The 130,885-nt window shown below is 43.1% G+C and overlaps 18 protein-coding genes and 2 long non-coding RNA genes across 27 annotated transcripts; 13 read left to right on the top strand and 7 right to left on the bottom strand.

Moving 5' to 3' along the window:
* LOC8059185 (probable choline kinase 2) lies at positions 19,111-22,976 on the top strand. The gene is made up of 7 exons (XM_002458364.2): positions 19,111-19,775; positions 20,932-21,053; positions 21,152-21,347; positions 21,761-21,878; positions 22,005-22,052; positions 22,162-22,262; positions 22,342-22,976. Exons 1-7 carry the CDS (start codon positions 19,347-19,349, stop codon positions 22,435-22,437), a joined length of 1,110 nt encoding a protein of 369 aa, XP_002458409.1. The 5' UTR covers positions 19,111-19,346; the 3' UTR covers positions 22,438-22,976.
* On the bottom strand, positions 24,049-29,719 carry LOC8059184 (type I inositol polyphosphate 5-phosphatase 1). The gene is made up of 9 exons (XM_002456206.2): positions 29,262-29,719; positions 29,032-29,149; positions 27,284-27,374; positions 26,978-27,082; positions 25,991-26,786; positions 25,508-25,692; positions 25,103-25,211; positions 24,875-25,017; positions 24,049-24,734 (listed from the first exon to the last, which is right to left on the bottom strand). The coding sequence occupies exons 1-9, from the start codon at positions 29,436-29,438 to the stop codon at positions 24,503-24,505; spliced, it is 1,956 nt and encodes a 651-aa protein (XP_002456251.1). The 5' UTR covers positions 29,439-29,719; the 3' UTR covers positions 24,049-24,502.
* On the bottom strand, positions 38,277-40,200 carry LOC8059183. Its single transcript, XM_002456205.2, has 3 exons — positions 40,066-40,200; positions 39,275-39,633; positions 38,277-39,181 (listed from the first exon to the last, which is right to left on the bottom strand). Exons 2-3 carry the CDS (start codon positions 39,422-39,424, stop codon positions 38,543-38,545), a joined length of 789 nt encoding a protein of 262 aa, XP_002456250.1. The 5' UTR covers positions 39,425-39,633; positions 40,066-40,200; the 3' UTR covers positions 38,277-38,542.
* Positions 40,216-43,518, bottom strand: LOC8069798 (violaxanthin de-epoxidase, chloroplastic). 2 transcript variants are annotated; one of them, XM_021456990.1, is made up of 4 exons: positions 43,107-43,518; positions 40,711-42,104; positions 40,450-40,559; positions 40,216-40,304 (listed from the first exon to the last, which is right to left on the bottom strand). In XM_021456990.1, exons 1-2 carry the CDS (start codon positions 43,425-43,427, stop codon positions 40,803-40,805), a joined length of 1,623 nt encoding a protein of 540 aa, XP_021312665.1. In that variant the 5' UTR covers positions 43,428-43,518; the 3' UTR covers positions 40,216-40,304; positions 40,450-40,559; positions 40,711-40,802. The 2 variants fall into 2 exon arrangements, with proteins under 2 accessions (XP_021312665.1, XP_021312664.1); XM_021456989.1 differs by having other exon boundaries at positions 40,224-40,559.
* Positions 43,655-45,751, top strand: LOC8069797 (MRN complex-interacting protein). Its single transcript, XM_002458363.2, has 4 exons — positions 43,655-43,841; positions 43,938-44,262; positions 45,021-45,206; positions 45,341-45,751. The coding sequence occupies exons 1-4, from the start codon at positions 43,788-43,790 to the stop codon at positions 45,484-45,486; spliced, it is 711 nt and encodes a 236-aa protein (XP_002458408.1). The 5' UTR covers positions 43,655-43,787; the 3' UTR covers positions 45,487-45,751.
* Positions 50,182-54,889, top strand: LOC110433958 (protein IQ-DOMAIN 31-like). Of its 4 annotated transcripts, none has more exons than XM_021457208.1 (7): positions 50,182-50,460; positions 50,948-51,070; positions 51,509-51,760; positions 52,282-52,485; positions 52,651-52,710; positions 53,197-54,238; positions 54,569-54,889. In XM_021457208.1, the coding sequence occupies exons 2-7, from the start codon at positions 50,984-50,986 to the stop codon at positions 54,598-54,600; spliced, it is 1,677 nt and encodes a 558-aa protein (XP_021312883.1). In that variant the 5' UTR covers positions 50,182-50,460; positions 50,948-50,983; the 3' UTR covers positions 54,601-54,889. The 4 variants fall into 4 exon arrangements, with proteins under 4 accessions (XP_021312883.1, XP_021312881.1, XP_021312884.1 ...); XM_021457206.1 differs by having other exon boundaries at positions 50,184-50,460; positions 51,506-51,760; XM_021457209.1 differs by lacking the exon at positions 50,182-50,460 and adding an exon at positions 50,542-50,802.
* LOC8069796 (pentatricopeptide repeat-containing protein At1g08070, chloroplastic) lies at positions 55,724-58,219 on the top strand. The gene has a single exon (XM_002458362.2). It carries the CDS (start codon positions 55,881-55,883, stop codon positions 57,966-57,968), a length of 2,088 nt encoding a protein of 695 aa, XP_002458407.1. The 5' UTR covers positions 55,724-55,880; the 3' UTR covers positions 57,969-58,219.
* LOC8069795 lies at positions 58,190-59,341 on the top strand. The gene is made up of 2 exons (XM_002458361.2): positions 58,190-58,683; positions 58,856-59,341. Exons 1-2 carry the CDS (start codon positions 58,297-58,299, stop codon positions 59,078-59,080), a joined length of 612 nt encoding a protein of 203 aa, XP_002458406.1. The 5' UTR covers positions 58,190-58,296; the 3' UTR covers positions 59,081-59,341.
* Positions 61,997-63,028, top strand: LOC8059182 (far upstream element-binding protein 1). The gene has a single exon (XM_002458360.1). It carries the CDS (start codon positions 61,997-61,999, stop codon positions 63,026-63,028), a length of 1,032 nt encoding a protein of 343 aa, XP_002458405.1.
* LOC8069794 (putative pentatricopeptide repeat-containing protein At5g40405) lies at positions 63,598-65,660 on the bottom strand. Its single transcript, XM_021456609.1, has one exon. It carries the CDS (start codon positions 65,641-65,643, stop codon positions 63,790-63,792), a length of 1,854 nt encoding a protein of 617 aa, XP_021312284.1. The 5' UTR covers positions 65,644-65,660; the 3' UTR covers positions 63,598-63,789.
* LOC110433834 lies at positions 66,833-72,576 on the bottom strand. 2 transcript variants are annotated; one of them, XR_002451184.1, is made up of 4 exons: positions 72,234-72,576; positions 71,530-71,724; positions 67,653-68,589; positions 66,833-67,519 (listed from the first exon to the last, which is right to left on the bottom strand). It is a non-coding gene; the product is annotated as an uncharacterized LOC110433834 (long non-coding RNA). The 2 variants fall into 2 exon arrangements; XR_002451183.1 differs by having other exon boundaries at positions 67,653-67,715; positions 72,234-72,574.
* LOC8069793 (probable auxin efflux carrier component 8) lies at positions 68,783-71,464 on the top strand. Its single transcript, XM_002458359.2, has 6 exons — positions 68,783-69,339; positions 70,380-70,563; positions 70,652-70,737; positions 70,812-70,969; positions 71,084-71,160; positions 71,246-71,464. The coding sequence occupies exons 1-6, from the start codon at positions 68,832-68,834 to the stop codon at positions 71,319-71,321; spliced, it is 1,089 nt and encodes a 362-aa protein (XP_002458404.1). The 5' UTR covers positions 68,783-68,831; the 3' UTR covers positions 71,322-71,464.
* Positions 73,307-88,205, bottom strand: LOC8069792 (alpha-amylase 3, chloroplastic). Of its 3 annotated transcripts, none has more exons than XR_002451181.1 (14): positions 87,798-88,205; positions 87,546-87,679; positions 86,533-86,587; positions 86,209-86,328; positions 85,797-85,902; positions 84,541-84,881; positions 82,962-83,596; positions 81,976-82,165; positions 80,889-80,995; positions 79,096-79,345; positions 78,131-78,253; positions 77,591-77,758; positions 77,279-77,498; positions 73,307-73,499 (listed from the first exon to the last, which is right to left on the bottom strand). XR_002451181.1 is itself a non-coding variant. In XM_021456608.1 (13 exons), exons 1-13 carry the CDS (start codon positions 88,056-88,058, stop codon positions 77,340-77,342), a joined length of 2,649 nt encoding a protein of 882 aa, XP_021312283.1. In that variant the 5' UTR covers positions 88,059-88,205; the 3' UTR covers positions 76,862-77,339. The 3 variants fall into 3 exon arrangements, 1 of the variants encoding a protein (XP_021312283.1); XR_002451180.1 differs by lacking the exon at positions 73,307-73,499 and adding an exon at positions 76,862-77,156; XM_021456608.1 differs by lacking the exon at positions 73,307-73,499 and having other exon boundaries at positions 76,862-77,498.
* Positions 73,830-76,749, top strand: LOC8059181 (mitochondrial outer membrane protein porin 4). The gene is made up of 6 exons (XM_002458358.2): positions 73,830-73,988; positions 74,147-74,214; positions 75,378-75,488; positions 75,614-75,703; positions 75,783-75,991; positions 76,186-76,749. The coding sequence occupies exons 1-6, from the start codon at positions 73,946-73,948 to the stop codon at positions 76,496-76,498; spliced, it is 834 nt and encodes a 277-aa protein (XP_002458403.1). The 5' UTR covers positions 73,830-73,945; the 3' UTR covers positions 76,499-76,749.
* On the top strand, positions 88,596-92,809 carry LOC8069791 (zinc finger CCHC domain-containing protein 9). Its single transcript, XM_021456610.1, has 8 exons — positions 88,596-88,872; positions 88,983-89,047; positions 89,760-89,928; positions 90,033-90,121; positions 90,442-90,574; positions 90,832-90,924; positions 91,023-91,125; positions 91,466-92,809. The coding sequence occupies exons 1-8, from the start codon at positions 88,729-88,731 to the stop codon at positions 91,852-91,854; spliced, it is 1,185 nt and encodes a 394-aa protein (XP_021312285.1). The 5' UTR covers positions 88,596-88,728; the 3' UTR covers positions 91,855-92,809.
* LOC110433408 lies at positions 94,687-95,991 on the top strand. Its single transcript, XR_002450820.1, has 3 exons — positions 94,687-95,070; positions 95,640-95,713; positions 95,786-95,991. It is a non-coding gene; the product is annotated as an uncharacterized LOC110433408 (long non-coding RNA).
* On the top strand, positions 97,264-102,485 carry LOC8069790 (ras-related protein Rab7). The gene is made up of 7 exons (XM_002458356.2): positions 97,264-97,648; positions 97,853-97,879; positions 98,381-98,480; positions 98,568-98,714; positions 100,807-100,887; positions 100,967-101,112; positions 102,047-102,485. The coding sequence occupies exons 1-7, from the start codon at positions 97,593-97,595 to the stop codon at positions 102,108-102,110; spliced, it is 621 nt and encodes a 206-aa protein (XP_002458401.1). The 5' UTR covers positions 97,264-97,592; the 3' UTR covers positions 102,111-102,485.
* LOC8059180 lies at positions 108,889-111,349 on the top strand. Its single transcript, XM_002458355.2, has 4 exons — positions 108,889-109,071; positions 109,645-110,372; positions 110,544-110,696; positions 110,870-111,349. Exons 1-4 carry the CDS (start codon positions 108,889-108,891, stop codon positions 111,063-111,065), a joined length of 1,260 nt encoding a protein of 419 aa, XP_002458400.2. The 3' UTR covers positions 111,066-111,349.
* On the bottom strand, positions 116,914-117,715 carry LOC8069789. The gene has a single exon (XM_002456201.2). The coding sequence runs from the start codon at positions 117,658-117,660 to the stop codon at positions 117,139-117,141; it is 522 nt and encodes a 173-aa protein (XP_002456246.2). The 5' UTR covers positions 117,661-117,715; the 3' UTR covers positions 116,914-117,138.
* LOC8069787 (protein PLASTID MOVEMENT IMPAIRED 1-RELATED 1) lies at positions 125,439-129,747 on the top strand. The gene is made up of 2 exons (XM_002458353.2): positions 125,439-127,966; positions 128,306-129,747. The coding sequence occupies exons 1-2, from the start codon at positions 125,631-125,633 to the stop codon at positions 129,444-129,446; spliced, it is 3,477 nt and encodes a 1,158-aa protein (XP_002458398.1). The 5' UTR covers positions 125,439-125,630; the 3' UTR covers positions 129,447-129,747.

Here is a 130,885-nt window from a genome sequence, read left to right as displayed (position 1 = left end):
TTCTGTCCCACGCATTTGCCATGTCACCAAGAAAGACTTTGAATTCATTTCAAATGTTGACAGGAGTAGGGTTCAGCTTAATGCATATGGGCAGCAACCTGTGAGTTTGATGTTTTTTTCCATCTTCATTCATCTTTAGTCATTCCTTTTAGCCATTGCATTATTTATTTCTTTGTTATAATATATCTTCATTCATTGTTAGTTCCGAAAGAAAAGCCCCTATCCTATCCCAGTTCCCATGACTGGTTACACTCCGTCTCCATTGTCTGGACAAGATGAAGATCCAGTGCAGCCAAGCCTTAATGACTGGATGGATTCCCAAGGCACTTCCTCCCGCCATCCAGATGGTACTCATGCGGTTTCCATTGAGGTGATTTTGTCAAAACAAACTTGAAAATTCCAGACATGTTGCACAATGTGCATTCATATGTTGCACTGTACTTTTCCCAATGTTTCATTCTCTCCACTTCATATATTGCATTATTTATTGCAGTCTCTTCCTGAAGAATACCAAGTTCTATTGGCGGAGCATAATTCTTTGTTGGAGAGAGATTTTGATGAGGTTGCAAATACAATGAAAGAGCAAGGAAAGGCGATTATGGCAAAGCGTGGTGCTGAGTTGGCTTCTAAATTTATTCATTTGAACAAACGTTTGAATGATGTTGCTGATATGTCAAATAAGATGAGCCACCTAAAGAAACCTACCAATGACAATGTCAACATGCATCCTCCACCAGATCCAACACGTTCAGCTGCTGTGTCCCCCAAAAAACCATCTAACCCATTAGAGAGTACAACACATGCAAGTACTTCTAGTGCAGCAATCGCACCGGAGGAGAGTACAAAAGTTCCATTTCCTTCCCCTCCACCAATTGCACCGGATGTGAGTAGAAAAGGTCCAGTTCCTTCATCTCCACTAATCCCACCAGCAGATAGCACTAAATATGCAGTTCCTTCCCCTCCACTGATCTTACCAGATGAGAGTACTAAAGGTCCAATTCCTTCCCCTCTAGCAATCCCAGCAAAGGATATCAGAAAAGATCCAGTTCCTTGCAAGCCATCAAGCCCTTCCGCTTCATATATAGATCCTTATATAGATGATATCCCTTCATTTGACCTATTCCAACCTGAGGACCCAGAGTACAAAGATGTCTGTGGAGAAAGATCAAGAAGCCCTACGCCTACCGGTAAACACTCCTAATCTGTATATGTGTTCAAATGTGGCTTATTTTTCCCTTTTTTTCTATACCCATTGCAATAACTTTCCTAATCTGTTTCATTTGTACCATCTCATGTGTTGCAGTATATCTGCCTATATGTTTCAGTATTTATATTTTCTAAATACTGCAGCCTTGATTTCATATTGTTTCATTAGTACTAGCTTATGTGTTGCAACAACCATTCATATATGTTTCAGTGATACTACCAAATGTGTTGCAGTATATCTGTCTATATGTTTTATTAGTTATATTTTCTAAATACTGCAGCCTTGATTTCATATTGTTTCATTAGTACTGGCTTATGTGTTGCAACTACCATTCATATATGTTTCAGTGATACTACCAAATGTGTTGCAGTATATCTGTCTATATGTTTTAGGATACTTGTTTCCATATACTTTATCCCATACTTTTTGTGTCTAGCATACACAACCGTTGATGCTTCCAAGGACAATCAACCAGGCTCAAGCACAATTGATAAAAGGAATAGAAAGAAGAGGAAAAGAATTGATGTTGGGCTTGGGCCGAAGCAAACAAGACCGAAGAGTGATGATGCTGATATCAAAGAAATTTGGAACAACTTTTTAGCTAAAAGAGCCTTCGATCAGGGATTCCAGTTAGAGGGTGAATGCCAACCGTGAGTTTACCCACTCCCCACTCCTCATATCTTCGATCAGGGGATACAACTTTGAATTGTCCTACACTTTGTGCGCTGTTTAATGTGCTACCCATATTTTGTTGCACCAGGCTTGTTTACTTCTTGTGAATGTAGTATGCATGTGTTGAAACTAGCTATTTTTTTTGTTTCTATACTTCATTCATACTTGTTGAAACAAGCTTATTTTGGTGTAGCACTTCGCTCATCTTTCTTGTAGTAAGTTTTGATTATATCTCCTTTCCTTTTTCTACAAGGCCACCTTTCGTTGAGATTGATCACTTTCACATTACGTACGATGAGTTCTATGATTCCTTCAAGGCAAGGGGATTGGTTGGTAACAATGTAATGGCTTTGTGGAGTTATGAGTTCAATCTTGACCAGCTTCAAATGCTTAAAGAGAATAAAACAAGAGATATTAAATTTGCTTTCCCCCAGTTGGCCACGGTAATGATACAATACCTGTGACTTTCTATTTCTAAATGAATTCCTCGAACTCATCTTTTATTTAGCTTTTTTCATTTCTTATTTTTCCAACCTTTTTTTTGTGTGTGTGCTGCACAGTCATTCTTGAGTGTGGATCCAGCTTCTTTCAGTAATGATGGGACTCTCAAGAAAATTTACACCAAGATAAATGAAACATGGACTATCGCCAAGATGGATCTGGTACGTGAGGTGTACATACATTGTTTCGTTCCAATGAGAAAGGCCATCAACGAAGCAAGATACACTCATTTCAAATGTTTCCATACATGTTGCACAATGTGCATTCATATGTTGCACTGTACTTTTCCCAATGTTTCATTCTCTCCACTTCATATATTGCATTGTCATTTGCTACATGTGTCAATGACTGAAAGGTGTTTGCAGATGTTCTTTCCGATAATTTTTCAAGACCACTGGGTGCTTCTTTGTGTTAGTATGTTCATGAAGCAAATTGCCTTCTTTGACTCTTTAAGCGCCTCTAAGGAGATCTCATGTTTGAAGTGTGCCCAGAACTTGGTAAGTGGATCGGTGGATTCCTTGCTGTTCATTCTGCTTTTGTTAAAATAAATCTCGATTTCATGTTGCATCATTCTTTCTTTAGATGTTGAAGTAGCTCTTGATTCTGGGTTGCATTTGTATTCCTGAATTGTTTCATTTATTTTCAGATTCAGAATTTTGCAGCCACCACACTGAAACATGGGGTACTCAGAACTGATGTGTCTCGTTCTGAGTGGATCTACCCCGAGGGATATCCTAAACAAAAGAATGTGTATGTTGCACTTTTAGCATGTCCTTCCTAGTCATCATTGCCTAATGATTTGTATGTTCACATGTTTTATTTTCCTTTTTCTTTAAAAGGTATGACTGCGGGATATTTACAATGGTTTATATGGATGCATGGGATGGCAAGAAGATTGTGGATCCATCACTTGTGAAAGTATGTGTTTTGATTCTAAAATATTCTTATTTTTATAAATCTTATTTTTTGTCTCTAAATATGCTTGCTCAGTCTTGCTTTGCTTTCTTTTTTTCATTATGTCTCTGCCTAGGATTCGGTGCTAGACTTCAGGAAGCATGCTGCTGCACTACTCCTTGGATCAGAACACAATGTGGTTAAGCTAGATGAATTTGTGAAGAAGTACAATGCCAGGAAGACCTGATGAAGTTGACGCTATGTAGATAGGAGGTGTTAGGAGAGCGATGTGCCATGAAACATCATATTTCTTGTAATATGGAGTTGATTCATGATACACTACGTTATCTATCGGTCCATGCTTGTTAATGTTTGTTCAGTGTTGCTGTAATTTGAGATGTAACAGAAGTTGATAACTGTTTCCTTGGAGAATTACAGATGTAACAGTGTTGAACCATTGCTGTTTCACTAGAGTAATTCAGATGTAACAATAGTGCTACTATGCTGTTGCAATAGAAGATTTCAGATGTAACAGTGTTGAACCATTGCTGTTTCACTAGAGTAATTCAGATGTAACAATAGTGCTACTATGCTGTTGCAATAGAAGATTTCAGATGTAACAGTGTTTAACCATTGCTGTTTCACTAGAGTAATTCAGATGTAACAATAGTGCTACTATGCTGTTGCAATAGAAGATTACATATGTAACAATGTTCAACCTTTGCTGTTTCACTAGAGTAATTCAGATGTAACAATAGTGCTACTATGCTGTTGCAATAGAAGATTACATATGTAAGAGTGTTCAACCTTTGCTGTTTCACTAGAGTAATTCCGATGTAACAATAGTGCTACCATACTGTTGCAATAGAAGATTACATATGTAACAGTGTTCAACATTTTGAATGTACACAGTAGATACAACTGTTTCATTAGGATATCTTCATATGTAACTGTATTGAAACTTTGCTGTTTCAGTAGAGTAACTCAGATGTAACATTAGTACTGCCCATTTGAAATGAGTGCCCTTGCTTCGTTGATGGCCTTTCTCATTGGAACGAAACAATGTATATACACCTCACGTACCAGATCCATCTTGGCGATAGTCCATGTTTCATTTATCTTGGTGTAAATTTTCTTGAGAGTCCCATCATTACTGAAAGAAGCTGGATCCACACTCAAGAATGACTGTGCAGCACACACACAAAAAAAGGTTGGAAAAATAAGAAATGAAAAAAGCTAAATAAAAGATGAGTTCGAGGAATTCATTTAGAAATAGAAAGTCACAGGTATTGTATCATTACCGTGGCCAACTGGGGGAAAGCAAATTTAATATCTCTTGTTTTATTCTCTTTAAGCATTTGAAGCTGGTCAAGATTGAACTCATAACTCCACAAAGCCATTACATTGTTACCAACCAATCCCCTTGCCTTGAAGGAATCATAGAACTCATCGTACGTAATGTGAAAGTGATCAATCTCAACGAAAGGTGGCCTTGTAGAAAAAGGAAAGGAGATATAATCAAAACTTACTACAAGAAAGATGAGCGAAGTGCTACACCAAAAGAAGCTTCAGTTCGTATATAAAACTAAATTGGTTTATAATTTATAAATCAATGAGTGCCTCATATATACACTTATTTTTGTTCAAGGAATATAAATCTACAGCTTTAACTCTGTGTCCCTTAGGTGCATTGCTGCCGATAAGAACTTGCACGTCTCCACACCGTGGCCTTCTTCGTGGCATACCAAGCACACCGACTCTTTGGCTTTGTCTTTCTTAGCGTTGGACTTGTTCTTCTTTATTGCTTTTTCTTTCACTTGTTGTACAATGGTCTTCTTACGGTCAACCTTGTTCCTAGGCCTCCCTTGTGGATCTTTTGCTGGAGGGTTCTTGAACTTTGTTTGTTTCACCCCTCTCTCCACCTCCTTTGCACCCTCAACTACATTTGGGGGATCATTTTGTCTTGAAATCAATGCTTTCGTGGTTTTCTTCACCTTTTCCCTCAAATGATTGATCCCTTGTGAACCCACCATGTACTCTTCTGGACCCACACAAGCATCAGCAGCTAGCTGTGTCATTTTCCTACACAATGCATTGTACCTCAGCTTATTTGTCGCTGGAACACCAAACACTGGTTCAGGACCTGACAAATGTTGAGGAACTTTCAGCGTAGCTTCTTCAGACCACCTGTGCAGCAGATACTTCTGTGGTACATGTTGCACATCAAGTGTAGTAAAGACTTTCAGGATGTGAGGACATAGGAGACCATCTTGGTCAAACATGTTGCAAGAGCAAGTGTATGTTTCAGACCCCTGATTCGCAGCAACATTGTATGTTTTCAATGTCACCTCACCTTCCTTGTATACTCATTTCAACACCTACAACATAAGTACAAAATAGGGGTACCATCAATTTACAAAGTCACCCAGAATTATTGTTTCAATGGACTCTAGATTCTGTTTCACTAGTAATGAATAGCATGTTTCAGTATTTTTGTAAAAGAGAACATCTATGTATGCTGCAACAGAAATGTGCAGTCTGTATGTACACCTTACCTGCACTGTCATTTGGCTTCCCTCTTTAGCAATCGAATCTATAGTTAATGCCGTGGAATCACGCAGCAACTCTTGAAACTTGAAGAAAATACTTCTAGTGTAGAACTTAGATACTTGCTTCTCAATTTGAGACCTCCCCCACAGCGGTGGATTTGTCGTTTCACCTTTTGCTGCTTCTCGATACTCCTTCTCAATCCTTATTTCCATTATGTACTCATATTGGGTAAGGAACTGCAACACTGAGTCCTGTGGGTGCACCATTGTCTTGAATAATGCATTCATACTCTCAGATCTTCCTGTTGTGCTTGTGAAGGGAAAGAAGCATTTCTTGAAATATGCAGGTGCCCACATAGACTTGGTTGAAGACATGTTCTGAAAATGATCATTGCTATGCATATCATACTTCACCCCTATGTTATGCCACAACGTCTCAAACTCCTCTGGAGACTCGATGAAGTTGATGCAATAGTCAAACTCATCTGCAAATTCTGGGTTGTTTCTAATTAACCAACCAAACTTCTCACAAGCTTTGCTGACCACATGAAACTTGCAGCACCTATGTGTTGTAGAAGGGAATACCTGTGCTATTGCAGCTTTCATGGCCCTATCCTGGTCAGTCATGATGTTGGTTGGTGCTATTCCACCCATTGCATCCTTGAGCGTTTGAAGCACCCACACAAATGTTTCAGTAGTCTCATCCGGAAGCAGAGCACAACCTAGTAGGATGCTTTGGGCATGATTGTTGATCCCAACAATTGGTGCAAAGGGCATGTTGTACCGGTTAGTGCAGAACGTCGTGTCAAAGAATATGCAATTCCTGAAGCACTTGTACAACTCCCTTGATCTGCCATCAACCCAAAACAACCCCCTTACAGCATTCTCAGCATCTAGCTTGATAGCATAGAAGAAGCTAGGGCTCTCGGCTTGCAACTTCTGAAAATACTCTAGGACAGCATCCATGTCTCTGTACCGTAGTCCTGCCCTCAAGTGTGTCCTCATATTAGAGACATCCTTACTATTGAAGGTTAGGTTTCCCACGCCTCCATGGAAGTCTCCTAGCACTGCCATGATTTGCATGGTGGATATGTTTCGATGGTGCAGTGTCTTCAATAGCTCATAATCTGCCCATGATATTCGTCTGTGCGACCGCAGCTGCATTACCCTGCCCTTTATCTTCACCAAAGGGTGTGTATGCTCTGCTTGAAACACCACAACCCTCCACCTTCCGTTACGTAGACCCACAGCCATATGTGCCTTACAATCTGCCTTCTTTAACGTGCTTCGTTTCCTTGTTGCAGTGGTCATTACTGCTGTTGCACTCTTCTTCTTGGATGTAGCTGCTGCCGATGATGATGCATTACTCGATGCACTTTCTTCCTTTTCACCAGGTGTAATCCTTGCATGCGAACATTCAAACTCCTTCCTTATCAATTGTTTAGTCACACGACTACTTCTTGATGAGCCTATCCTGATACTGAATCCCATCTTGAATGCATAAGCGTTGTACACCCTCCTTGCTTCATCTATTGTATCAAACTCCATCCCTTCAAATGGAACAATTGGTTGGGAGCTAACAACGTCCTGTTCTTCTTCATACACCAACTCGTCATCAGTTATCTCCACATCAACACCCTCAAACGACTGAACTGCTACCCCGTTAGAAAGACTCTGATCAAGAATAGGGTCAATGGAACCCTATGTTACAAATACATTGTCAGATTACACACGCAGTCAACAACAGATAATTATTTTGAAGGAAATAAACAATTTTAGTTAGAGTTTACTAGAAACATACTTCTGAAACATGGGCAGCCCTGTTAGCGCTTGAAGTTGCAACAATCTGGTGATGTACACTAACAGAATCGTCATCAACCTCCTGCTCGTTTCAAAGTGTCATCATAGAACACACAGCAGAACACACAGACAACCAAAATTCTTGTTGCAGTGGACTCTGGTAAATATTTGAGTACTATTGTAACACAAGTTTCAGTAGCAAAACAGAGGATCTAATTACATGCTGATTGGGTTGATTTGAAGAAGAAGGGTTTGTCTCCACCATCTCCTTGCCCCTGGTGATTGCAACAACATGCACTCCGTCCCTTGAGCCCCGGTTTGAGCCTTCCTTGCGCCCGTCTACCCATAGATCTGTCTCACGGCCCTCAACAATCGTCGTGGGACGGCAGCCCGTGGGGATATTGGCGTTGGCCAGCAGATGAGACATGAAGTGGCGAAGGCGACAGAGGAACGAGGTGTGCCAGCGCGGGGAGGACCTCTGCGGAGGGGAACACGGAGGAGGGGAACGGCGGCGCGGGGGATGGCTTCGCGGGACGGCGGCGCGGCGGGATGGCTGCGCGGGGCCGCACGCGAGCGCGCCGCGAGTTGGGGCCGCACGCTCGCACGCGAGTCTGTCCGGATTGGTTGGGTCTCTTGTCCGGATCGGTATGGTTGGGTGTTTGCGTCCGGACACACACCTACGAGCCGGACGTCCGGGCGCTAGGTGGACCGTTTCTCTTTGCGTACATGACACTAATGTCCAACTGAACATATTGTTAGTGCCAGTCTCCATCATCCCACAGAAAGATCTTGGAGAGCGAGCTTTCGTAAGGGATTGCCTCTGTTGGCACGTCCTTTTGCTATCAATCGCTGGTACATCTTGTCCCAGTTATTTGTCATATATGATATATGTAGGGATCTTTAAGTGCTACAATATCCATAAAAAAACTAGTCTTTTAATTTTATTTGAAGTCAAATTATATTATGCTACGAAGTCAATTCAAGAATTAGAAATACCGTTACTCTAGGCTCCTATAGCACCATCCTGCGGCACCTCTTACTATGGGGATCCTATTACGATGACCGTTACTCTAAGCTCCTATAGCACAATTGCCGTTGGTCCCCATCCTCTCATGCGTAAGCATCGCCGGTGGACGAGTTTTGAGGGCCTTTAGTCGTCCAATTTAGTAGTTGTTATTAAGGTTTAAATTAAACAAATTGTGCTATGTGGACTATTGGTGGTATCGCCTTCATCGATTTCTCACCAGATTTTACTTCTTGTAGAGAAACCAGTCGAATGCATATTTGCTTTGTAATTCTAAAAAAAAAGAATCCAGCCCAACATTCTTCACATCGTTTTTTTTTTCTTTTTAGGGTTGATGCAATTGGTAGAGGTGGTTGTGTTTCTGTTTTCATCTTTGTGTTACTGACTCGCTGGTTTGTAATCTTGTGATGGCTTGAAAGTCAAGGACTTCTTGCTTTAGCATGACTAGTCCTTATGATCAATTTCGATAACAAGATAGACGATGCTTTTTCGACGCGTCACACGTCTAGAGAAATTCTTGTGGCGATAGATAGCATGGCCTTTCCAAGGTCTGGGGGCCATTGGTGTGGATGAAAAGAGAGTGATGTTCTAATCTAATTATAATTGTTGATGTCGCTATCAATGATATGGATTGGAGGTGAATAATCATTAGAGGCTCTAGATTTACTTTAATGTATTTTTTATTGTTCAAAGATTTAGATATAAACAGTAATTGGACTTCGAATTTACTAGAATCCCTCTCCTCTCGCGAAAGAAATCTGATCGAGTACTTCAATTACGTGATTTCCTTTATAAAATTTACCATGGATTCTTCGTTCTCACTAGAAGGCAAGACAAGCCACACGTTCCCATCACTCGAGCACTCCACAGGGATATGGCTGAATCTTGCCTTCTAGCGAGAGCGACCGTGCATGACAGATGAAGGAATCGCCGTCAATTTTTTTAGGGCCCCGTATAGTTGTAGAAATTTTTGCAAAATAACTTTTGTAGCACTTTCGTTTGTATTTAATAATTATTATTTAATCATGACAGACTCAAAAAAATCGTCTCATAAATCACAGACAAACTGTGTAATTAGTTACTTTTTTATCTATATTTAATACTCCATGCATGATGCAAGATTTGATGTGATGAGGAATCTTAAAAAAAAATTATAAAAATTTTGGAAACTAAACAACCCTTAGAAAAATGAAAAATATCCGGCCTCTCACACTCAGGAATCGCCGTCTACTGGGCGAAACATTTTGCTATCAGGCTGCTGTCATCGCTCACGCATCTCTTCCAGATTCCAGAATCAAGATTACGTATAAGGGGGGGTTGAAGAATTATGGTCAGTTTTCTTCTGTCGAAAGACACAGTAGAAACTGACGAATTTCCAAAAAAACAAAAAGGGTCAGGCGCATGAAGCCACTGGCCGGACAGTGCTAGTGCGGCATCGTTGTGCATGGCCTATCCAACAAAGATTTCATTTCTTTTTGTCTAATCCCTTTTCCCCATAATTAATTGTCTAAATCTAAAAACCAGAAATATAAGGCATATCCGAACACCGTACCGAATTTCGTCACCAAAATGGTTCGAAATGAAATGTTTATGGGCTACAGAGCTGTAGAACTCGCCGAAACTGCAAAGTTTATATGAATTTTATCTGACCATATGAACTTTTTTGAACTCGCCGAAACTGCAATGTTTATGGGTAAATTGCCTTCTTTATCCACACTCTAGCGTTGCATGTCTTCAGAAAAATCACATATGACTTGGATGGATGCACATATTGTATTATTGTGTAATAAACATTTAAAAGGTGGACGAGATATATAGATTTTTAGTTCATCTCTGAAAATAATTAATATATACTACAACAGTTAGATGACTTAGATCTAGAAGAGATGGCGTCAAACGTAGGAGTGGAAAGCTACAAAGTTGTCAGATCTCTGGAATTTATGCTCTATACCATAATTTATTTTGCACGGCCGTTTGTTTCTGCATGGCCCAACGATTCGACAACCCAAACTAGCAGAGTGATGCGGCCCATATGTGCTGCCTGATACTGTTATCACTGAAGCACCTCTTACCACCCCACAGCTTGGAAAGCAAGACTTTCACTGGCCAAGGCCCAGTGGCCTTGAGGAGCTCAAAGCCTCCTGTAGTAGAAGAAGAAGTTGCTCAAAAAAACTAAACTAAACTATGAGGTACTTGTGTCGATGTTTTTCAAATTATTTTACGTCTGTATAGTTCTGCTCGTGCATTGTCCTCCTCCAATTCCAGATCTTAATTTATTTGGCCCCCGCTGTTTTTCTTGCTCGAAGTGCTCTTGGTGCTGTCGTCCGGCATGTTGGCTGGAGTCCATCACTTGGAGATCAATTACCATAACATGGAGCTCGAATCAGGAGCAGAGCATCGTCGTCGTAGTTCTCGGCGTTGACAAGATCCGTAACCTTCTCCATGAGGGCTTCGAAGTCGTCATCCGACTTGAGGAGGCTCACCCTTGTGTGTACCGGCTGCGCTAGCGTTGTAGCCAGCGCCGGAACGCGTGATGATCTTGGCCTTCAGCATCGCCTCGTAGCAGTCGTCGTCTTCCTCCCTCTTGCACTTCACCCATGTAACAGGGCTGCAGATTCACAGAAAGCCCTTGTTTAATTGCATCCAAATCTAAATTTTTTTTCAAGATTCTCCGTCATATCTACTACACATGCATAAAGCATTAAATATAAATAAAAAATAACTAATTGCATAACTTATCTGTAATTTGTGAGGCAATTTTTTTTAAATCTAATTAGTCCATAATTAAACAATAATTATCAAATATAAACGAAAATACTATAGTGTCAAAATAAATAAAAAAATCTTAGATCTAATCAAGGCCCGAAGATGTCCTCCTTGCCGTGCAGGTTGGCCAGCATGACCTTGACGATCCCCAGCATCCGCAGCTGGGTGTCCCGGGACGCGCCCATGATGCTCTTCTCAGCATGTAGGTACTTTCTCAGCTATGAAAATCTTCCTGAGCGGAACTGGGCCGTGCCATTGGCGCTTTTTCAAGGATGCTTGGTAAATTGGGCTGACATCAGGCCCGCCCGTGAGCCCGTGACGTGTTAGAAGACTTTTGGTGTTGTGCCCTAATCTTTCGGCCCCATTTTTCTACACGACGTATCATCCATGCACCTCCTCCCTGAGCCCAGGGCCTGGTGGCCTTTCAGAAGCTTCTATAAACATAGAGGCTCCTAGTCCTAGAAAGCACAGAACTTTTCCTAAAAAAAGAAGGCGCATAATTACGATCCAAAAACTCAAGATATTTCCACCGTCTTTTCTGCAATTCAGCTCTTGGCATTTCTTTCACGAAAGCAATGTGATGGCCTGATGGGACGGAGCACAGAATTGTCTCTGAAGTTCTTCGTCCCTGTTCAATTCTTGCTGTTTGTTCTTATTACACTGGCCCCTGCTCGGATTCTTGTTCGGTGGGTCGAAGTGTTTCTGAGGTCTATGACGATGAACCTTATCGTGTGATGAATTTGATGCCACTCCAATCATGGAATAATAATCTACATGCCACTAAGCCCACTGGCCACTGTATTACAATATAGAAAACAAAAACGGTGGGTATAAGATTTTTTTTCTATATTTTAGTAATTAAATATTACAAAAAATAATTAAAAATAACAAATTTTGTGTTTGACTAAATTCAAAACAATATTATAATATAGAAAACGGAAACCATCGGTACATGATTTTTTTTCGTTCGATTCCATCCCTTCTGCTACTGAAGCTTCTTCCATCGCTGTCAGTGTGCCTGCTGAACACTGATGCGCTTTTCGGTCGCTCTCGGTTCATCATTGCTGTGTTCAGATCTCGCGTACAGTATGGTGGATGGATGGGAACCCAGCAGCTTGTCATGGTGTGCAAAAGATCGCAGATGTCGCTGTCGCCACCAGTGATCAGCACCTACTTCTTCAGCAGGCGAAGAAAGGAAGTGAACTATTTTCTCGACGCTTTTGACAATCCCTAGAATGATTTTAACCACTAGTGGCCACATGTAGGCAAGATAGATCATCTCAGCACATGCTTTGAAACCGGAAAAGATCTCGATCGAGCGCGGTGCCTTTGCCCTTCTTTACCCGATCTTGTTCCACTGCCACCAGACGCAGCAAAGGCAACGGTATTCAGTACCAGTAGGTTCTCAGTTCTCTGGCCAGAGAAGAAGGGCTTCAGTCTTTCAGTTGCAGAGCATTTTCTTCTCGAGCTACGCGAATCAAAACACTCCGCTTTAATTATTTTATGGCTTTTATATGCTTCGCCGGAGAACATCTATGGACTCTAGGCGAGCATGCATAATTCGCCCGATCATGCAAAAACTATAAAGAATGTGTCGATGATCTATCGAAACATCTTCTAGCTAGGCGAGCATAATTTGGGGACCATCTATAGATCGGGTGGGGAAAAAGAAGCTCGGTTTGCTGAAAAAAGCAGCGGTGCCAATCGCTGATGGCTTCAGCGGAATCCGGCAAGTGGCGGTGGCGACATGGCTGGCGGAGAGGCGGCCAGAGGACCATCCATGCATGCTGTGCTATGCTAGTGTAGTAGTGTGGTAGGAGCACTCCGTATGCGGCGACGGTTGCGGTAGAGAATTGGTAGGATCTCAATCTCCCTTTTTCCCGTGTTTCCAAGCGGATGGTGCAGGAGATTTTGCGAAAAGCTTTCAGCTCGGCATGTTGCAGGGGGGCAACATGATATGGTGAGGCAATCAGAACAATTCTCGGTAGGGTCTTTCGGCCATGTATAGCCATCGATTTAGATACGATATTATGCCTTTGCATTATTGCATATGTACGTCTCCCGTTTCAAGAAAAGCTTCATCAGAAGGAGCCTGATGTACTCCTCAGTATTTGATCGAGTGGCATTCGCAAGACGGAAGAGGAGACCACAAGTCCACAAATGTTCAAGGACGGCCGCAACAAAAAAAAAAAAAAAAAACCCTACTGTACTACGGAAGTACTGTATACCGTTGCCTTTGCTCTGGTGTCTGCACAAAGTCCGACCTACGATACAAGTACTCGTAGAGCTAGTACCTAGTAGTTGGTCGTTCTTATCGTCCGTCGCCACGCACCGCTCCTGCCCCGGCCCGTCAGCTCTGACTTTGGCATTCCACCACGAGAGCACCACCCCACCAACCGTCTGATACTCTGATGTGATCCACGCACGCATGCTGCAGCACACGGCCTCTCGTCGCGTCTCGCGTGCAACATTTTTCTTCTCGACGGCAGCAGGTTAATATGAAAACCCGCCGGAGAAAAGCCGACCGTTTCTTTCAAAAAAAAAAAAAAAGCCGACCGTCACCAAAACGCTGCTTGTGCCTGGGAGGCAGGAAAGGATGTGACTTTGTGAGTCCAGGGCGCCCCTCCGAGTTGGAGCGTCACCAACGATTCTCAGATATCTAGTCTAACAAGAATTCTATTGATAAGGAGAGAGATTAAGTAGTTAGCAACTTTTCTAGTCTAGTATGATCTCCTAAAAACACATCTTTTAGAACTCATGTTACTTTTCACTAGCATGTTTATTTTTTATTATTTCTATGTCTCATTTAGTTAGCTATTTGTGAATTATCATTGCGGATGCCCTTAGGTCAGTCTTAATAGAGATTTTATGTCTTAGTTTCCAACATATTTATACTCTCTCCGTCTACGAAATAGTCAATTTCTAGAGTTGTCTTAAGTCAAACTTTTAAACTTTGACCAAATTTCTAGAAAAAATATTGAGATTTATGGTATCAAATTAGTATCATTATATTTTTCATAAAATATATTTTCATATGATATGCATATTATGTCATATATGTTGTTACTCTTTTCTATAAAGTTAGTCAAATTTAAAAAAAAATTGACTGACACAGATTTTATAAATTGATTCTTTCGTGGACGGATGAAGTATTTTAAAAACAGTACATTAGAGTTTCATCGTCTTGGTAAAACTATCTCTATTTTTATGAAATTTTTATCATCTTTCTTTATCAATAAAGGACCACTTAACTCTATGAAATTTTTATTGAGAGATCGGTCTTAGAGCCGGAAGCTGCCAAAACTCTCGGCCGCGTCTCTATACGTTGACTTGGCGATCCACATCGGCGGCGACACGTTTTGGGCACGCCCGACGTGACGTCCCTCCCGCTGATCTTTTCGTTACTAACAATGGCCCGGGCCGAACACCGGCCACGCCAAGTTGTTGTCGCCACTCGCCATATGAGCTGGGGAGGTTATCCTAGCAGTACATCTAACACTGTAATGTAAGGCCCGCGAAAGCTTTTCTCTTGAAAGTGATGGTTCATTGTCGGCTCTTTTTTTTCCTCAAGGACGGAAGAGCCAATCGCCAAATGTCAACTTTTTCTAAGTTTAACTAAACGTAAGTAATTAAAATACTACTCCGTTGCACAACTCGATAAGATACACGGGAAACACGGTCTTCCGAATGTCATTATGAAGAAACTGATGTTTGCTTCTCGACGATGTGCTTCAAAAAACACACCAAACACACGCACGTAAAAGCCTCAAATTGTCAGCGACTCCGCGCGCGTCACGCGCAGCGCGGACGCTAATGAGCATGATCGGCAGACCAAGTGTATGTGAAACACAAATCAGAGTGATCATCATATCCTGGTCAATGTCAACTGTGGCCATAAAAGTCAGTATATGTGACGAGATACAGACCATTATCATGCATGCTGCTAAACTCCTGGTCCAGTACGTGTGGGTGTGCACCAAAGTCGCTGCTACCTGGTCAATGTCAACCATCTGTTCATTTATTTCTTATAATTAAATGAAAGATGTATTTTCAGATGAGATAAGATTGACAAATGTGACGTGGATTACAAATGAAGAAATATGTATTTTCAGATGAGATAAGATTGGCAAATAATGTGACGTGGATTTGACGAGGCAAGTATCTTTATTTTTTTTGTTCTTTAATGGCAATATCCCAAATATCAAAGTTGAGAGTAGGGACTGGGAAAAAAAAATTAGGAGGCGCTAAATAAAAGCGGTACAGCGACTTAGCCCTACTTACGACCCCTCACAATAGACAAATATGATAGTTTAAAATAATCTTACATTGAAAACATCGAAGAACAATGAAAAGCACAAATACATCATGAAAAATAAAGGATGCAATTTATTCATACCGAAAGGCCAAATTAGGAAACTAATAGATGGTGTGTGACGTTTGCACACATTATTCATCTGAAGACTTGTGCTCTCATTAGTATGTGGGGTTGAGCTACTTGAACTTGAAAAATAGTTGCACAAAGTTGTTTTCAACATACTAAAAATCTAAAAATTACAATCTATCATGAGTTCATGACAATCAGACAATCAAACATTCAATCATCCCATCACAAACTTAGTTTCACATAAAACAAATCACCTGCTTGCCTGGAGCCCCTGCAGACTGCGGCTTGCCACCGCCGATAGATGCCGATGGCCAATGGATTGGGGAAGAGCACGATGGATGGCAGGGATAGGGTTTCTTTTGTTAGCCGAACATTGAGCCTAGACTGGATAATACTCTGCCTCTATAGATATAGCCCGATTAGCAAAAAAAAGGTCAACCAGATGTTAACTCCTCGTACATCTGCTGCAGAAAATTCAAGCAGCACCTCAGGGAGCTTCACGTGCCCCAGCCCACTGTTGCCTCCATGAGAGATTTTATAAAGTAAAGATAAGCGTGTACAAGACATTTTGTGATGGGATACTTCATCGGTTAAAAATATAAGACATTTTGATTTTTTTTTTATATATACTAGATATATGCCCGCCCTTTATACACATGCCACTATTTTTTAAACTGAACATCAGTAATCAAACATAAACACGTGAACTCCGAGAAATTTGTGTCGGTTGTGGACACATGGGTTCAATGTTCGCATAAGAAGTGAGTAGGACGTGGACACGTGAGCTCCAAATAGAATATGATTCATATTGAACATGGGCACGGTGAGCAAGGACCATGACTTGGTATCACCAGTTAGATGGTGATGTTACAATCTTTTTAGGTGAAAGAGATAGAGATAGAGAAAAGATATATAGATTTCACCGCATATCTAGATAGGTTTATATCTAGATGTATATAGTAAAATTTATATATCTTAAAATTCAAAATGATTTATAATTCGAAACAGATAGTACTAAATAATATTACTAGCTCGTACATGCTAGCTTTGAGGAGGTGCAACTTTGAACATTATTGCTTTTGCTAATACAATGTATAGTTATACAAATAGCTAGAGATTATATAAGTAAAGATAAGCGTGTACACATATTTTTTTTATATGTTGAAATTGTATATTATGAAAACTATTTGGTAGTCTAATACTCCCTCCGGCTTAAAAAAAGGAATACAATTTTAGAATGTCAAGTTTGACCAAATTTATATAAAATTACTAATATTTATCGTATTAAATATGTACCCTTAGATTCGTCATGAAACATACTTTCATAATAATATATTTATTTGTCATAATAAAATGCACCTAAAATTACAATTTTTTTTGGTCGGAGGTAGTAAATTCCATGAGTTTGATATGATTCATCAAAACATCAAATGTTTGTCAAATAAGAAAGTACCATGGCTTTTCCTTGGAGACTGCAGAAAAGGTACATATGGGAAGAATCTACAAAAGGCCACAGCTGCGTGATGAGATTGCTCGAGAGACCGGGAGTAAAACACCGACACGGAGACAGGAGTTTCAAAAGATAAAAACACACACACGATACAGACAAACAGACCTCCCTTCCGATGTCACATTTTCCCCGTTTCCAAGCATGTGCTGCTGTTCGGTGTCGTAGTGGATCGCACCGCCACGCACAATGAGAACACGCCACGTGTTTGTGGACAGGCTACGGAAGAGACGTGTCTGGATGTTCGCGTGGGTAACGCGGGCCACAGAGCTATTGCTGCCCCCTCATCCCCACACGGTATCTGGTGTGTGGGCGGCTCCACACTAACGAGCCACGGTGGATTTTAAATTAAATAAACATAATCACGAATCTCGTGTAGGTATATTTGAAGTGATTTTGTGGTTAAGTATTTGACCCATGATGGGTGAGCAAATAATAACCTCACTGGCATGGCATATTCTTCTTTCTGTAATATAGATAGTAGAAATAGGTTGTAATAGTCCAAGTCTTGTCTTTTTTTTTTGTTATCGTGACATCTCTGTTCCGAACGATACAAAACCTTTACTAATTTCCTCTGATGTCTTTGCAATGAAGATGAATTCGAATTTGGCTATGTATGGGTGACTTTGTTATCATTGGTGGAGCCAGAATTTCACAGCTGGGAAAATACTATTGGTATCTTTAAGTACTTTTAATTTTTCGAATTTCTAACTAATTAATTGACGAAGGTTTTTTTTATGAAACGTAGTGCGGACATTTTGGTAAGTAAGGTTGTGCCTGGAGTCTCTCATCTCATCACGTGTTCTTTTTGCCGCCGCCACCACCGGTGCTGGCGTTGACACTTTTTGTCTCCTCTGCGACTGAACAGCTCAAGCGCCGACAGAAAATGAGCGGCCACGACCGAGGAGCCGCTCAGTGGGGGCATGCACCCTCCGCAGCTGTCACAGCCGCTCCGTTCCGTTGCTTGATAATTTTCCGGAATGCACCCTCCGCTCCGTAAGCTAACGAGAGTTGAATAAGGTCCTGTTTGGTCCAGGGTGTTAAACTTTAACACATATCACATCGAATATTTGGATATATATATATATATTAAATATAAATTATTTAATAAATTAAAAATATAGTAAGAGAATAATTTGTAAGACAAATCTTTTAAACTTAATTAGTATATGATTAGAAGCTAATTATCAAATAAAATAAAAATATTATACTACCTGTTAAACTTTAAAACCCTGACCAAACACCCATATACTAGCCAACAATTAACATAAATTCACTTCACTGAGCACTACTACTCAATGTGAGCAACCATACCATACCATACCATGGCGAAGAACATGTTGTTTAGTTCCAAAATTTTTTGTAAAATAGGAATAGTAGCACTTTCATTTGTATTTGATAAATATTGTTCAATCATAAACTAACTAGGCTCAAAAGATTCATCTCGTCAATTCCGACCAAACTGTGTAATTAGTTTTTATTTTTGTCTATATTTAATACTCCATGCATACGTCTAAAGATTTAATGTGACAGAAAATCTAAAAAATTTTACAAAATTTTTGGAACTAAACAAGGCCCCAAGATTGATGCTCGAAGCTGACCCACAAAACAGTCCTCACGGTTCTTTTTTATGGCACAAACCTTCAGCACGAAGTAACCATGGTTAACGTGCCACCTCAGGCTCTCAGCCGCACTGGGATGAGTACACAGTTTGACCACGCGTTCTCAGAATTATGGAAAATTAGAGGGGGCAGCCGCAAAACCTCGCTCAACCGACTCTATTTATACGGCACCCCGTCCTGATCCGCGAAGCACAAACAACACTCGCTTCGCTGTAATCTCGCTTCGCTGTAATCGCGTCAGGCTGCTCATTCATCAGGGAGAGGGGGAAAAAACAGAGGGGAAAAAAAATTCAATTGGGAACAGCGAAGAACTAGTTTATCAAAGAAAGAAGAATAACTTCTATAAGAAAGATCGCCAAATTCCCGATTCATCTTCTTCGCTCGGGTTTCAGAGACATAACGCGCGGCAATTTAGCCAAGATGGTGGCGATCGAGAACAACCAGAGCCAGGTCCAAGTGGCGGTGGCGGCGGAGGCGGTGCCGGTGCCGGTGCCGGGGCCGCGGATCCCCAGGGAGGCGCGGAGCCTGCTGCACGAGCTGGCGGCGGCGTGGGCGGACGTGGCGGACTGCCGCGCGCTGGAGGTCGTGCCGCTCAAGGGTGCCATGACCAACGAGGTCTACCAGGTGCGCTGGCTCACCGGCCCTGCCGCTGCCGGCGAGAAGGAGGAGCCTAGGAGGGAGAGGGAGGTGAGGAAGGTGCTCGTGCGGATTTACGGCGACGGCGTCGACCTTTTCTTCGACCGCGAGGACGAGGTGCGCACCTTCGAGTGCATGTCCCGCCATGGCCAGGGTCCCCGCCTCCTCGGCCGCTTCCCCAACGGCCGCGTCGAGGAGTTCATCCACGCAAGGGTACCTACTCGTTACCGCCTCTAAGCAAAACTTACCTGCCGTGAAATTATATAGACTTACTTATACAAGAGTAGGAATTCAAGCTTCGTTTTCCCTCCTCTGTTCATCTGCATCCTTATGGAACTCTTAACAGCTTCCTCCCAGAATTTAGGGATTTTCATGCACTTTTACTTTTCTTAGAGGATCGATTCTTCTCTTACTTTTACTTCTTTCGGATTCTACTAGTTGAAATTGATGCTAAGATAAGGCCATGGGAGGCAGTACAGGTTCTTGTGTGCACTTATTTAATGATCTCATCTAGTAGCAGTTATACTGGTTTGCACATAAAACCGCCGCTTTTCTTGATACTTTCTGAGATTCTATCGATATGGGGCCTACTAATTTAATGCAGCGCGGTTCTCCTTCTTTGAATTTTCTGCCGTGGGAATCTAGCATTCTATGACTTTCCACCGTTCTAAAGCGTCAAGTCTTTATCAGCCAGTGAACTGTCTCATTTTACAATTAATAACAGGTGTTTATTTTCCACGCGAATCAGGAGTATTTTATATCAGTCGATATCTGTGTTGCTTTGATAATTCCCTGTCCTTGAAACAAGCTTGGTGATGCAGAGTCGGCAATTAAAGATGATGTGTAGTACTTCTAAAAAAATGATAAAAACAAGGGACCGTAGTATGTTGGTTTTGTCAATTAGATTAGAGTGCACAGCCACTGTCCATACGACAAGAGGAAACGTCTCTCACGGGAGAACCACAAGTTTTAGTCAATGAATTGGACTTGCGGTAGATGACTAAGTAGGCAAAGGTGGAACTGGTGGCAAAGTAAGTTCAGCAATAATAAGTTTCAGGCCTTATGCATGGTCCAAAAACTAGAAGTACCATAGCACTTTCTGGATTCTTGTTTACCTTTTTATTTGTGTCGTTGTCGAGAAAAGAGCATCTTATGCTGGTTTCTTGGCTTGGTGAAAATGGGTGATATGATATATGATGCAACTGTCATGAAAAGTTTTCTGCTTGAGTTTCCGAGTGAGAAAATATGTTATTGGACTGTCGAATTGATTAGTCACTTCACATGCTAATGTTTTTTTTTTTCTCCATCGAAGGCCATCCTCCATTTCCATTTTGTATCACACACATGCTAATGTGATCACTTCTTTCAGACATTGTCAGCTGCCGACCTTCGTGATCCGGAAATTTCAGCTCTTGTGGCGTCTAAACTGAGAGAATTCCACAACCTTGACATGCCTGGTCCCAAATCTGTGCTCATTTGGGACAGACTGAGGTAAGTTCTTTATAGCTAAATAATTGTTGTATGAAGCACTGTCTTATGTAAAGTTATAAATACGGGACTGAAGTCTGAACCTTCTCACATAAATTTAGGAACTGGCTCAGAACTGCCAAGAACTTGTGCCCATCTGAAGAAGCCAAGGAATTTCGGTTGGACAGTCTGGAGAACGAGATTACTGCATTGGAGAATGAGTGTTCAGGTGATTACCAATGGATTGGTTTCTGTCACAATGATCTTCAGTATGGCAATATCATGATTGATGAAGAGACCAACGTGCTGACCATCATTGTAAGTGACACATCCACATCCTACCAACTGTGCTTCAAATATTCTTTTTGGTGTCTGAAATATCAGTAATGTGCCTATAATGTGGATACATCTATGAAATGGGAATATCTTGAACATGGGTAGGTAGGAAGAGTTCTATTCTATTAAGAAACACATACTGCCTTATGCAAAGTAGGAATCGTTGGAGCTGTTGTGTCATTTTTGGTATACCGTGTAGGGTTGCATTTCACATTTGTTAGCGTGTGTTTGTTGTGTTCCCTCCAACCCGGACATACGAAGTTGTCACACGCCTCTGGCCTCTGCTAAAGCAAGAGTTTTAGTTTTGGAGACTACTACTATGTGAAGATTTATGCTTTCTGTTCTTAGTGTTTTTGCTTCGTACCAACCTTTCATAACAGTGTCGTCTCTCACAGGATTTTGAGTATGCAAGCTTCAACCCGGTTGCATATGACATTGCTAACCATTTCTGTGAGATGGCAGCAGACTATCATTCATCAAAGCCTCATATACTGGACTACAGCAGATATCCAGGTATTGCATTACTAAGAGAACTGCTGATGCATGGACTGTTATTTTTCTTTTCTTCTTTAATTTAGTTGGCAGAATCTTGGTTCAGTTTTCTGCCTTGCTCATGTGCTATTCTATTCTGCATGACAGATGTTGATGAGCAGAAGCGCTTCGTTAAGACCTACCTGAACATTTCTGGTAATTCAAAGCAAAAGTATTCCTTTTCACTACGGGTTTGGTTTGCCTAGTGGATTGTATTTTGTAAACCATATCTCCTAATTTCTTGTTTCATATTACTACCTTTCAGGTGAGGAACCGGATGCAGAAGTTGTGGAGAACCTGCTCCAACGCATTGATAAGTACATGCTCGCCAGCCATCTAGTATGGGGCCTCTGGGGAATAATTTCGGTGAGCTCATGCGTCATGATTCTATTCTTTCCCTATAAAACTGAAATCACTGGTGTTTTCTAACTTCCATCTTGTGCAGGACCACGTTAACGACATTGACTTTGACTACAAGGAGTATGCGAGGCAGAGATTCGAGCAGTACTGGCAGAAGAAGTCTGCAATCTTAACATCTTGAACATGTGTATAAACACCCGTGGCCTCAGGAGCTCCCTGAGGGCCTGTGCTGCACACAGAAAGTTGTGCAATGTCACTGACACAGAGAGAAGCTGTGAAAGAAGCAACACTGACGACAACGATGAATAATCCCGTTTTGGGATCGGGAAGTTATTTCTCCGCAACTCAATGAGCTCCAGCCTTCAGGCTTCAGCTTCAGAAATGAAGAAGCTATGGGGATTTGGCTGTCCGTTTATAGTACGAGGGCAATTAAGATAAAGATCCAGTCCGGGGTTGCGTGTTGTATGTTTAGTTTGGCTAGCACTGCCGAGAGCCGTGGTGCTGTTGTGGTGTCCATAGTTTCTATATGCTTGATGTTAATGTGCTGGAGAATTTGGCTTTGTGCTTGAGGAGTCCTTAGCTTTGGGACAACGCATCCTCTGTATACTAGGTAGATGTATATAAACATAAAACAGCTATGGGAATTTGGCTTTGTACTTATTTTTTCTCGAGCAGGCTGGATAGCCTGTATTTCATTAAAAAGGCAAATTTGGCTTTGTAGTTTGTACTTGTTCTAGCTCAAAAGGGTCGATCAAGTGCGGTTTTCTATTGACAAGCAATGTAGATCCATGAAACCCTCAACAAGTTCTAGCTCAATTAGACACCATTTCACTGCCCAAACTAATCATCTTTGTGCCAAAACTGTAGTAACCCAAACTAATAAAACCCCTCTCAAACCTGATATTCTACTCAGCCAATCCCCAAACCAATTCACCAAGTTCGGTATCGATTCAACTACATTTGAGCCTCACGAGTTTGAGGAGGACCATATATGAGCCACCAAATTTGAACAGATTCACTTCTCTTTGTTGCTCTCTTATCTCAGGTTGTGTTGTCTGCGTGATTGTGTGTTCTGCCCCTCTCACCAAATGCCAACCACAATTGAGGCAAAAAGGAGGATGTGTATCTCTTCCAAGGAGTAATCTTGTGATCTGCAGTGGATTATTTATTTGCTCAATCATCTTCCACCTCAAGAGACAGCCCAACATGAATCACGGCAAAACAAGCAAACGCCACCCTGGTGGACTGCGCCGGCCCGCCCGTGCCTCTCGTGTACACTCTCGAACCCGCCCCCCCGGTTTGCCACTTCTCTGGGCCGCGAGATCTACAACGCGCCTCTTCCAGTTCCGGCCCACTCACTGGTGGGAGTTAGCCCGCGAGCCCGTGCAGGGCACTCGAAGCACGCCGCCGTTCGTCTCCGGAAACCGGGCACAGTGAGCGTCGAAGTCGCAGCAGCGGTGGGAATGACCGGCGCCCGCATCGACGGCTGCGTCTTCCACCAGGTAACCTCGCTGAAATCTTTGGCTCCTACTAGATACATCTATGCAGTACAGCCTAGATATGGCAGAAAACCAGTCCCTGATTGGTCCACTATTTTGCAACGTTCGATACTTCTGTTTTGGGAACAACAGCCAACCCGGCACCTCAGCAGGATGCTCGATCCCACTGCTTGAATATCTCCATTCTCCAGCGACTTTAGTCGGAATGACTTTAAAGCTAATCAGCTCCACAGTAACATAACAAAACAGGGATAAGTTAAGTTGACATGAACATTTGCTGCAGGGATAGCATAGATGAACGAAAAATTACAGTGGAATTGAAACTGCACAATGTCACAATCTGTGTGAACTGTGAAGTATTTACGGTATCCAACATTTTAATTACAGTTACACCCTTAGGTTACAAAGGAAAATATTTTTCCACACATGAGGTACACCATACTCAAAACGGGGGAGGGGGGGACAGCAAAATACAAGACGTTTGGTTTCAAAATATGGTCAGAGATTTTTTTTTTTTTTCCACATATGAGGTACACAGTACTCAAGGGCAGCAAAACGCATGACATCTGATTTCAAAATATGGTCAGAGCATGGATAAAATGTACAGGACTACCTACTTCCAATTGCTGGTCTCAGAAAAATAGAGGCACAGGCTGGGCAGGACTAAGTCGTAACTTGTCAATTCTTCCTTGGATACTTGAGAAAAGCATAAAGTCTGTTTTGTTATATGTCCAAGTACCTTGAACTTTAATTTAGTCCAAGGTTGTATATTCCAGAAGTACTATCTTCCTCGAAGGAGAGCTGTTCCTCAACCTCTGCATCGGTGAAGGTAAGAGCTCTCTGCAGTTTTTTTGAAGAGAAAACCTCAACATCAGCCATGTACACAGCAATCACAGGGCGGTGATCTGATAGCCTGAGATCAACTGTCTTATATGACAGTAACCTCATACCCTTACCATGGGAAAGAATTCGGTCACACCTATACATAGTTAGAAGAGAGAGTTTGCTGTTAGTACACGCCACTAGTAACTTTAGATATACAAACATAACTTCAATAACGACAATTTCATTAATAAAAAAAAACTAGCAGGGTGCAAAATATATAGAACAAAAATATACCATGCAGGTGTTCTCCTTCCAGATTTGTGATCATCACTTATGTACTTTTCTGAGTTAACCTTGTATTTATACGTTGGAGGAAAGTTGATGACCCCTTCGGTCCATCCTTCAAATAGATGCCCCTTCTTCAGCTCTACTTTCAGCTATCATTATAGAGAATGGAAAGGTGAGCTAGAACTTATGACTAACGTGCATTTTGCAATATGATGATAAAACATAAAAGCCTACCTGATCTTTCCCAAACAATTCATTCCAGTCCTGCTTGGAGATGAGTTCATGTGTCTTCTCATATGGTAAATTGAGCCTATAGTTGAGATCACCTAGCCATACAATCCTTCTGAAGCATTCAAGAAATATCAAATCTTAGATGAAACAAGCTATAACTGCAACACGTCACCAAATCTAGCTAGCATGAACTAAACTGGTAAACTACAATATAATTTCTAATTCTCTACAACCCTCGACCACATGCTCTTGCTTTGCCCCCTCAATGAAAGCAAAGGTTCTAATAGCATTGCAATATTCAAGAATGGCTGAACATAGTACTTTGTTCCTGTCAACTATTAAAATAAGTAGCAGATGAACCGCTAAAAAGTAGATGTAACCAGAAATGATACAGAATCTATTACTTACTCATGGTCATATATCGTCTTAGGCATGTTGACTCTGGAAACTGGATTAAATATTGTCCTTCGGTGGATTTCTTGAACATCAGCATTCCTTTTTAGTTCATCTCCTTCCTTCTCTCCAGAGGTCAGGTGACAACATATAAAGCAAAAGTGTGTTTGGTATATGGACATGCTTACTGATATTGATCCCTGAAGCATGCCAATGTAAGAAGAGGTTAGCATACCCTTTTCCAAATGTAGCATTGGTGTATTGATGGAAAGTAAATGCAAGTGATATGAGACAGGAAAGACTGGAAGATAATGGGTGCTAAAACATAAGTATTCTACAAAACGCCAGTTGTTGTTTACTGTAGTTTAGATAAGTGACTGCAAGCCAGCTGACAAATACTTATAAAGTGCATGCATTTGAAACTCAGTTTTCAAACAGCAGAGTTTCTTTAATTGAACCAAAAGGGATCTGAGAGTATTGTGGCTTATAAAAACTTGCCTTATTACCAATGTAGCCCATAGCACCGACCCCTACAGTTGATACTTTCAGACTCTGAATGTGCTTGCGGAGGCTTCTTCGTACCCATATTGATAGGTACACTCCAACCATCTGCTTGCTTATTATCCTTACAAAGTATGGTCTTTTCCTTTTAACTGCTGCACAGTTAATGTTAAAATCAGGAACTTCCTCTGCAAATGGATCAGAATCTCCATTTACTGACTTGAAAGACAAATACGATCTTAATGCCTTTCCTGAAGCAAATGACTTTGTGCTGTCAGGAAGACACTGGGCCAACATATCCAATGGTGGTTCAGGCCAAATCATTCCAAGCCTCTCTGAGTTACTGAATGTTTTAGTTAATAGCTTCTGGCAGATCTTCTCTTCCAAATTAGATTCTTTAAAACTTAGGTTATTGGATCTGTCAAAAGTCTTCATTGAAGGCAACCTGCTGAACTCATCTTGTAAAATTGTTTCAGGTGCATCAGTGGGATGTTCACATTTGTTACCATGAATGCCATCAACAGAATCGGCCAAATCTTGTTCGTTCAATGGGTGCACCTCCCCATCACTTTCACTATCAGACTCACTAATAAGTTCATCTTCCATCACAAAAGCATCATCAGATGGCTTGAATCTTGATGGAGAAGGAGGATCGCTGTGACATTTGTATTTGGGTTTATCTGGGCTGATCTTATTCAATGTTTCACGAATAATATGCTCCCACATTGCAACAGGGCGGTTGTCTTCAGCACCAAATATATTCCCAGCATTTAGTGGAACAATTTCTTGAAATCTGAAAGACAATCAAATGCACTTGTTAAAGAAAGCAAAAGAAACAACAGTTACATTATAACATATAAAAATAATAGCATCTTGTAACATATGGGACAAAACATTTTATGGAGATGAGTGAAGGCATATGACAGCTAAAGATTTGATTTCCATTGTATTTAATATGACTTGTTGAGGGATTCTGTAATTTACCCAAGAACATATATATCAGCTGGCTCCTCCATATCCAACCATTCTTGAATATCCAAGTCATTATGTGGAAGCCTGCCTGCAACATTCCATGTTCCAGCACAAATCCTGCATCAAGCCAACATCAATCTTAAGGAACGTAATGAACCTATAGTCATTTATTTGGTCCCAGATGCAGTAGCGATACTGGTTTATGTTTGTGGTAGGCAAGATCTATGAACAAACTAGTAGTAATTCAAGTAACCAGAAAAAAATTGTCGAGAAACAGTCTGGTAGATCCAAAATTTGTCTAAGGGGAGCAATACATACCTGAGTTCCCTGACATCAATATACTGAGCACGAAGGGTCTCTGACTTGCGCCTTCTATGAAGCCCACCGGGAGCCATCCCCAGTTGGTTTCCTACAATATTTGATAGATTGTATCAGTGCATATGGAAAGGTTTTTGCACCTTCTTGCAAGTGTATATTTTTACTGTTTTATTAATGCATAAGTGTGTATGCTTCAAAGGCGCTTTAGAGATACTTATCTGAATTAGTGACACAACAGACAGCAGTAGATCTTAGTTTGTCAGTGTGCTGCATGCATTGGCAATCTAACAGCTTACAAGGTGCTTAAAAACTTACTGTAAGGACGGAAAAAACTAAGGAAACCCTTTTTTTCTTTTTTCTTTTTAAATGAAAATATGCTTACTATGGTATTTGTTTTTTTTATCAAATACGCTGGAGAGCTGTGTATCTTTATATTATATAGAGGAAAAAAAGGGCCCTATTACATTGCCAGGACTATACATGAGAAGATTGGAAACACTTTACAACACGATTGCTTGAAAATACTTTTAGTGACCAAACAGCAAGGAAAAGACTCATCCAAAAGCTCCTACCCTATCCAGTCCGACAGCATGAAGTTTATTAGCTCCGGATAGGCACCAAAGCTCATAGAAGGCGTATGGTATTTGTTTCAAAATCAGCACAAGATCCAAACCTCCCCCAAAAGGAGAGCCAATCTAACGCAATGTAGCTTTGGCTAAGGGGGTGTTTGGCACGGCTCCTCACTAGGGGCTTCTCTGTTTTTTTAGTCAAAATGGCTTCTCCAGCAAAACTTTGACAGGACTCCAAGAGCTAAAGCCGGAGCCGGAGAGAAGCCCTGCGCTAACATCAACCAATACTTTGAAAGCTTGAAACCACCGCCAACAAAGTAAAGTGCAGCATTATACTCCCTGTTTTCCCTTTTCAAAAGTTACCCGCTTTTTGTAAGCAGCCATGTGCGCTGCAACTGTATTTCGTGCAATCAGATTCGGACCCTCCTTTTCTTTTATGTTCCTTTTATAATTCGTCTAAAAAAAAGGGCAGGATACAAAAATAGAGTGGGAGATCTTATCGTTTTGAAAACCACGAGGAATAACTGGTAGTTCATCGAAATAGACGCCCATTTTTTGTTTCATTTCTGAGAAAGGAAGGAATATACCAAGGCGAAAGGAATGGCTTAGGAACACAACACGACGAGGAACAAAATAACCATAGAATCGACTCATTATGTCAAGTTTCTATGAGTAAATGTGAAGTCGTTTTCCAAGCTCTTGGGATCGACTTCCCCAACTTTTGATTTTTTTACCCCCAAAGCCAAAACAAACTGGATCATGATGGAGGAAGAAATCGTGCAGTTACATTACATACAAGTAAGCACCAGTGAAAGGGAAAGAGTCGGCCCCTATTGGTTGGAAGCAGAGGTAGCATTTGACTAATTGTTCAGGTCAGTTCTTTTTCCATACCACAAAACAATGAAGCATGGCAAGAAAGATGTAATATCAGATCAATCTTGGCAACACCACGCGTGAACAGCGGGAGACAGAATCAAGGACGAAGCATTTGTCCGATTCATCATTTATGAAAGGGGAAACGGAATTTTTCAGTTCGCCTTTGTCATCATGGGAAGATGCTGATTTAGAGACCGAACTAAGCAAGCAATCAAACAGGTCATGTGCAAAAGCCAAAAGGGATAAATAAATGATGAAGGCAGGAGCCTGAGTCGGCTTGGAAGTGCGGAGTGTATCGCCCACCTTCATACTCGACTTCGCTATCGGTGTCGTCGCCGGTGGTGTCGCCCTCGTCGGCGCTGAAGTCGGACTCCGGCGACCTGATGTTGAGCCACTTCCGCAGCACGGTCCTGGGCCACAGCTGCGTGTCCGGACAACACCAAAGCAAACGCCACTCGAGTTAAGCACCACCACCACCACCACGAAACAAACAGGAGCAGCAACAAAAGCAAAAGCACCGATGTCCTACTCACCTGCCTCTGTTTCCTCCCCTTGCGCCGCATCCGCTGCGCGCCGCCGGGGTGGGTCGCCGCCGCGACGGCCTCCATTTCCTGGCGCTCGGAGCCGCCGCGGGCGAGGGGATGCAATGGCCGGGGCGGCGCGCGCGCCCGCGCGGACGAGGACGAGGATGACGGCGCGGCGGCTGCCATCGTTGGCCGCTAGCTACAGCGGTCAGTTGGCGGCTGCGGGTACCTTTGCTTGGGAGCACAGCTAAAGATCTGCCTGCGGGCTGCGGCTGTAGCGTTCGTGGTATCTCCCTGCCGCGCTTCCCTTCCCTGGCTTTGTTCTTGTTCAGGAAAAAAAACCGGTGGCGACGCCGCGTTGTTTATATTGGCCTGGCGCTTGGCTGATGAGAGCTCCTGTTGTGGACTCTGGACTCTGGAGGCGAAACGGACGCACACCCACGCCGAGCGACACTGACCAGAGCTTCTTGTTATCATTGCCCACCGCGCGACGGATAATAAAGGGGCCGCAGCTGGTGGTAGAAAATCACGGTCACCTGCCGCGTGCTCCGACGAGGCGCCACGTGGCGCAGGCGGGCCACCGAGGTCTCCACGCCGACCAACCAACCAGCTGCGCGCCTGTGCCACTGGATGCACTAGCACCGGCGGCGGTGAGATGTGAGATGGATGCTGTGTGGTGTGCCGACCGGCGTACCAACTTGCCCGGAGTCACGGTCGCACTCGCACCTGCGTCCAGTAAACGCTGCGGTCACGACGAAGCTGCCCGCCAGATCCGGGGGCCGGGGCGCGCCGGAGCCGTAGCCCGTAGCTCCCCGCGTCGCTCTTGGACGATTTTGGCTGGCCTTGGAACCGATGGATGGATGGATGGATGGACGACCGCATTCTGGACGTATTTGCCGACAAGGCGAGGCGAGACTCTCCGTGTAATTTTCGGCATGGCATGGCCGACGACGCCGATCGCCATGCGGTAACAACTAGTAGTGGTAGCAGGCATTGACACAGTGATGATGCCGAAGCAGATCTGCATGGGCGAGCACGCACACAATCGCAAATCGCCTCGATTTGCGCCTGTCTCGTCGGCTCGTCGCCTGTAGGAGTAGCTTGACAGCGAGCCTGCCCTTGGTTTATTTACTTTTTTTTTTCCAAACAACATTAAAAGGAAATGGGGGAAAAGGAGCGCGCCTGAATTGAGCGGGACAAGGCTGCGGGACAACGGAAGGCATACAGTAGGTTGTGATAAAGCGTAAACCGATGCTGTTTGTTCGAATACGTCAACCTGCAGTGTTTTGATGCAGAGGCGTCGAACTGACTAACCGAGTGGTGCTGTCAGATCAGAGTCAGCAGGCGATTGTTAGTGCTAATATTTTTCCTTTTTTGGCCTCTCGTTTGCACAACCTCTCTGTCATTTCTGTTCACGGATTTCTCGTGCTTCGTTGGCTCTTGACACTTTACGTGCGATTTCGGCAAGTCCAAAAGACCCGGAGCCTCGGCAAATTTTAATACTGCATCACGATGAACGTGTGCTTCAGATAGTTAATTTGGCCGCTGCTACTACTACTAGTACGTATCTTATCTACTCAACGTGTGTAGTAGTAGTGTAATAGGGTTCGTTATCTGCTCCATAAAGCTGAAGAATCCCCTCGAACGTCGTAAACAACAGGCAGCCAGGCAATCAGAACGGCTAATCTACCCAAATCGACCTGTCAAAGGACTGTCAGCAACTATCAATCATCTTAGTTGAACTCGACCTAATAAGCTTTTTTTTCAGAGAGGAAGAAGAGACTTGTTGTAGCTTTTGTCCTTTATATGGCTATGATATGATTGACCCTGAACTAAGGCGGTTGATTGCAATGGTTTCTAGATCCTTCTGCTGCTCCTATTTTATGTTTAGCATTTGTTTTCTTTGTTGGCATTAGGTGTACTTTGACTCCTTTTTATGTTCTGGGACGCAGTAAGCTACGTACAGTTTGGTGGGGAGTTGCCAACTTTATTTATGGATGCCACTGAGATTTGTTGAGAATTTTTTTTAAAGAAAAATCTGGCCGACTTAGGGTACTCCAAGTCTAATATGACAATCTAATTCCACAGAAGGAGGAGAAAAATGGATTAAATACGTTGGGGCACTACACGTTTGCTTACGAAATTGTTGCAAGAGGATGCCAGACAATGGTCATGTACAGTTGTATATATGTTTTCTTTCTAGTGCAGTGGACTGTGTGGTCATCATGATTACTATCAAATACTCCGTATCACCCAAAAATTTAGTATTTTTATTCTTTTCTTTTGTTTGTATATGGCCTGAGTAATAACATTGCGATCAATCCTGTGATTTGACATACACTAATTTTCGATGGAACACAACCTGGTCTCTGTGAGACAATGGGATCCTACTAAATCTGCTGACAGGGGAGCAAACCTGTCAACGTGGCACTCCTCCTACCTTTCGAAATGGAACAATCGGACAAACCACGTTCTGCTGTCCTGGATACTGAAAAAAAAAGGTTCTGTCCAATTCATGCCCCCCTTTTCAAATACTGAAATACGACACCAGTACACCACCCGTCTTCTCCATTGTGGTTGCACATGAAAGCATACGAGGGCCATGTTGGTCGTTCGGGAATGTCTGGTCCGCCCAAGCGCTGCATTATTGAGCACCTGACCTGACATCACTTCACTGTTCATCCATTCCATTGGTTTTTCCAAAAGGAAATCATTAACATGTTTAACTAGCACTATCAGTATTTCATGTTCTGCAGCTGTCATTGCCTGATTTTTTTTCTTAACAAGTTTGTCAGGCGACTAGCTAGCCAAAAGCCGCCACACGTACAAGCTAGTCGACGGGATCCAAAGCTGGTGCGTACAACCGCTTCGTTGCGGATCGGACGAGGGGAGCATCATTACAAAACACGGCCTGTGGATGAAGCACTGTACGTGTCTTTCACCTCGAGGATCGGACTCACGTCGTTTTTACCGCTTTTTTATCCGCTCACAGATCGCGACATGCCGGTGCGCTGCGTCCGTCCATCCGCTGCCGCCGCCGCCGCTCTGCGCACGGCCATTTCTTCTTCTTCTTCTTCTTCTTTTTGCGACGATTCAGAGCGCGAGCTTGGTGTTTGGGCACCATGGAATGGAACCCGGGCAGCATCTGCAGTTCAGCACGGACGAGCTTGTGTGTGTGTGTGTGTGTGGCGTTGGTTCGCTGGGACACCAATGGCAGATGGCCGTGTCGCGTTTCTGTTCCAGACTTTCTCTGCACATGGCCGACCGGTATTCGAGTTCGAGTGGCGAGGCTCGCCGCTGCTGGTAGGTAGCCTGGTACTGGTACGCATCGTCATGTATCGCGACTCCGCGAGAACCTGTGGCGGGGGCGCGGACACGAAGCCACGGACGACGCCGACTTGATCCATCACCCGATGTCTGTTCTGTGACGTACTACGAGTCTGCGTACAAGTACAGCTACGGGGTCAGATTATGTTATCTTCAGATGGAGGTGGTGGTACTGGTACGTGCGTCGTTGCACGGCTGGTGGAGGCTGGTTGCATCACGAGTGCTGAGGCCGACGCGGATGACAAGGTGGGCGTGAGCGTCCGTGATATTGACCTCCATCCTCTCCAGTCTCTCCAGATCTCAAGTTTACCATGCAATGCAATGCAACACACGTTAAGCTGGCGCTGTGGCCTCATATCTTTTCTTTTTGGCAGACGTAGCACCAAAAAAAGGCCAAAACCACACAAAAAACTCAAAAATCTGAGGTGGAGCGCGACGCGCTGATAGTGACTTGGCCACTGACGGAGAACTGGTGGCCGTGCTCTTGACGCCATTCAAGTGGGACTGTGCGTGAGCAGAAAGCGCATTGCTCTAGGACTCAAATTTTTTTTAATAGATTTTCTTTTTAGCAAAAGAATTCATATATTTGGTATTTTTCTATATTTATTTTATAAATTTTTGCTTTTGAGTACTTTGAATCAATATTGAATTATCAATATTAGCTATATGTATTAGTGTACTGGATTAAGCGAGTAAAAAACTTTTTTCGCTATGTTATTTAGCCCTCTCTCTTGATCCGTTTCTGGATACAACACCGAGAAAGCGTCTCACCCTCACTGGACTGCCCTTTCCCCTTTTGGCGCCTTTGTGCTTGTACGGTTACATGCACAAGGCATCTTGGGACGTTCCAGAGGATAGGCGAAATGCGCCTCCAACGACGGAAGAGGACCTCTCTGTGATCTGATTATCTGAACACTGACCTCTCGTCCTTGGACTCGGAAGCGGAAGATATTTTTGTTTCTCGTTTACAAGGATTTATTGAGTTTTTTAGGAAAAGCGAAAAATAGAAACAGAAACAAACAAATATGAAGATAAAATTTAGCGACTCTAGTCATTTTAGGATAACGATTTCTGACGATGTTATAATGAAATGCAATGCAACTTGCACAAGTGGCCGTGGAGCTTATTTTTCAACGGTCCAGATCCTCTTGATATCCCACGCTCCTGTCATCGGTTTGAAAACTTGTATGGGTAGCAAAGTATATTTGTCAGTTTGAAAAATTAGTTAAACATGTTTGAAGACTTGGCTAATCATTTCCAAGTATGGTGTTATATAAACGTTCTTATTACTATGCATTATTGAGCGACCAATATCAATATATACGGTGATATGGGTGTTTGTATGCCGTATTTATTTTTCAATGGTGTGCTAGTAGTTTATACAAAAGATAACCGGAAGCATATACCAAAGCCTTTGTGTCATGGTTTTGGCTCACTTTTTTTCCTCATTGGATGGACGCTATAGAAGAAGAGGAATGCCAGAACCTTCAACGCGAGGGTGACACTGGCGGCAAAGTTGGTCTAGCAGATCGCGGATAAATGCAACGATTGGTGCATGACGGGGTACAACAACTAATTAATGTTGCTACCGTATCTAAGAGCAAGGCTAATAATTTAGTCTGCTGCTGGCTGCAAGAGTATGCCATGTCATATATAGTCAGTTTTACCAGCCAACTCATATTATGGTTTAGTTATTTAGCTAGCTGTAGCATTTAATGATCACATGTGTATACAATCTAAAAGTAACGTGAAGCTGAAAAGAAACGCTAGCTTCTCGCTAGCAACCGGCTGGGAAAAGACGTTTTCTCCTCGTACATTGTGTTGCAGTCGGCGAGGAGTTTACCGCCCGCTCCAAATTCTCTCTCTTTACGTGGCTGGTTTTCCGATGACGTGGATCCTCCTCGCCGGCAGAAAGACGATTACTATACCTGCTCTAAAACAGTTTGTAATAAACAATCTTCTTCTGGTTAATGAAAAAAATGTCGCAGCATGATCGGGGAAAAAGTTTATACGGAAGATTAAAAAAAGGCTGGAAACGATTTAACCCTCTTCCCATTGTTCTTAACCATTTCCATCCCTGGTACGTGCTGCCGATCCGTGCAGCGCAGCGAGGGACAGACAGACAGATCAGTGAGGGAGCATGACTAATTATTAGATCATTATACGCCTATAATAAGAACAGTACCAATATTACTAATTAGATAGTACAAATTTCATAGGAGGACTATGGCCTAGGCCTTGTTTAGTTCCTAAAAAATTTTGCAAAATTTTTCAGATTCCCCGTCACATCGAATCTTTAGACACATGCATGAAGTACTAAATATAGATAAAAATAAAAACTAATTGCACAGTTTGGTCGGAATTGACGAGACAAATCTTTTGAGCCTAGTTAGTCTATGATTGGACAATATTTGTCAAATACAAACGAAAAAGCTACAGTGTCCATTTTACAAAATATTTTGGAACTAAACAAGGCCCTAGCTTGATCTTAGCCAAACTCCGCCCTTAGAACGGATCGGGCGGACGCGTTGAGCTCACGCGGCGCCGCCGTGGGGCATGTGGACAAGAATATGATGAGTTGCATCTGACTCTTTAAGGGCAACGTATTATATGCAACTCAGCTTCGTGTGCAACCTATGCAACCACCAATTAAGGCCACAGGATCTAGATCCAACGTCTGAAGTTTTTTTCGTTTAAACCCCTCCACCTGTGGATTTAAATCTAACTCATATGTATTCAGATGGGAGGGTTTAAGTGAAAAAAATCTCAGACGTTGGATCTATATCATGTGGCCTTAATTGGTGGTTGCATAGGTTGCACACGAAGCTGAGTTGCACAGGATACGTTCCTTGAGGCCTTGTTTAGTTCCCACCAAAATCTAAAAAGTTTTTCAAGATTTCTCGTCACATCGAATCTTGCGGCACATGCATGAAGCACTAAATATAGACGAAAATAAAAACTAATTACACAGTTTGCTTATAAATCACGAGACGAACCTTTTGTTTCTTGTTAGTTTATGATTAGATAATATTTACCACAAATAAACGAAAATGTTACGGTAGCAAAATTCAAAAAAATTTCACATATAAACAAGGCCTGAGTTCCGCGTGATCTAGCTTTAAATGAAAAAACCTGGCAGGCACTCGATCGAGTCGAGTGGTGATCTAGCTTTAAATGAAAAAACCTGGCAGGCACTCGATCGAGTCGAGTGGCTCAGAGGACGCGCCTCGGTTGGCAGAAACGTATTTTTCTCTTGCAATGTCCACAGAAGGCAGCAGTTAAAAAAACACACGCTTCCAGCCGTTGACATATCAAAATTCACTTCAATTAGGCCTTGTTTAGTTCACCTAAAAACAAAAAAATTTCAAGATTTTACGTCATATCCAATCTTACGACACATACATAGAGTATTAAATATAGATAAAAATAAAAAATAATTGTACAATTTAGCTGTAAATCGCGAGATAAATCTTTTGAGCCTAATTCCTCTATGATTGGACAATATTTATCAAATAAAAACGAAAATATTATAGCACCTAAAACCAAAAAAATTTCTGAAGTAAACAAGGCCTGGGTTCCATGCATTCAGCATGCAGTGTAGTATTTTCCTTCGAATGTAGGCCTCGATTAGTTTGCGAATTTTTTTGATTCGGCTACTATAGTATTTTCGTTTTTATTTGACAACTGTTGTTTATCATGCACTATCTAGATTCAAAAGATCCATCTCGTAAATTACAGAGGAACTATACAATTAATTATTTTTAAATTTATATTTAATACTTGGTACATGCTAAAATTTAATGTAATAAGAAATCTTACAAATTTTGAAAACTAAATAAGATTCGATGGGTTGGCTAGATTAGCAGCTAGGCTTGCTCAGCGAGGTGCAAGAGACGCCCTTGGCCTTGGCTCCTAGATAGATACGGAAAGTTTCTTTGTTTTCTCGTAGCCTGGCTGGCACACGATGCGTCGATGCGTGCCTCAGCGCGTGAAAGAGCAAAGTCGGTTTGCTTCGCTAAGTGAGCTCATAAATCCATTCTTTACCACTATAGGCCAACGCCAACCTAAACCTAGCCTTTAGGAGGAACCGAACTTAAGATAGGAATAGATTCCCACTAATCAAAGGATCATTCATGTGAGGAGCAATGTTAGAGCATCCCAGCAGCATTTTAATATAACTCTGCCAATAAGATGATATTGAGGTAGTTCTAATATCATTTTTTAGATTTATTAGGAGAGATGCTTCAAAAGAAATCTAATAATGGCCTTGTTCAGTTCTTTTTTTTTTATACAAAATTGACATTGTAGCACTTTCGTTTGTATTTGATAAATGTTGTCCAATCATAAACTAACTAGACTCAAAAGATTTGTCTCGTAAATTATATATAAACTGTATAATTAGTTATACTTAGTGCTTCATGCAAGTGCCAATGCGACGGGAAATTTAAAAAATTTTGCAAAATATCTTGAGAACTAAACAAGGCCAATATATCCCAATATATCAGACATATACTTGTCACAATATATTATCTTTATATGTTTTTTTTTCTTTCCCTCTCTCTCCCATGTGGTGTCTTCCCCGTCTCGCAGAACCAAACATCAATCCGCTCCCAGCCGTGGCACGCGCTCGGCTCCTCCGCCCCTCCCCGAATGTGGCACCCTCTCCGCTCCTCCACCCTCGGTCGTGATCCAGCCACTAGATAAACCTTATAGGGAACCAAGTTACAAGCGCTTTTGCTATCTATCACTTGTCCTGTTTTGGTTTCTTCAATTGTCCTATTTTGGTTTCTTCAAGTGTAAGGCCTCTTTGATCCACTAATACTAACAGTTAAAAAGCTACTCAATTGTTAGTTACTAATTAGTAAGCCTATTTGGGTTCACCTACCCATAGGTGGATGGATAGTTGGTCAAAGATATATATAAACTACTAGTATATCTTCAACAACTAATAAAATGGTTAGCACCTCAGCTTGCTAATAGTTAGCAGAACTGTTTGGATCTCTTGTTTTAGCATGCTGCTAACACATTTGAACTACTTTTGCGACGTGTGTGATGGAGAGAGGGAGCCAGTCCCCGCTAACTTGTCCACACCAACATCAAGGCAGTAGCTTTGTTGTTCGTGCTTTTTTTTCTTTGATTTGAGGAAACTTTGTTGTAGTACGTGCTGAACATGCAATCAGCATCTCCTCTCAGACACTCGGAGCCCAACCTGGCTTGCGAGATCCAAAATTCAAGAGTTTAGTATGACTTTGAGCCCAGTTGGCCCGTAAAGGGAGCGTGAATGCAAAGTGCGAGCAGCGAGCCCGTCGATTGCATTCCACCTCTCGCGTTATCACTTTTTCTGTATCCTTCTCGAATGTGCCTGTATGTGTACGTGTCTGTGAACGTATCTTTAACTTTATTAATGCAAGGTATATTTGATAAAAAAAGGGAGTAGGGCTCCGGCCCCTCCTATTTCCAAAAGAGATTTTTTTTTGGAATGCCTGCGCGGTGATTGCGAAAGCAGAGTCAAACTTGGTGAGGAGCGCGTGTGGCTCATTGTCATCTGTCGAAGAGAGACGGTGTCGAATCTGCCACTTATTCAGTGAATAATGTTTTCTCCTGAGATTGATTCCAAATGTACCAGAGACCAAGAATTTGTTCATCAAATGACAGAAAAATAGCCCTAGTTTCTTCTGTCGAATTTCCACATAGCAGTTCAGATGATAACGCAGTGGATTCATTCCAAAGTCCAAACTGAACGGGTGGATATTCCCCACAAGTATTTAGCCCGTAGCATCTGCTCGGACTTATTCGGCACAAGGTAAAAAAAAAAAAAAAAAAATTTGGACCGCCATACATAGTGGCTGGCTATATGATGTAGTCTAATCTCAGTCTCACGCTGACTGACAAGCAACACTTATTCCTAACCACGAGCAAACTGCAAACGAGAAGCAGTGATTAGCAACCACGGCATGATCGCTTCAGCACTTGGGCCTCCCGGCGAGCATGAACGCCTTGAACACGAGCTTCCGGGGCGAGGTGGGCGCGCCGCCCCACTCCTGCTCCACACGCTTCAGCGCGTCCCTCGTGACCGCCTCCAGGTCCACGCCCTTGGCCCTCGCCGTGGTCACGACGGAGCCGGTGTTCAGGAACCCGACCAGGTCCTCCAGCGTCATCTCCACCTCGATGTCCACGTCGGCGGGCGCGCCCTCGGCGCCCACCCCGACGGGCTCGAACGGGAACGGCAGGTGCCGGTACCGCTCCATGGCCAGCACCGCCCGCGGGTCCTGGTACGGCCGCAGCGCCGGGTAGAGCTGGCCGTGCAGCGCGCCCTCGAACGGGTGGATCTCGTAGTTGTAGCCCCACACGGCGAGCACGCCGCCGGGCTTCCTCAGGGCGCGGTTCACCACGGCGTAGAAGAGCGGGATGTCGAACCAGTGGATGGAGGTGGCCACCACCACCAGGTCCAGCGAGCCCTCGCCGCCGACCAGGGACACCAGCTCGTCCTCCGTGAGGTGCTCCGGGGTGTGGAGGTACCGCACCTTCGGGTGCGCGGCGGCGTGCCGGAGCTGGCCCTCGCTCACGTCCGTCGCCACCACGCTCTCGTAGTGCTCCGCCATCTGAGATTTTTTTCCCCCAAGATGTTCGTTTCAGAATTTGATTAATCAGATCGAACGGTGTAGCAGCTACTGAACATTTGATGGAAAGCTTACGCTGATGGCGGCCTGGCCGGTGCCGCACCCGGCGTCCCAGGCGCGCTGGTGCCCCGCGGTGAGGCCGGCCAGCATGGAGAACCACTCCTTGGGGTACTGCGGACGCTTCTTGGCGTACGTCTCCGACGGCTTCTCGTAGAGCCCCGCCATTCTTTCTTGCTTCAACTATCCCGGTATCCCCTGCCGATCAAGTGCGGATTGCAGGATCTGATCTGATGGAATTTATAGCCACAGAAGTGGTCAAAGTCGTAGCCAAGTCAAAGTAGTCATATGATCCCATTCAAAAGAGGAACTTTGCATTATCCACTGATGAATCACATATATTGACTCAAACTGCAACATCACATGGCTTCAGAATCCTGTGCAGCACCAGAAATCGGATACACCATGAGATGATTTTCCACATGGTATCAGGAAAGCAAGGACAGGCTGCCCAGAGCAATCAAGGCCTAGTTCCAAAAAAATTTTGTAAAATTTTCTAGATTCTTCGTCATATCAGAATCTTTAGATGTACACAGTTTACATATAATTTAGGAGACGAATATTTTGAGCCTAGTTAGTCCATGATTGGACAATATTTGTCAAATACAAATAAAAGCTACAGTGTCCATTTTGCAAAAAAAAAAAAAGGAACTAAACAAGGCCCTGGTAAAAACAAGAACTACACCAAATCTAAAGTCTGTAGGTTGTGGAAACTTGGGTTAACATAAGGAGATCCATCAAATTTGAAACCTGTATACCGTGGAATAACTCAATAAAGTTAATCAACGTGAGGTCGGTCAGTTGCTTACTCTAACTTGTCTGCCCAGATACACCTCTTCTGCTTGACCAATGTGTCTCCTTCGCTCTGATAGCGAACTGAGCTGAACATTACAAGATGCTTCAACAGGTACTGATGGGAATACCGATGATGCTAAAAATGTACTAGTGCGTATAAAATGTTGAATCATCTACAAGACACCTTCATCTTTATTCCAAATGTACAACGAACTGTCAACTCTTGGTCTCACCATTGATAACAAGAACATCACTACATCAGATGTAAATTGTAATACAAGTACTCAATCAAAGATTACTAAACACCAAGGTAATTTCATGCAAGAAAAATCAGAACTCCTGAGTTTTGTTAGGAGGGATTTAAGACTGGCACAACATGGCAGGAGATCAGTTTTGACCTTGAAAAGAGTATTGCAGCTCTACACAAGCGATGAAGAATCAAAGACATCTGCTCACCAGTGCAGGTTGTAATCAGTGTGATCTGTTGCTTTAGATATAAAAATAAGGCCTGCAGAAAAGCAGACATTGCAATTGATAACTTAGACACTAGTGTATAGGTGATAATGTTGTATTCAAAGTCTTATTTCTTAATCATCGATGACCCTGATGGCAGCCACAAAAAGATACATGTATATTAGAAAGAAAAAAAAAAGATATACCTGCAGGTTACATATGAGCTCTCTTCAGCAATACATGTCCACTTGTCAGTGAATCTTTGTATGTAGGAGTCACTTGAACACATTACAAATTATCATCTTCTCTGCAAAATACTAGTTCCTTTTCCTGGAGAAATCTGATGATGCAGCTTTGAACCCTCTGGTGTTCCCAGTGGCGCACCCATGCAGGAACAGTTATCAACTGTATAGAGCTCCCATTTCTTTATAGCACACTTCTCTAAAGCAGAGGCCAATCTTGGGTCTTCTACATCAGGATAAGACCCATCTGGAGTAACAAGCACTGCTCCAGTATATGATAGCCCAGCAGCCTGTGCTGCACCATGATAATGGAACAGACCCCAGCTGAAATCCTCCGCAACGTCAACAATTGTCCAAAATTCTTTGGAAATCACACCATTATCCAACACACTGAAGTAAAATGTACCAGGAGTGCTAGCCCTTCTCACACGATACCTCCTGCGCCTCCAAACCAGCTTCCCTTCCAGGGTTTTGACCTGGAAAACCGGCTCATACCAAAATGAACCTTTGGCTTTCCCTCTATAGAATAACTGGTACTGACATGGGAATTGATCATATGCTGGATTTTGTCCAGCTGCCACTCGCCAACTCCATTCCATGCTGTCCAGCCAACCGACAAATAGATCTTCCGCGATTTCATGGCTTAGTTTTTGTTCTCTGAACATGGTCAGTGGCATCACATTCGGTTTACTGGGTATCTCAGCATTGAGGTCAAGGCAATTGTTCTTCTGCAAAACACAGAGGGAAAAAGCCTCCAGATACGGACTTTCATATGATGCAATACAGCGATAGTTGCAGACTTGATCAGTCGGAGAACAGGAATTCAAACACTGAAGGGCCTTCCTACAGTTAGGGTCAAACAGACAATTAAGTATCTGAGGACCACAGTTCTTTATCATACAACTCAGGGTAGAAAGACCTTTTGCCCTTAGATTTTGCAGCATAGAAACCGGCCTTATGTATGCATTTACGACAACAAGCAAGCAAAATCTAATGTCATCTGAATTGTGTCTTTCCCAAGCATTAGATATGGTCTTCATAACTTCAGCTGATTCCTTTACGCCACTTGGTTTTCCAATACTTGCTAGCTTTCCAAACATGTCCTGCTCTCCAGTGTATTGAACAAATGTGCCACCTAGTTTGTTTACTAAAGACGGAGATGACTGAAAGCAAATTACATTAGAAATGTGTTTGCTGTTGTTCATAAGCCATTGAACAGCATCCTGATTTGTTATTGCAACATTGACTAGCATATCACAGTGTGACAGTAACTCTTTCCTAAGACTATCATGATCAATCAAGTTGTCTGTGAAGACAAGCATTTCAAATCCTTCATCGACCCACTTCAGCCTATCAGCCTAAAAGAAACAAACCAATAAATGCACGTTGAAGGAAGGAAACTGATATAGTCAAATAATTTATATTAAAAATGAACATTAAACTGATTCATTTCCTCTTCAGAACATTTATTTTGTAAAGTGTAGTATCTCGGTAAGCATCAATGTTTTAAATAGCGGGCTATAGAAAATAGCGTCTTCCTGTCCCAGACGCTATTTGCGCTATAGCCCCGCTATAGCGGCTGCTGTACACAGCAGCGTGCTGTAGCTATCCACGCTATAGCGACGCTATAGCAGCGCTATAACGCGCTATTTATTTGGAAACAGGCAAAATATACAATAGACAGCAACAAGTTCAAACAACCATCATATTTTACAATTACAAATCACAAATCACAGGTGTTTCACAGTTTAATACATAACTCATAAGCATAATGCATTACTGCATAGTGCATAACCACAAGTGCATAACCGCCTTTTTTTTTTCTTGTCAGCAGATAAACAACAATAGCGCGCAAATAGCGGCGCTATAGCGTAAAAATGAGGTATAGCTTCGCGTCGACTTATTCTGGCCGCTATAGCGGCGCTATAACGCGAAAATAGCGGGCTATTTAAAACATCGGTAAGCATGTAAAATACAGAATGAGAACGTGAACCACATAATAACTTCATCAAAACATCAATAAACAGGTAAGAAATGCAGTGCACATATAAGGGTGTGTGATCGGGTAGGTTGACCAAACCATATAATTGAGAAAATAATACTAACAATCGATGCAAAGATTATAGACATTGTTACTACATCAGCAATGCTGAAAAGGGAAAAAATATCTGTTTGTTTTCACAGATGCTAATACTACTAGTTGGACGAAAAAAAAACTGTAAGTATCATCAGTCTAGCAGATACTAAAATCCTAGCATGAGCAGAACAAATTCAAATATCCGGCTATTCCAAATTAACACACACAGTGACAGTGTGACACAGTACGACGTTGGACTGATGGGTTGAGAGAGGCAGCGTACCGTATGGCGCATGACCTCTTCCCAGGGCGTATCCTTAATCGGGCTAATGCTACCTTCTCCAACCACGGCGACGATTCGTACGGTTGCCACTGGAGACGTGGCACGGCCAGCGACGTCGCCCCTTGGCTCCGCGGGAAGCGCGGGCGGGGGGCCGGGAGAGCAAGAACAGGCCACGTTACAGCCACCGCGCCAGCGGAAAGTGGCGGTGTGAGGTGGGGAGAGCACTGGAGATGTTCCAGGGAGGCCGCGCCGGGAGAGCTGGAGAAGGCAAGAAGCGGCGGTGGCGGAAGCCGAGGCGCAGGAGGGGAGAGCGGTCGCCATGGCAGGACGTGGGCGTGGGCGTGGGCGTGGCCGCGTCGCAGCCGTGGCAGAAGCGGGCGGCTGGGCCTCGAGCCTTCGAGTTCAAGGACCCTTCTTCCTTCCTGGGTCCCGGGCAGGATCCTTACGATGAAAAATGGACGGTCCAGATAAATCCTAACGGAAAATTGTAGGCTGTCTAGTTTTGCCAAAAAAAAAAGAAACAAAAGAATTCCAAAAGTCCCGCCCGATAATGCAGTTTTCCTCTCCCCATTCGATTGTGAAACCGCAGGAATTCTCTAATCCGCCGCCTCCAAATTGAAATCTCTCTCTCCCGGGCTTCCGGCTCGCCATCTCCTCTCCGCTGGAAAACCGGCCACCGCCATGGAGACGAGACTCTTCCTCGCCCTCCAGTGCGTGCAGTGCGCCACCATGCAGGTGCGCAACTTGCGCCGCTGCCGCAGCCGAACCTCTGCGCAGAAACCCCCATTGCAACTGATCCTGTTCCGTTTCTCGGATTCGCTTTGGTCTCAGGTGAAGCAGCAGAAGAAGAGCAGCAACAAGTGGGTCTGCGTGGTGTGCAACCAGCGCCAGTCCGTGCTCCACGTCCACGCCCGGGGCTACCGCGCTGCCGATCTCCGCCGCTTCGTCCAGGACGCCAACCTTGCCCGCGGCCGCCGGGAGTTCGCGCCGTTGGCCGAGCCCGACGTGGACTGGGATCCGGCGGCAGTTGAGGAGGAGGGAGATGTGTTCCCCTTCCCCATCGAGAAGAGGCAGACGGAGTGGTCCGAGTACCTGGACGATGCGGGGGAGCCGGGTAATGGTTGTGGTGGCCTGGGCGCCGATGCTTCAGATGGAGGTATGCAGTGCTCGACATACGACATGTGTTCGATGTAACGCCGCAGTTCATATTTCAGATTCTGTGTGTTCTGTTGACAAATGTTTTTTTATGGGATTGAGAGTGGGTGTTCTGTTGGATGATTGATCTTGTGCAACTACTGTGGTTATTTGTTCCACTGCAGTGCAATTGAGTTTGTGCGATTATTGTCCCTAAAACTCTTAAAACCATTACAGTTACATGTTTATTTGGTAAGGTAATGTGGCTGTGGCTTTGTAGAGCCAGCTGCAAACTTGTATTATACAGTCGTGGTTCAAAGGCCGAACTGAGGTCTCACTAAGCTGAAACAGCATACTTGTATCGTTAGTGAGTAAGGTTTTGCAGTCTTATATGTCTTGAATTATTGGAGCAAGCTATCATTATCATTAAGATGGCACCTCTAAATGTTTCCAATTATGAGGTGTAGGGACCTTTTATCTTAGCTTACATCCATGTTTGTATGGCTAGGTCATCAACTCATCATTGTCCAGGAAACCAGACAGTAGTCCAAGTTTTTAAGACAGTAACCTCACTCCCACATTTAATTGTTCGATAGAAATTACTCACATCTGCCATTATGAAACATTTTACTTCTAATTTGTGCTTTACATATCCAAATGAGACCGCATATTTGAGTGTTATAAGCTGGCTGTCTTTGTAATTCATTAATTATCAAGTTTTGAACATGTGATGGCCAAAATTGTGATGCACTGTCTAACTGTTTCCCCATCGAAATATAGAATCAGGTGAAGGAATTGAGGTGATAACTGAACTGCCTCAGAAAAGACCTAAAGTTAGGCCTCTCAAAGCCCAATCAGATGTAGTAGGAAAGAGAACCAAGCTGTCAACACATCCCACTTTATATAATAAGAGGCAGCAAATCAAGCAAGGATCAAGTCCCCACTGTGCAACTGCTACTGCTGAAGGTAACATGCAAACCTTAATGACACATCAGACACTTGATAATTTCGAGTTAGAACACTTCTTATTTCGTTGATAAAAAAACTTATTCGAGGGAGAATTGCAAGACCTGAAAGAATAATACTCTTGTTCTGTGCAGTGCAAAGATCGAAATCAAGCCTTTTTGGTGAGAGGAAAGGGTCTGATACATATGGGTTGCACTGGACTGAACATGACGAATCTGCCTCTACTGAGGCCACTACTGATGTAGTGGTGGAAGATGAGGTGCACCCTGATTTCATCTAGTCTCATATTGGATTGAAATGCCAAATGCTTTGTGTTTTGGTAGTGGGTAGTTTGACAGAGACAAATTGTGCTGCTGGCAACACCTTGTTAAGACAAGGATGTGCAGTCCTTGGTATCTGAGGCTGAGGGGAAGAAAATGTGCTGTTCCCAAGATGTTATCCTGTATGTTGGGGTGCTTTATAGTAGATTGTGTTGTAAGAACAAAAGCTGAATGCAAAATAGGATAATCATCAACTTTCTGAAACTATAATTTTATATCATTGAATCTCTTCCACGTCAGGCTTTTCTAACTAGACCCCCATCTTTCAAATTTCAGATCATATATTTCTGCAATAATAGCCTTACCAGAACTAGAGATCTTAAAGAATGTTTTTATCCTTGTCTGTAGTCTCAGTGACACTTTTATATGTCAAGTATGAGTTCAGCCACCTGAGACTCAATTAACAAAGTATTACACCACTCCACTCAATTTTCCCATATCATGAAACTGCAAACTTGTAGATATTGGCTACATTTTATTATTAGAAAACTTCTTTTTATCATCCCCTCGATGAGGCATTTTAAAAAATGGAGAGCCCTTTATTGTAATACTCTAAAACCATAATAACTTCTAAATTAATTAGCCAAATTGCTGCATAATTCTTATCGGAAGCCTCTAGCGAAATTTGTTGCAACTTGCTCACTTCTATACCTTCATAGTCCAGCTTATATAATACAAAAGAGGACAATGGATCATTATGTTACGGCAGTGAATGATTGCTACATATAAGTGCAGAATCACACACTTTTGGTGATTTCTGTTTTGTTAAAAGCAGAAAGGAATGGCTTTATCTCTTTCAATCGGGCCCCGGTTCCTTTTTTTCATCATTAACCAACCCTCTTTTGCATGTCATAATGTATAATCCAATGGAAGCGCGCATAGTTTCTCTTAACTTGGCAGCGCTATGCCTGTCCTGAGCCCTACCAGTTCATCAGTTTAATAGATCATCTCATTTGTGTATCGTGGCCCTCTATACCCCAGTGATACATTCTTTGCTGAACTTCAGATTTTTATAGACGTCACGTTGTGGGCATGTTCAGGCCGTTCCGTTGTTAGACCGTAGGGCATTTTGGTGGACATCAGCTTCGTGCCAACAACTGGATGCCATCAAAGTATTTAAACGCAGCCTCATCCATTGACACTGCACGCTGGCAAGCACAAAGCCGTGGCTTTGCGTGTTGGCGTGCTTTGAATCGCGCCTTTAAAGCAAGCAAGCGCCGACAGCTCCGGCGAGCCGTCGGCATATATTCCCCCTTCCATGCTCGCTCCACCGTGGCCTTGTTTAGTTCACCCTGAAAACTAAAAAATTTTCAAGATTCTCCGTCACATCGAATCTTGTGGCACATGCATGAAACATTAAATATAGACGAAAACAAAAACTAATTACACAATTTAGTTGTAAATCACGAGACGAATCTTTTGATCCTAGTTAGTCCATGATTAGATTTGTCACGAACAAACAAAAGTGCTAGGTACCGACTAAACAAGGCCCGTGTCGCCTCCCGTACCGTAGCCGTAGGCATCGCGACGGCGACGTCTCAGCTGCATTTCCTTGCGTCACATCACATGATGGTAGTACCCGCCATGTATTTTCATGTGCTTGTTCTGTTGTTCACGGTCGCCGGAGCATGGAGCCAGAAAACCGTATACGGCCTTCTCTCGGCGTCGCCACGCGATCCAGGGTGGATTTGGTGGTAGCGCATTCCAAATATCTCTACTCCTACGTACTACTAGTCTGACCCATGTGAATCTCGAAAATGGCGGCTCTCTAGTGGCAGAATCGCAGCGTTCCCGTGGACCCGGTTCTGGGTGCTTCCACAGAAATGTCACAAGCTCGGGAATGTGAGGTGGCTGAGGAAATTTCTTGTTTCTGTTCTGCATCAAGTTAGAGTCACTGGACCATGTGGCACAGCTAGCACAACAGCGAACAGCGGTGAGCCGAAGACAGTAGTATGGGTCACAGCATGCAGTAGTAGATCTTGATGACTGACTGTTGGTACCTACGTACTCCGTATAATTCTGTGAGATCTGAGCTACCGAGTGATTAATATCTCCGTCCACTGTGACTGTCCTGCAGCCGAAATGACGAATCCGCAACGCGCATCCGTGCAAACAGTACGAAATTACGAATATAATCGTTTGCTACTGAGTTTGCATGCTACGTGTTACCCTGCTTGCTACCAATTCATGATCATGCAAAACTCTATGTTTGGAATCGGGATCAAAATTTAAAAACCTGCCTTTCAAATAACGGTGTGATGAATGGGCAACTGTCACTTTTTCCTCTTTTTGATGAGTACCAAGGCCTTGTTTAGTTCCGAAAAGATTTCGGATTTCGGTACTGTAGCAATTTCGTTTGTTTGTGACAAATATTATTCAATTATGGACTAACTAGGATCAAAAGATTCGTCTCGCGATTTCCAGTTAAACTGTGTAATTAGTTTTTGCTTTCGTCTATATTTAATGTTTCATACATGTGCCGTAAGATTCGATATGACGAGAAATCTTGAAAACTTTTTGCTTTTTGGGTGAACTAAACAAGGCCCAACTGGCTGCTCGAAGAACAGCTGTGATGGTCCAGCGCTATCTGGCTCTGGCTTTCTTCTGGGTACCCACAGAACTGTATTCGGGTCAAAGTACTGAGCCACTGAGGAAGATAAATCACCACCGTTGAAAAAACAGAAAGACCGCAGGTAATCATACGGCCCTTCACTTGATATTGCCGTAGGACAAAAGCACGGGACGGGTAGAATCAATAGGCGCGGTACACAGTCACGGTGCCGCACCATAGCGACATGGCGCTATCGGTGCCAGGCCCCTCTCCATTATTTACAGCACCGCACAAAGTAACCGTGGCCTCGTGTCGTGTCTGCCTCGTGTAGCAGGTAGCTAGCAGCACTCTCCCGGTACGGTATATAATCGCCAATGCAAGGATCATAGCTGTGGTAGTACCGTCTCGTCGTAGTTATCTCACTGCAGCAACCGTGGATCATGCATGCATGGGTCGTGGACCGTCGTTCCCTGTTAAAGCTCAGCCGGTGCCAGTGTGTGTACCACGTAGCAGAGCTTGCCAGCGAGCCCTAGCTAGTCCCGTCCCTGTTGGGTCGGTGGTTGGCTGGCATGGCCTGGCCCTTGGTCACCCGGACGGCGTAATTATTGGACACGTAACACGTTTTTTTTTAGAAAAAAAGGTAACACGTTAACCTGTCAAATGTCAATCACTAAGGGATGGTTGTGGTTGGTTAAGCTCGTCGCCATCGTCTGCTTCATATGCTCACCGGCTGTCCAATTCGATCCCAGCATGCATGCTTCTTACTTCCATTGCCGCCGCTAGCTACCTGCTTTTTGCGGATTTTTCTTTTGTGCTGGGCGTGATGGTGACTGGACGTTACACGCACTCATTATCCCTGTCCTGGCTGATGCTTTTGCATTACCGTTAGGACGTCCGTCCGTCCGTGCGCGACGAGGTGCACGCGCCACCGACTGTGCGCACTCACTGTCTTGCCGGATAGCAATGGAGCCAGCCTGCTCTGTGTACTTAACAACAGTACAATACCTTGTTAAAACGTGTTGAGACGACTAATAAGCTTCCTTGGTGTACCACTGTCAGCTTCGCGTCTTCATCTTGTTCGTTTGGTTGATGCCATAGCAGAAAATATTATTATCTAATTTATTATTAAAAAAACTGTTAATTAGCCGATATATTTGATTGATAAGGTCAAGCGACCAAGGTTGCCTACATATTTTCGATCGCTTGCCCTTTGCCTGCTTGCAAACACGCCGGGATGTCATGTGCTGCTGTTTGCTAGCTAGAAGACGGACAAGACTACTGTCTTGTTTAGTTCACCCTAAAAACCAAAAAGTTTTCAAGATTTCTCGTCACATCGAATCTTATAGCACATGCATGAAACATTAAATATAGACGAAAATAAAAACTAATTACACAGTTTAGCTGTAAATCACGAGACGAATCTTTTGATCTTAGTTAGTCTATGATTATATAATATTTGTCACAAACAAAAAAAAGTGCTACAGTCCCGAAAACTTTTCACTTTTCGAAACTAAACAAGGCCTACCTGACTGGAAGAGAATCTTCTGGCCGCCTCGCGGTTACCGCGAACAGCAGTCAACCACAGTCCACACTCTGACACTCCACAGGGACAGGAGTAGCAGCGGTCAAAATTAGTAGCTTCTCGGACTGGTAAATCCTAATCCAAAGCGCGGATTATATTAAGATGCTAACCTGAGCATCCCGCGCAGGGAAACGACCCCGCGGCACCCGGCTCCCGCGCTTTTCGGCTTTTCGCACCGGACGCGACCACGCATGGGCCTCGCTGACACGCGGTCCCGCGGGGCCGTGGTTGCTCGTCGGGCCCACCGTCGGTTCGCCCATATACCGCCCCGGGTGGGGACGACTCGGGCTAGCTCGTCTGCAAAAGGCGACGCCCCGCAGCGTTCCGAAACGTAGTTCACGCTGCCCGTACCTACCCTCATCACTGACATGCGGTCCCAGGTTTTCCTGGGCCTTCTGCTCGGTGTCCTTGAATGGGTCGGTAGTAGTGGATAAGACTGTGTCGCCGTGCGGGACCCGTGCGCTGGCTCGCGCGCGCTCCCTGTCTCTCCCTCTCTCTCTCTCTCTCCCCGGCCTTTTTTGTCGAGCTAGCCTGAGCAGCTGAGCTAGTGAGAGCTCACTCCACCTGCAGACCTCCACTTGACGCTCCCCGCCAGCTACTACTCCAACCAACAAAATACCTCCGTCTCCGCCTCTCCCATGGATTGGAGGTTGGGGGCGTGACCGCGTGAGTGAAGGAAGGGTAGGTAGGTCGCTGGATAGGGACAGGGAGACGGCGGGAGGCGTTTCGCCGAGCAGTTGGCGTGCTTCCTCCACTCCACAGGCCGACCGACGCGCGCCCCGCTCCGCGCCGCTGTTTCAGGTTAATTTCCGAGCTACATTCGTCGCTTATGTCCGCGCTGATTACGGGCTAGATTGCGGCGTTAGCGCTTGATTTCGTGGCTTTGCGTGGAGCTGTGCTCGATTGGCCAGATCCGTGTGCGAGCTGAGTGCGTCCCTCTTGGTGCTTTTCTTCTCTTTCTGCTGGTCCGAGACTCTGAGCTAGTGAGCTTTGATTGCTCGGGGGTCGGGAGTCGGGGTCTGAGTGCCGTTTTCGCCTTTTCGGCCACTGCATTTCGGCGACTCTCAGCTACATTTGGACGCCTTGCTTCTCCTCTAACGATCTTTTCAGCTTCGTTTTTTTACCACTTCGGAAGCTAATGCTGTAAGCTTGTTAGACGACTAATGCTCCGTTTAGCGAGATTACGGTTATGCAAACATTTTTCTTCTATTTTTATTTTACAAAAACAGAGTCGGTTGTGGTATACTGGTATAGATCTGTGGACTGATGGAAGCTCCTCTATTTACAGGTTCTACAATTCCAGTGTTGAGTGCTTTAGGCTACTATGGGCAAGTCACCGGGGAAGTGGATCAAATCGGTGCTTTTGGGGAAGAAATCTACCAAGTCAGGTTCTACCAAGGTGAATGAATCGGTAAGTACTTCCATAAATTTGAATTTACTCTTTGCTTTAGTTTCCCCCGAGGATTTGCAGTTCATTTGTGCAATCCTTGTTTAGATTACCCCATGTACGCACTGAAGCTAGCTTTTGGAATTCTACTTAGTGTTTACTTCTCAGAAGTAGTTACTATTTTTGTGCAATTCTTGTCGGTAGCTGTTTTTCTATGGTCAAACTTTGAGGTTAATGCCACTTGTCCATAACCTGAATGCACACAAGGGCATCCGGTTTATATTTTCAGTTGCAGAGGTTGAAATTCCCGTTACTAGTTACTGTTTCTTACTGGATGACTCTAAAAACGTGCAAACTGACGCATGTCCTTGTGTTTTCCTTTTTTTTCTCCTTTATCCATATTGTATATTTTGTTTCTTCCTTCCCCTTTCCCTGACCTTTGAACCATATTTTTTTTAGAAGGCTGATAACAACAGATATTCAACTGGGGAGGACCGCACATTATCTGAGAATTCTCCTGTGATTTCTGAGCCGGTACTAGTTAACATCCACAAGAATGTAGCTGTCAATGTGATGGCTGAAAATGTCAGTGATAGGGAAGCGCGACAAGATCTGCAGAACCAAAGTATTGTTGAGCCCAAATCATCGTCTCCTAGTCAGCTGGGAGAAGACCAAGCTGCAGCAAAGGCACAGGCAGCCTTTCGTGGTTACCTGGTAATAGTTTTTTCCCCAAAAAACTGGTTTAATATTGTTTCAGCAACTCTCTGATGCATCTGCAGCATTCTGCAGTGTTACTCATTGTTTCACTGAATCATTATGTGGAACCACTCGTGTTGTTTTTTTTAATGGATTTTTTTTAAGAAAGGACGGCAAAAGCTTTGTCGCGATTTCTGTTAGACAGAATTTTTTTGGAATGGAAATGGTAGTGCAAATCTTTAATAAATTGATGAGCTGAGTGGTTGACTTGATTGTACCTCATCATTGGTCATTGGTCATTGTTAACTACTATTACCTTGGCAGATTACAGAAGCGCCCATCGCAGTGTCCCAGACACCGATTTGATGGCTATATTCACATTTCTGCATTTTGACTTGAACCCTGCATATCATAAAACTATTTATTGTACAATTTTTTGCGTAATTGAGATGCCATCCTGCAATGTATTCATTTCAAGTTCAAGTACTGTAGTCTGTAGGTCTGTAGCACAGACTAATGTTGCGATATTTCTAGTGCAGGCACGAAGGTCATTCCGTACATTAAAAGGTATCATAAGACTTCAGGCACTGATTCGAGGGCATCTTGTAAGGAGGCAGGCTGTATCAACCCTTCGTACAACATGGTTGATTGTGAAGTTTCAGGCTCTTGTTCGTGGAAGAAATGTTAGACTCTCTGGTGGTCACACACAATTCAATGTGAAGCTTGGGCAGCATAACTTTGGGGTAAGTTTCTTTGTTGAGCACAAATTTACATTTTGTTTGCATCATTACTCTTCTTTTAAGTCAGCGTGGTGTTTGTTGCATATGGTTCTATGCAACATTGCTGTTTAATATCCTTCTATGAAATTTTGAAGAAAAAAAATAAAATATGTTGCTTGTACTTTTCAGGGTGTTGGATCATCTGATGCATGGAAAGAGAAGCTGTCTTCAAATGCTTATGTTCGGAAGGTATTATTTTTTTTTCAAATATTACTAATGTACTAATGGATTGGTTATATAATATCCAAGAAAAAACGACATTTGTCTTGTTCCTTTTTTTTTATAATAAGGGCATCAGCAACGTTTATTACCCACCAAGGCAACACGGGTTGGACCTATGTCTGTGGCCATGTCTAATAAAAAACCAATGTCATTCAACCACCAGCTCCTTCCACCCGTGTCATGGGCATCTACTGCACCAGGGGGAGAGATACAGTGGAAGAGATATTACATGTTTTGTATTGTTATTATTTATGAACCTGTAGCAGCACTATTGTTGGTTTGAACTACTATCTACACTCACAATGGCAATCTGGACAATAAGCTTCCTTATTACCCTTTTCTGCAACATTGTGGCCTCCCTAAGAAATGTAAAATGTTAGCAATCCGTTGCATTCCATTTACATCCCCTTTACATATTCCAAGGTTGTTCTAACTCATCTTCATATTCTGCAGCTTCTGTCTTCACCAATTGTGCTAGAACCTCTTCACTTCCAATATGACAAGAGGGATCCCAATTCAACCTACAACTGGTTTGAGAGATGGACCATAGGATGCATCTGGAAACCTGCTTTTCAACCCAAAAGAGTTGCTGATGGGAAACCACTGGTAAAGAAGGCTAGTTATGCAATGGAAACTGAATCAGCCAAGTTAAAGCGCAACATTCGGAAGGGTTCTGCTGCTGTCGCTGGGAGTTTCCATACATCTGGTGAATCTGATAAAGTAAAGCGGAATCCAAAGAAAATCTCTAGCTTCCCTGCTGATTCAGTACCAGATAGCCAGTTATCTGAACTTGAAAAGGTTAAAAGGAACCTCAGGAAGGTAACTGATTCGATGGCTGAAGCCTCAAAGATATCTAGTTCCAGGGTTGATTCCTCGAAGGTATGTGATTCTACAGCTGATGTCCCAAAGGAATCTAATCCTGTGGTAGAAATCTCAAAGACACCTAGTCTCATGAATGGGATCTCTGACCATCAAGGTATTCAATGTGAGAATACACGTGAGGCTTCATTTCCTCTTGAAACTCAAGAATACTCTGACAGTGATCATCTGTTACGATATTCAAATATGGATAGCTTGGACTTGGTACCTGGTTTGAAAAGTGACCGGGAAATTCAGCTGGATTCGGTTTCTGTAGGAGAAAATGTTGATGATCCCATTGTTGTTGCTCCAGCAGTTGAAGAAATGCCACTGCAAAACATTGATATTGAAGACAATGTTTTGTGGAAGAAAGAGGAAGCAAGGTCCAAGGAAGAGAACCTGTCTAATGGAAGCCTTAGAACTAGCAAGAGGAAGTCTTCATTCCCCAACAAATCAGAATATGTAGAAAATGGGACTCACGCTACTCCTGTTCAGCCAAGGCAGCCAAGCTATATGGCTGCGACGGAGTCCGCAAAGGCGAAACTGCGAGCCCAGAATTCACCAAGGCTGGATTCTGATTCATCAGCAGAGAAGAATGGTTTCACCCGACGCCACTCTCTTCCTTCCAGCACAAAGAGTAAGTTTGAACTCACTCGCTCTCTTTACTGACACATACAAGGAAGTGAGAGGGATGGTGTAAAAAAAGAAATGACCTGTATTTTCAACTTTCAAGTGATACAATTCTGCAAATGATAAGAATTTAAAAGAAGTGTTTCTCAACTGACTACAAGTTAATAGTCTTTTAAATTCGGCTTATTGATTTATGGTATTCATTTTGCCATCATGTTCAGAAAGAATTTATCTTGAATAGTTTGGAATATTAAACCGAAATGTCTGGACTAACAACCTTTCTTTTCTTTTTTGGACATTCCTTCTCTCTCTCTCTCTCTTTTTTTTACATCGGCAGGTAGAGCAATCAAAGCTGAGTGGAAGCGCTGAAGAGGCAACCAATCTTCCACTTGAATTGAATTGTGCAATGCTCTGAAACTTAGCTGGATGAACTCGATGATCTTGCCCCTTTTAAGTCTCCTGCGATGTAAAGAGAGATATTCTTGTTGTATTGAACAACCTTGTGAAGTTGTGATTCTGGTTCAGTTTGTCGTAGGTTCATGTGCAACCACTAGTGCCTTGTGTCATTGTATATTGCACGATTCTTGTTGAAGGAACTATGCCTGTGTAAGCTGATGTTAGGACTGCATTAACTGAATAACATCATCCAGTTGGCCTTGCTGTTAACTTCAGTGTTTGAGACGAACCATCAATTATGAGAAAATTAAAAAATTTACAATTAGCCATAACAGAACAGTGGTTTCTAGAACAGTTTTCTTAAACAGAAATGTCTTACATAGATAACAAAATTCACCCCAAAAAGCTTTTTCCTAACAGGTTGTACTCCACTACTCCTATATGCATATGTTTGTAATAGTGAATATATGTAGGTGTATAAAATTGTCTGTGATTTAACCGTGCTTTTAGAAAAAAAAAGGGCTAAAATTCCTTAACAGCTGGTTAATTTTTGCTGTTTGAAGATTAAACAAAAATCTACTGTAGCCCCCCTACCTGTGCAAACTGCAATTTTCGCTTTGCCATTCCCCATTACTTCTCACATACTCTGATAAAACATATTTTGTCCATTACATAAAAAGAAAATTTTATATACTTTGACTAATAATTAGTCAAATTGTATATAAAGTCAGGACATAAATTTCAAATTAAGATGATTGTATTCAAAAGGCCTGTCATGGTATTTATTAATTTTTTGAGCAAATAGCCAAATATTGTTAGAGAAATTAAAGATCAAAATCTATTTTATGTGACTTTTCTTTTGTTGCAAATGCCTAATTACTACTTCCTCCGTACGAAAAAGACTGCACATATTGTTCTTCAAAAGGTCAATCAATTTTAAACGTAGCTACACATCTATAAAAAGGTAATAATATTTATGATACCATATAATCATGTAATATATTTGTATAGCAAATGTATTGGGAAATATAGGGAGGTAGGGACGGGGCCTAAACGCCCCTCGCCAGCGCGACGGCCGTAAGACTAAAGACCCGCAACCGCGATTGCATTGCCCGCAAGACGGTGCTTCCCGCCGATAGCCTGGCGTTCGGCTCAAAGGTACAAGCGCAGACACAACGGCGCAACGCGAGCGCGCGCTCTGGAACTAACCAAGAAGAGGGGAGGGGCAAGGAGCAGAGCAAGAAGCCAAGAAGATGGCGGCCGCTGCCTCCGTCCCGGACGGCGTCTCCTCCTGCGGGAGCACCAACATGCGCCGCGCCGACCACCTCCCTCAGCTCCCGATCCCGCTGCCCTGCATTGGCGAGCCCGCCGCCGCCTCCCGCGTCTCGCCGGGCTCCTCCCCGGCCCGCTCCGAGGCCTCGCGGGGCGCCCCTTGCTACAACGCCGACGCCGAGCCGGTTCCAGAGGCGTCGAACACCGCCGCCGCCGATCACTACCGATGCTCATCCAAACTTCCCACAGCCTCCCGCCTACCTTCGCCGACGGAGCCCCACCTGCCTGCTGACCTCGCGCGCCTCCTCAAGACCCGACCGCTCCACGCCCTCCTCTCTAACGCGTCCACCTACCGCGCCGCACGCCACCTATTCGACGTGGTGCCCCGCCCGACAGCTGCCCTGTGCTGCGCTTTCCTCTCTGGTCTCTCAAAGCTCTCGCTACACCAGGAGTTCATCGAGGTCGTCTCCTCGCTGCACCGCAGGGGCGGTGCTATCCCGTCAGGCTGCATCCCGCTTGTCCTAAAGTCCTGTGCGCAGTCGGCAGCGTCCTGCCAGGGCAGTCAGACGCATTGCCATGCCCTTGTGCGTGGGATGCTAGGAGATGTGTTCGTGCAGACTGCTCTGGTCGATTTCTACGCCAAGAATGGGGACATGGACTCAGCTTTGATGGCCTTCAAGGAAATGCCGGTGAAGGATCCAATACCGATGAATTGTTTGATCACTGGGTACTCCAAATCAGGGGATGTGGAGGAGGCAAGGAGGCTTTTCGATAGTATGCCGAGAAGGACATCTGCTTCCTGGAATTCGATGATTGCCTGCTATGCGCATGGTGGAGAGTTCCGCGAAGCATTGACATTGTTTGATCAGATGTTGCGCGAGGGTGCAAGTCCAAATGCTATCACTATTACAACGGTGTTCTCCATTTGCGCCAAGACTGGTGATCTTGATACTGGAAGGCGGGCAAGGGCGTGGATTAGGGAGGAGGATTTGCAGAACGTGATAGTCCACACTGCTTTGATGGAAATGTACGTCAAGTGCCGTGCTATCGACGAGGCACGTCACGAGTTTGATCGGATGCCACGAAGGGATGTCGTAGCATGGAGCACCATGATTGCTGGTTATTCACAAAATGGGAGACCACATGAATCTCTTGAGCTCTTTGAGAGGATGAAGGCAACCAATTGCAAGCCAAATGAAGTTACTCTTGTTGGTGTATTGTCTGCTTGTGCTCAGCTGGGTTCTGATGAACTTGGAGAACAGATTGGTAACTATATCGAGAGTCAGACACTGCCACTAACCAGCTATCTTGGATCTGCTCTGATTGATATGTACACCAAGTGCGGGCATGTTGCCAGAGCTCGCAGTGTCTTCAACCGGATGGAACAGAAGGTGGTCGTTACTTGGAACTCCATGATCAGAGGCCTAGCACTGAACGGTTTTGCAGAAGATGCGATCGCCTTGTACAGAAAGATGGTAGGAGATGGGATTCAGCCCAATGAGGTCACCTTTGTCGCGCTATTGACAGCATGCACCCATGCTGGCTTGGTAGACAAAGGCATAGCATTCTTCGAAGAGATGAAGAAGAAGCAACATGTCTCTCCTCAAGTTGAGCACTGTGCTTGCATAGTGGACCTCCTCTGCAAGTCTGGCAGGCTGTGGGAAGCCTACAAGTTCATCTGTGACATGGAAGTTGAACCGAACGCAGTGATCTGGAGCACGCTGCTCAGCGCCTGCAGAGCCCACGCGGACGTTGAGCTTGCCAAGCTCGCCGCAGGCAAGCTTGTGGCACTGGAGCCCAATAACTCGTCGATCTACGTTCTCCTCTCCAATATCTATGCTGACGCAGGGCTCTGGGGCGATGTTAGGGAGATCAGAGACCTGATGAGGAGCAAGAACTTGCAGAAGCTGTCTGCCTACAGTTGGATCGAGCTAGACGGTGAGGTGCACAGGTTCCTGGTACAGGATACGTATCACCCGAGGTCAGCTGAGATTTACAACGTCGTCGATGGTCTGGGCTTGCAGCTGGAGAGGACTAGTCCTGATCATGAATTAATTTCAGAGGTTTGATGATCAAATTACTATCTTGTCAATTACAAAACTTTCTCGCCAAATGTCAATGCAATTTGTGCTCTGTAGTACAACAATTGTAGAAGCATATAAGAGGTGAAATGCATCATACTTTTTCTTTTTGTTTTCTTTCATGGAGGTTTTATGCCTTGTGTATTTTTTTTTTAACAAAAACTTAGAGGAATATATCAAATGATTTTATTATTGGGCCTTTGCCAAGTTTAGGCCCAGCCCGTTAAGAACTTTACTTAGCAGTTAGCACCTTGGTATCTCAAACACGAGAGAGACGGCCAGAGCACCAGATTCCGTTCCCCTGAACCCGATCGAGATGGAGTCGGAAGCTGACAGGGCGGCGGCGCCGGCGCCGGCGCCAGCAGTCGCCGCGGAGACCAGCGACGACGCCATCCAGGAGGAGTCTCCAGCGACGGCCCCTTCCTCAGACGGGAAGCCCGGATCAGGGGCGGCGCCGGAGCTGGAGGTGCAGCTGTTCCGGCGCGGGCGTCCGGTGGCCGTCTTCCGGTCGCAGCTGGGCGGGTATACGCAGGACCAGCTGGAGGTGGGCGACATCCTGGAGCAGCACGGCCTCAAGTCCGTCTTCGCCTTCGACCCCGCCGCCCGCAAACGCGGCGTCGCCATCCGCTTCAACCCCCGCAACGGCCGCTCCCTCCTCACCTACGCCCCTGGCTCCACGATCTTCCTAGACGGCGAGCCCAAGGTAATATTAGAAGCAGCACGCACAAACACCACCACACATCAATTTCGCCTCACCTTACTTGTTCCTTGATTTAGCAATTGATTAGCATACCTTCGCCTATATAAGGTCTGAGTATGACAAATACCCAATTTTCTCCTCATATGATGCGTTTGTATGTTTGATGATGGTTTAGGATTCTTTGCTGAAGCCCATCACGAAGATGGTGATTGGGGTGGCTGCTATGACTGTGGTAGCAGCAGTGCTACTGAAGGAGGCCAAGATGCCAGAGTGGCTTCAGTCATCTAAGCTGGGCACCGTGAGCTTCCCACCATGGGTGCTGGCTTGCATGGTCATCGTGTTCCTGAGGCTTCGGAAGAGAACCAAGGATGTCATGAAGAAGTTTGGCTGGGTCTCATGAGGTAGCAACAGTTTTACCTTTATTTTGAAGAAATCTGAGTATACTTAAAGGCAAAGACAGAGGCAAAAGTAGTTGCCGTCAGAACTCTATGTCACTCTCAAAATTCAAGTTAATTGAATTGTAATAATTGCAGTCTATATTCTAATAGGAGGTGAAAACTTCCTTCTCAACGTTTTAAAAGTGTGAATGTGTGATATACAGTTCTGTACATCTCTTCTAAATTACTAGCACAGTTATCAGTGGTGGTGGCATGTGCTGTTATTTGATCTCTAGTAGTACAAAGCAATACTCGTTCCCTTTTAAAATAAAGAGGAAAATTAAGTTTCTCCATTGTGGTATAATATATTTTAAAACTTATGCTCTTAATATTAAGAATTAGGGCCTCGCTGGATAGGTAGGTTCCTAGAGCAACCTCCTTGGCTCTGTTCCTAATATTAGCGAGGGATTAGGGCATTACTTATGACTCTTGCCTAAAAAGCCATAGCAGAAAGTACTGATTGTGGATTTATTGTAAAAAAAATATATTGAATGACAGACAGTCCATCTCTGTGTTTTTGAACTAAATTAAGTTGTACTAAAAATTCTTTAAGGGATGATCAACTCTAATAGCTTAGCTAAAACTAGTTGCTAAATTCTATTATTTAGTCATTTTGTAAACTAGAAAACTTTTTAAAAAAGAAGACATTTACAACAACCTTGCTATTTTATAGTCATATAGCTTGTGGTTAGCTATATATGGTCACCGAAAATTAAAGGATAGCCAACTTCTATTTTATTAAATTAGATAGCACAGGTGTTGAATCTTACTTTTTACTATACAATTTCTAAAATAGCCTCCACAAGAAGAACAATCAAGCAGTTATAGTTGCTCTAAGGCCGGTCTCGGTGGGAGTTTCATGCTAGTTTCTAACACTCTCATATGTTGAAAACAGTGCAAAATAGTTTCATTCCCATAAAACTCTATATGCTCCCGTGAAACTTTTATCATCTCTTTCTTTCTAAATACAATGACATATCTGTATATTTAATGTCCATAAGATTCTATAAAACTCTCACTGATACTGACCTAAGTAATTGATGGCTATCACACTACTAATCTGTTACTTCCAATCAGCCATCAAAATATTACACCCCTACATGTAACACGGGGCATCCAATTATGTTCGTAGAGTTAATGCATTGGAAAGAGGTCTTGATTCGTGTAGTGTTGTTGTAAAATTTCTCCTAGGCCTTGTTTAGTTCACCCCAAAAAGTAAAAAGTTTTCAAGATTCTCTGTCACATCGAATCTTGCGGCACATGCATGAAGCATTAAATATAGACGAAAGCAAAAACTAATTACACAATTTAGTTGGAAATCGCGAGACAAATCTTTTGATCCTAGTTAGTCTACAATTGGATAATATTTGTCACAAACAAACGAAAGTGCTACAGTACTGAAATCCGAAATCTTTTCGGAACTAAACAAGGCCCTAGTACATAAGGTGTACCATCTCTAATTCAAAGACTAAAAAATTTATTTAATTCTTTCTCAACGCTAGTATTACTATATCAATGCACGTATGTATAGGGAGAGCATGTCTTTTTTATTATAGAAAAGTAAAAAGTGTTTACACTTTATATATTAGGACAGTGGAGGTAGTACGTAAGCAATGTTTGATTTTCTCTCCTTAAATCTATGTTCTTTGGCTGATAAGCTATGATTGAAAGTATTTGTTATGAGAAAAAAATACTGCTGAATGACTAGCAAATTCGGTAGATAAGCTCAAGCAAACAATTATTCCTGGTCATTGCTCTTTAATTATCCAGGTCATCTTTTTTAGATGCCAGAAATCCTTTGTGTGTCTCATATTCTTTTTGCATATGATCAAATATGCTCCTAATAGTTAAAAAAGAAACCCTCCTAACATTTACGATGAGTTAGGACATTACTATTGAGTAATGGTGCTGAGTTTTTTTTTACAAACTTTACTATTATTATTATACTACTAGTTTTATGCATGCCGTACATTATTCTAATAATCCTCCCCACATTTACTTGATATCTAGGCCTAACACTACATAAGCTCTTGTGTCTAGCTTGTTGCTTACCTGAGACTATAAAAGTCGAGCTCTTCTTACTTTTCTCTACATCGGCATTTACTTGGCAATAATATTATTATTGTACCTACTCTTATATTAATATAAACATGTTATGCAATGGGCTATCCTTGATGAATGTCATCACAACTTTGTACATTTAATATAAATCAAGTCCATCTGTATGAATTTTTTAAAACATCATCGGTGGGGTGAGAGCCTCGCTTGAATAGTTTTCCATTGATTTTGGTGAGCCCGTGGACAGAGGGTGCATAAGCTCCTAAAGGGTTAGGAGACCCACTATCATTGAAGTTACATTCTTAGGCCTTGTCTAGTTTGCGAAAAAAAGTTAGGTGTAGCACATTTGGGCACATTTATAACTATAACAATTAGTATTCAATTATAGACTAATTAGGCTTAAAAGATTTGTCGCATAAAATATATGTAAACCGTGTAATTCCACTGTCATTGAAGTTACATTCTTAGGCCTTGTCTAGTTCGCAAAAAAAATAGGTGTAGCACATTTATAACTATAGCAATTAGTATTCAATTATAGACTAATTAGGCTTAAAAGATCTATCTCACAAAATATATGTAAACTGTGTAATTCCACGGTCATTGAAGTTACATTCTTAGGCCTTGTCTAGTTCGCGAAAAAAGTTTTAGGTCTAGCACATTTGTAAGTATAGCAATTAGTATTTAATTATAGATTAATTAGATTTAAAAGATTTATCTCATAAAATATATACAAATCATGTAATTAATTATTTTTTAATCTATATTTAATGTTTCATATGGGAAAGAGCGAAAACCCTCAAACCCTAATCCTTTCGTCCCCCATGGCGGACGCTGACGCCCCGCCGCCAACGCCGCCTCCGGAGGTAGTAGCTCCCGAGAAGCATCCCGCGCCCGTTGATTCAGCCGTCTCCGCGCTGCAGAAGGAGGCCGCGACGGCCGAAGTCGATAACAAGCGGAAGCTGGAGGAGGTCAGCGCCGACGCGGAGGCGAACGGCACCGGCGAGGAGGGTGCCAAGCACCCGCGCGTGGACGGCGAGCCCGACGCCGCCACAGGGGTTGAGCAACAGAACGATGGGTCCTCCGTGAATGTGGAGGAGCCCGCAGCCGCGGAGGATAAGCTTGCTCTTGCTCCGACCGATGGCGCAGCGATGGATGGTGATGACGATGGCACGGCCGCTCCTGCTCCGGATTCGCAGGCGGGTTCTGATGAGAAGCCGCTTGAAGCAGCAGCTGAAGCTCCACAGCAGGAACGTGTTGCAGTTGCAGAAGCTGCTGCACAGGAGATTTCTCGTACGATCGAAGTGCCCAACAGCAAGGTCGGTGTCCTTATTGGAAAAGCTGGCGAGACAATCAGGAACTTGCAAAAGAGCTCGGGTGCATGGATCCAAATCGCTAAGCACGCCGATGTGGACTCAAATGCCCTGACAAGGTCGGTTTTACTAGTTGGAAAACCTGGAAGCGTTGATAAAGCTGAGCAGCTTATTGAGAGTGTCATAGCTGAGGCTGAAGCTGCTAGAGGATTTGGAAGTGGACAGTCTGGATCAGAGCAATTTGATATGGCAGTTCCCAATAACAAGATCGGTCTCATTATCGGAAAAAGGGGTGAGACAATTAAAGACTTGCAGCTCAAATCTGGTGCTCGTATTGAGTTCATACCCAAAATTCCTCTAGAGGGTGTTACATCGACGGGAAGAATTGTACGTGTTACTGGGAATAAGCAGCAGATTGAAGTCGCAAAGGATTTGATCAAGCAAGCTGTGAATCAGACATTTCCAAAGCATACAAACCAGTCTGGCAGATATGGTCCACAAGGTTACCGCCCTCAGGGTCGTGGTGCAGGTTCTCAGTGGTGATTTTTAATTTAAGCTGTACTAAAAGTTCTCTACAGGATGTTAACTATATTAGCTATTGATGGTTATGAGTTATGACACTGTGTTTATATGTTCCTTTCTTTCCAATTTACCATCAAAATATTACATTGCCGCCTGTAAAATTTGGCCTTCTTATTTCGACCTTGTGATTTAGACTACGTAAATATCTGTATATGTGGCTTCATCAAAGCCAAAGTCAAAATAAAATACATCATCCTCCACTGGGAACTACAAAACCCGCCACCCAAAAAAAACCTACAATTAGTCTGCACTAGTAAGGATTAAGCCAAACAGGTTTAGCTGTCCTGTTTGATGCTGATTTGTTGTGAGAGAAAAACATTGTTTATATGCCTTGTGGCATGATTGTCCTCAGGTTTTTGTTAGGCTGCCCCAGCATGTGCTTTTGCTTTTATGGTTTATGCAGATGATCAAAATGACAGATCAGCTAATACGCTTGCATTTGTATATAATATATCCTACTGTCTTACATATTTGTATCGAGCTTTGTATGTTATTTTTATTAATAATCAGATGAAGTTGGGAAGATTTGATTGAAGCGTCAATATTGCCACCTATAAATGTGAATGGATCGTCAAAATTGAATTTAAGACAATTCACCAAACAGATAAAATATCACTAGTAATCCCTACAGGAGCACTCTCCATCCTTTGAAGATTATACCTATTTCCTAGTATTTCATTATAATCTCCTTGTTCAAGACCTTGGGCCAAACAGATAAAAGATCACCAGTAATCCCTACATGAGCACTCCCCACCCTTGAAATGATGAAACCTATTCCTATCTCTCATTACAATTTCCCTGTTGAAGACCTTAGATATCAATTTGGTGTAATCATGGCAGTCCCTGCATACTCTTAGGTTCTTCACAATCCTAATTTCCACATCTTCTGGCAAGGCGATCAACCCAAAGGCCAGTGCTAGCTTCTCACTGTGCAAGGAGATGGCGCCTTCTTTCTCCTCTTCCTCAATATCAAACAAAACCTCTCTGGTGTTCGCAGTGTACCCTTGCAGTCTCAGCCTCCGATTCATCTCTGCAAGCATCAGCTCGATCTCACTGTATCTTGGGTGTGACTTGCTTCCAGCAAAGAACTCGTGTACCTTGCCATCAACCTCAATAGTGCTCCACCCAGGCACCTTCTTCACTCCCTTGGCCTTCATCATGCCTCGAACCCTGGAGACGCCCTTCCAATTCTGTGATTCCGCATAGATGTTGGACAGCAGGACATGAGCTGCATCATTTTCAGACTCAATTGCCAAGAGCTTGTCTAATGCATATTCGCCCAAGTCAACTCTGTTATGAATCCTAGAAGCATTGAGTAGAGCTCCCCACACACCTTCATGTGGCTCCATTGACATGGCATTGATGAAATTAATGGCATCGTCTAGACGCCCAGCTCGACCATAGAGATCAACCATGCAGCCATAGTGTTCTGGCCAAGGATCAACTCCATACTTGACCATCGAGTCAAAACATGCTCGTCCCTCGTCTACCAACCCAGCAATAGAGCATCCACCGAGCACTGCGACAAAGCTGACACCGTTAGGCTGTATTCCTGCACTCACCATGCGCTTGAACAGCTGAAGGCACTCGACGCCCATGCCGTTCATCGCAAGGCCGCTAACCGCACTTGTCCAGGTATAAACATTCCTTTCAGCCATGCTCTCAAACACCTCCATCGCTGTCACCACCGCACCACACTTGGAATACATATCAACTAACGCGGTGCCAAGCTTGACCGACATCTGCATCCCTCGACTGCGCACGTACCAGTGTACCCACTTACCACGGTCCAATGCGCCTATCTGGGCACAGGCAGTGAGCACAGAGACCAGCGTCGCCTCACCAACGGTGGTGCCAGCACTTAGCATTTCGTCGAACAGCCTCAGCGCCTCCCTCGACCTGCCCACGTGCACGTACCCGGCGATCATGGCGTTCCACGCGACGTGGTCCCGCTGCGGCATTCCGTCGAACAGGCCGCGCGCGGCGTCCACGTCTCCGCCTGCAGCGAGCGCGCCCACCATCGCCGTGACGCACACAACGTCCGGGCACGCGATCTCCGCGAACGCAGCCCGTGCGGCGGCCACGTCCCCGAGCGCGGCGTACATGGAGAGCACCCCGCTCTGGACGTGCGGGTCCGCCGCGTGGCCCCAGCGGACGGCGGCCCCGTGCGCGGACACCGCCTGCAGCCTCGCGGCGCACACGGCGGGCCTTTCTTCCGCCGCCGAGGCCGCCAGGGCGGCGGCGGCGCGGACGAGGAAGTTGAGGGAGTAGTGGTCGGGCGGGAGCGGGAGGTCCCGGAAGGCGGCGAACGCGAGGCCCGGCCGCGGCCCGCGGGCGAGCGCGCGGAGGAGCGCGTTGTGGGCGAGCAGCGTGGCGGGGCGCCGCGGGAGCACGAGGCGCGCGTAGGGGAGGAGGTGGTTGGAGGAGGCGAGCGAGGCGAGGAAGGCGGCGAGGCGGCCCGAGACGAGGAGGTGCGCGTGGAGCGCGCGGAGGTGGGAGTGGGACGGGAGCAGCGCGGTTGGGTCACGGAGACGGAGCAGCGGTGGCATTGGGTTGGTGGAGTTGGACTGGTGCATGCTCGTTTGGTGGTCGGACTCGGACCCGTCGGGTGCCCCGTGCGGCCGCCCGTGCCTTGTCGTTTTGAAGTGCGGTGAGGATTGGGCCGGCCGATGGGAAATGGGCTGCCGGCCTGCTATGGAGAGCTGCTGTCTGTGTCTCCGCTCGACGTCCTCCAAGCGCGTCCGAACGTCGCTGCAGCAGTGCAAGCTCGTGCCGCCGGCGACGGGTCCGTTTCACGGCGTGGCCCGTGGGAGCCGGGAGGTGGTCTGGTCTGGCGCGCGACGTGCGGCGGCGCAAAGTTTGGCCGGCGCGCTGTGTGTCCCACGCCTACGTCCCATCCATCGTCGTACTACACCAGCCTGGATGAGAGCTGTGGATCGATCGTTGCCCACCATTGGCAGCGTGATTTGGTGCCGAAATCCTGTGAGCTTGCGTTCATGCACAGCACAGGCGGAGGTGGCACATGATATGAGCAGGTGAAGTCCCAGATCCAGGGGCGTGATTGTTCCTGTGGCACGCTGCTGAAACAACAGTGAAATCCGGTGCATGACCGGACAAGGCTCTGCAGGGCTTAGATTGTCCATTTCACATTCCAAACTGCGGAAAGATCTAGCCCGTAGATTGTTCCTTTTCTTGTATTTATTAAACAAAAAAAAGGTCATGGAAAACATGCATCGAGGTTTCAGGGGGGGAAAAAGAAAGTTGACAGACATGCACAAAAGAGCAAGAAGGGCAAAGCAGATGCTCTCTGAATCCCTGTCACCCTGCAAGATCAAAAAAATTGAATGGGCAAACTGCACTGAGAGCTTGCAAGGGCTGCCACCTATACATCCACAGGACAGAAACACCACTGACATGAGTCCGACAAAGTTGTTTGCTTGTCGGGTTAGGCTAGTCTCAATGCATGTTTCATTAGAGTGTCATGCACATTAAATAGGGTGTCACATAAGCAAAATTGTTGATTTGGCAGTGTTATTAAATGAAAGAGTTTCATCATATGAGAGAGGAGTTTCATCCCCATAAAACTCATATGGCTCGGTTACCTAGTCTATAGTCTTGGTAACTGTGACATGAAACTATGCATTAAGACTGGCCTTAGCCCACTCGAAATGCATCTCTGAACCAAACGGTATAGTACACACAAGTACAGTAAACATGCTATGTCCTCATCCAAAACGAAAGAACCGATCCCCATGACAGATTGCATTGTATAAAACTGATGTATTATATCGCAAGTTCTAATATCAATATTTCTGATTTTGCTTAAATAGACAAAACACTGCACAGAACTACAATGTCCTCTTTTACAAACATATATGCTGTATGTAACGCCATTTTAACTTGTGAGCATCAAGACTTGAGTTTGATTCATACCAACAAGATAACATGAGCTGTTGTAAAGATAAAAGGAGAACAGCCTGGGGGCAGACTCTGCAAGATCAATCCACAGGATGGCACCTGCTATCTTTGCAGGCGTTGCCATCGCCAAACCAACCAACCGCAGCTTCTTTGACAGAGAACCATCTGCATCCGGTGACGGTGACGCGCGCTTGAAGAGAGCGGCGGTAAACGGGAGGCCGGCCGAGAGCCTTTGGCAAAGGAGCGATGCGCAGCGCTGCTGCTATTCGAGGCAAAAATGCCATGGCCTCAAAGCGAGTTTCACCGGAGCACTCATTCGGGCCTTTTTCCCATAAATGGTGGAGCAAGAGAAACCTGATGCCACTGTACATGTACCCACCCATCTCTCCGTTGCTTCCTCCGCAATTAACTTCTTTATTCTTGCCTTCGCCTTATCGGCTTCACAGGAATGGCAGTGCGTTGCTGGAAGCTGAGGCGAATTCTCTTCTCTCTTTTAAAAAAAAAATATATTCCAAGGAGAAAATGACGTCGAACCTGAAAGGACACACACATACACACACTGATGATGTATCGAGATGGTATACATTCAAGACAGGGACAGATGGAAAATACTGCTTCAAAATTCATCTAATTCAGGAAGAGAGTCCACAGGGTCGTGTGTAATTACCAGCAGAAAGATCCCCGTTTGTCACTGGGGTAGTGGGGTTGTAAACGGTACAGATCATTCAGTCTGGAAAAGAACAGGTAGATAACTAGAATATCATCATGTGTAAAAACATAATTCATAACAGTGCATGCTGCTAGAAGAATTTATCGCTGAAGAACAGCGAATTACCAGCCCGATAAGCTATGCCAAAGCTCATGTATCATTTGCTGGAATTGTCTCCCAATAATCTTTTTCCAAAGTGTAATTCCTCTGATCATGAACGAAAGGAGAAGAGGAAAGAAATGCTACTCTGCTTTCAACTGTAGGGGCACATGCCTTGGTCATTTTACTGCTGAGCATGCTGCCGGATGTCTCATACTAACAAGATATCACGGGCAGAACAAATGGTTGCACAAGAGAGGAACACAGCCCGTTAGACACGGGTTGATTTCACACCTCATTTGAGACATCCGTGACAGCGACACCCGAGTTCAGTTCAGACCGACAATGGGACAGATAATGACATAAACAGCCTCTTTGCCCTCAAAAAACAACAAAACAGAGGAGTGCCTTTTCTGCAGATATGGCTCAAGGTCACTAGAAAGATTAAAAGTTCATGAGATTATATGCCTGATTCTTCTTTGAGTCATTAATGTGACCATATGTCGAGCTTCAGACGTTCATCCAGTCAACAAGATAAAGTTAAGATAGCAAAAGGTCATATATTTAGCAAATATTCTGAATTGCACTTTCACTATTGTTATAGTACAACAGATAAACAAAACAATAAAGGACTTTATTAGGTTGAGAAAAGATGAATCAAGGTGCGGAAAGATATTTGGTCTAAGTAATCATTTTACTTTACATATATTTCCACATATGAATATGGTCAATTCGCTGCCATTGTTCACTCAAAGGAAAAGAACTGCACACATTTCAGCTCCAAGAAAAAGGGGTCCTGCACATAAAGGAAGTTCAAATGTCCAGTCCAGGTAATAAGAATGGGAATGCAACTAGCTTTAATCCAGCATGGGCATTTTGGGCAATCTCAAAGGCTCTGCTAAGCTAAAACATGCGTGAAAAAGTTTGCACGGTCCCTGGCTTCTGTCTATGTCTATATAAGACAGCTACAGTGCTTTCAGAAACCTTACAGACTCAGATTGGGTAAGACATTTGGAGTGTTCTTCAGGTCCCTCCATTATGATCTCTTGGCCAACCATCTACCATGTTCTTGAAGAAACAGTTCCCTTGTATGTAGCTATGATAGTGGCCTACCTATCCATACAATGGTGGAAGCTATTCACCCCAGAGCAGTGCTCTGGTATCAACAAGTTTGTGGCAAAGTTTTCCATTCCTTTACTCTCTTTCCAGATCCTCTCTACAAACAATCCTTACAACATGAACCTAAAGCTCATATTCTCAGACATCCTACAGAAATCGCTCTCCTTACTGGGGTTTGCAGTTATCTCTAAAGCATGTTGCAAGGAGAAGTTTGATTGGCTGATTACAGGGTTTTCTTTATCAACACTGCCAAATACCTTGATTGTTGGAATCCCATTGCTGAAAGGAATGTATGGGGATGAAGCTGTGAAGCTGCTAAGTCAGATAGTTGCCTTACAAAGCCTAATTTGGTACACACTTCTGCTGTTTCTGTTTGAGTTTCGGGCTGCTAGAGGAATGGCTATCACAACATCATCTGAAACTACAAGTAAGAACCTCTTTGCTGCATCTTTTAATATTGACATCTGAATTTGCTTCTGCTATTCAAGTTTGGCAGGCATATGATTTAAAAGATTTTTTTGTCAGTTATTCCCTTTTTTTGGTCTTAATCTCAATGTCGGACAAAATTAAACAGGTTATACTCATCAACATTGGTCTGAAGATGTTATAGATCTCACTACCTCTGTTGTTCCTTCTGTGAGAACTAGATCTTACTAACTCAAATAAATGAAGCGGAGTAGATGACCAAATGATAAGTGCGCTTGAATGAAAATAACCATGCTAAGATGATATATGATTCAATTCTGGAATGTTCTATCAGGCGACTGTGCTCTTCCAAATATACCATAACCAAGCAGCGAGCACGTAGCTAGTAATATGACACTGCCTGTCTCGGGCAAAAGTAAATGTTCATTTGTAAAGTGAAATACTATTCTAGCTGCATAAGTCCTATCTGTGTACGCTGCAACCATAATATGATGAAATACATGGAGCTCTCCTTCATTTATTTACTGAAAAGAGAATAGGCAGGAAGGTCTACCTATTTGATTTTACAGAAAAAAATTAAAGAAAACAGACAGAAGGGTCCTTATCTGCAGCCAGAAGCCATCCTTCATATAACAGTTCATAACCCCTCAAAAAAAAGAACAGTTCATAATCTTGCAGTTATTTTACCTATTATATACATTTACATGTCAGATTGAAAAACTATCTCAAAACAGTTTCAGATATAGAAGGGGCATTGTGAAGTGATACAGGTCACAAAAAATGGCCATGAAAATATCATTATGTCTAGCGATTTATTAGAGTAATATACTTAAGACTTGTATACTGTAATAGAGCTCATCTTTTATCATAGTATATGTGTCTTAAACATTTTGCCGACTTTTCTCAATTATCCCATGCTTAAATGTACATTTTGGACTTTTGGTGTGCACCTATAAAGCAAGTATTTCAACTTATCTTCTGAGGTTTTAACTTAATGCGAGAATTAGTTGAACAATACTTATCCCATGTCATTTTTCAAAGATGAAGCAGAATCAGGGACTACAGGACCTATGCAGCAAAGACACGAAGAGGGACAAGAAAAAAGAGTATCGGCAAGATGTTATGGTGCTTTTCAGTTTTTACTGGTGGTCGGTAAGAAGCTAGTGACAAATCCCAACATGTATGCAAGCCTAATCGGCCTAATCTGGGCACTGATCAGCTTCAGGTACGAACACGAGTTTATGAACTGAGTTTACGCTGTTAATTTGGGATGCAGAAAGTCATCTTGTGCTACGGCATAACATATCCTGCAGGTGGCGAATACAGTTACCATCAATTGTTAACAATTCCATAAGAATACTTTCAGATGGAGGGCTAGGGATGGCAATGTTCAGCTTAGGTGCGAATTTGTTGCAGACTACAAGTAGCATATATGCAGATAAATTTAGGCCTTCTGACTATTTTCTATTGCAGGACTTTTCACTGCCCTACAAACTAAAATTGTGGCCTGTGGGACCAAAAAAATGCTACTATCACTAGGCATCAGATTCTTCCTAGGACCAGCCTTGATGGTGGTCTCTTCCTATGCAATCGGGATGCGTGGAACTTTGCTGAAGGTGGCCATAATACAGGTACATTCTAGTACTTTTCAATTTTTCTTCTATATCATCCATTCTAGTTGACAACAAAAGTAGTGGGGAGTTCAACGATGAACATGACGCTTGACTTGCCAAGACTCTGTGCAGGCAGCTCTACCTCAAGGAATAGTGCCATTTGTGTTTGCCAAAGAGTACAATGTGCATGCAGATATTCTGAGCACTGCGTGAGTACATCTTACTCCTATGATTATTAAGATTAAGAAGCTATACGTGGTGAAAGAACTAACTGAGATCTCTCTCATCCGGCAGGATAATTCTCGGAATGATAGTTGCGGTTCCGGTGGCCCTGGGTTACTACTTTGTCATGGATCATCCCAGACTCTAACCACCCCGCATTTGCAGAAAGGATTAGAAATTCAAATATTTTCATATCGCTGACGTGCTTGTGATATATTTGTGTGGATGCTGTATAGATCCGTGTTAGTTTACCCAAGCTAATGATAAAAACCAGCTGCTTGGATCCGTGAATTCTCTGCCCAGTACTTAATTAATAAATGCAAAACAAGGAAGGAAGCGGAGCAAAGAAAATTCACCTTCCGTGCCGTGTTCAGCACAGGCATTCTGTCGAGCAGATGGCGCGCCTGCTCTAGAGTCCTGAATCTCTACTCCTTGCAGCCTTGCGCGGTTGCGCCCAACCCTGCGCTGCATTCGGACTCTCTCTGGATCAACTTTGCGCCATGGCATGATCGCAGTGCCTGGAGCGTGTGCTCTTCCTGCGTTCATATTACCTGCATCACAATCTGAAGTCTGAACGCCGAATTCGTTCCGAGCTGACGCACAGCAATGGTCAGATGGAAAATACACTGCAGAAGCCTCCGAAGCCTAGCCTAGCGTTTTTTTTTTTTTTGAGTGGATAGCGTCTCTTTTGTTCAGTCGTACCCAAATCGAGCGTGCAGCACACACCTCGGCCAGAGAACTCGGAGGCCCAGTTGTTATGCGGGCTCGCGGTGATAAAAATTCGGCGCACAAAAAATAAATCCAAATTATATAAAAAAAATCTAAAATCTAAAGTACATAATATTCTATCAAGATTCGTCTATCATCTTCTTCACTAATGGCTTCCCTCGAACATCGTAATTAAAATGCAGTCTCTACGCTAAATTCAACGACCAAGCCAAAAATATTAGACATGTCACTGGATCCAACGCTTCGGAACAATTCCAAAACGTATTTGAATCGATGATAGAATATCAGCAGTTGTATCATTGGAGTACAATATAAGATGTAAATTCATTACCTTGAAACTTTGATTTTTTTTCCCACGACCATTCACGATGAGATCAATAATCTGAAGTAGCTGTTCTCCTTGGGAACGCCCTAAAGCACCCCCTCCGTTGATAAAGGAGGCAGATTGACTGTCGCCTGATAAAATTGACACCTGCAATATCTAATTTTATCAAAAAAAATTATTTGAACTAAACCTAAGCAACTAGAAATAAATTTGTGAGGAAAGAATAGGTCCTCTCTCCTTTTATCTCCGGTAGATACACCCCCTAGGACTAGGAGTGACGGAAACGGCAGCGGTAGCGAGGAGGAGACGTTTCCTAGGCGGCGCTACCCCGGCCGCAGAAGGCACTTGATTACAGATGGCAACAGATAAAATTCGCTGAGTTTTGTTAGCCCAAATTTATGTCTATGAATATAAAATTTATCTGCTAAAAAATTTATGGCCCATGACAGATTTAATTTAGTGCTCAGATCTGTGCCCATCGGAGTAAAAAAAAACATAGAAATCATATGTTAGAACATAAAATTGTATTCATTCTTCTTATTTTTCACTTGAATAGACATATCATCTTACATATGTCTTTGAAGGTAGTAGTTTAGTAGAAAAATTTAGTATATTATGTACTGATATGATTTCTTCACTATGATGGATCGAGTTTTAAAAACCCATGGATTTATGGATTTGGGTACTACATCTCCAGACCCATGCCCACAAAACCATTAGGTCTGGACTTTTGCTCATTAACAAACCTATGGATAAAAAAAAATTGACCCATACTTTTACACTAATAAAGTAAAAAACCATTAGATTTTGGGTTTCAGGTACCCATTATCGTCTTGACACTTGATATCTATCTTTTTTCCCATTGCATCCTTTGTATTTTCTAGCATTTTAGAATATTAGCTTCTAGATAGCTACGAAAAATGTACGGTTACAGTGCATATTTTCTTCTCGTATTTTTTGCAGCCTTGCAAGCATGTTAGTTGAAAATTTTAAATTTACATTTATACTAGTAATGTTGTCATTGGTCATTCATTTACATCATTACATGTGCAGATCATGGAGCGTCAACTACTATGGTGTGAATACCAAAGAAAGAGAAGATATATAACATCTTTCTGTTTGAACTTATCAGCCAGAATCAGCCATACTTTTTCGGTCACAAACAGTATTTTCCTCTCATAACAAATCAGAATCAAACGATCCAGTGAGCAGGGTGTATAAGACACTGGTCTCCTCAAACAATCAAACCCTTGGGTCTCCAGAGTGTAGTGGCTACAAAAAAAAGATATACATGAAATCCAATTTCAATGTTGGTTTTGCCAAAAGAGGAAATATTTTGAAAATAAAGAGAAAATAAAATAAAATTTGAAAGATATGGATAACATGAAGTCCACGCCGGGTCCCTGCTGGGCGTCACCAACCCTTTCTCCAAGAAGAAATGCACGAGCCGTGCGCCCTCCAGTTCTCGAGCCCCCCTTCTTTCTCTCCAAGAAAAAGACAACGAACAACCCGGCGGGAGAAGATCTAAGCCGTCCATCTCACAACCGGCACCATCCAGCGGCTCCCCGTGCCCCGCCTCAATAATAAGATGCTCTCTCCTCTTCTTCCTTTGTCCCCCTGCAAAACCCCACACCACCACCGCATTTCTTCAGGCTCCTGTCCCCGCCGCCGCCGTCGCCGTCCGGTCCTCTCTGGCAGAACCCCTCCTTCCTCTCGCCATGGGTCCAGGCCTCTACTCCGACATCGGCAAGAAGGCCAGGGGTCAGGACGAGCGCTTGTTTTCCATCTTTTTTTTTCTTCGGCTTTCTCTTGTCCGGATTTCTGGGGTTTTGCTGGGGATGGATGTAGTGGTATCTTCGTTTGTGATTTGTGAAGGAGTTATACTGTTTTTCTGATGTTTTTGTCTGTTGTATTCGCAGATCTCCTGAGCAAGGACTTCCATACGGACCAGAAGTTTATCCTCACTACCTACAGCTCCAATGGAACCGTGAGTATCTCTGGTTTCTTCTCGCTCTTACTGGTCTCTCGCGCTACTCTTGGTTTGCATGCTATGATTGTTAATGTGGTCGTTTCAGTGGTTTTGAATTGAATTCTTGATGATTGAGTAAGGTGTTAGGTATGAGATGCTGGTGTTTAGCGGGATTGGGGAGGGTTTAGTTTATCCGTAAGACCAGATTGGGGCTGTCTGTGTTACTGGTATTATTTAGTTTGGTGTGCTGGTAAGGTTTTGGTTTGGTTAGGAATAATTGTGAATCGAAGAAGATCTGTGATCGATGAGTGTTAGAATTTCTGGATACTTGATTTGGGTTCGTTTTTTAAATGGACGGTGGAAGATGATTACGGTTAATATCTGATTAGTTGGTGAATGCTGATGAGTTCTAGCTTGTTTTGGAAAATTTGAATGTATTGAGGTGTTTCTGATGGGTGGTTGTAAGAGGATTGTGATGATGGAAGTATGGTCAATATTTAATGAGTTGGTGAAATGCTGGAGCCTTTATGGTTAAGCTGTGCTATTCTAGTACTGCTGTGTCATGTGAGACAGTGAGAGTGCCTGTTTGTTCTGCAAACCAATTGAGATTTCTGTTGTCCTACCTATACTGGTTCAATTTTGCCATCTGTAGTTGCTGCATGTTAGCATGCAGGCTCTGTGATAAGTTCATATTTGGGTTAAAATGTTTTATTGAGTGTCTGAAGTGAATTTGCAGTTACAGTTTTGTTTTACTTTGCATCATACATCTATACTCGTCCTTTACTTTTAATCTGTAACTGCAATTGTTATAAGTACAATAGAATTTCAGTAGACCAATTGAGAGTGGTACCTTGGAGGCTTGAGCCTGTTTATATGTCGATGTTGCATCTGTAGTCATAAATACAATAGAATTCCAGTTGACCAATCGAGAGTGGTACTGGTATCCTTGAAGGAAGGCTTGAGCCTGTTTATATGTCGATGTTGACATCTGTAGTTCATTACTGTGTGCAACACGTTTTTTTGGTTAAAGAGTTATTTTGTTAAAATTGTCACAGTGATGTGAATATGGAAACATTTGCATGATTTTGCCTTTGTTTGCATGCACATATTGTTTTCATACTTACCACTGATGATGTAAATATGATCTTACACCTTTTCCTTTCTGATATTTATGACTGTAGGTGATAACAGCTTCGAGCACAAAGAAAAATGAGTCCATCTTTAGTGAGATCCAGGCCCAGCTGAAGCAGAAGAATGTCACGGTGGATGTGAAAGCAAATTCAGACTCTCTGGTAAGTTTCTTCTGAATTTGTTCCTGTCTTATTCAAGCCTGATTATGTTAAGGTTCTTGTTTAACTGCCTGAAATCAAATAAATTGTTCTATGCATATGGTTGATTTTCTATTTGTTTTCTTCAGCTCTTAACTACAGTCACAGTTGAGGAACTTGGGGTACCAGGCTTGAAAAAGACAATGACCATTCCTTTTCCACATCGAGGCTTTGGGAAGGTATGCTTCATGTTTTCCAGATTGTTTGAACCAGTATTTCATAGATTATTTTTATTGACTATCTACCTTGTGGTAGCAGTTTGAAATCCAGTACTTGCATGATTATGCTGGTATCAGCGCCAGTGCTGGCATGAACGCAAAACCTTTGGTTAATCTTTCTGCTGTATTTGGCAACAAAGCTATTGCTGCCGGTGCTGATGTTGCATATGATACTGCTACTCGGGATTTCACCAAGTACAATGCTGGGTTGAGTTTCACCAATGCAGATCTCATTGCTGCTGTGACCTTGTAAGTGGTTTCTACTCGCTAGTCCTTAGTAAATCCTTCGACAGACTGGTAGACATGTCTTAAATGTTTTATGCTTTCTTTTTAACTTCTGGTTGGGTAGTTATCTTCTTCAATGATTTTTACATCAGTGCACCATGCATGAACTTCATGGACTTTTGGTGTGCAAAGTGATTTAATTGCTAACACTCCTTCAGGAACAACAAAGGGGAGAGCCTCACTGCGTCATACTACCACATTGTGAACACAGAGAAGAACACAGCTGTTGGTGCGGAGGTGACCCACAACTTCTCAACCAAGGGGAGCACAGTCACCTTTGGGACGCAGCACGCCCTGGACCCTACCACCACTGTGAAGGCGCGCTACAGCAGCAATGGAATGGCCAGCGCCCTCATCCAGCACGAGTGGAGACCCAAGTCATTCTTCACCCTATCCACCGAGGTTGACATCGACGCGTCTGGTGTCAAGAAGTCCCCGAAGGTTGGGCTGTCACTGGTTCTCAAGCCCTGATGATGATGTCGATCTCTTTGGTCCTAGGACAGTTAGGTTCCCGTATCAGTACTTGAGGTCGAGTGAAATAATTCTGAACCTCAGTTCTCTTTCGCCAACTTGGTGTCATCCTGAAATTTCATAGTCTCCCTAGCTGGTTTTAGATGCTGAGAACTGAATCAGCAAACGAGAATATCACTTCGTTGGCATCTTGGAGAATATCACTTCGTTGGCATCTTGTCTAAAGCTTGGTATCTTCACCTTCACAGTTATCTTTTCAATGTGTTAAAGTTTGGTTCGTCCGATATATCATTTCTGCCTACGGTTGCCATGCTATGAATGTAGAATCACCTAAAGTTATGTTGGGGTGGTAAAATACATATATTGACCCATGATGACAATTCAAATTTATTTTACACATATATACAGTTGTGCATGATCTTACATAGCTCCAAAATAGTGGACGAAGCTAAATTAATGGGCAATGTGCCTGCAAACGATGGGTAGTTCTGGATATATTGAATGTTCAATGGTACTCCTATTAGATGATCCTTTCGGTACGGTAAGTGCTTCCATAGCTTACGATGTTGAACTTTGCTGCTCGGCAGCAGCGGCAGCACCAGCCTCCAACAGTTGACCATTCCGAAGCGTCATCTCCTAGCATTATGCTTTCTTCTAGCTTCGTTTGGAAAAGGCGGATTGCTCAAGTAATTTCAGATTTAGTTCAAATGTGAACTGAATCCTAGGATCTGGATTTCAACCTGCACAATCCAAACATTCTTAAAGAGCTATACTGGGTACCTGTTTAGTCTTTTAGCCGTTATACTTTTAGCAGTTATACACCACTCGCAGCCCGCCAAGTCTATGAAGACACCTCCCAGATTTTGTAATCTTGACCCTCAGCAGCAACAATCCAGTTCTGGGGACCATTTGGCTCAAAATGTTCCGATCCAATTTTCATTGTTAGCTTCTCATCAATTTCAGCTGCATATAAACTCCTGTCTGCCTTTAGTATCTTGATCTGTAAGTGTTATATCACATGGGAAACAATTCAAGCGTAAGACATGAAAATAGGATACATGGGGAAGCAACGGTTGTTTAGTTGCATTTTACCTTGCTGCGGCAATGAATCTTTAGACGTTGTCGGATGGAAATAAATTTAGCAATCTCTGGTTGTAAGTGTGAAAATATGTGATCATAGAAGACTGCAGGAGTGCCGGGGTGTGTCAGAATGTAGGCGTATCCTTGCAATTCCATACCATAGGGGAATCTCCAATGACCCTACAGAGATGCCAGAAACAGTGTGAGGCTGATGCAGTAAAAACATGCAGGTTTCTGACAATTTCTGCATCACAAGTTTGATAATGAATCAAGAGATTGGACTTCAATATTTAAAAGAGTTTAACGACGACGATCAGAAACATTTATTTCTTTTAGAACTAGAAATACACAATTTGAATCAATAAGGAGCAAGCATCCAAAGTCTTGCCATTATTGAGAATAAATGCACCAGAACAATCAGGCTATTCAACATGCAGGTCTATGCATTTCTTGCTACTTGAATGCAAATACAACTAGAAATATGGCAAATTGCGCAGAGTGCTGAGAAATGGCAGTTTTGAGATTTGGATACATTGTGATTCTGAGTTGTACCTGAGTAGAACCAGTATCATGATTCTCTATAAATGTGACTGCTCTTGAAGGCCACCAACCCAATACTCCAGGGGGTTTCCCTTTTTCATCAGACAAGCGCCAATACTCTGATCTTTCAAGCGCCTGTATAGGAAAATATAAATTCCATATTACACACGCAGGAAAAAATGCAAGTGCAAAAGGTCAAACAACTATAATGCAATAGCATCCTTCACAAAGGATGGGAAATGCTGGTCATTCCATTCTTAATAAATATTAGATGTGTTGGTCTTACAAGTAAACAAATTCACAACAGATAATCAACATTCAGGGACCATCAGACTCTTAGCTATGCAAGATGCAAATTAAAGTCAATCAACAGAACAATTATTTCATGGACTCTTATTTCATATGTCGCATCTGGCATAACAGTTGTACAGCATTACATGCTTGTAGATTAGTATTGAAGCGTGGATTATAAAATTAAAGTACCCTCCTCATAAATAAAAAAGTTAAAAGACATGATGTTATGACTTAATCAAATACACATGTAACCTACTTTATAATACAAAAAATATATATTCCAGATGATTACTATAATACTGGCCAAGGAATTTGGAGCTACCTACATCACCCGAAAGCCAGATTCAATTTTCCGGTAGATAGGAGGTGAAAATCTTTGAGGGTTCCAGGTACCAGAACAAGTAAGCCCTATGAGAATGTGCAATCTTGAGCTGCTGTTTAAATGATGTTTTGAGCTCTTGTCACCAATTAGACATTACTTGAAGTTTGAAACAGAAATGACATGTTACTACCAGGATTGTTTTGAACTCTTGCTGCTAATTAGATGCTAATGGAACATTGAAACAGAACTGAAGAGTACTGACTCCCAGCCAGGGTACACAACTTTTTAGAACACTTTGAACTCGGCCCATAAAAACTGCCATATAACATTTATATTTAAAAACTGTAAGATGCAATCGTACCGCATGAAGTATTCCTTTAGTTGTAACATCAAATGCGCCAGCAGTTCCATTTGTAGCATTTATCCAATCAACAATTCTCTGTCTGTGGGCATCCTGATTGTAGTCCATTTCACCATAAGTATAGCTGAGGGAGTCCCAGTACTCTCCTACTGCAAAGTATGGTTCACTTGCTTCCAAATAGTCTTTGACATATCCACCCCAGAAACCACGAACGAAGTCAAGTCTCCATCCATCGTAGCCGACTTCCTTTCTGCAAGCAGAACAGGCATGAATAAACACATGATATGCTGACATTTTGTGTAACACTCGAGTCCATCAATATACAACTTACAACCCAATTCATCCCGTCCAGCTATGAAACATATAGGAAAATTTCCTCACATGCCACTGGGTAAACTAAAATCACTCATATACTGGGAGCCCACATGTCAAGGACACATCGATCAATCGATGGTTTATGAGAGATTGTGTTTTCTCAGTTGCATGTAAGGAAATTCCCCAAACATATACTAACAACATTTCAGAGATTGTGTTTTCTCAGTTGCATATAAGGAAATTCCCCAAACATATACTAACAACATTAGAACCCGTAAGCTACTGCCCCCATATTAGAGCATCTCCAAGAGACTATATCTTTTCTAATTTACACAAATAGAGATTTTGGTGAAAAAATGATCTCCAACAGCCTCTATTCCGGATTTCTCACTAGCCAAAAATAGAGAATGAGAATGGCTCTCTAGACTACACACAAGATATAGAAAACCTGTTGGAGAATATAGAGATATAGAAAACGGGTTTTACTCAAATGATGATTTAAAGAGTAGATTTTAGAAAGGCTCTTGGAGATGCTCTTAGAGTACCACATGTCCTGCTCCCCAAAAAAAGAATAGATAATGTGTGGGTGTGTGTTGTAAGGGTGCTGGACCTTCTTTCTTCTTGATACACAGCTCCTGCGTGTTCGAGGAAAAAAAAAGAGAAAAAATAGATAATTTCCTGCGTGTTCAAGGACTGCTACTGACATTATATATATATATATATATATATATATATAGAGAGAGAGAGAGAGAGTTTTGACTTGTGGTGTAGAATAATATTCTACACCTAGGGTGTAGAATAGTGCTGCCGTGTATATATATATATTGAGAATGAAACTAAAATGTCCCAATGGCTGAGGTACTTTACTAAAAAGCAAGCACAACACAATTTCATAAATTTACTGGATCTCCTAACAAAATTGTTAGTGTGAACTCTTCCCCTGTATTCAACCCCCTCGGGTCCTGCTCTCAGGCCCCTTCGGGACTGCCTATTAGTCATTAACTATCTGGCCCTTTGGCCCTTGTACTCTCTCTATATATGTAACCCCTCTCGTGTAATCTATTCATTATGGAATACTAATCCTACTTACATGGTATCGGCCATCCGATAGATAATTTCCTATCCAATTTGTTACAGGAGCTAAGCTGGGGACAGTGTGCAATATGCATTAACAAAAAATATTCCAGCTTTCAAAAGAAAATCATTCCTATCTCACACTACAAAATGCAAGTTGGGTCCACAAACGTGGAACTATACGGATACTGCATCAAAGGATACTTGCATACATAATGCATGCAGTGCAACCAAAAAAACTAGACCCAAATTCACCTCAGCGAGGACTTAAACCTGGGTGGTCTCAGTGGTCTGGGCATACATACACCCTCGGCCAACTGAACTAGCTCAGCTTCCTAGTGCAACGAACAATGAAGCATGAGCAATGGCAATAAGCTATCACCAAGAATGACAGAATAACTGACCTCATCCAGCAAAGCCATTCTTTAAGATCATTCCTCACGAACTCTTGGGAGTGATCAATGTTTGGTGCTGCATGAAAATTATCTCCACTGCTCTTGTTTCCTCTTCCCTGCAGGAACAAGAGTTTTATCCCCAACACAAAATGGAAATTATATTCTCATAATTGCTATTGCTAAGTGAAATAAAATGGAAAGGAATGGGAGTACTATCCTGAACATGTTTGTTTATGCAACTAAGTATGGGTGTTAGTATGAACATTTGCTGTTAATACTAAATATATGCAAGTACAAAGGTTCAACAAGTCCAATTAGCATTACATATTGGTGAATCGAAACTAGTTTATGTGAAGGAACAAGGACCAATTGTATGTGTTCATGTTGCTAGAAATTACTGCTGGGCCAATGGACCAATAAGAGAATAAAATTTAGAGTTAAGTAGGGAGTTGACAGGGATTGCATCTAATGCACCTGTGAATTTGTAATATCTATGGGCTATGGTGTACTGTCAATATCGGCTTGACTGATGCCTAACGTTAAATTCTAGGAACCATTGAGTTCAAGTGGGAATTTAACCATATGTTTAATAACCATACTGGTAGTTCAACTAGTGAGTTACCCATTTCATTGGATAGATAGTCAGACCATCAGTGTGGGAAAGAAAACAGTAAACTTAATATTAGCCAAAAGAGTGGCAAAAAATCATGGGAGCCTTAAATTTGCATACAAATCTAACAGACATCCACTTCCTAGCTTGGTGTTTGGCTGTACAGAGCAGTAGGGCACTTCCTTAGTTCCTTCACGGTTCACCTAATTACATGTCCCATCTTTGAACATGTGTACAGTCTGGACTAGTGTTGCTTGTGCAGTGTGAAACCAGCATGTTCAAATGTGTTTACACCCAATGAGAGCAAATTAGTATTAAAGGTTTTTAAACCTAATCAGTTTTTTTTTTACCTTTTTTCCCGGCAAAACTGCTGATCTAGTGCAGTTTCCTAACACTGTTTATACCATTGAATATTTTTTATATATCCAATGACAATCATATGCTAAGCCCTCTAATAAATATATTTTGGAAAAGAAAAGGTGATACCTGGAAATGTGGATCATCAGCAACAACTGCTCGATCATCCCAGTTCATACGGCCACCAAAAATATTCCAGACACCATTGTTGTTCTGAAACTGAGCACACCTATGATTTAGAACAGCATCACCAAGAACCTTGATGCCAGCTTCATGGAAAATCTTCACAAGTTCCTTCAGCTCATCCATGGACCCATATCTGAAATATTGGTTTACCATATTAACGAATGACATCAGCTTGTAAGATGATTTAATAATATATACTTATTAAGAACTGGATTTCTTAAGGCTCACACATTTCCTTCTGAAGATCATAGACTTCTATGCAAGTTAAACACAAAAATATCAATCATTTTCCAAGGTCAGCCAGAGTCTAGTAAATTGAGCAATTGATGGCAGGACCAAGCAACTTTATTGTCCCCAACTGCAAACATGCTTCTATACAGAAAATTGTAGCAAAACCTTCAGAACTCTACACACCAGACACCAGAGAATAGTGTTTAGCCCCTAGGCAGTCTTCACAAAATGCCCAAAAGTTTTCTAGAGTCTAGACCAAGCTAATGAAAAAGGTTATATTCCCCAAACTTCTAGCCAGAATGAATAAATAATAATCCCCACAGGAAACAATATCATGCCAGTTTTTGCACTTATCTAAGTAAGAAACTATGGTTTTGCATAGTCAGTATGGTTTCACATATTCAGTATGTCAAATAGCCACAAGTTTCTAGCTTGGACAATAATAAATGCATTATAGGCTATTGCACTGAGAACTAAAAAAAACGTATCTACATGATGACTTCAAATGTCAACAATTTGAATGTTGCACAGAACTGCAGTTGGACATGATAGGTGAGTTTTGTTAAATTCAATTTACTTATTAGGACCATGCTCAAATCAAGGTTAAGGTGGCTCTTGCCATTTGTACAGTAAACCCAGTATAAGAGATCTATAACATATATTCAATGGATGATTTTGCATGTATGTAAAAACTATACCGGGAGTTTAGATTATATAGATCCCTTGGCATGTATCCTTCAGGTGACACAGAATCAGTTGGTGGTGGTGACCAGACAATGGTGAAACCCAGGGACGACAACTCCTTGGCCTTTGTACCAAGCTCAACATACCATTTCCCTGACTTATGAGATTCCCAGTTAAATCCTTGGCACAATATCTCAAAACCAGATCCAGTGCCAGAACATGCTGGCTTTGCGCTTAATGTGTCATCGAGGTGTACAGACTCATCATCTACGGAATCAATAGTGGGGCTCCTGAAAATGCTATAAGCTTCTGCTGCAAGCCTTTCGATTTCTTGTAGGATGTCCTCTTGAAGAACTTTATTCTTAGCTTTCTGACCTCTTCTAGATGATAGGCCAACCACCAGATTTCTTATATCACCGATTAAGCCATCAGCCTGTGAAGACTTATCCTCTACTTTCTGTTCCTCAGCCTTGTCGGGATCCTGAGTGCTACCATGCTGACCCACTCTTGTAAGTGGCACACAGAAATCAGATCCATTCTCAAGATTTCTCAACCAAGTATACTCATCAAGTTTGAGCACAAAAAACAAACAAGAATACTCTGCATCTAGTGAGAATGAAATCGAGTTTCCTGCTCCATCAGCTTTTTGCTGCAACCAGAGAGAACATGTGTGAGGAGTGTTAAACTGATTTCAAATCAGATCAAGTCACTGAATCATCAAAAATAAATACATAAAGCTCTACAAAATGGAAAACACAACAAGAACATATCAAAAGAAAAGAAAACTTGCATGGAGCATTCAGGTGTGCATTTTGTTGAGAGATGACCATTGTAAGGAGCTGATCCTCAGTTAACAAAAAAAAAAGTCCTAGGAAGGCACCCCAATGAATGCAGAACACACACAAATAAGGAAGAGTTGTACAAACGCACAACTGTTAATGTTTATTAAATGTAAGTTTCAAATCCCTACGCATTTTAAAATTTTCCTAAGGATTTAACCAACATACTGTCCCTCACAAATTTCATGGGGAAAAAGACTACATCCTTATGTTCTTCCTAGTAAAGGGGACCATAAATAACTGAGGAAACAAAAGAATAGGCAAAGTAATGTACTAATGTTAAGGTGCAAATTTTCTTCAAGATAGGAAAAACGCAAGCTTGTGGTGAGTGGGACAGGGGGCAATAATGATAGAGTAGGGAACTAAGGAAGGTTAAAATGAATAAAGTTTTAAATTAGAGATTCATATAATTCAAAAGTACGAGTGGTATTTCTTCTTTGGAGTAAAGTTGAAATCATGAAGCCCAAAAAATACAAGCCTTAGAAAACAGGGTAGGTGTGGTGGGGTGCGAGTGTGTTTGGGTCTATGTATGACTCCTTTTTTCTTCTATTAATACAATGATATGCAGCTCTCCTGCATTTTCGAGAAAAAAAATACAAGTAGGCTTCATGTAATCCCAATTCAAAGCTCTGCTGCTTGTTAACTATTATCAAGTCAAATTACTATTTTCTTTTATAGGCATTATATAAACTTGATGCAGTCCATTTCAGCCTTTGCCATCTACCATTCCAAGAGCTTAACTTCAAGGACATACCTGCAGCAAGGTCTGAAGAGCTTTCTGTCGGAAGATTTTCGTTGTCGGTGGATGTGGTTCTGGTGGGATCTCCCATGTCATATTATTGTCTTTGCAAACCCCCCAATGAATGACAACATCGCCAGAAATATCAGTGTCAAATTCCACAAGTCTTTTATGTGTTTCAATGTCTCTCCTCACAGTGACAGTAACAAGATTCTGAACATACTCTGATTTTAGGATGGGGTATTCCTCATAGAACCCTGATATATGTTTGCCACTCAAACCTGTATCCTGAGGTGAAGTGTTTTGTGGCTGAGAACTAGATGCTTCAGATTTCTTCAATGCATGCCCCAAATCTCCTGAGAATTAAGACAAATATATTACAAAACTTTCCTAAAGGCACAAAGAGGTTAGAATTCTTAAACTTTTTAGAACAGATAGTCATGTAATTCCATGATTTTGCTTCTTAATACTCCCTCCGTCCGCAAAAGAATGTAATTATGGGATCTGTGCCGGTCAATGTAGTTCAAGTTTGACCAAGTTTATAGTAAATACTATTAGCAATTATGTCTCCAAGTAAATTTATTATGAAAATATATTCTATAGCAAATCTAATGGTATTTATTTTGCATCTTGAATGTTAGTATTTTTATATAAATTTAGTCAAAGTTCAAACTGCTTGACTCCTCGAAAAGTGAGAATTGCATTCTTTTGAGGACGGAGGTAGTATAATGATACGCAGTTATCCTATGTGTTCAAGAAAAAAAATGTAATTCCATGAGAATATTAGAGTTATGACTTGAGGAGCAAAACAAATTCACCAGTGTACACAACGCTAGTTCCCAGGGAAACAAAAGGCAGAACAACAAATTTACATGTTAGGAACTTTGTAACAGTTTCTTGATATGTAATTGTTCAAAAGTGCACTGGTTTGTGGATTTGTACTACTGCAATCCCAAGCTTGCATCTTACTGTTCTATAAACTCAGAGATGAATTAAATGCTATTATCTTTCTTAAAAGAAACCGATGCTCTAACGTGGAGCATGCATTTAGCGCATCAGTGATGAAACATGCCATAAGTATGAAAATATTAAATAATGTAGAACATTGTAGAATGAAATAAATCGACAATGGAACGCTATTCCTTTACAGATAACTAGCTACATTTCAAAATCTCTTGTGTAACAGTATAATATTCCAAATTCCAAAATATCAGAATGTACACATCACTATGATCCAAAAAAATGTAATTGTTAATGAAATTCTTAACAACCTGGCCAGATATCAATATCTTGTTTTCCTCCACCATTGAAGGATCCATTTAAGGGTATTCTGAAATCCCCGCCCTTATGCTGAAACCATGCACCTGTTTCCTCTTCCTAGCAAAGCAACAATATCCGAGACATTCAAATTTTACCCCAAGTAAACAAACTCACAACAAAGAAAAAAAAGTATATAATATAAAGGAACATGGGGCAAGTGGTCAGTATTGCCTTTTTGTGTAGATATATATGTCATGTACTCATGTTTACATGCTACCAATTTGTTTGGGGACTACTACAGTGTTTGAAAAAAGAAATACAGTTTTAGGATCGTTTAGCTACTGTTTCAATTGGCACAACATCAAAGCACCACATCATCTAGAAAATAACATAGGAAGCTATGCAATGGTGTAAAGTTGAAACCTTTAGAACAAAGTTGACAGCAGCGATTGGAATGTCTTTATCAAATTTGATTTGCACTTCATAAAGGAGCTGTCCTTCTGAATTGGGCAAAATCTCCAATGGTGTTTCAATTGCATAGTCCTGAAAATTAAGATATTGTTCAGCTATTGAAAGCTAAGTGAGCAAATTTAACAGCTAAATGATAATGAAGGCATTAGCTTTTGATTATCTCAGATATCAATATAAACTTGGAGGAGGTTCCTTGCATGTTTTGTATCATAGTGCAAGTGACAGATAGCTGCAAGCTATATGAAGTGCTTGTAACAGTTTTCACAAGAGTATAACCTTGATTGCAACTGAACCGGGTGGTCTCATTTCTGAAGGAGGCTGATCCCATTCTCTGCAAAGATATCGACAACACAAGATAAGACGAAATAGTTCATTAAACATGGTCTGAGAAAGGTACAATCTGTAGTAAAAAACAGTAACCAATTATTTCATTTCCTTCTCTAGGAAACAGAATGTAAATGCCTTATTTCTAAAACAAGTTTCAATATGGGAAAAAGAAACGACAAGTTATGCCAGATACGCCTCAGGCAAATTCCTTGTTTAAGTAATGTACACAAAGTCGAGATATCAAGACAATTCCAAAGGAGCCCGAGCAAAAAGGTATAGCAACTACTAATCTAAAATACAATAATGCAATCTTCTCCTTCAAAGTTGTCCTACATGATATGAATCCAAGGCTCGTGCTTAGAAGTTATTCCAAATTCCAAATAAAACAAACAAGATATTTAAGGTGCGCACAATTGGATTACGTAGAAACAGCCCGAAACTGAAAACGCTCCAACGCCAACCCCTCGTCCAATGACACACGCAAAAAAAATGATTGTAAAGTTTCACGCCTTCCAGGGTAGCATACAAGCAAACATCAGACCCTGCCTGTTAATCATTTTCAATTGAAGTGGTTCACGGTTTCCCCTAATGTACCCTAAACTAGATTCGAAAGTGCTTCATCCACCATTCCACGGCTATTCAAGCATTGGACCACGAGCTACTTGGATGCAGCAAGCTAGAACGCACTAAAATGTGGGCACACTTGCCTGTCTGACCCCACTATTGATTCCATCTGTTGCACTTAGGTCTTGTTAAGTTTCCAAAAAATTTCAAGATTCTCCGTTGAAGCATTAAATATAGATAAAAGAAATAACTAATTGCACAGTTTACCTGTAAACCAAAACTTTTACTCAACTGAACAAGGCCTTAGTAATGCAAAAATCGTCGTTCGTCATCCACAGTTACCCATCGCCATGAGCAAAATATAAAATAAAAGGGCGTCGAAGAAGATCAAATATTACCTTCCATACTCATCATCGTACGAGACACCCCAGTGCAATACCCACTTCCCCGCCACATTACATCCGACAACGACCTTGCACTTGCCTTCGGCGTCCGGCTCCGCGTCCACCCTCACCCACGCCTTCCCTTCCACCTGGGTTTCACCACAGAGCTGAAGCATCAGCAACACCCCCAGCCCAAAAAACGAAGAAATACACACGGACGCCATCTCAGCACAGATCACGCAGCGCGTCAGGGGTAGAGAAAGCTACAGCTTGGCATCGGCGCAGGGGGAACGTCTCGGAGAAGGCCGCTCCAGCGTCCTCGTCAGTACCAGCCACCGGCGTCTCCGCGGCCCCGGCTCGGGCCACGACGCTGCCGCCGAGCCTCACGCGCCCGTGCTGCGCGGCACGGCACCGCCCGGTCCGCGGCCGCGCGGCGAACACCTGCAGGAAGGCGCTCCCGAGGAGCCCCGCCCTCGCCGGCGGCGCCGCGCCCGGGATCGCACGAATGCACCAGCTCCCCACCGACATGGGTAGCTCTCTCTCTCTCTCTCTCTCTGAGTCCGGGTGAGTGCGTGTGAAGGAGCGGAAGCGAATGAGGTAACGAGAACGGTAGGAAGAGGGAGAAGGGGGAAAAGCGAAGCGAGATGAGTCGGAAATAAGAAATGGCCCCGCAAAAGGTGCGAGATATCCACGGCGGCAGGAAAAGCAAAAGGGTCGGCCGGGAAGATTGTTTCGCGGGCCCACCCGTCTGGGGGCGATAGCGAGGGCCGTGAGGGAACCGCGAGGGTCCCGCGCGGGGGCAGGGCAAAAGTTAATTACTATTTTGGGATCCCGGGGCCTCGGTTAGCGGTACTAATTAATTACCCTATATTACCGGGCGTGTGGAAGACAAAAAGGGCCGCGCCCGTGCGTGGGGTCGTCGTTCCTGGTGCCACGTGTCTTGACGGATCGCTAACGCTGATCCCGCTGTAGTTGCTCCTCCGTGTGGGTGTGGGTGTGGCCTGTCAGCCTGTGGCCGCTCGCCCCCTCTAGCCCGGCCGAGCCGAACGGGCGTGCGCCATCGACATGCGACCCCTTGACGAGCAACGACAGCCACAGAGCCCGTCCGGGTCCGGGAGGACTGGAGGTACCAGCTCACTGGGGCGACAGCACCACACCACACGCCGCCGCCGCCCACCTCCCTCCCGTTACTCGTGGGATGCTAGTAACGTGCGGCCAGCCCGCGGCTTCCGCGGTGGCCCGCCGGTTGAGGCTGCCCGGGCGTGCGCGGCCAGCGCCGCGTTTACGCCGACGCTGCGTCGCTGCTTCTGCGTCGGACGGCGCCGGCACTCCAAGCTCTCCGGTACAGTGAGCGCAAACCTCCGCTTTCGTTTCGAAGTTCCTGTTTCTCCCCCCGCAATTCCTGTAAGGTCTGACTGTTGGAGCCGTTTCATCTTCTTGCTATCGCGGCAGCTCCACTGCAACCCTTTGGCGGATCTCCTGGGGCCGGACGTTGAACCCAGCGGCTCACGCTCACAGTACGTTTTTTTTTTCTCCTGTTGATTGACACTATGCAACTATGGCCTTGTTTAGTTCCCTCTAAAAAGCAAAAAGTTTTCAAGAATCTCCATCACATCGAATCTTTCAGTACATGCATGAAACATTAAATATAGACGAAAATAAAAACTAATTGTACAGTTTACCTGTAAATCACGAGACAAATCTTTTTGCCACAAACAAATGAAAGTGCTACAGTAGCAAAATCCAAAATCTTTTCGCATCTAAACAAGGCCTATGTGTGTTCGACTGCTGGCACTGGTTAGGTGTTCGGAGAATTGTGAATTGAGATTATAGATGGGCCGTGCGCTGGTCTTGAAGATGCCACGCACAATTTGTGTATGATTGAACCGTCGAAAAATAACCCCAATTTCTTCATTGTGCAATTTGTCCGAACAAGGATATCTATTTGCAGTTTTGCACAGATAGACTGTACTTAAAATATGCTGCTTCATTGTTCAACCTATCTATGTACTTGTTTTAATGGATTTGGGTGTGTCATGGTACAGTTGTTGCATAGAGTTGTGTCTCTACTGAGGGATTGAAATGGCAACGGAGTTTGGATATTTTTAGTGCATACCATCAAAGCTTTTATGATTTGAGAGTTTAAAGTTTGTATCCATCTAGGGAAAAAAAGAAAAAAAAAACTAGTGCAGATTTTGACACTTTATTAGCTTTGATTTTTCATTGCAGGAGTACAGCTCCAATTACAGAAAAGGGGAAACTGAGGTCTTGGGTCGGTCCAAATGGGCAGTACTACCGTGAGCTGCCTTGCCCCAGCTGTAGGGGTAGAGGTTACACTCCATGCAAGGAGTGCGGAATAGATAGATCAAGTTTGGACTGCCCTATGTGCAATGGCAAGGTGAACCTTCCAGATATCTTGTGAGTCATCATGGAGGAGAAAAATATAATCCTCTACATGTAAATTTCGTGAACTTACAAATTCGTGCTATGCATTTGTATCAGGGGATTCGAATGTGTCTACAGTGTAGTGGAGAGCGTGTGATATGGCAGGAATCTGTTGATGAACAGCCATGGGAGAAAGTTCGGTCAAGGTACCCTTTTCTACTATATTTGTTATGTTCACCTTGGCCCTTGTGATTTGCTTTTTCTCTCATCAGATAGACTGCATATTGTTTTCCTGAAAATCTTCAAGGTTTAACTGAAACCGCACTATGGCTTTGAATTGTTGAACCCATCAGCATTCAAGTGTTTTTAGTAACTGTTACTGATGTCTGAAGTAACATTACGTGATACGGTTCTTATACACAGCAAATTGAAAGATATCCTTTTGGATTCCTGTCATGCTGTGCATACAATGGTCAAGAAAATATTCCTGTGCATACGGTGTCATACCTCCTTTTTGTATTTGCAGTTCTCCCCTGAAAGTAAAAGAAGATGACGAAGTTGACAAGTTAGAGATTAATATCAACAAGCCCAAAAGATCAAAGCGTACTTATGCATCACCCTCTCCGGAAGTTGCCATGAAGATTAGCCAGTCTTTAAGAGTAAGTAATATTATCTACACATATGTACACATGCGACTGGACCTTGTCATCCATTATTTATATGGGTCTACAAAACTTATATGCACCACTAACACAGAAGTACTTAACTAAATCCCTATACACCTGATAACCTGATTACAATTAACAATTTACCCCTGTTCCTTTTCTTTGATACTAAAACATTTCAGCTCTGCGAACTTGCTTTGTAATTGTTTTCTTTTCTTGTGACTTTTAAATAGTCCTAATATTAATTGCAGAGTCTAAATGCTCAAACAGGATTGTTTACTAAGCACATGAAGATTATACACCAAGACCCCGAATTGCGTGCTCAAAGAGTTGCTGCAATCAAGGTAAAATGCCATGCAAAGTATTTCATTGGTATGTTGTTATTAAATGCAGTAGTTGATCTGGGCATGTTCTTTTTTCCCAAATGCTATTGAACATGAAGAAAACAAAAGGTACTGCTGTTGCAAGAAAGCGTGCTTCAGAAATTCAAAAGGCATTCTTCAGTGATCCTGAGAACCGGCTCAAGAGAAGCATTGCCATGAAAGGTTAATGAATAATGATATCTTACCTTTAACTCAGAAGACGCATATCAAAATTAATTAAGTCTCCCCCAATTTGACTTCTAACAGCTAGAACCTACTTGTTGTCCTTACATTCTTGATTACCGTTTAGCCTTGTACATATATACTCCTTCCAGTATCAATAAGTGATGTTTTTTTATGTCGGATGGTCCTCAAAATGTATAATATGGAGTTGCTTTATTAGCACCAGAATTACCCACAGTTTTATATTGCCTTTCTTTTTCTTACTGGATTGTTTTAGTTTTCATCAAATTTATTTAGACTTGACATTTGATGAGCAACATTGCAACCTGATGCTTTGCAGGGGTGAAATTTTACTGCAGCAAATGTGGACAAGAAGGACATAGAAGCTTTTATTGCCCTACAGTGAGGAAAGGTTCAACTAGGCTGCGGTTCAGGTGCCGGTTGTGTGGAGGAGAAGGGCATAATAGTCGAACATGTGGAAAACCAAAGTCCGAGAAGGAGCACCAACAACAACCTCGGCACTGCAGCCGATGTGGTGAAAGGGGACACAACCGGCGTAACTGCCCCACATCCACTGATGTGGGCATTGGTGCTTCAGGTTATGTGGTCAACAAAGTTAATGGTTCTAATTCAGCTGTTTATTCATGTAGTATCTGCTTAGAAAAGGGGCATAACAAACGAACATGCCCGAAAAGAAAGGCTACCCTAGTAAATGAAAAGTGTGAGTAGTTAAAGTTGCATACTAATCGAGAGCAATCATGTGAAAGACCTGCTATATATTAGTTTCCCACACATCCTGTCAGTGCAGTTTCCTAATAATTTTTCCCACAAAGGATCAGAAATGTTCTTTGGATTTGGCTCTTGAAAGAAAGGGAAACAATTTTCTAAACTGACATAAAAATGTTAAAAATGGATTCTGAATATGAACCAAACTTTGTTTTCCTAGAACAGTGGAATGTACTCCGTAGAAACCAAATGTCAAGTGATGAAAAGGAAACCTGTTCTACAGAAGTAGGCTTTAACTTGGTTGGTATTCTGTCCTCATTGCATAATTTGAGCCATAATCATAACTCTGGCATATTTGCAATGCTACTCTAAAGTCATCCTCTGACTATTGTTATTATATGACACTCTTTTGAAATCCCCTGTTATCAGTAGTCAGAGGATGAAAACAACAGAGATACTTTGTTTTGTCAGAGGATTTGTAGTGAATACTTTGTTTTGTAGGGGGTTCAACATGAGGACAGCTTATGAAAACAACAGAAATAATGTCAGAACAGACTAAACAATCTTGTGTTTCACTTTGTTACCTGCTAGCTCCACAAAATCTGTATCTTCTTTTAGCGGCAATGCTTGCCGCCTGCTGTGGACTTCCTTCCATAGTTCCATTGGTGATAATTGTGCTCTGTGTGAAATCATATTTTTGTTAGTAGGCAGCCTAGGATTTCTGTTCATCCCATTCTTAACTATTAACATGAAACAATGTTCTCTGTAAGAGTTGTGCAGCCACTTCTTGATGTCAGTGTGAGGACTGACATCTGAAAGCTCTATGCTTATTTACTTCTATAGCTGATCAACCTTATGCCATAATTTGTTTCCTGGTACTGTGGAGACAGTAATGATTTAATGCACTGGTCACTGATGATCAGGTCGTAATTCAGTCGTTGACTGCGAGTTTATCTTACTCTCTTTTTTTAAAGATATTTATCGTTGCATCTTGTTTTGGAGTATGGAGATGTCGGTTTGTTGTGTTTGGAGTTGGAGAAAAGTGAGGCTTGCTCAGCTGATTGAAGTGGGAGGTGTAATTATACATCTAACCGCTTAAGTTCAAGTCCTCTTCGACTCAAATTTGGATGCCTATTGTTTTCTTAATGAAAAAACCGCCACGTTCGTTGCCTTTTTTTGTTTGGGGTTGGATGAGAAATGCATGCTGTATAGTACTGTACTTTATTACAGGAAAGAGCCATGGCATGGCGAGAGGCACGTTTCGAGGTGAAAAACCTATGCTGACAGAGCCATGGCTTGGCAAGAGGCAAGTTTGGAGGTGAAAAACCTGTGCTACCATGTGTGTCTAGATGTCGTTGTGCTTATCTGCGCTGTCCGCTGTGGATGCAGATCAGATCGGGGGGGGTCGACTGATCGAGGCTTTCTTGTGCTGCTCACCACCTCCAGTTTGCTTTGCTTTTCTATTGTCTCGAGTTTCAGCCCACCATTTGCCTCGGCAACTAAACCCTTGCTTGCACGGGACAGTACGATTGGATAATGGATACAGCTGCTTACCTCAACCTGGCTGGGACAGTACGATTGGATAATGGATACAACTGCTTTACCAACTACTTTACATTTGAGCTGTGAATTTGATGCAGCATAATGCAGCACTGCGATTGTGAGGCTCGGAACCGGGATTCTGTAGAAAACGATGCTTGCTATATCTGGAGAGGCTACCCAACCGACGACGATTCCAACGTGTTATCAAGCGACCTGCATGAGCTTCACAGCTCTCAGAGGCTCACAACGTGTTATCAGTGCAGCATTGTGCAATTTTTTTTTTTATGCGATCTCAGCTCCAAGGAGCGTGCTGCAAACGCAATGCACGCATGTCCAGCAGATTGTTCCGATATACACGAGCCAAATGTGAATCACATCCCACAGGTTCAGTTGACTACAATCATCGTCACACCTGGTGATCCGAACGCCCACGGCCCACGAGCTGCTCAGCGCGCCCTCACTGACTTCTGGGTGTGCCCACGCCCTACTGCCCACAGGAGGAATTTAGAAATTTGCTACTATTAAATCTGAACTAAGTTACTAGAATACTACAGCATTATACAAATAGGTTTCGTCATGTTATCATTATCAAACTTAGTTTACCCACTGGAATACGTATTCGAATCAATTTTGGCAAATATTAACATGGTATGACCGTTTTGCCCCTATTCGAATTGATTTATCCCTAATTTCCCCATTAGGTTACGGGTTGCTGGTGCTGGCGGAGTGTCGCCCTGCTGCTGCTGACAATGAAAATAACTGATAAATAGAAGCAATTGTATCAAATGACATTCTAGCGAGGAACCAAGTTTTATAATAACATCAACATACAAAAAGAGTTATCCACAAACCCCTAAATAAGTTATTTCTTGTGGATTATCTATAAAACCGCAAAAAATAAATCTATTTACGAGTTCACAGACAATCCATCTTGCATCCCTAAACACGATTTAAGGGGCTATTTTGATACCAAGAAAATTTAATCAAATTTAGCCCTAAGAGCCTATCCAAGAGTTTTAGCTTACTCTCTAAATCATCGTTTAGAGAGTCATTTTCATAAAAAAATCATTTTCAATTTATCTACCCTAATAATGCACCAAGTTTTTCTTTTCTATCTCCACACCAAAAAAAGGTCCCCCGCTGAGGAGCTCTTTCTTTATCCACCCAGAAAAGTGTACCCAGAAATACAACATCTTCAAAATGGACTGTCTAGATTTAATTTCAGCATTCTCTCTTCTTATTCACTCAAATCCAAGGGCCAAGATTACTTGTATCAACCTCCTCAGCCTCTCCCATCCGCCCCAACAAAAACTCAAAGACACTTGCCGCCGCCGCTAATCACGTGCTCGACCGCTCCATCCATCGCGCCTGACGCTGCTAATCCCGACGCTCGCCTCTGCCGCGGCAGCGAGCAAGCTTGGTGACGGTGGCTGCCGTGCTCCCGCGCAGCAGTCTCCTCCCCGTCACTGCCGCGGCGGCCGGCGTGCTATCTGCTGTGGCGCTGTCTTCGTCGTGATCTTGGAGGACGAAGGGCTCCTGCTGCTCACGGTACGCAAAAATCTACTAATCACACCATTGCCGAGCGAGATCATTGTGGGTCAGGGATCCACACGTTCGGTGGTTGGTGGAGTCTCAGGCATCCACACGTTCGGCGGCCGGTGCGGCAGTGCAGATCAGGTGCATGCAGACCTCCACCCTTTTACCATTGTCGCACATCGTCGGTGCTGCTTGCTGCCCCTGTTCATCTATAGTGCTTAGGCGTCTCTTCTTCAGAGTCATTGCGTTTTGATTCTACAAATTTCAAACCAAAACGTTGGAGCCATGTCTTGTCAATTGGTGTTAAAAGGGGCAATTCAATTTGTTTTCTCTCTTGTCTTTGCAAGGACTTACATACTAAATAAATGAAAAAAATGAAAGACTAAACGACTGAATTGGGTGTACAACTGAAATAAAAAATATGTATATGATCTAAGTTATATATATATATATATATATATATATATATATATATATATATATATATATATATATATATATATATATATATACTACTATTATTAATATTGTTGTGGCTGAATGACTGAATTGGGTGTACAATTAAAATAAAAAAGGATCTCACATATACATTGCACCGCCTCTCAAAGCATGTTTCTTTTTCTAGTGATGCTTTGTTGTCATTCCTGAGTCCTCACTCTATTCTCAAAACGACTAACATATATATGATTTTTTACATTATTACTTACCAGTCCTCCACGGAAAATGGGAACACCAAGAGAGGGACGCATTGCGCTCAACGATGTAACAAACATACATACTCTAGGTACGTACATATACACATATTGCAATGAGATATATATACAATGCCATAAATAAGAATCATGTATGTCCACAGCTTGCAACGAAGAACAACTCAAGAGAGAGAGAAAGAATAGAAAACAACGTGTGTACCGTGCTAGAAAAAGGGCTCAAAAAACGGACGAGGAACAGGAGGAGATGGATACGAGGCAGCGTGAGTATTGTGCTCGCCGAAAGGCTGAAACAAGTGTACTTTCATATGCACCGGATCAACTAGGTGCATGATCTTCACTATTCTTGCGTGGTATAAGAATATGATGTTTATTTTTGTTCATGGGTCCGCACTATTTACTTCAACCGCGCTGAAATATCCACAGACTATGACTGTTGGAGGAACGTATTCAACTTATGGGACACCTTCCTCAGCCATATATAACTATACTAAATATAAATCATTTCAATCTCGCTATGAAATTGACAAATCCTATATGGAACGACAAAATCTTTGTCTGGCGTTGTGAATTCAAAAAAAAATCATCCTAGAAGCTTATTTTGATTTTTTTATCTTTCTTATCAAATAGTCATTTGATTTTATCTACAACAAGCAAACACTTCCTCTCTTCTTCTATAGGAAATTACAAGATATGATTTTATTGTGCCTTGTTATATATTAGCATTTTCTAAAATTGAATGTGACTTAAACTATCGAAAAAATGGTTTTTAGTTCTTTTTAAGTACACCCTAGAATAAAACCGTGGCGTGCCACGGGCATTATACTAGTATATTTTCACTCTCCAACAATTTCTCTAGACCTTGCTTGCACTCTAGGGAGTCATTCTTGTCTTTCATCTTTGGCTAGCAAGAAATTTGGGAAGATGGGTATATTTGGATAACAAATTAAATAGCCATTTGAGGGTTTTTTCATCAAAATCTTTATTCCTATCCATTAGAAAGATACCTAAACATGGAACTAATAGATAAACTAATTTATTACCCAAGTCTACAACTAGTTAACTGACCTCAACTAATTTAGATTAATTTTTAGCTAATTAATAACTAACTCTACCCTAGACCATTTTTGGATTAAAGGATTCTCAAAGAATTTTTGAAAGAATTAATTGCAAAGGAAAGGAATCACATCATAGTGTCTGGAATGAAGAAAAGTGTAGTTTATTTTCAAAAGAAAAGGAAGGAAACTGTAGACGCAAAACATATGAAATAAAATATCCACTCCAACATAAAAGAAAGAATATTTGCTCTCTATTTCTTGCTATGTTTGCTCACTTTCCTATGCTTTTTTTCTTCCATTACAAACAACTCAAATTATTCATTTCTATGCTTGAAATTCTAAAGTTTTTTACTATCATTTATCTTATTTTTTGTGTGTTCTCAATTTTATTTTGTATTCTTCTTGTTCAAGCATGCCCTAAAATCATTTACCGGACTCAAATTCCAATGAAACCTGAGTTTCGTACTAGCAAAACGTCCAAATTTCTCGTTGGGCACGTCCCCACCACCCAGTGGCACGCGGTCCACCCACCATCACAAAAGCCACCACCGCCCATCTGGTCATCTAGATCCAGCGACCCCACCTGTCACAGTGGCACGTCCGTCCTCCTCTCCTCCGCTCTCCCCAAGCCCAAAACTGCACGCTGCACGGCCACTTCGCATCGCCTCACGTCACGCACTCACGCCTTCTTCAAATTTAAAGGCCAAAAACCGGATCACATCGATCAAATCAAAATAAATAAAAAAAATCGAATCCATCCATCCAGCACCTCCGTCCGTGAGCTCCCCTGCTTCTCTGGATTTCCTTTCGCTGCCCCCCAGACTCCTCGTGCGCCTCGCGGGTCGCGACCAGACGACGACAAGCGGCGAGAGGGGCCGATCGCGATCGGGCAGCCATGTCGACGTCGCGGAGGCGGACACTCCTCAAGGTCATCGTCCTCGGCGACAGCGGGTCAGCCCATTGCTCCCTCCCCCCTCCTCCCTCCCCCAACCCGGCTCCCCCGTCCCTCCCTCGGATCCGCCCGCACGTGGATTTCCCGGGTCGCTGTTGTGATTTCCAGGGAAGCTTTGGCGGTTCGATTTGGACGCGGTTGCTGCGACCTCTGTGTTTCCCTCTGTCCCTTTGGTCTGATTTCGTCCGGTGTGATCTCTGCAGGGTCGGGAAGACGTCGCTGATGAACCAGTATCCTTGACTTGATTAGCCTCAGCGTGTCGCGTTTTGGTAATTAGGCCCCGTTTCATTTCCGTGCAGTCGGTCCCTCTCCATTTCGTGTGAATTGCTTTTTGCCCCATGGATCAACTTACGCCATAGTGCTCGGAAGGCTGCAAATTTGCAGCTCCTATCGATAATCTGTGGCATTTTATAGACATATGAGTTTCATCCGTTGAGCTGTAAGAACGCATCTCTTTAGTTTTGGGGTATGGAATTTCGGATTACCGTGAGCTCACACTGTTTACCTGCATTCTCATTCCTTGTGCTGTGTGTGAGCGGGACCTGTGATTTTGTGAATCTCGTTCTGAAAGCTCTGGTACATTCGAACGTCGTGCTTATTGCAGTACGAGGATTAAAGTTAAGATGATGTAAATGCAAGAAGAATCAAGTATCTTGACATATATAATCTATCTGAAATGTTGGACGGCTTTTTGTACTTTGGGTGCTTTGATATTCCTGACTTCCAGCTAGATATGTCCACAAAAAGTTCAGTCAGCAGTACAAAGCTACAATTGGTGCAGATTTCGTCACAAAGGAGGTTCTCATCGAAGACAGGCTAGTCACGTTGCAGGTGAGGGTCCACCTGAGCTGGTGAGCTGTCAAAGAGAAGGAAGTGACTGTTGTTCATGTTGTTGTTGTCATGTTGCTTTGATGCTAGATCTGGGACACCGCGGGACAGGAGAGGTTCCAAAGTCTCGGGGTTGCATTCTACAGAGGGGCAGATTGTTGTGTGCTCGTATATGATGTCAACTCTAACAGGTCATTTGATACACTCAACACATGGCATGATGAGTTCCTCAACCAAGTAAGAAATATTATCTTACAAATTGTTGAGATTTTAGTCATGGCTGTAGATATCAACTGTACTAGTTTTGAAGGAAAAAAGATAGGTAGCTGAAGGAAAAAAGATAGGTAGCAACTGTAGTGCATTTCATCATTTATCATATTGATATCATTGTACTAGCTGACAGCTTGATGTGATGTTGATTTCATAAAGCTTGAGCATGCTCACATATGTGCACTTTTTTTTATAGATGTCTGGAAATATATTGAGTTTAGCCTTGCCAGCTGTCGTAACCAAATATGTTCGCTTATGAACTAAGAATTTGCAGCATATGTTCAACTCGTTTGATATTGCCATCTTTTCTGTGTCAATATGCTCATTCTCAATCTACCATGTTTTCAACACTTGCAAGCTGTAAGAAGCCAAGAAGCCATATCAAGGGTTTATCATCGGTCTATGCTGAATAAGTATATGTGAACAGGAAATAAATAATGATATATTTGGCTAAAATTGGATTTGCCTAGCACATAGTTACACCCTGTCCATAGTTGCGGAGTTAGACACCCTGGACAGGAGTTGCTGGACTAGACAAGGGGTGCTGGATTGATTGGAAATGGATTGAGTTGTGATTTTTAAGCTTATATTTCTCTTAGGGATTCACCAGCAAGGCCGGTGCTGCAGCCCCGACAGCACCAGTCCTTACTCCTCCCCTCCCTGTCCATGTCTTTTGATTACTTGATTTCGGTGTGTTCAGGGCTTCAGGCAGAAACATAATTTTCGCTTACTGTTACTTTGGCAGTTCATTTTGTTCTTGATCCTGCTAATAATAGCAAACCATTCTTGAGGAGAGAGATTTCACTATTTCTAGTAACCAAGATTGTAACCGGCATGTGACAATTATATAGCCTCCCTGCTATGATAGTGCTTTTGTTTATTTTAGGATTTAGGATTTGTAATGAGCACTTCAGAAATTTTGATTGGAAGTATGAGGCTATGAGCACAGTTTATATATAATATAAAATTTTCGAGGAAAGCAATTGTATGATTCTTAGATTTTCTTAAGTTCTGAGTGGGGAGGGAGGGTCAAGGAGTAGTGGCTTCCGCCCTAGCTCATAACTAGCAAACATATAAATGCTTGATTTGTTGTGTTGATGTAAATCAGAAGTGTTGATAAGTGACTATTGAGGTCCAAATGTCTAACTGTTACTAGGATGAAATGATTATAGAATTGTAGTCTACATGTCTAATGCCATATTAGTACAGATATGTTCTATTTTCCTATAAGAGTTGTGTATGTCCAGTCAGCAATTTATGAATGCAAGTTAAAATAAAGCAACTGAGTCAGAATATAATCTTTTCTATCTATAATGCATGATCCAAACTGATTCTGCTCAACTACTACAAAAACTTAGGTAATTCCACAACTCATAATATGCTGCATGCTTATTCATAATGATATAGTATGTGCACAGTTCATGTAATGATGTAATAACAAAGCTACTGTTTCTGTTATTACCTTTGTTGGCTGTCAAGGAATTCTTAGAAATTTATGCGTACACAAATAATGTAAATTAGTCTTTAATCCATTTTTGCTGTGTTTGTTGAATGGACTATTTGGTAAACAGCATTATGCTTTAGCATTTTTGTCTGGAGATCGATTTTGTTGAAATATTTTTTTCTCAAACGCACAGGAGAGCTGTGTATCATTATATTAAAAAGAAAAACAGAGAAGGGCCCTTACAAACACACACACACACGCACCAACACCAAAAATCATGCTACTAACAATCTGACTCGCCTGTGACAAAGGATGAAATGACCCAACCAAAGCAAACACACTACACCGTCACAAGGGTGAGGAGGTAGGAGATACCTCTAGCCCCATCCAAACCCCCAAAAAAATAACTCCTCTCCAGTGAGCAGTGTGACTGTAGCCAAGTTTGGAGAAACTCCATCAAACACACTTATTACGATGAATCCACAAGGTCCAAGCACCAATGATGATTTTGTTGTAATATAGTAATCTATTAATACTATAGCATCTGTATCTCTTATAACAGTTTGTAGTATCGTGACAACATTACTTGACATAGTTGTCCTTATTTCTTTTCAGGCTAGCCCATCAGATCCTAAAACTTTTCCCTTCATCTTACTCGGTAATAAGATTGATGTAGATGGTGGAAAAAGCAGAGTGGTTAGTATTGTTTATAATGTGGTGATTGCAACTTCTGTCTCTTGATATGTCACTGCCTGATTAATATGTTTCCACACAGGTTTCTGATAAGAAAGCAATGGAGTGGTGTGCTTCTAAAGGCAATATCCCTTATTTTGAAACTTCTGCAAAAGAGGACTACAATGTTGACAATGCTTTCCTGACTGTTGCCAAGCTTGCTCTAGAGCATGAGCGTGATCAGGACATGTGAGTAAAATTTATCATCCTCAGTTTGTTGTATTGTATGGTAGGAAGCCCATTCACTGCTTGGGGTAAAGATTCCCTTGTTAATATATGTGACCTGCCCATGCTCTTGTTGTGCTTATTTGATCATATTCTTTTTAACTAAACTTGTTAGTTCTTTCTTGATTGAATATGTCATAAGCTCTTATGTTGTGCAGCATTTTTAAATCCATTATGTTAATTGCTACTTTTCTTTAATCTCTCAGCTATTATTTGTAGAATGACTTTTCTTTAGATGATTTTTAGATATTCTGTAATCTTTATATGCATGATTTGGACGTACTATTTAATGTGGTTTTATTCTTTTTCCCAGTTTCTAATAAATGTTGCAGGTTTTTATTTGTTAATAAATAAGGTTCTTGATGTGCATGGCAAACCTTTGATATTGTCTTAGCAATATTTATGTTATTGATGTTGAAAAACTTCTGTCTGAAAGGAAAGGTCATCATAATGCATCTACACTAAAGGAAGCTACCTCTGTGAACATGTTGCCATTTTGAGTAACTACGAGTCTGGCCCATACTGGTTTGTTCTCTGATGAAAAAATGTCATAGATATCTAGTAGCTTTTGATGAAGGAATAAAGAACCTACTTTGGCCAGTAATTAATGTCATGATCCTTCACATATCTGAAAAACAATGCTTATAACAGGTAAACTTTGTAGTAGGCTAGAACTACATTAGTCAAGGATGCAGCGGTACGGTCCTAAACTGTATTAGTGCTTTGTTAGTTACTTGGTTTAAACTTGTGATGATTTGTGTCTACTAGTAAATGCTTCCACATGTGTTTTTACTATGTTCCATTACATTATTTCAGAAAGATTAAACTGCCCCTGCTGCTACTTACTGCTAATTTTCCCACTTCGATTATTTACACCCTTCTTTTTGCTGCTCTTCAGTTACTTCCAGAGTGTCACGGATCCTGTCCCAGAGACTGAGCAGAGAAGCGGATGTGCATGCTAGTAGTTAGTCATCATCCTTGTCCCTTGCAGATTTTGCTTATTGATTTCGGCATACTTTTCCAGCGATGCCGGGCAGGCATTCTTATCAAATGTTGCTGGGCAGGCATTTTTTTTTTCATTTTTCGCAACTGTACACTAATGTTCCAACTGTCCAACTCTGTTTTTTCTATCCAATTGTAAGATAGTTAGTGACCATGGTTTTTTTGTACACGGTGTACTGATGTGGTGGCCAGCCCTTTTTCTTGGTTTGGGCAATAAGAATACACAGGTGTAGACTATTCAGGATGTGGGCTGTGAAAGGTCAAACTCTAGACTCAATTGCTGTATTAGTGCGGCTGTCCCTTGTTGGTGTGCAAGTGCAATGCGGTAGGCTTTATTGGTGTTCGGTGTTCCTTGCCCTGCATCTGCATGACCATGCACGTTTCTAACTGTCAGTCTGTCTCTGCATATGCAGAATGGCAATTGCTTGTGGATGTTTGGCAAGTCAGTCTGTAGAGCTGCCGATTGCAAAAGCTAGTTGCATTCCTAACCTTGTTTCAACCAGCGGCTCTTGAATCGCGGTTGGGCTGTTGGGTTGACCTTCCCGGATCCTGCTGTGCCGGTGGCGAGAAGGTTCAGAAACTGGAATTTTCGCCTTGAAGGATTATTCTCCTCGTCATCATCCTTGTATTCTCGTCCTCGTGCTTTATTATGCTCAGCATCCCGGCACGCCTCTGCATCGCCATGTGTAAACTCTTACATGGCATGCTATGACAGCGAGACATGTACCCTGTAGTATAGGCAGGAGCAACAAAGCCCACAATTCAGTCGACGAAGCATCGCTGGTGAAAGCCATCGGTAGCGCGCAAATGCAGTGTATTGAGCTTAAGAAGGAGAAGGGTAATGCCGAGCCTGAGCGTCTCATATGCGCACGTGCTTGGATGGATGGCCGGGGAGACCAATCCTTGACTTGTAACGGCAGGCATCCGAGTCAGATCGCAGGACTCGAATGGACCATGTAGGCAGAAGAAGGCTACACTTAAACAGCCTGCCCACAAGAGAAATTGTCTGTGAGCCGCCGCGTGCTTGTTTGGCGAGAGAGATGCCATTTACTTGATGACAGTAAAGGCTGTTATTGACGCTAGAAGACAGAGTCACGCACACGAGCACGTCACGTACTTATGTGGGCGAAGGCAACTCTTAGGTTTAGTTTCCAAAAGTTTTCAAGATTTTTTTCGCAGCGAATTTTTTATGTATGTATGGAATATTAAATATAATGAAAATAAAAATTAATTGAGCCTAGTTTGTTTAGTTCACTCCAAAAATCAAAAACTTTTCAAGATTTCATGTTACGTCGAATATTGTGGTACATGTATGGAGCATTAAATATAAACGAAAACAAAAATTAATCGCACGGTTTGCCTGTAAATCGTGAGATGAATCTTTTGAGCCTAGCTAGTCCATGATTAGACAATATTTGTCAAATAAAAACGAAAATGCTACTGTACCCAAAACCAAAAAAAAATTCAGAACTAAACAAGACCCATGATTAAACAATAATTATCAAATATAAATAAAAATACTACAGTAGCCAAAGCTAAAAAAAAATATCACAAACAAGGCCTTATTTCGAAGAATCTTGGTCTGTTTCCGGGCAGGTTCTGAACAAGAGCGTGCAGTGATCGATGCTTTGTAGGTGCAGATCGATTGCTGCAGTGGATTGCGTGAAACAGCCACCGATAGGGACGCCAAAGGCATTGTCTTTCGAATCACGTCATTCGTGCCTATATATTTACCGATCAGAAAGGGATCACGCCATCACGATGCTCACGTACCAAACCAGTGCAAGGCAGCGGCAGTAATCCACAAACTGGCTGGCCCTGTCCAGCAGTTCGGCAACAGAGCACCTGCTGCGAACTCCTGCCTGGCTGCCGAGTTGCAGCTAATGCGCATCGACGTCTTTGGTCGTCTGTGTGCTCTGTATTGGTATCGGTGTTTAGTTGCAGAAAAATTTTAGGTTTAGTTAGTGTAGCATCCGGGAGTATTGAACGTACTTCGCATCTCTGTACAGAAAGACTTTAACTGAAACCCGGCAGCCAGATGACCATACAGCAGTACAGTAGAAGTAGAACTCCCATGTTTCTGAATGATGCTGTAGAAACTTCCACGTAGCCAGTGTACCCGTAGCCTGCGAATAGGCTAACGGCACGGGCATGGCGCACCCAGTCCTGTTCAGCCCCGGGTGGCCGCTTGGCTGATGCTGGCCACAGAAACAGGGGACCGCACGCACGCGCGTGGCCGTCGCAAAGGAGTACTGCAGGTCGTAGCAGGCCAGCAGGCAGCGCTCCACAAGCCACAAGCCCACAAGGTCAACGGAACGATATGTTGAGCCATGCCCTCGTCCATTCGAACCGCGCCGTGGGCAAATGGCAGGTGTTTCCATGTTGGTGGCCGCCGCAACAGCTGACCGGGTTCCAGCTGGGCAGGCAGGCACCAGCGCCACGTGGACTCTCCATTCCTCTCTGCGCCGGGGCACGTCAACCATGGCTAGGCCTTGTTAGTTCTAACAAATTTTGCAAAATTTTTCATATTAATCGTCACATCGAGGCCTTGTTTAGTTCCGAAAAAAATTCAAATTTCGCTACCGTAGCACTTTCGTTTTTATTTGACAAATATTATCTAATCATGAACTAACTAGGATCAAAAGATTCGTCTCGTGATTTACATACAAACTGTGTAATTAGTTTTTGTTTTCGTCTATATTTAATGCTTTATGCATATGCCGCAAGATTAGATGTGACAGGGAATCTTGAAAACTTTTTGGATTTCGGGGTGAACTAAACAAGGCCCGAATCTTGCGCCACATATATTAAACATTAAATATAAATAAAAATAATAATTAATTTCGCAATTTATCTTTAATTTGCGAGACGAATCTTTTGACCCTAGTTAATTCATGATTGAACAATATTTGTTAAATACAAACGAAAATGCTACAGTGTCCATTTTGCAAAAAAAGAATAAAACCCTAGATCAAAATGTTCTTTTTAGATTTTAATACTGTAGCACTTTCGTTTATATTTGGTAATTATTGTACAACCATAAACTAACTAGTCTCAAAAGATTGGTCTTGCAAATTATAGACAAATTGTGCAATTAATTATTTTTTATCTATTTTAATGCTCTATGCATGTGTCTTAAGATTCAATGTGACGAGGAATGTTAAAAAGTTTGAATTTTGGGACAAACTAAACAAGGCCCAACTATGAATTTGAGAACGAAGTAGGATAAAATAAGCATGTCATTGATATAAAGATGGATCATCCTAATTTATGTTTGGTCACACGAATTGGTCGTCCATAACAGTTTTCTTAAAAGCATCTTTAAGGTTTCTAAAACCCACTCTTAATCCTAATCTTTTTAGCTAGATTAAAAAAACTCTTCAACAACTTTGTACCTCAACTCTAAATCCTTCTTTCTAAGTAAGGGGTATTTGAGACTAACCACTTCACGTTTTTTTAGCTTCGCTCCATGTCTCTTAGATGAGCAAGTTCAGCTCCACTTAACTCTCCAGAAAAAGAATAAAGTTGGAGCACCTAAAGGGGTGCTCTGCAAACTCCACATTTTTTCATGAAGCTCCTCCACAGTAGAGTTTATAGAGTAGAGTTTGTGGATAAGTTCCAAACACACCTTGACTTGAGATTGATGAGGAAAAAAGACTAGGCACTAGCAAGGTTGGCCCATAGGGGACTCCCCCCTAAGGAGGGTTCATTGGAGTAGTGTGCCCTACCAGTCGCTTAGTGCCGATGAAAGCTAGTCGGTAGTCTACCTTGGGGTATACCCACGGTAGTAGTTTATCGGCAGACAGGTGCGCAAGCTACGAACTCGATGGTGACGCAAGACACAGACAAGGATTTTATCGAGGTTCGGCTGCCGTGTGGGCGTAGTACCTACGTCCTGCGTCTGATTGTATTGGATTGTGTTGAGTTGAGATGTGTATGACCTATCCTCTAGGGGACCTCTACCCCTCCTTACATATCCTAAAGGGATAGAGTTACAAGCAAAGTATCCTATTTGGTACAATATCTAGTAGCCTTGCGGCCCATGTCAGCCCATGAGGGTATAGGGGTTTATACCCCCACAGCTAGTCCCCGAGCACCATGTATTGTGATGTAACATGCCGTCTTGAGCTTCTTCGACCAGTGAAGCTTGACGTCTTCGATAAGCACGAAAGTCGTCCAAATAGTTGCAACGGTATTTTAACCAACTCAAAAGACAGTTGATCAACATCGACATCGAAGAAGCAGGTTGTTCGAAGAATGCATGGTGCTCTTAATCAAAAAAGATTTCTTTCCTGATGAAGTGTGTCCACTTTACTTTTCTGAAAAGTATAGACCTCAAAAAAGCAAGCATATTCACCGCAAGGTGAAGTGTAGCCACTTAGTCCCCAAGCCTGGTAGTAGGTGACGTAGGCACGTGGTGCCAGGGTCTAAAGAGAAAAAACCACATAGAAAATCTGATACTGAAATACATCGCCAGATGCATCGTACCGATGTAGCTCCCGAGCTTGCTGGAAGGCGAAGTATGAGTCTTGTAGCATGGTCTAAAAAATTAAAATTATCCAGTACAATTCATATGTAACTGAGAAAAGCAATCCCCAAGCTGTGGTTGGAGAGTAATCGAAGCAAGTTCCGAGCACAGCGCAGGGAGTGATTGATGAGTCCCCGAGCACGGTTGGAAACGTAATCGTGCTCGGTGGTCAGCACAGTCCCCGAGCACGGCATAGAGACTGGTCGACCAGTCCACGAGCATAGTTAGGAACGTAAACGTGCTCGATGGTCGGCACAGTCCCCGAGCACGGCGTAGGAACTGGTGGCCAAGTCTCCGAGCGTGGTTGGGAACGTAAACGTGCTCGGTGGTCAGCACAGTTTTCGAGCACAGCATAGAGACTAGTCGACAAGTCCCCGAGCGTGGTTGGGAACGTAAACGTGCTCGCAGGTCGGAGCAGTCTCTGAGCACAGCGTAGGGAATAGTCGACGAGTCCCCGAACGTAGCTTGTTGACTGGACCAAACTCCTAAAAAATAAATATGAAGAATAGGTAGTACATGATGTATAAATAAATTCTAGATAAAAAATCAACACTGAGATAAGTTTTAGATTTTTTGTTATAAAATTAGCACGAGTAGTTAATTCATTCTAGAGCTTGTACCAGCTCTGGTCTAGCCAACAATCAGCATGAGGTGCGCAACCTAGACACGCGTAGGATTGTCAGCCTCGCCACAGAGCTACTGCCGACCACCCGGAACGTAGAGAGCGGATCTCATGCACTTGTAGGGAGGAGTCGTAGACAATGCCGACTCTGGAAAAATCGTGTAGGAGAAAAAACTAGTCGACTAACCACGAAGTTGTTTTGAAGGATAATAATAAAAAATATTATGTCAAAAATAAATAAAATATTAGAAGTGTACTTATCTTTGTACGAAAGTCTAGTCGGTGGTAATAAAATTGTCTGGCCCTCGAGCTTTTTGACTTGTTGTCATGACAGTGGTCGCAGTTGTCGTAGCGCCGTTCTTCGGGCGATTATTATTACGACTCGTGGTCAGAGCAAGTAGGCCAAACAACTTGATTGATATCCCGAGCAGGTCGGTGTCGTCGATCTGCCTCCCTTTGTAGCAGAGAAATGGCGAGTCGGCGTGGTCGGAGACGTTGCTGGTGTGGTCAAAACCGTAGCCAGCGTGGTTGGAGCCGAAGCCGACGTCGGTGAAGAAGTGATCGGCACAGATCGAATCTACGCCTCCTTCGCGGTCGTGGTGGTGAAGCTGTTGAAGCCGTCGATGAACGTGAAGTCGCCCGCTATGGCCGCGAAGTCGGGGATGATGGCCATCTGGTTCGTCTGAAGAGCTGTACGCACACCCCCTACCTGGCGCGCCACTGTCGATGAAAGCTAGTCGGCAGTCTACCTTGGGGTATACCCATGGTAGTAGTTTATCGGCAGACAAGCTACGAACTCGATGGTGACGCAAGACACAGACAAGGTTTTTATCCAGGTTTGGCCACCGTGCGGGCGTAATACCTACATCCTGTATCTGATTGTATTGTGTTGAGTTGAGATGAATTATCTAGGGGTCCCTTGCCTCTCCTTATATAGTCCAGAGGGCTGGGTTACAGATCTGAAAACAATCATAGTCGGTTACAATTGCCATAAATAATAGGATATCAATTTCTATTCTAACCGACTAGAATCTGGCTTGATCTCCACGTCTTGTTTCTTTGCGTGAAACTTCGAGCAGTTGGATTAAGCCTCGGACTGTCTCGTAATGGGTCAAACCTCCTGGCCCAAGTCCTGCCGTAAGGGTATAGGGGTCTATAACCCCCACTTAGCCCCATCTATCTTCGAGCATTCAGCGACTTAACACTAGGTATGTTTCTCTGCTACTAGTGTGCCTCTTTGTGTTACCACTTCCTTCTATGTCACCACTTCTTGAACCTTCTCACGTCCCCCACATCATTGCTGGTAGGGCCTCCTCATGCTGCCAAGCGACACAGTGCCACTTCTTAAACCGTCATGCTCAGCAAATCCTTCCATTTGCGCTCGTGTCCGTAGCCACGTAGAGATGATGCAAGACAACGTTCATGTTGTAGGGAAGAGGTGGGATGGGATGAGATGGCTCTAGAATGAGAGATGTTTGGTTTGGAGGGCTACTGGGTGTGAGAATGTTCCACATGAAAATATTTCTATGAGATACACAGGTTCACTCTGTCCCTAAAAATTTCAAGAATGTGGACACCCCTAGGTGGGATGTGCGGCTCACTGGTGAGAAAGAAACGAAAGAAGAGGAGCTGTGTTGATCACGAACAGGGTCATATCATAGGTGAGGGCTCCGATCACGGCCGCCGGCCACCTCAGGCCACGCGAGGGGAGGGCGAGCATGCGAAGCTCGGTGGTTGTGCGGCGGTTGCGGATGAAGGAGATATGGAGAGGGTGAAGAAAAAAATAAAAAATAAACTAACTAATGGGCCCGGCTAATTTCATTTTTGATGTCTTTGGGCCAAACATACGTCTCTTAATCAAGCACCAAAAGAAAGTCCACCTCTTCGTATCTCGGAACATCCTCGGAACCAAACACGACACAAAATCAGGAAATAATGTTTCCATTGCTCTTGAGTGAACTGGTGCGCAGAGTAGGGTGACATTGTTTAGTTCACCTAAAAAACAAAAAATAAAAATAAAATTTTTCGTTACATCAAATCTTGCGGCATATGAATAAAGCATTAAATGTAGATAAAAATAAATACTAATTACACAGTTTGTCTATAAATCACGAAACGAAACTTTTAAGCCTATTGGACAATATTTGTCAAATAAAAACGAAAATGCTATAATGTCAAAATAAAAAAAAATCTAAACAAGACCTAGGTGATTACATGCCGTTCCTTCAATGTCAAAAAAACAGTCTAGCCGCCTTCTACATTATTACAGGATAAATACTATATGCATGTGGTACTGTTTGTAATAATTTTCGAACGCGACGTAATAACGTTCTACTACGCCTAGTCAGGTAAAGGCTCCTCCCGCTCCCTTTCACCCGCTACGCACGCACGTTGCGTACGGTTCCCCAAATTGGCAGGCAGCGACCGCGAGCGCGAGCGCGACGGCAACAAATCAACGATTCCCAACGGGGCGGCTGTTGGCTCCACGCCTCCACCCCCCCGCCCGCGCCGAAACTTCTCCCGCGTGCCCAGGAAGGCCGGTGCGAAGCCCACGCCCGCGCGCCATGTCGCCGTCGCGCCCCCTGCCCCGCGCGCGCGCGCGCGCCCACGCAACCAAAATCCAACGACGACGGCGTCTGAGAATCTCAGCTCGCTCATCGCCCGTCGCCCGTGCTATAAAAGCGAGCGCTTCGGCGCGCATCTGACTACAGTTACTCGCAGCTGGCCCCCCGGTTGGCGGCCCATGCACATGGCGCTGTCGTCCCGCAGCTCGTTCGCCGCCGCCGACGTCCTCCTCCCAGCAGCCATGGCGTATCGTCAGCCGTGCAGCGGCGGCGGCGGCGGCCCTGCTACCTCCAGCTACTTCGGTTCTCGGCCCGCGGCCCCTTTTTTCCCGTTCGGTACGGCGGCGCAGCTGGACGTCTTCGAGTGCCTGTCGGACGAAGGCGGCGCCGTCCCGGCACCACCGGCAGCTGTACCTGGTGCGTTCGCGACGCCGCCGCCGCCGCTGCCGCTTATGCCGGCCGAGCGCGTCGTCCCGGACGCTGCTGCAGGCTATAGTAGTCATGCTAGGTGAGTTTCATGTCCAGACTCCAGACTCGTGTTTCCAGCAGAGACGTGGTGCACTTTTGTTCGAAAAAAAGAAAACAAAAACAACAACACTTCTGCTGCCTTTTCTCGTGAGCCAAAACGTGCACGTATATCATCAACTGGTTCGTGAACCTGGACGACGTGTATTTCCAGGAGTGCGGCGGCGGCGGCGGCGGGTGAGGGGCCGCCGAGGAGGACGGACAGAATTGCGTTCCGGGTGAGGTCGGACGACGAGGAGGTACTCGATGACGGCTACAAATGGAGGAAGTACGGCAAGAAGTCCGTCAAGAACAGCCCGAATCCGAGGTAAATTTTTACAGTATTTCGTAGTTTGTGGCGCAAAGTGCTACTTTAACACTGATAGTTTAATTTGTAAATCCAAAAGTGAGAGATGAATGATCATGAACTAATTAACAACGATGTGTACTACATATGCATGCTGGGGACTGAACCTTGCAACGACTTGAATTGATTTGCAGGAACTACTACCGGTGCTCGACGGAGGGCTGCAGCGTCAAGAAAAGGGTAGAGCGAGACAAGGACGACCAGAGATATGTGGTGACCATGTACGAGGGAGTGCACAACCATGTGAGTCCTGGTACCATCTATTACGCCACCCAGGACGCCGCCTCCGGACGCTTCTTCGTCGCCGGGATGCATCAGCCAGGCCACTGATCAACCAACCAGAGATCAGAGCATGTTATTAAGTAATTATTAGTGTAAGAGATAGATACACACTGCACACTGACTATCTTTAGGGTAGAGACAAACCTACTCAAGATATATAGAAACTGACGTGACATGTCGCTTATAGCTTGTCATATCTCTCTCTATCGGTCCCTTCTGGTTTAACGTGGGGCTAGATGATTTTGTGCTGCTACTAGGAGGCTAATTTTAAGAGGAAAATGGTATATGTGTTCATTTGAAATGTGCTACAAAACAAATGCAATTTTCACTTTTTTTACGAGCCATACAGTTAGTTAAGTTTGATCAGATCTATACAAAGAGATATTAACATTTATGACACTGAATAAGTATCATCAAATCAATCATAGAATATATTCACATAGTATATTTATTCCGAGTCACAAATGTTAAGAATATTTTCTATAAAACATAGTGAAACTTAAGAAAAGATTGATGATCAATCCAAACCCATAATTGCATCTTGTTTGGGACCGAAGTAGTATAAGATAAATTCCAAGTTTACAAGATGAAAAAAAGACGATTCAATTACACTAAAAATATGATTTATAAAATAAATCTAGTGTCATAATTAAATTTTAGTCTTGTTTGCTAGAGCTTCGACTCTAAATTCTCGTGGGACATGGAATCTAATTAATTATAGTTAAAATAAAGTGGTGGTATATGTTTATGATCAATATTATAAATGTATAATGGACCGCAGCTCTATTTGTTGACGTTGTGTCTATAGCTTTAAAAAAATGTAACTTTCCATTTTTTTAGCAAAATGTAACATAAGTACCAAATCCCCGGCTGTTCTTGAGATTAAAGAAGTCATCATGAACCTAGCGGGCATATGTCCACAAACTGAAAAGAATAGTTGGTCAAAATGCAAGCACACATAATGAGTGACTCGAACTCGAGTGACAAGCATTGGCCATAAGAAACATAGCTTAATTTTCTAACCTTGGCATGTTATAAATAGCTTGGTTCTCGAGCAACTCCAACAGATATGCTATTTATGCTATTTTTATTTTTTTAAAGCAAAAATTAAAGTCCAACAGGTATGCTATCTGGTTTGCTAAAATAGGTAGTTTGGTATTCTTAAATTTTAGCTTGTCATGTATAGCATGTCGTCCTCATTAGCTATCTTATACAAAAGTTGTTGTGAAATCCTATGCTTTGTGTGAGTTTTTTATTTTACACAATAGCTAAATCTTGTAGTTTAGAATATAATTTTACCTAGTCTCTTGGAGATGCTCGGCATCTAGGCCACTAGGCATAAGAAGCAAAAACAGCACTTGGGATATTAACAGTAGAACCTGCATGGCTTTATCTAATTGTAAGTTATGTATAGAAATTTTCACTCGGCAAGCTAGTAGAAGCTATCTTTAATTATATATAAAAAAAGCCACCTGATGAAATCAATAGGGTATAAAAATGCTTAACACGGTTTTGTAAGTGTGCCAATAGACCAAGGAAAAACAAATTAATAGATATTACGACATACTAGAAAACAGAAACAAAGGGCGCTCAGGTACAAATTTGCACGCATAGAGGGTGCAATGCAAGTTTCATTTTTTTTGATTATCTGATTGATTTAAAACTTGCTAAAATAAGCTAAATATTATGTTCTTTTAGAAATACAATCACCCTAATGAACACGTAAGACAAACTAGGCAGTAGATTTTGATATTAGCAAATTTAATAAAAAAAATAGCATAGTTTTTTCTCCAATAATATTGTTTTTTTTTTAAAAAGCAGTTGAGAACTTAAATGTAGTCGACAGATGTGCCACTTAAATAATTTAGTAAAATATTAAAGTAAGTGGCAAGTAACTAATTGGCTCTTTATCTAAAAAAAATGAAACTTTATCTAAAAAAAGTAACTAATTGGCTGACAAGAAAACACAATTGGATATCCACTTCAAGCTTATTCGCTGGTCTAAAAGGCTATAGATGAGAATCCTATTCACTGATTTATTATAAAATAAGAGAAAAATACTATTAGCTAACGCACAAATAAATACGGTTTATTAGATAAACGAACAGGCTCTTTGTATCCATAAGCATAGATGCATGGCCAGCACCGACAGTTCGAGCAGGAAAAGGGAATGCAGGATCGTGTTGCATGCAGGCTGAAGATATGCAGGCCCAGCGAGCGACGCTAGTGTGCGAGAATTTGTGCACGCACGCAGCTCAAAGTCTCTACAAAGACCGAACGAACATTCACGAACCTTCCAGGACGTTCTGGAAAGTTGGCGTGTGAGGACAGGAGGATCGTTTTCCCCTTTCTGCGCCTGTCCGCGAACAAGCACGGCGGCGGCGTCCCGCGCTTTCGCTTCCGCTGCGGCTGGCTGCGGCCTGAACAAACTAACGAGAATACTACCTGCACGGCCGCGGCGCACGGGCCATCGCGCCACCAGCTGCCACTCGTTGTCGTTGAGCAAGGCTAAGGCCCTGTTTAAACAGTTTGAGGATGAAAATTTTTTGCGCGTCACATCGAATATGTCGGAAGGATGTCGGGAAGAGTTTTTAGAAACTAATAAAAAAATAAATTACATAGTTAGTCAGGAAACTGTAAGACAAATCTATTAAGTAGCATATGTCACTTAAGGCTAATCATGGAGTAACTAGGCTTAAAAAATTCATCTCGCGATTTTCAATCAAACTGTGTAATTAGTTTATTGTTTATCTACATTTAATGTTCCATACATGTGTCCAAAGATTCGATGGGATGGATGAAAAAATTTTGAGTGAGTAACTAAACAGGACCAATAATGGCTAATAATGCAGCTGCTTTAACTTTTTTATATTTTTTTAACTAACTCATATAATAATTATTCACTATTAATACATGATGCACTTGTCTCTCTCACAAAATTTCTTAGTTCATGTGTCTAAGCTCCTAAGCTGACTATAAGTTTACAATCTACTTTTTCTATTTCTCCTCTTTTATTTTCTCCACCTCAACATTTAGTTGCCTTATAGACAAGAGACAGTTACTATACTTGCTGATCGAGTCTTCCTCCGGATCTGGGGGCAGCAATCGGTCCTTGGTGCGTTTGGGATAGGGAAATTTAGGCCCCATATGTTTTTGCTCCCTACACCATCAGGATCATGGCGGTGTGGTGCAAGTGCTGCTCTGTCCGCTTAAACTTATCTGTCGAATCTGTCAATCATTTAGTAATATTTTTTCTTTATAGCAAATTAGTGAACAGTATTTTTAGTCATTACTTATCAGTCAGTGAACATAGCGGCATCGCAGGTGCATGTGATCCGAGCTTTTTCACCTCCAGATGTGGCCTTTCAAAGTTTCAACTGATTTCATGGTTCTGCATTAGGATTGGCTTTTTAGTTATTTCCCACAACATGCCATCGTTATGGGTGGGTTCTTGCAGATTTGCCATTCCTAGCCTGCATATCATAGTGACTCATATGGTCCCACATGTCATTGACACACACAGGGTTGGCACACTTAAGGGTGGCAAATAAATAATTATTAATCTTTTGTTTGATCTGAGTGTCCTCCTTTTGCTGGCTATTTAGGCCTTGTTTAGTTCGCAAAGGATTTTAAGATTCTCCGTCACATCGAATCTTTGGTCGCATGCATGAAGCATTAAATATAGACGAAAATAAAAACTAACTGCACAGTTTACCTGTAATTTGTGAGATAAATCTTTTGAGCCTAGTTACTCCGTGATTAGATAATGTTTGTCAAATAAAAACGAAATGCTACAGTAGCCAAAAACAAAAAAAATTGCGAACTGAACAAGGCCTTAGTATTTACCGAGTACTTTTTTCAGATACGACACCGCAAACATGAGCTCTCAACACCTCTGTCGATTTCCCCTTCCTGTCAGTGCAATTATTTGTTTAGTTTTCTCATCTTTTACTACTGAACCATTTGTTTCACTTCACTACCACTTTGTTTAAGAATTCAGATACAATAATGCTATACAACACCCATATGTTTCAGCAACAAAAAACACATGGTTTTTTCTATGTCTATGACTTTAGAGCCCGCATCCAATTCCTCCCTCTCTCCCTCCTTCCAGACGTGCCTCCCTCCCTTTCTCCTTCCCGACTGCCTCCTCCCTCTCGATGCGACTCCCTCCCCCGACACCGGCGAGCACCCAGCACCCACGCTTGGCGACGGCGCACCTCCCCACAACGGCAACGGCGGGCGCATGCCTCCCAACATCCATGCCCGATGCGCTTCCCAGCACCCGTGCCCAGCGCGCCTCCAAGCGGCCGCGCTCGTCGGCACCGGCCATGGCAGCAGAGGTGGCGACGGTTTCGTCGGCGGATCCGACCATAGTATTCCTCTCCTCTTCTTCCTCCGTGATTTGTGATTTGTCCTTCCATAGAAAAATTGTTTTATGTGATCTGTGATTTGTGATTGTCTCGAGGAAGAAGAAGGCTAGAGGCTGAAGGTAGAAGAAAGGTGGAGGTTGTTGTATCTTCATCCTATAGTCAAAAAATTATGTGTGGAAAGTGTATGAAACACATGGATGCTAGATAGACAGACTCGATGGTGGTGGCGTGATGCAGGCCAAGGCCTTTTGTAAGAAGCTCACGAAGTTTGTGAAGGAGTTCCGCTTGGATCCAATGATTAACGTAAAGGAAGCCAATGCGAATGGCGCGATGGTACGCCAACATGACCAATTAGAGAATATAAAAGCATCTCTAACAATTCCTCATTATGAACCTTCATCTCCCCATAAAACTGTAATATTGAGGGAGATGATCACTTTTTCTTTCTCCAACAATTCTCTAATATGGCTCTCATTTTTTTAGTGGCCACCAAAAAACCACTCATCTCCCCTCAAATGAAGGGGGAGTTGCATCTTTCCCAATAGCTTGGACCCACCATAACTGTCTCTTCATCCGGTCAAGTCCATGCTAGATGCAAGAGGAAGGAGGTGGTTGCCATTGGGCCTCAGTGTTGCCGAGCTTGCCACCCATGACTGTGCTCAAGATGTTCATATTCATGGCCACGCTCGAGAGCTCCACGGCGAGCCTACGTCGGCGTCCAATGCCTGCAGATCTCGTGGAGAGAGACGAGAGATGTAGGCCTCGGTTCGGAGCGTACGCTGTCAGATCTTGGACACCATGGCCGGGGGGGAACGGGTGGAGGAGAAAAAGTATGGTGGGAAGAGATAGGGAGCGGCCTTCGAGCTCTAGCGGTCATACCCAACGGAGAGGGAGGAGACGAGGAGCGGTGGGTGGCACTGTGCGACGAGGAGATGTGGTCCTGCACGAGAAGATGAAAGAAAAAGAGAAAAAAGAAAATAAATAAATTATTAGTGATAGGTAGGTCTCACATATTGGAGGAGATTATTAGTGATCTGCTGTAGCACCTTCTCCAATAAATTTACAAAATGATATTGGCTACTCCAATACCATCTTATTGAGGGATTTGTATTGAGAAGCTGTTAAAGATGCTCTAGGTTGCTAGAGGCATGAAAGATTGGGGCGACATTGTAACTTGGGCAGCCTTCTTGCTCCTTGTCGTTTGATGATGCTTATTATTCTCTCTTTCTAGAGAATCAAGCAAGTGGTGTGCTAATTGTTGTAAAATATATAGACTTAATCCTAGAAGAAAAGGAGAACGAATTCTAATTCTAGTTCGTTTGTATATAGGCTCTTACTAAAATTCTTAGACCTTGACAGAACTATATACGTGGGAGCTCTATGTTGTAATTATCAATATTCAGATAAATAAAGAATAGTCTCTCTGTGCTGTGTCTATTTATTCCTCTACTTTTATTTACTATGCTGATCATGAGAGACATGTTTTATAACACTAATAACGTGCTGCGAGTAATGCAAAACAGTAAAATGAAATGAATCATCGATCATAGTCTGATACTTATACAGGAGGAGAGAAAGTTCGAGGATAGTCGCGGAAACGTCTGAGGACGTGCGAACCTGCGAGCGTGTTTTGGCCGTTCGAGCAATGCCTAATATAGCGAACCAGCTCCGATTATGCCGTTGGTATGATATGTTCCTTACAAGATATTTGTAATAATAACAAATACAAAAGCACATACATAAACAATTCACGGGCCTTCGGCAACCTTGCAGGCCGGTTTCTCGTCGGCGGCGGTGGAGGCGGCGTCCGGGCACACGAAGAACAAGTAGAAGCCCGCGAGGATGGTCACCGCGGCCATCGACCACACGACGGCGGCGACAGGCGCAGGCATCAACGGGGCAACTCTGCCGGAGAACATCACCGTCAGGGTGGTCGTCAAGGCCCATACGGCCGCCTTCACCGGCAACCTCCTGGGCGATCCCGGCGGCAGTCTCTCGAACACACGAAGCAGGTGGAAGAGAAGGACGACGCAGAAGAAGCAGACGGTGACAAACAGTATGGACCGGGGGTCGTGTCTCGAGCGGTAGATGGCTACGACGCTGTTGAGCCCGAGGAAGGACAGGGCGACGACGGCCGACGCGCAGGATGGCGACGACGAGCCATCGGAGGCGGCTCCGGTGGGAGTGGTGGGGTTGTTGTCTTGGGCGCAAGGAGGAGGATTCAGGGAGAGCCTGAGCTCACTCTTCACGAGCGGTTTGCCATAGTCCATGAAGTATCCCTGGCGCCCAGCAGGCTTGCTTGCTTCGCGCGAGTTCTTACCAGCAGCTGGACATCCATTTTATATACAGAGTTGGGCGAGAGTTTGTTGCTTGCAGACAAGCCTATCAAGGAGGTCACCACGAAATTTCGCTTCCACTGTGCTCTAGAGCTTCGTCTTGCAGACAAACCATCAAGGACACCACCACGAAATTTCACTTTCCATTGTGTTCGACAGTTTCTGCTTGCCGACAAACCATCAAGAAGGTCACATGAAATTTCTCTTCCACTGGGCTCGGTATTCGCCACGCTTTTGTCCATGTCGTCCCAAGCAATTTCCATGGCATTCTGATCTGTGCACAAAGAGAAGACTTGTCCTTAAGTCGTCGCTCACCGTTATTCAGTGGCGGATCCAGGTACAGGTGTGGGGCCATTTTCAGAAGTGCATTTAATCTTTTTTTAAAAAAAAAATTGTAATTGTATATAGTAATTATGTTAATTGTTCAAAATCAACAAGCATGGCCCCACAGGTTTTGGATCGTGACGTACGTGAAAGTGTACTTCCGCGTTGATTTGCTGTTTGCATATGTATCAACAAAAAAAACTCAATCATATGTGTATACGTATGAGTTAATACATGGCACATAAACCCTAATAGAAATAGATAAGAGGAAGAATTAGAAGGGTTCAAAGAGCACAGCTCATCGCGTTAATGCTAAATCCTAAGTGAGTTGCTTCTTATGCTTATGGATCTTTGATTTGATTAGAACACTCACAATGCAAGATTTTATTACAGAGTCTAAGACAATTAATTACATATTATTTATAATATTTTGCTGATGTAGCAGCATATTTATTGAAGAAAGAGGTAGAAAAAATAAGACGTCAAGTCTTATTTAGACTCTAAGTCCATATTATTTGAGGTAATAAATAAATTTAGACTTTATGATAGAGTCTGCATTGTGAATGCCTATCACCTAAAAATATTTTACCAATCATATGTGTACATGTATGAGTTAATACATGTTGCGGGAGTGGCAAATAGCCCCAGCCTGTATTCTCCACTTGATGACTGAACATTGTAATCCTGGTGTTATTTGATCAATAGAAGCTCCTTGTCGCAAAAAAAAAAATGTGTACATGTATGAGTTAATACATGCACATAGCCCTAACATAAATAAATAAGAGGAAGAGATAGGAGAAGGGCTCAAAGCACAATTGTCAGTCGTATGCGCATGATCAGTTGATCACTAGTTTTATCAATATTTATGTTTAAAATTAAAGTAATAGCATTTCTTCATCTCATACCTCTTTTTTTCTCTCTCTCTCTCCTCCGTTCAACTGCCCCTTTCTAAGCCTCTTGGTTTCATCCGCCCCCTTCTCTCTCTATCCCCTTCCTTCCTGGGACTTCATCCGTTCCTGACTTCTATGCCTCTTGGTGTCACTCACATCCGTCCTTGACTCCCATTCTTCGAGGCTCTTCTCCAGCAACTATGGGAGTATTTGGTTGCCTAGCCAGGCTTGTGGAATGCAACTTGGACTTATTTGGTTGGCTGGATAGCCTGTTATCCAGGCTTCAGCAAACCCAAATCAAAGGATTTGGGTGGCTTGCTGGAAACGGCCGGTTCGGCCGTTCTCCGCAAGCCTGGCTTGGCTAGTCCCTACTGTCGCATCTGCTCACCTTCTCCTCCCTTCTTTCTTCCTCCAGACACTTCTTCCTCGACGGCGAGAGGGCGCTGCTCTCCCACACCGCCGAGAGGGCACGCCGCTCCCCAATTTTGTCGAGAGGGCGCGCGGCTCCCACACGTCGCCAGGGCACGCTCACGCTACTCCCCCAAGCCGCTGGCAGGGCTCCTCCTCCCCAACGTCCCTCAACGGCGCCGGTGGTGTGGCGGAGGACTCTCCCCAAGGTCCAGCTTCCCCCGCGATCCAGACGACCCCGTCTGCCTCGGCCTGCGCCTCCCGCTACAAGAGTTTGCCCGCCGCCAGCGCTACGGTCCCAGCGAGCCCCCTCCACTCATCTCTGCGGCGCGGAGATCCTGTCCCTGTCCTTGTGCCCTGGACCGAGAGGAGCCAGGCGGCGGCATTTGGAATTGGACATGGAGGCTGCTGCGTTCGTGGGTTTGGGTACTGGTGCGGGCGCGGGCCTGACCAGGTGGCAGGCGACAGCGGTGGCAGCGGTGGCCGGGTGGGTGTGTGCGGCCTCCTTCTTCGACCTCACGCGCTGGACGTGCGCGCTCGTCCAGCTGTGGGTCACGCGCCGGGTGCATGCCGAGACGGCGGCCATCCTCAGGTTCTAGGTCCGTCTGTCCCCTTCGCGTCAATCTCTCCGGCGGTGTGGCGGCGGCGAACTCGGCGGCACGGAGGTGCTCCTCGAAGGCCTCGAGGACGTCGTGGATGCAGTCGTGCTGCGGGGAGCACTCCCACCGCGACCAGAAGTTGCCGTAGCACTCGAAGCACAGGCACCCGACGGTCGGCGGGTGGCCGCGCACTCGGCGACGCGTGCCGCCGCCGCACGCTTGCTGCTGCTTCGGTGTGCACAGTGGTGCCTCGATCCATGCTGGAGATGTTGCAGTGGCCATGGCGAAGGTATTGTGTTTGACAAAATGTGTCAACGGGGTAAACTTACCAGTGTTAGGATAGGGTGATTCTATACAAGTCAAAGCTAGCAACCAAACAAACGAAAACTTAGCCAGGCTTCAGCAATCACTCCAACCAAACAAGTGGGTATTGGCTTGTGTCAATCTGGTTAAGTATGACCTGGCTCAAAAAGCTAGCCAGGCTTGGAATAGAACACGAACCAAACAAACCCTATAATAACAGACTGTAAGTAGACTAAATTCCTGACATAGAAAAGAAAATGAGAGAGAAAAAAGCAAAATGTAAACTTACAATCGGCTTAAACATAAGAATCGTATGTAAGAGAGACAAGTAGATCATGTATTAATGTTGAAGAGAAAACTACTATATATGTGGGCTGAGAGGTACTCCTAATTTATATTAAAATACAATACATTCTATATAATGGCTATATTTCGATTTGACAATGTTTGTTAAAAAGAAAATCATAATTTAAGGAGAAACTCTACCATTAGAATAATCTATAGGTACATGGGTCATTTGAGTGTTCCTTAAGTTATCTTAAAATTTATAAAACACACTGTATTACAGGACAAAGAGAGTAGGATGCAAGGGCCAACAGCAAGTTATATTATTAGCTTTGCTTTAGTGTTAAAATTTTAAGTTGCAAACCTCCCACACCGCTCATGCTTCGGCCTGACTATCCGAGTTGCGACTCTGTGCTCTTAGGCATGCCTTCTATCTTTTTTAACCTCACAATAGATGCAACAATAGCTACTTATTTAAGGTGTAAATCTCTAATCAATTTCTTACACGTGATTAATCCTTTATTGCACAATAGATCAGCCTTTAAATATCTAGTTTTAAGTTTATTTGTACAAAGTAGCCTTCAATCGTACTCAATCATCTCTAGTAGTGAATCTTAGTAAGGTCATGTTTAGTTCCCACTCGAAAATTTTTGGCACTATCACATCAAATAAGTAAATATAGATTAAAAATAACTAATTTCATAGTTTGCATGTATTTACGAGATGAATTTTTTAAGTTTAATTAGTCTATAAATTAAAAATTAATTGCTATAATTATAAATGTACTACAATACCTAATTTTTTCGCGAACTAAAGAAAGCCATTTGCTAAAAAGTTTAAGATGTGAACAAGAGGTTATTGATTTAGGGTCCGACTTTTTACATGGGCTCCATGTATCTAGTGAAACCGGTCTTCACAAAGCAGCAGGTAATCGTATTCCAAAAATTTCTGCAATTTTGTTGTGTGAATGTGAGATTTTTAACTGTAGGATCCAACCTTTTGATGCGGGGCCCACTTCTATACCTAGACACAACAATCTACACAAAAATAGTGACTAGTCACTGAATCATCTCTTATAACTTTTAGTTAATTTTGCTAAAATTTTAAGATATGAAGGGAAAATTTTAATTTTAGAGTCCGAATTTTGACACGGGTTTCTCATATATATTTAGTCGACCAATCAAGACAAAACTAGTGGACAGTCATGTTGACTAGCCACTAACAAAGTTTACTTATTTTTTCTAAAATTTTAAGGTGTGAATGTAGACTTTTAATTTCTTTGCTTCAGCTTTTGATATATAATTATCAGGTAGTTATAATAGCTTTTTATTATTGGACATATATTAGATGGACTTTGGGACTTAAAAGTGCAAAATAATGCACGGGATGTTTGCTATTATTAAAATGCAGGAGCAGGAGTATCAGCATAGGTGGGCCGTGTATCTTAAAAAGGCGACAACCGAGAAACCCAGGAACAAAACATGCATGGATTGTGTTGGCCCACAATGGCACACCATCTCGAGCCGAGCACGCAGTACCAATGATGCGCCTCACAGCATTCAAATTCAAACTGGCCGCTCCCGAGTCGCGACTCCGGAGTGCGGAGCCTCGCCACTTATCTTGATATTGTTCTTTCATGGTCTGTCGTGTGATTGTCAGCAACTTTCTCTATCTCTAAATAACTATCATTATTGGTGTACATACCCTAAATTTAACTCAATTTATAAAAAAAATATATGTAACATTTACATATCTAAATAAATTTATTTAAAAACTAGATTCAAAATTTTCTCATAACATTAATTATATACTATAAATATTAGTTTCCTATAGAATGAAAAATACGAAATGCTAACTACTTTAAAATGATGAAATGCAAAATACCAAAAAATTTCAAGGTTATGTTTATTTTCATCTAAAATGCAAAATTTATTGCTATCATTATAGCCTCTTTAGGTTTTTTGGGCTTTCTTCGGCCTCTTGAGGCTAAAATCCAAAATAGAGAATGATAACTATTTAGTTAAAAATTTATATGATATTTAGTTTTACTATGCAAAATAATGAATCAAAACTTAAAATTTTAAGATAAAAAGGGAACTAAACAAATATCCGATCGTATGTTTAATTCCCTTTTTATGGATTAATTTGGGTTTTATGTTTTTATGGGAAATAATTTTGATTCATTATTTCTGGTCGGATATGAGAGAAAACGGATCGGATACGGACGGATATCACCGATATCATATTTGTTTTCATATTTCTAGTCGGATTCGGATTCGAATACGGATAATGTCAATCATGTCGGATAAGATATGATTAGATGTCGACATCATAAATATACGATTTAAGTATTCGGATACGGATACGGTATCGGATGTTGAATATTCGGACTCGGATACGGACAGATCTTAACCTCTCTAAACGAATTCGGTCTCGAATACGGTTGGAAGAAAAATATCTGTACCGTTTTCATCCGTATTTCCAATCAAAAGTGATCCTATGCCCACGCACAAAACAACGCTAGAGGCTAGAGTTAGATATTTCTTTTTTTTTTAAAAAAAATGACCGCTTGCTAAAACCTGCCATCATGGAGCCACGACACGAGCAGCCATCGCGTGGCGTGACACGAGGGACGTGGCGACGTGCCGCGTGCTAAGGGAAAATAACATTCGTTAATTTGTTGTGAAAAAAATACTATTAAATATCTGACAATTTTAGCGCATAAGTTTAAGTGAACAGAGAAATCGTACTCTTACGCATCTCCTACCATAGTGCCATGAAATTTTAGTCTATTTTGTTTTAACCTAAAAACTTTTCACTCTATTATGTTTAGATATATAGAGTATTTAATATAAATTAAAAAATATTAATTATACATTTTATATAGATTTTATCTTTTAAACCTAATTAATCTATTATTAAATATTAATTGCTATAATTATAAATATGTTACAGTACCGAAAACTTTCTTTTTTCGCAAACTAAGGCCTTGTTTAGTTTTTAAAAAATTTTATTTCGTCCCATCGCATCGAATCTTTGGACGCATACGTGGAATATTAAATATAGATAAAAATAATTAATTAAATAATTTATATATAATTTACAAGACATTTTTAAGACTAATTAGTTCATAATTAGACACTAATTATTAAATAACAACAAAAATACTATAGTAGCTATATCCAAAAATTTAAACAAACTAAGGCCTTGTTTAGTTCCCAAAAAAGTTTAAGATTCCCCGTCACATCGAATCTTGCGGCACATGCATGGAGTATTAAATTTAGACGAAAACAAAAATTAATTACATAGTTTGCCTGTAAATCACGAGATAATCTTTTAACTCTAATTAGTCTATGATTGGACAATATTTGTCACAAATAAATAAAAGTGCTACAGTACCGAAATCTAAAATTTTTACCAACTAAACAAGGCCTAAAGAAGACCTTTTGTCCGCGGACGATGAAAAAAAGGAATGCGCAAAAATTTTCAAGATTCCCCGTCACATCGAATCTTTGATCGCATGCATGAAGCATTAAATATAGACGAAAATAAAAACTAACTGCACAGTTTACCTGTAATTTGTGAGATGAATCTTTTGAGCCTAGTTACTCTATGATTGAACAATGTTTGTCAAATAAAAACGAAATGCTACAGTACCCAAAAACAAAAATTTTTGCGAACTAAACAAGGCGGTGTTGCAACCTCAGGGCCACCTACTCGCCCTACTCCCTGATGTTGACTCACACCTATAGCAGCATCCGTCGAAAATGACACTGACGACAAAGTCGCGTGGAACATGCAAGGTTGCATGACATCATCAGCATATTTATCTGGCAAAAAAAAGGTTAAGCGTCCGTGATGACTGATGATTCATGTCAACAGGCACAATTGGTATAGTCATGCCTTGTTTAGTTCGCCAGAAATTTTGAGTTTGGTCACTATAGTACTTTTATTTGTATTTGAGAATTGTTGTTTAACTATGAATTAAATAGATTCAAAAGATTCGTCTCATAAATTATACGCAAACTATACAATTATATTATATATATATATATTTAATATTTAATATTTAATATAGACGTTTAAAAATTCGATAGGATAAGAAATTTTAAAAGGTTTTGGAAACTAAACAAGGCCATTGTTTACAAATCTCAGGGAGATGCACGATTTGTTTCCAGTAACGCTCTTTGATTGATGGATGTATCCTGGTCCCGCGCAGTTTCAGCATCAATGTTTCCTAGTACAATGTGCACAGAAACGAGCGGGAGTAAATAAATGGCTCGAATTCAAATCCATCTATTCATATTATTCTTTTCCATTTTCAAAAGCTCTCGTCTGGGACTGCACCACGACCACACAGTTTAACTGACCAAAACAAATGCCAAAGGCATATGTACGGAGTAGAACACAAAAACAGCTCAGGCCTTGTTTAGTTCCGAAAAGTGAAAAGTTTTCGGTATTGTAGCACTTTCGTTTGTTTGTGACAAATATTATCTAATCATGGACTAACTAGGATCAAAAGTTTCGTCTCGTGATTTACAGCTAAACTGTGTAATTAGTTTTTGTTTTCGTCTATATTTAATGTTTCATGCATGTGCCACAAGATTCAATGTGACGGGAAATCTTGAAAACTTTTTGGTTCTCAGGGTGAACTAAACAAAGCCTCAGTTTGGAATTGCCCCCCCCCCCTCCAACTTCCAAATTACTGTATTATCAACGCACTCCCATCAACCATCCAACAACCAACCCTCACCCATCCTTCCGTTTCATGATTCACGTGACGGGAATTCTTTCCATCCAGCTTTGCTTCTACTACTGAGATCCCAAATCCAGCTCACAAACAAAGCACCGAGCCAACGCTGCGCGCCGCGCCCCACCGAAGCAGAGCGCATCCGCATCGCCCCACGCGGGCGCGCCCAGTGGAATACCAGTAGCGACAACAAAACAAAACGCACCACCAAAGCAACGCATCCCCCCGCTCCGCTCCCCCTTGTCTGTGTCTGTGCGCCTTCCCCACGTCGCCGGCCGCGCCGCCCTCTTCAAATCGCCTCCTGGAAATCCCCCGACCCATCCCAAAGCCCAAGCGCCGCTAGCTATGTCGTCTCGCTTCCCCCACCACCACGGCGGCGGCGGCGACCACCCGCGCGGGGGCGACGCGGGCGACGCCGCCCTCGCCCGCGACATCGTCACGCTCCACAAGGCGCTTTCCCTAGACCCCTCCGCCCGCCGCCGCCGCTCCCTACCGCTCCCCTCCCCATCCCCCGCCGCCACCGAGCAGCCGCGCAACAAGCCCCGGCTCAAGCCCTCCTTCTCCTCCTCCTCCTCGTCGTCGCGCAAGCTCCTGCCGTCCACCGTCAACTCCTCCACCGCTTCCACTTCCTCTTCCTCTTCCTCAACCTCTTCCTTCTGGAAGAAGTCCCTGACCGCCATCTCGCACCTGGGCCGCCGCCGCCTCGACTGCGCGTTCGCGCTGCACGTGCACTCCGTCGACGGCCTCCCCGCCGCGCTCGACGGGTCCGCGGTCTCCGTCCAGTTCCGCCGGATGTCCGTGTCCGCCTCCACCCGCTCCGTCCCGGCCGCCCTCGGCGCCGCCGCCTTCGAGGAGGCGCTCACGCTGCGCTCCCCGGTCTACTTCTCCCGCGGCGCGAAGGCCGTGGTCAAGTACGAGCCCCGCGCCTTTGCTGTCTCCGTCGCCGCCTCCACTCTCGAGCTCGGTAAGCACGAGGTCGACCTCACCCGCCTGCTCCCGCTCTCCTTCGACGATCTCGAGGACGGCGGCGACTCCGGCTTCGGCAAGTGGAGCACCAGCTTCCGGCTGTCCGGCCCCGCCCGCGGCGCGCGTCTTAACGTAACCTTCTCTTGCTCGCTCCTCGCGGGCGGCGCCGCCGCCAGCGAGCAGCACAAGGCCGGGGAAGTGGCGGGGCTGCGGCGCGGGTCCATGGCGCGGCCGGTGTCGGTGCAGGCGCCGACGCCTGTGCCGGCGCGGAGCAGGGACGTCAGGGTGCTGCACGAGGTGCTGCCCAGCTTGAGGTCTGCCAGGTCGCTTCCTTTTGTTGGTGACGGAGCTCCTGATGCGAGGAAAGAGGAGGTGGCAGCACTGGACTGCACGGAGGAGGGGTCTCCGGAGGCAAAGCACTGCACGTCGGTAGAGGTTAAGAAGGGGGACTCGGTGCGTCAAGATGGCGATTGGGGCACGGTGGACTTCAATGTTGTTGAGCATGGAGTTGAGGTTGCTTCAGATGACCCACCAAGGCTCAAACATGCGGAAACCAGCAATGCTGCTGATCAAAATGAGGATTCAGGGTTTCAAATTGACGAAGAGGGATCATTCAAGCCTGTGCTAATAAGTGGCGATGTCGCTGATCTTGCTGAAGATCAGACTGTTGGAGTGAAGACTGAGGTGGCAGTCAGTGATGTTGCTGTTGAAAAGGAGAATGTGGAAGACAAACAGGATGGAATAGTCAAAGCCGCTTCACTGCCTAGTGCTGCTCTTGAAGCAGAGGATCAGTTTGGAGCAGATGCGGAACTGGAGGACCTGGAATGTATTTTGAACGAGCTCTCAGTTGCTGAGCCAGAGGAATTTGAATCACCAGCTGTAGAAGATAAGCATTCTAGGCGATTGAGCTGCACAGGTGTGACTGATAGTTACAAGTCTGCCAGTAGGAAGGGCAGATCGCACAGCATGGATGTTTCAACAGATTCTGTTGCTAATGAGTTCTTGGATATGCTTGGAATAGAGCATAGCCCATTTGGGCAACCCTCAGATAGTGATTCCGAGTCACCAAGAGAACGACTTTGGAAGCAGTTTGAAAAGGAAGCGCTAGCATCTGGCAACGCTATTCTTGGTTTGGACTTTGACCATGGAATTGAAGGACCTACTTGTGAGGATGTTGTGGAGGATTTCGATCTCTCTGCAATGATACATGAGGCTGAGCTCGAGCTTCAGAATGGAAGCCAACCCATTGATACCAAATTTCGAGCTAAGTCGCTGGAAGACGAAGAAACTGAGGCCTTAATGCGTCAATTTGGGCTAAACGAGAAGTCCTTCCAATCTTCTCCTCCTGAAAGTAGAAGTGGGTTTGGTAGCCCCATTAACCTCCCACCTGAGCAGCCCCTGGAGCTACCACCATTGGCTGAAGGTTTAGGTCCATTTATTCAGACCAAAGATGGAGGATTTCTGCGATCAATGAACCCAGCCCTGTTCAAAAATGCAAAGAACAACTGCAGCTTGGTTATGCAGGCTTCTTCTCCGATTGTACTGCCAGCAGAGATGGGATCTGGGATTATGGATATACTGCATGGTCTGGCATCAGTTGGAATTGAGAAGTTATCAATGCAGGCAAACAAACTTATGCCCTTGGAAGATGTTAATGGTAAAATGATGCAGCAGATTGCTTGGGAAGCTGCTCCAGCTCTGGAGTCTGGCGAAAGGTTTGTTATCTTCCTTTTCATGCTAGTTTGTGCTTTTTCCTACTTTGGCCTTGTTTAGTTCACCCTGAAAACCAAAAAGTTTTCAAGATTCCCCGTCACATCGAATCTTGCGGCACATGCATGAAGCATTAAATATAGACGAAAACAAAAACTAATTACACAGTTTGCCTGTAAATCACGAGACGAATCTTTCGACCCTAGTTAGTCTATGATTAAACAATATTTGTCACAAACAAACGAAAGTGCTACAGTAGCGAAATCCAAAATATTTTCACATCTAAACAAGGCCATTATTATCCTATGCCTTGCTTAAAGTTTTTTTCTCTTTTATCAATGTAGATATGATGCATTGGACTATCATAGCATCGATGCTTTGGTAGGAGGGGGTGGAAATGCTCCCTCTGGTAAGAAGAAGAAGGGCAGGTGTGCTGAACTTTCATCCTTGGGTGGGGAGAATGCTTCAGAATATGTTTCACTTGAGGACCTTGCACCATTAGCTATGGAAAAGATTGAAGCTCTTTCCATTGAGGGTTTGAGGATACAATCTGGCATGTCAGAAGAAGATGCACCCTCCAATATCAGTGCAAAGCCTATTGGGGAATTTTCATCTCTGCAAGGAAAATGTGCAGAGAGTACCTTGTCTCTTGGTTTAGAGGGAACTGCTGGTTTGCAGCTTCTGGATGTTAAGCAAAGTGGAGAAGAAGTTGATGGATTAATGGGCTTGTCAATCACTCTGGATGAGTGGATGAGGCTTGATTCTGGGGTAGTGGACGAAGAAGAACAGTACAGTGACCGGACATCGAAGATACTTGCTGCTCACCATGCAAAATCCATGGAGTTAGTTGCCGAAAACCGGAATGGAGACAGAAAGAGTAGGAGATCTGGTAGAAGATGGGGCTTGTTAGGGAATAACTTTACAGTAGCTCTCATGGTTCAACTGCGTGACCCACTACGCAACTACGAGCCAGTGGGCACACCAATGCTTGCATTAATCCAAGTTGAAAGGGTTTTTGTACCCCCAAAGCCCAAAATCTACAGTACTGTCTTAGACAAACCCAACAGCGAGCAGGATGATGAGGAACCCAAAACCGAAGAGGTTCCAGATAAGGCATTGGTCACGGAAGAGAAGGCTGAGGAGTTAGAGGATCCCATTCCCCAATTCAAGGTTACAGAAGTGCATGTCGCTGGTTTCAAGAGCGAACCTGAGAAGACGAAACCATGGGGCAATCAAACGCAGCAGCAGTCTGGCTCTAGATGGTTGCTTGCAGCTGGCATGGGCAAGGGAAACAAGCATCCTCTGATGAAATCCAAAGCTATCGTGAAGCCAACCAAAGAGGCAGCTGGTCAGGCAGGAGACACCCTCTGGAGCATTTCTTCACGTGTTCATGGAGCAGGGACCAGGTGGGGCGAGCTAACAGGAAACAAGAATCATTCACGTAACCCAAATATCGTGCTTCAAAAGGACAAGAGATTTCGGTGATGGCTTGGCGATTCAGTAGCTAGTGCCAGGGAGGTTTGTCTATCTCATTAGAAGGGAGCTTACTTATCTGCAATTGGACCTCGCTGGGAATGTTCCTAGTGGATTGTGAAATCATGTACATTGAGTTCTCTTGCATAGGATCAGTTTGTGTTTGGTGTTCCTTCCGAACTGTCATGAGAACCGTACAGAGAAACTGGCGTTTCTCTTGTCACAATTAGAGCGGCTTCTGCCTCTGAAGGTGCAACGCTGTCTTCCTTTGCAGGCTGCCATAGCCATCATACATCTCTTGTTATCTTGTTAATCATTTGTCCATACTTTGGTAGTTTGGTGTGCTCATCTTATATCAGTTTCTGCTGTGTATAACAGTATAAGATGAGCACAACAAACTGTGAGATCAGTTTGTTCAGATTTACCTTGTCACTATTTCCATCGTTTTCCCCCTACAGGAACATGAATGCCGGCCTGCCGCAGAATGCTAGACTGATAAGGGACCCCTGAGATCTTTAAACCCTCTTTTTCACCATCGCATGAATTACTTCTCATCTCCTTTTACCGTTTCATGAATCACCATCTTTTACAGATTGGCAGAGTTGCATCATGGAGCTTTCAGGGCAGGTTAGGCAGCAGCGTAGGTTAGCAAGAGTTCATGGACGCCCCGTGGCTGTGATGATTCTATCTACGAGGGAGAGGGACCCCATGATTCCAACAAAAGCTTCGTTGGTTGGACGTTGGACGCAAACTTGTCGAAGGAATTTGCGGGTCTCGATCGACAGCTCATCAAATCATCATTCGGCACAGGGGCAAAAGACGCTGGAATCTGTTATCGTGATCTCATCCAGGGGGCACTTGATTATTGTCCATCGAAACGACGAAACCAGAGAAGCAGGTAACGGAGCCCTCGTTTTTGACAGGAAACGTTCTACCTGGATTTCTTGTGTTCAATTTTTGTGTGCACAACTTTTTTTTTTAATCCTTGTGTGCACAACTTGAGCAGCGTAAGCAGTTCATGCCATGCCATTTCGTCCTGTTTTATCGCAAGCCCAGCTGCCCAATCCAAACTACGGTGCACCGGAAGTCTCGAACAAAAGCTGGTAGGTGGTAGTTGCGTTCGTTGGTCAGTTCTCTGCTGCGCTGCGCATTTGAGGCCATGACCCGAGTGGCTCGGCCGCTGCTTTCTCGTTTACTGTCTGCCTGGCTGGTGTGGTAGCTGGTAGCCGTGAGCATCTTGATAGGAGGGTGACATTTTCAGCTTGCAGAGCTGCAAGCAAGGGTAGCCATCAGCCAGCATGGTATTTTACCACTTCCTGTTATCTGAAAACCAAGAAATGAGGTATTTTAATCTCGTTCAAAAGCCGGAGACAGCCACAGCCTCGACCTTTTTCCGGATCCTGAAAGGTGTCAAAGACAATAAGAACCTTTCCGGGATCCTAATATAATCC

This window comes from Sorghum bicolor, chromosome 3 (genome assembly GCF_000003195.3).
Source record: "Sorghum bicolor cultivar BTx623 chromosome 3, Sorghum_bicolor_NCBIv3, whole genome shotgun sequence".
In the NCBI taxonomy this organism is placed as follows: Eukaryota; Viridiplantae; Streptophyta; class Magnoliopsida; order Poales; family Poaceae; genus Sorghum; species Sorghum bicolor.
This window is presented reverse-complemented; position numbering and strand designations above follow the sequence as displayed.

What these genes read in the sequence shown, in the direction of transcription:
- LOC8069789 (XM_002456201.2), bottom strand. Translation starts at nt 117,660, where the DNA reads ATGGACTATGGCAAACCGCTCGTGAAGAGTGAGCTCAGGCTCTCCCTG.
- LOC8059185 (XM_002458364.2), top strand. Translation starts at nt 19,347, where the DNA reads ATGGTGGCGATCGAGAACAACCAGAGCCAGGTCCAAGTGGCGGTGGCG. An exon ending in CTCATTTGGGACAGACTGAG is followed by an intron (nt 21,054 to 21,151) that starts GTAAGTTCTTTA and finishes ACATAAATTTAG; the next exon opens with GAACTGGCTCAGAACTGCCA. An exon ending in GCCTCTGGGGAATAATTTCG is followed by an intron (nt 22,263 to 22,341) that starts GTGAGCTCATGC and finishes CATCTTGTGCAG; the next exon opens with GACCACGTTAACGACATTGA.
- LOC8059181 (XM_002458358.2), top strand. Translation starts at nt 73,946, where the DNA reads ATGGGTCCAGGCCTCTACTCCGACATCGGCAAGAAGGCCAGGG. An exon ending in CCTACAGCTCCAATGGAACC is followed by an intron (nt 74,215 to 75,377) that starts GTGAGTATCTCT and finishes TTATGACTGTAG; the next exon opens with GTGATAACAGCTTCGAGCAC. An exon ending in AAGCAAATTCAGACTCTCTG is followed by an intron (nt 75,489 to 75,613) that starts GTAAGTTTCTTC and finishes TGTTTTCTTCAG; the next exon opens with CTCTTAACTACAGTCACAGT.
- LOC8069796 (XM_002458362.2), top strand. Translation starts at nt 55,881, where the DNA reads ATGGCGGCCGCTGCCTCCGTCCCGGACGGCGTCTCCTCCTGCGGGAGC.
- LOC8059184 (XM_002456206.2), bottom strand. Translation starts at nt 29,438, where the DNA reads ATGGCAGCCGCCGCGCCGTCATCCTCGTCCTCGTCCGCGCGGGCGCGC. An exon ending in GCTGATATATATGTTCTTGG is followed by an intron (nt 26,787 to 26,977) that starts GTAAATTACAGA and finishes ATTGTCTTTCAG; the next exon opens with ATTTCAAGAAATTGTTCCAC. An exon ending in AAGACGATATATGACCATGA is followed by an intron (nt 25,212 to 25,507) that starts GTAAGTAATAGA and finishes TGAATGCTTCAG; the next exon opens with AAGGATTGTATGGCTAGGTG.
- LOC8069798 (XM_021456990.1), bottom strand. Translation starts at nt 43,427, where the DNA reads ATGGCGACCGCTCTCCCCTCCTGCGCCTCGGCTTCCGCCACCGCCGCT. An exon ending in AAGAGGTCATGCGCCATACG is followed by an intron (nt 42,105 to 43,106) that starts GTACGCTGCCTC and finishes TGTTTCTTTTAG; the next exon opens with GCTGATAGGCTGAAGTGGGT.
- LOC8059180 (XM_002458355.2), top strand. Translation starts at nt 108,889, where the DNA reads ATGTGCGGCTCACTGGTGAGAAAGAAACGAAAGAAGAGGAGCTGTGTT. An exon ending in ATGAAGGAGATATGGAGAGG is followed by an intron (nt 109,072 to 109,644) that starts GTGAAGAAAAAA and finishes TACTACGCCTAG; the next exon opens with TCAGGTAAAGGCTCCTCCCG. An exon ending in AAGAACAGCCCGAATCCGAG is followed by an intron (nt 110,697 to 110,869) that starts GTAAATTTTTAC and finishes ATTGATTTGCAG; the next exon opens with GAACTACTACCGGTGCTCGA.
- LOC8069792 (XM_021456608.1), bottom strand. Translation starts at nt 88,058, where the DNA reads ATGTCGGTGGGGAGCTGGTGCATTCGTGCGATCCCGGGCGCGGCGCCG. An exon ending in CCCTGCGCCGATGCCAAGCT is followed by an intron (nt 87,680 to 87,797) that starts GTAGCTTTCTCT and finishes GGTGAAACCCAG; the next exon opens with GTGGAAGGGAAGGCGTGGGT. An exon ending in CTAAAGGAATACTTCATGCG is followed by an intron (nt 78,254 to 79,095) that starts GTACGATTGCAT and finishes TTTCCTATACAG; the next exon opens with GCGCTTGAAAGATCAGAGTA.
- LOC8069787 (XM_002458353.2), top strand. Translation starts at nt 125,631, where the DNA reads ATGTCGTCTCGCTTCCCCCACCACCACGGCGGCGGCGGCGACCACCCG. An exon ending in GCTCTGGAGTCTGGCGAAAG is followed by an intron (nt 127,967 to 128,305) that starts GTTTGTTATCTT and finishes TTATCAATGTAG; the next exon opens with ATATGATGCATTGGACTATC.
- LOC8059182 (XM_002458360.1), top strand. Translation starts at nt 61,997, where the DNA reads ATGGCGGACGCTGACGCCCCGCCGCCAACGCCGCCTCCGGAGGTAGTA.
- LOC8069791 (XM_021456610.1), top strand. Translation starts at nt 88,729, where the DNA reads ATGCTAGTAACGTGCGGCCAGCCCGCGGCTTCCGCGGTGGCCCGCCGG. An exon ending in TGGGAGAAAGTTCGGTCAAG is followed by an intron (nt 90,122 to 90,441) that starts GTACCCTTTTCT and finishes TTGTATTTGCAG; the next exon opens with TTCTCCCCTGAAAGTAAAAG. An exon ending in GAGAAGCATTGCCATGAAAG is followed by an intron (nt 91,126 to 91,465) that starts GTTAATGAATAA and finishes GATGCTTTGCAG; the next exon opens with GGGTGAAATTTTACTGCAGC.
- LOC8059183 (XM_002456205.2), bottom strand. Translation starts at nt 39,424, where the DNA reads ATGGCGGGGCTCTACGAGAAGCCGTCGGAGACGTACGCCAAGAAGCGT. An exon ending in CCGGCCAGGCCGCCATCAGC is followed by an intron (nt 39,182 to 39,274) that starts GTAAGCTTTCCA and finishes AAAAAATCTCAG; the next exon opens with ATGGCGGAGCACTACGAGAG.
- LOC8069794 (XM_021456609.1), bottom strand. Translation starts at nt 65,643, where the DNA reads ATGCACCAGTCCAACTCCACCAACCCAATGCCACCGCTGCTCCGTCTC.
- LOC8069797 (XM_002458363.2), top strand. Translation starts at nt 43,788, where the DNA reads ATGGAGACGAGACTCTTCCTCGCCCTCCAGTGCGTGCAGTGCGCCACC. An exon ending in TGCAGTGCGCCACCATGCAG is followed by an intron (nt 43,842 to 43,937) that starts GTGCGCAACTTG and finishes CTTTGGTCTCAG; the next exon opens with GTGAAGCAGCAGAAGAAGAG. An exon ending in CGCCGATGCTTCAGATGGAG is followed by an intron (nt 44,263 to 45,020) that starts GTATGCAGTGCT and finishes ATCGAAATATAG; the next exon opens with AATCAGGTGAAGGAATTGAG.
- LOC8069795 (XM_002458361.2), top strand. Translation starts at nt 58,297, where the DNA reads ATGGAGTCGGAAGCTGACAGGGCGGCGGCGCCGGCGCCGGCGCCAGCA. An exon ending in TCCTAGACGGCGAGCCCAAG is followed by an intron (nt 58,684 to 58,855) that starts GTAATATTAGAA and finishes ATGATGGTTTAG; the next exon opens with GATTCTTTGCTGAAGCCCAT.
- LOC8069793 (XM_002458359.2), top strand. Translation starts at nt 68,832, where the DNA reads ATGATCTCTTGGCCAACCATCTACCATGTTCTTGAAGAAACAGTTCCC. An exon ending in GATGGCAATGTTCAGCTTAG is followed by an intron (nt 70,738 to 70,811) that starts GTGCGAATTTGT and finishes TTTCTATTGCAG; the next exon opens with GACTTTTCACTGCCCTACAA. An exon ending in TGAAGGTGGCCATAATACAG is followed by an intron (nt 70,970 to 71,083) that starts GTACATTCTAGT and finishes GACTCTGTGCAG; the next exon opens with GCAGCTCTACCTCAAGGAAT.
- LOC110433958 (XM_021457206.1), top strand. Translation starts at nt 50,984, where the DNA reads ATGGGCAAGTCACCGGGGAAGTGGATCAAATCGGTGCTTTTGGGGAAG. An exon ending in CAGCCTTTCGTGGTTACCTG is followed by an intron (nt 51,761 to 52,281) that starts GTAATAGTTTTT and finishes TTTCTAGTGCAG; the next exon opens with GCACGAAGGTCATTCCGTAC. An exon ending in CAAATGCTTATGTTCGGAAG is followed by an intron (nt 52,711 to 53,196) that starts GTATTATTTTTT and finishes CATATTCTGCAG; the next exon opens with CTTCTGTCTTCACCAATTGT.
- LOC8069790 (XM_002458356.2), top strand. Translation starts at nt 97,593, where the DNA reads ATGTCGACGTCGCGGAGGCGGACACTCCTCAAGGTCATCGTCCTCGGC. An exon ending in ATCGTCCTCGGCGACAGCGG is followed by an intron (nt 97,649 to 97,852) that starts GTCAGCCCATTG and finishes TGATCTCTGCAG; the next exon opens with GGTCGGGAAGACGTCGCTGA. An exon ending in ATGATGAGTTCCTCAACCAA is followed by an intron (nt 98,715 to 100,806) that starts GTAAGAAATATT and finishes ATTTCTTTTCAG; the next exon opens with GCTAGCCCATCAGATCCTAA.